Source organism: Microtus oregoni, unplaced genomic scaffold (assembly GCF_018167655.1).
Source record: "Microtus oregoni isolate MIOR12 unplaced genomic scaffold, Mior012 000050F_000, whole genome shotgun sequence".
NCBI lineage: Eukaryota > Metazoa > Chordata > Mammalia > Rodentia > Cricetidae > Microtus > Microtus oregoni.
Genome location: NW_024543224.1, coordinates 231441 through 375619, shown reverse-complemented (window position 1 = coordinate 375619; position 144179 = coordinate 231441). Strand labels below are relative to the sequence as shown.

Genomic DNA, 144179 nt, shown 5'->3' with positions numbered 1-144179 from the left:
GCCAACCAATGACTTGTCCAGCTTGAGATCCATGCCACAAGAGGGAACCCACTCTCAACAGTGCCTGAAGGGCCAGGAACCAGAGTCTGAATAGTCCGGAGACTTAGGATAGAACCAAACACAACAGGAAAAGAAATAAAATGAAATTCCACTCTATTGGTAAACCAGAGCTGAATATTTAGTTATTATAGAGGCTTCATTCAGCAAATGATAGGAGAAGATGCAGAGACCCACAATGAAACATTAAGTGTAGCTCTCAGGGAATCCCACAGAAGAGGGAAAGGAAGGATTGTAGGAGCCAAAAGAGTCAAGGACATGACAAGAAAACCCACAGAATCAACTAACCAAGGCTCATAGGGGCTCACAGAGACTGTAGTAACAACCATGGAGCCTATATGGGTCTGACCTATGCCTTCTGCATATATGTTACAGCTGTACAGCTTGAACTTCTTGTGGTACTCTAAACAATAGAAGCAGGGGCTGTCTTCTGACTCTTTTGCCTGCTTTTGTGATCCTTTCCATCATACTGGATTATCATGTCCAGCCTTAATATGAAGTCTTACTGAAACATGTTATGTCATGTTTGGGTGATATTCCTGAGAAGCCTGATGTTTTCTGAAGGGATATGGAGGAGTGGATCTGGGGAAGAGGAGAGTTGAGGTCAAGGGACTGGAAGGAAGGGAAGGAGGAGAAACTGTAGTTGGGTTTGTTTAAGAGAATAAATAAAATTTCAAAAAAAAGGCAAAAAAAGAAATTAACTTTATACCACATCACACAATTTTGGCTAATTTTTTAAACTCTTTTTGTTATGATTGGATTTTAAATTTTTAACTTACAAAAATACCTGTATATATATATATATATATGATGATGTATAAATTTCATGTTTTAATCTATTTATTAATAATAGAAAACTTAAACCTAAAATATTAAATTTTCATTAAATTAGAGAGAATAGCAGAATAATCTCAATCCTGTTATTCAGCTCAACTCATGGAAAGTTTTTATTTCAGCTAAATTGTTTTGCAGTAAATTCCTTATACTATATCACAGTTTAAAATTTTTTAGTATGGGAAATACAACTTGCTCCAATACTGAGGGGAATTAAGAGGTGAGTGAACAGCCACACTGCAGGACACCCGCAATCTCTAGGATCTCCACAGAGGGAAAAGACCCTGGGTATCTACCCCAACTCACTCGGCTTTTCTAGCCAGCAAGCAGACCATCCACCTGACCCTCCAAGCTACCAGCCCCACCACACTCCCAAACTCACCTATCCTCCTGCAACCTTGAGGGAACCCTGAAACATAGCTTGCTTTAATAGTGAGGGGACTTAGGAACAACCTCAGTGGAACTCTGAAACACAGCTTGCTTCAATACTGAGAAACAAACCTCAACCTCAAAGACAGACACTAACTCAGAGTCAAGTGTTGGGAAAAAGGTTTTCCAATCAAATGGACCTAAAAAACAAGTGGGGGTAGCTATACTAATATCTAACAAAATGGATTTCAAACAAAAATCAATCAGAAGAGATGAAGAAGGACACTTTATACTCATAACAGGAACAATGCATCAAAATGTAGCCTTTTTAAAAATTTTTTATTGAATAAAAAAATTCCCGCCTCCTCCCAGTCTCCCATTTCCCTCCCCCTCCACCCACTCCTCTCCCCTCCCAACACTCCTCTCCCTTTCCCTTTCCAGTCCAAAGAGCAGTCAGGGTTCCCTGCCCTGTGGGCAGTCCAAGGTCCTCCCCCCTCCATCTAGGTATAGGAAGGTGAGCATCTAAACTGGCTAGGCTCCCACAAAGCCAGAACATGAAGTAGAAGCAAAACCCAGTGCCATTGTCCTTGGCTTCTCAGCAGCCCTCATTGTCCTCCATGTGCAGAGAGTCTGGTTTTATCCCATGCTTTTTCATTCCCAGGCCAGCTGGCCTTGGTGAGCTCCCAATAGATCAGCCCCACCGTCTCAGTGGGTGGGTGCACCCCTTGCGGTCCTGACTTTCTTGCTCATGTTCTGCCTCCTTTGCTCCTCATTGGGACCTTGGGAGCTCATTCCAGTGCTCCAATGTGGGTCTCTGTCTCTATCTCCATCGATCGCCAGTGAAGGTTCTATGGTGATATGCAAGATATTCATTAGTATGGCTATAGGAAAGGGCCATTTCAGGCTCTCTCTCCTCAGTTGCCCAAGGACCTAGCTGGGGACATCGCCCTGGGCACCTGGGAGCCCCTCTAGGTTCAAGTCTCTTGCCAACCCTAAGATGGCTCCGTTAATTAAGATATATGCTTCCCTGCTCCCGTATCCACCCTTCCTTTATCCCAACCGTCCCATTCCCCCAAGCTTCCCCATCCTCCCTTTCTCACTATTCTCTCCCCATCTACCCTTACCCCCATCCCACCCACCCAATCCCCAAGATCCCAATTTTTTGCCTGGCAATCTTGTCTACTTCCCATATCCAGGAGGATAAATATATGTTTTTCTTTGGGTTCACCTTCTTATTTAGCTTCTTTAGGATCACAAATTATAGACTCAATGTCCTTTATTTATGGCTAGAAACCAATTATGAGTGAGTACATCCCATGTTCATCTTTTTGGGTCTGGGTCACCTCACTCAGGATAGTGTTTTCTATTTCCATCCATTTGCATACAAAATTTGAGAAGTCATTGTTTTTTACCGCTGAGTAGTACTCTAATGTATATATATTCCACACTTTCTTCATCTATTCTTCCATTGAAGGACATCTAGGTTATTTCTAGGTTCATGCTATTACAAATAATGCTGCTATGAACATAGTTGAACAAATGCTTTTGTAGTATGATAGGGCATCTCTTGGGTATATTCCCAGGTTGAGCATGACCTTAAGTGTCTTTGGCCATTTGAACTTCTTCTGTTGAGAATTCTCTGTTCAGATCAGTGCCCCATTTTTTAATTGGGTTAATTAGAATTTTAGAGTCTAGTTTCTTGAGTTCTTTATATATTTTGGAGATCAGACCTTTGTCTGTTGCAGGGTTGGTGAAGATCTTCTCCCAGTCAGTAGGTTGCCTTTTTGTCTTAGTGACAGTGTCCTTTGCTTTACTGAAGCTTCTCAGTTTCAGTAGGTCGCATTTATTCAATGTTGCCCATAATGTCTGTGCTGCTGAGGTTATACTTAGGAAGCGATCTCCTGTGCCCATGTGTTGTAGGGTACTTTCCACTTTCTCTTCTATCAGGTTCAGTGTGTTCAGATTGATATTGAGGTCTTTGATCCATTTGGACTTGAGTTTTGTGCATGGTGATAGATATGGGTCTATTTTCATTCTTCTACAGGTTGATATCCAGTTGTCCCTGTCACTTGTAATTTAAATAAACGTGGATTGGCCAGTAACCAGGCAGGAAGTATAGGCAGGGTGACCAGGCAGGAGGTAGAGGCAGGGCAATGAGAATTCTGGGAAGAGGGAAGATTCCGTCTGTAGTTATCACCCAGACACAGAGCAAGAAAGATGTGACTACCTTGCCGAAAAAGATACCAAGTTACATGGCTAACACAGATAAGAATTATGGGCTAATATAAGTTATAAGAGTTAATAAGGAGCCTGAGATAATAGGCCAACCAGTATATAATTAATGTAGACCTCTGTGTGATTTATTTGGGACTAATGGTTGTGTGACCTAGTGGGACAAAAATCTTGGTCAACAATCTATCCTGGAAAATCTTGATGCATTAATGAAAACAGGGCATATTTAGCAGCTTTTAAATGGAATATTCTGTGAATGTTTATTAGATCTTGATGATATATATTTCTGAAAATGGAGTGGTAAAGTCATATAATATTATTGTATTGAGTCTCACTCTCCCCTTCAGGTTTATTAACTTAAAATGTGTATTTTATGTATCATTTTTAATGTATTTGAATAAAAGTCCATTTTATATATGGTTATTATTATAGTTTGAATATGAAATGTCTACCACAGGCTCATCTGTTTAAACACTTGGTTTCCACCTGGTGGCACCATTTGGAGAAGTTGTGGAACCCATGAAACATAGCTAGCAGGCATAGGCTGCTAGGGGTGGGTTTAGAGAGTTAACCATCCTGTTCAGTTCCACCGTGTCTTTTGCCTGATCTTTCAAAATGTGATGAGCTGCTATTTCATACTCCTGACACTAGGTCTGAACTGCCTCAGCTACTATTGCCTTTCTTCCTATGAATTACAGTCCCTTGAATCTGTAGGCACAAATAAATCCTTTCTCCCTTAATTTGATTTTGTTAGATATTTTGCTACACATGAAAAAGTCAACTAATTAAATTACTTCTACAGTCTTTTCCATTCCATTTGCGTGAAGTATTTATTTTATTCCTTCACTTTCAGTGTATGTGAATCCTTATTTTCAAATATAGATATTTGACTTTACACCACATCTTTCTATATTTTACCTAATGCATTAAAGTAGCCATTTTTATTTTATCTTAAAACAGGTCTATACTAAAGACATAAATTATTTACATGACATATTGACAATATTAGAGATTCAAAATTTGTATATATATATATATATATATATATATATATATATACTCTAAACCAATTGGCTTTATAACTTTTCAATTTTCTTTTTTTCAGTGTGAAAAACTATCTTTAACCATCTTATTTATGACCAGAAAATTAAATCATTGAAAATAAGTTCCAGGCAAACCCTTGGAGAGAAAAAAAAATGCACCTTGATTAAATTAATAAAAAAGGTAAGGAATTCTCAAGCATGAAAGTGACAACAAATTTTTGTGTAAACCAGAAATGTCATCTTTTTGAACCTTTTTATTGACATTGAGGACTCAAAACAGAAATAAGCAGTCTCTTCCTAAAAATGGATGTTTGAAAATGTCAAATATTGTTGGTTATATAGTGTTAAATGTGAAAAATAGCTGAGCACTGGTGGCACATGCCTTTAATCCCAGCACTTGGGAGGCAGAGGCAGGCAGATCTCTGTGAGTTTGAGGCTAGCCTGGTCTACAAAAACTAGTTCTAGTTCTAGGACAGGTTCCAAAGCTACAGAAAAACCCTGTCTCGAAAATATATATATATACATATATACATATATACATATATATACACACATATATATATTATATATATAATAGCAATGACTTTTTATATCTGCATATAAACTAGGTACTTTGCATTCATTACTTTAAGTCTCTTACTAATTCTGCAAGTTATATATTATTGATGCAAAATTGGAGATACAGATAACTTGATTAAGTTTGTATAGCTATTAACCAAATCCAATTTTGTTTAACTTAAACCCTGAGCTTTTAATCTTCTTAATGAAATGTCGGGTACTAGATACCCTAAAACACAGATATCATCTAAAGGGTGGTTGGTTTTAAATAAAACAAGAGATAAAAGCAGTGGCTGGAATGGAAAGGAAGTTTACACATCTAATTCCCTTCAGAAGATACAGTTTATTAGGGGAAAGGTCCTCATAGCCATAGTGGAGTTTTGAGGTGAGAAGAAGAGCATTAGACAGAAGCAATATAATATAAGTAGTGTATGGACATCTAGCCATTCTGGAGGCCTTAGAGGGAAGGAGAGCCTTCCCTTTAAAGCCTGAAAAGGAGCTTCACTAAGAATAAAAATGAAAGAGGAGGGGGAAGGAGGAATAGATGAATGGATGGACGGAGGGATGGAGGAAGCTGAAGAGAGAGAGTGTGTAAAGGATCAGGTAAGAGAGGAATTTCCTCAGAAACCTTCACAGTGCCTTCCTAAGCATATTCCCTGAGGAGTCTCCAGACAAATCCCAAGAATAATGGAAAGATCTGACTTTTTATAACATTTTAGAGGTGATTAAAGTTTCACATCACATGATTTAGTTCAACATAGCATAAGTGACAAATAGTATAGAAGAGCCAGATACTGGTTAAAACCGTAACCAGGGGCTGCTTTTAGGATGCAACACGATTACTGAACTCTCAGTTCCAAGAGTGTTACAAAGAGGCATGGCTTATTTTTTTTCAGGCTGTAGGATTTGGCCTAAAGGTACATGTTGTGAAATATTCCTCTACACTGTATGAAGGTATGTCACTGTGATTGGTTTAATAAAAAGTTGAATGGCCAATAGTTAGGCAGGATTTCAAGGCACAGAAGACACAGGGAAGAAGAAGGGTGGAGTTGCAAGTAGATGCCAGTGACGCAGAACATTACAAAGTAAAGGTAACCAAGTCACATAAAAGAATATAGATTAAAATATACAAGTTATAATTTTAGCTGTAAGAACTAGTTAGAAACAAGCCCAAGATATTGGCCAAACTTTCATAATTAATAATAAGTCTCAAGTGTCATTCTTTGTGAGTAGGAAGCATAAAAAGGAAAATTCATTTTCATATGGTGTCCAACATGGGGCACCAATTTCCACATAAGACCTGAGAAAGCTTTGTGTAAGTTTCCAAACATATAAAAACAGAGCCAAACATGGCTTCCTAGTCCCACAGTATCACATGTAGGCTGCAGTACAGAGACATGTCTCTCCCAGCTACTGCTTTGCAGCATACCATGAGCTAAATTGTGCAGTGATTTAAGATTTTGCTCATGCAGACAAAAAAGTTACAAATGTGCAGGAAAGCAGGTTCAGGCAGAAAAATTATCTAAACAGATTACAGTGTGTTTAATAATGTGTATAGGCTCAGTAAAAAGAATATAGACAGTCATAGAAAAATAGTTTAAAATAATAGTAAATCGCTGGGCAGTGGTGGCACACATCTTTAATTCCAGCACTTGAGAATAAGAGGCAAGTGGATGTCTATAAGTTCGAGGCCAGCCTGTGTACAGAGCTAGTTCCAGGACAGCCAAGGCCCCACAAAGAAACCTGATCACAAAAATAAATAAACAAATAAATAATAGTAAAGTCTTTAAAGAAATAGTGAAGTAATATAAAGTAAAAAAGCTACATAAAGATAGGAAATACACAGGGAATCTGGATCCTGCATGTTGTTGTGTTTACTTTGAATTTTTTAATGCTATTGAGCAAAAGACGGGTGCTTGGAGACATGGGATTGTAAGAGGGACTGCTGAATTAAACCAGCCTAGATACTTTAGGAATACCTTAACTTTAAAATGAAAGTCAAAAAATATAAGAGGATGTATATTTTCCTGATGTATATTTACATAAAACAAAAAAAATCATCTTTGGCTGACTTGTGTACAACACACAGCCCATACTTGTGTTAATATAGATATGTATATTACCTTTGAAAGTTTATGTATTTTCAGAGCAAGGGGATCAGACACCAATGAAAATGGGTGGCCCAGGTGATCCAGCCCCTCAGATTGCTTCTGTTGCTGTTTCCTCTGAGTTCTGCATCCAGAACAGTTTTCAGGATCCTGGCTAAGATGGTCTAGCTTCACAGACTACTCTAGCTAGGACTTAATCATTATCGTAATTTTCTCAAGGTCTCCCAACTTGTCTAGCACTCCCAGACAACAGGAAGCAGTCTAGAGAATACAATACCCACATTCCCAAGAGATGAGGTGGGTGGTTCTTGGTCATTCAGTGGGCTATGGATGTTTGTCATTATTTAGTTGTTATTGGTTGTAGTCAGAGAGAAAGCTAAACAAGGAAAATTAAATTCAGGGTATAGAAATGAGAGAATAAAATGGTAGATTATTGAATCTACCTTTAAGCTAAAAAATAGCTACTAGTCTTAAATATTTTAGATTTGTATAGATTTTAGTATATTAATATAAATTTAAAGTTAGCTTTGTTATACTCTATATATTTCTATTCTTGTTTGGGGTATTATGCTTATGCAACTCATTTAGAAATGTAATACATAATTTAAAATGTGGGTTAGTAGTTAGTTATCTATAACCATTAAACTTGTAGTCATGCTAGATATGTTTTCAAGGTTAAACAGATATATTTAGGTAGATAGATGATCTTCAAACACTTCAAAGACCTACAGACTATGGCATTTAAAATATTTTGTTTACATGGGGCTTTTCATGACAATGAGACACATCAGATTCTTGTGGCACCAATCTACTTCAATAAAAAAGGATGAAGGGAATTGAAGGACCATTATATGGAGTTCACTTTCTTGTAGTAAAAGCTAGTCATTTAGGCAAGAAACTGTCCTTGCCTTGAGTACTTACAGTATACTGTCCAAACTGAGAAAGCTGTACACAAAGAAAAGTGACTGCAAAACCAAACTACCTCTTTCCACAGCATAAGAACCAGTGCAATTCCCTTTCTCTCCCATTTCTCCACCATATATTTGCTCATTATAATGGTGTCTATCTGCCCAGTGCCTTGTAGCGCCAGGCAGGCCTATGGATGTCTTCAGTCTGCCCTGTATTATGAGTACCCAGGCAGGCCTGTGGGTATCTTATGTTAGGCCACAGGCAAGCCTGTGCGTGTCTTCCAACCACCTGGACTGTGAGGGTCCAGGCAGGCCTGTAGATGTCTTCAGGCAGCATCTTAGTTGCTTTTTACAGTAATGGAAAGCTGACTAATACAGAAATATTTCAGATTTTGGGTTAGGGATGCTCAATTTATACTACAAATAAGGCTGTTTTTTAACGTATTTATTACAGTAAGAGTGGTATTTCTGAGGCATTAGAAGGGTGAATGCTTAACTTTACAAAAACCTACTAGCTAGTTTTCTAAAGCAAGAATACAATTTTATTTTACCATCAACAATGTATGAAGACTTGAAATGCTCCACAATTCACCAGTATTGGCATTATCATTCTTTTTTAGCAGAGTATTTTCGTCTGTAGGAAGTTTTGTTTTGCTTCTTATCATTTTTTTTGTCTTTTGATTGTGGATTTAATTTCCCTTTGGGTAAAGAGAAAGTAATTTTGAGTGTTCATGTGTTTATTGAATATTTCTGTATCTGCTTTTGTAAAGAATATAATTATTTTGTTCTTTGCTAGTATGGTACATTATGTTTATTTGCTTTTATTTTTGGTTTAAGGGTGCTGTGTCTACATGTATGCCTATATACCTTGTGCATGCAATACCTGCAGAAGCCAAAATAGGGATTTAGATATCTTGAGATTGGAGTAGTAGGTAGTTGTGAGCAGCAAGATAAAGGCTTGGAATTGAATCTTGGTCTTCTGAGCAGGAAATGCTCTTAAATTCTGAGAAATCTCTCTAGGCCCCATGATTTTATTTTTAAAGGCTCTATTTGTATTCTAAACATCTGATGTCTATAACATATATAAATGGTGAATATTTTCTCTCTACTTCACAGCTTGCTTCAACTTGTATAATAATATCTTTGATGTATAGATAATATTTAATGTTGATGAAGTTTAATTTGCTACTTCTTCCCTTTATTTTTCCTACTTTTGAGATTATAATATGATAACAATATTTCCTTTCTTTTTCCTTCTTCCAAGCCCTCCTATAATCCCCCTTTGCTCCTTTTCAAATTTATGGCATTGTTATTCCAGGCATAATTAGTACCATGAATATATATTGTATGTATGTTTTCAGGGCTGGTCATTTGGTATTAGATAACTAATTGGTGTGCTACTCCCTGTGGAAGAGTATTTCTCCCACTCTCAATATTCTTTTCCTTTCTGCTTAGGTATTTTTTTCTGTGATGAAAAACATTTGCCTAATGCATATTTCCTTTTCTATGCACTTATGATTTAGCCTTTATATTCAAGGCCTATGATTTATTGTAAATTTAGTTTTTTGTATTGTATGAGTTAGGCTTATTTCCTCCAATACTCAGCAGTGTGAGGGATCTCCATTCTGTATTTAAATGGCATTGGTAAGTATAAAAAATGAATTGAGGCATTCATGGCAGAGGAACATGTAGGTCAATCAACTCAAATTGATAAAAAAAAGAAAATCAAAGAAATAGAACCAAATAATTGAGCCCAACTGATTATTTTAACAAAGGTACATGACTTAATTACTTTTCTATTGCTATAAAGACATTATGACAAAGGCAATTTATAGAAGAAAGAATTAAGCTGTGGTTTACAGTTTCAGAGAGTGAGTCCATGACCATCATGTCAGGGACCATGACAGCAGGCAGGCAGGCATGGACTAGAGCATTATCTGAGAACTTATACCTTGATTGACAAGCACAAGGTAGGGAAAGAACACTGGAAATGGTATGGAATTTTGAAACTTTAAAGCCCATCCCCAGTTGTACACCTCCTTCAACAAGGCCATGACTCCTCACTCTTCCTAAACAGTTCCACTGACTGGGGACCAAGAATTAAAATATATGAGCTTATTGGGAATGTTTTTATTCAAAATGTCACAGCATAAAAGCAATTCAAAGGAGTATAGATAGGCTTTCAAGCAACTGTTCTGGAGCAAGTATATAGCCCTAGGCAAAACTATTAACTTCAACCTGAATCTCACACAAAAGTCATTGAAATGGATTATAAACTTAAATATACAAAACTATAAAACTTTTATAAAAAGTATGAGAAAATATCTTCGGAATGTAGCTCTTAGCAAGGATTTCTTAGATTTGACACCCAACGCACAATCTATTAGGGACATGTTCATAAACTGTACTTCATTAAAAATTAAATTTTATTCCAGAAAATACCTTCTTTTTTTCAAACATTTTATTTTTTCTTTATAAATAATACCATTCCACCTCCTCCCCTTCTCTCATTTCCCTCCCACTCCCCTACTCACCCTCCCCCTCCAGTCCTAAGAGAGGGAAGGATACCCTGCCCTGTGGGAAGTCCAAGGCCCTCCCCCCTCCATACAGGCCTAGGAAGGTGTGCATCCAAACAGATTAGGGTCCCCAAAAGCCAGTACATGCAGAATCAAATCCCAGTGTCATTATCATTGGCTTCTCAGTCAGCCCCCACTGTCATTCACATTCAGAGAGTCCAGTTCGATCACATGCTCATTCAGTTCCAGTCCAGCTGGATTTGATGAGCTCCCCTTAAATCAGTCACACTGTGTCAGTGAGTGGACGAACCCCTCATGGTCCTGACTTTGTTGCTCATCTTCTCCCTCCTTCTGCTCTTCAACTGGACCTTGGGAGCTCAGTCCAGTGCTCTGATGTGGATCTCTGTCTCTATCTCCATCCATCGCTGGACAAAGGATATATTCAAGATATTCATCAGTGTGGCTATGGGAAAAGGCCAGTTCAGGCACCTCTCCTCTACTGCCCAAGGACCTAGCTGGCGACATACCCTTGGACACCTGGGGACCCCTTTAGAGCCAAGTCTCTTGCCAACCCTAAAATGGATCCCTTAATTAAGATATCTTCTTCCCTGCTCCCATATCTGCCCTTCCTCCATCTTAACCATCCTACTCCCCCAAGCTCTCCCCAATCCTCTCCATCTTCCTTCTGTCTCCGCCTCTCCCCTACCCCCCCCACTCCACCCCCACCACCATGCTCCCAACCTTTGCCAGGCAATCTTGTCTGCTTCCAATTTCCAGAAAATCTATATATGTTTTTCTTTGGATTCACCTTATTATTTAGCTTCACTAGGATCATGAACTATAGGCTCAATGTCCTTTGTTTTTGGCTAGAATCCACTAATGAGTGAATACCATATCCATCTTTTTGAGTCTGGGTTGTCTCACTCAGTATAGTGTTTTCTATTTCCATCCATTTGCATGCAAAATTCAAGATGTCGTGGTCCCCCCCCCCCCCCCGAGTAGAATTCTAATGTGTAGATGTGCCAAACTTTCTTTATCCATTCTTCCATTGAGGGGCACCTAGGTTTTTTCCAGGTTCTGGCTATTACAAATAAAGCTGCTATGAACACAGTTGAACAAATGCTTTTATAGTATGATAGGGCATCTCTTGGGTATATTCCCAGGAGTGGAATTGCTGGATCCTGAGGTAGGTTGACTCCCAATTTCCTGAGAAACCGTCACACTTATTTCCAAAGTGGTTGCACAAGTTTGCATTCCCACCAGCAATGGATGAGTGTTCCCCTTACTCCACATCCTCTCCGGCATAGGCTATCATTGCTGTTTTTGATTTTAGCCATTCTGACAGGAGTAAGATGGTATCTTAAAAGTTGTTTTGATTTGAATTTCCCTGATTGCTAAGGAAGTTGAACATGACCTTAAGTATCTTTTGGCCATTTGGACATCTTCTGTTGAGAATTCTCTGTTCAGTTTAGTACCCCATTTTTAATTGGGTTATTCAGAATTTTAATGTCTAGTTTCTTGAGTTTTTATATATTTTAGAGATCAGGTCTTTGTATGATTTGGGGTTGGTGAAGATCTTTTCCTATTCAGTAGGTTGCCTTTTTGTATTAATGACAGTGTCCTTTGCTTTACAGATCTCAGTTTTAGGAGGTCCTATTTATTCATTGTTGCTCTTATTGTCTGTGCTACTGGGGTTATACATAGGAAGTGGTCTCCTGTGCCCATGTGTTGCAGACTACTTCCCACTTTCGCTTCTATCAGGTTCAGTGTGGTCAGATTTATACTGAGGTCTTTAATCCATTTGGACTTGAGTTTTTGTTCATGGTGATAGATATGGACCTATTTTCAATCTTCTACATGTTGACATCCAGTTATGCCAGCACCATTTGTTGAAGATGCTTTCTTTCTTCCATTGTATACCCTTAGTCCTTTGGCAAAAATCAGGTGTTCATAGGATTGTTTGTTAATATCTGGGTCTTCAATTTGATTCCTTTGGTCGACTTCTCTGTTTTTATGTCAATAACAAGCTGTTTTCATTACTGTAGCTCTGTAATAGAGTTTGAAGTCAGGGATGGCAATGCCTCTGGAAGTTCCTTTATTGTATAGGATTGTTTTGGCTCTCCTGGATCTTTTGTTTTTCCATATAAAATTGATTATTGTTCTCTCAAGGTCTGTGAAGAATTTTGTTAGGATTTTGATGGTGATTGCATTGAATCTATAGATTGCCTTTGGTAGAATTGCCATTTTTACTAAGTTGATCCTACCAATCCAAGAGCATGGGAGATCCTTCCATTTTCTGGTATCCTCTTCAATTTCTTTCCTCGAAGACTTAAAGTTCTTGCCAAATAGATCTTTCACTTCTTTGGTTTGTGTTGCCCCAAGATACTTTATGCTATTTGTGGCTATCGTGAATTGTGATGTTTCACTCATTTCCCTCTCTGCTTCTTTATGCTTTGTGTATAGGAGGACTGCTGATTTTTTGGAGATGATCTTGTATCCTGCCACATTACTGAAGGTGTTTATCAGCTGTAGGAGTTCTTTGGTAGAGTTTTTGGAATAACTTATGCACACTATCATATCATCTGCAAACAACAAAAGTTTGACTTCTTTTCCATTTTTGAATCCCCTTGATATCCTTATGTTGCCTTATTGCTATTGCTAGAACTTCAAGGACTCTATTGAAGAGATATGGAGAGAGTGGACAGTCTTGTCTTATTCGTGATTTTAGTGCAATGGCTTTAAGTTTCTCTCCATTTAATTTGATGTAAGCTGTTGGCTTGCTGTAAATAGCTTTTATTATATTTAGGTATGAACCTTGTATTCCCTAATCTCTCCAAGACCTTTATCATAAAGGGGTGTTGAATTTTGTCAAATGCTTTTTCAGAATCTAATGAAATTATCATATTTTTTCCTTCATTTTATTTATATGATTGATTAGAATGATAGATTTTCATATGTTGAACCAGCCCAGTGTCTCTGGGATGAAGCCTACTTGATCATAATGGATAATTTTTATTGATGTTTTCTTGGATTCAGTTTGCCAGTGTTTTATTGAGGATTTTTTCATCGATGTTCATGAGAGAGATTGATCTATAATTCTCTTTCTTGGTTGAGTCTTTGTGTGGTTTTGGTATTAGGATAACTGCAGTTTCTTAAAGAGTTTGGCAATGACTCTTCCTTTTCTATTATGTGAAACACATTAAGGAGTATAGGTATTAGCTCTTTGGAAATCCTGGTACAATTCAGCATTAAAACCATCTGGTCCTAGGCTTTTTTTTTTTTTTGGTTGGGAGGTCTTTGATGACAGCTTCTATTTCCTTGTGACTTACAGGTCTATTTAAATTGTTCACCTGGTCTTGATTTAATTTTGGTATATGTTACTTATCTTAAAAAAGTCCATTTCTTTTGCATTTTCCAATTTTGTGTCATACAGGTTTTTCTAGTAAGACCTAATGATTTTCTGAATTTCCTCAGTGTGTGTGGTTATGTCCCCCTTTTCATTTCTGATCTTGTTTATTTGCATGTTCTCTTTCTGCCTTTCGATTAGTTTGGATCAGGGTTTGTCAATCTTGTCGATTTTCTCAAAGAAAATTTTTGTTTCATTGATTCTTGGGATTGTTTTCTGTGCTTCTATTTTGTTGATTTCAGCCCTCAGTTTGATTATTTCCAGACTTCTACTCCTTTTTTTTTTCTAAAGCTTTCAGCTGTGCTGTTAAGTCTCTAATGTGAACTTTTTCCATTTTCTTTATGTGGGCACTTAGTGCTATGAACTTTCCTCTTAGAACTACTTTCATAGTGTCCCATATGTTTGGGTATATTGTGTCTTTATTTTCATTGAATTCAAAGAAGACTTTAATTTCTTTCTTTATTTCTCCCTTGACTCAGGGGTGGTTTCATAGTTGACTGTTCCGTTTCCAGGTGTTTGTAGGCTTTCTGGGGGTAGAATTGTTGTTGAATTCTAACTCTATTTCATGGTGATTCGGTAATACACAGGTGGTTACTACAATTTTTTGGTATCTATGGATGTTTGCTTTGTTACTGATTATGTGATCAATTTTTGAGGAGGTTACATGAGATGCTGATATTCCAGGACAAAAACAGATTTAAACAATATGTAGCCACAAACCCATCCTTACAGAAAATACAACTCAAGAAAGCTTGGCTGGATATAGTAGTCTGGGCTTGCATCCATGGTCTCTTAGTGTCTGTAGCACATCTATCCAAGACCTTCTGGCTTTCATGGTTTCCATAGAGAAGTCAGGCGTAATTCTGATAGGTTTCCTTTTATATGTTACTTGACCTTTTTCCTCTGTAGCTCTTAGTATTCTTTCTTTATTCTGTATGTTTTGTGTTTTGATTATTATATGTCGAGGTGATTTTTTTTGATTCAGTCTATTTGGTGTTCTGAATGCTTCTTGTACCTTCATAGGAATATCCTTTTTTAGGTTCAGAAAGTATTCTTCTATAATTTTGTTGAATATATTTTATGGGCCCTTGAGCTGTAATTCTTCTCCTTCTCCCCCCCCCCCCATTATTCTTAGGTTTGGTCTTTTCATGGTCTCCCAGATTTCTTGGATGTTTTGTGTTAAGAATTTGTTGAATTTAATGTTTTCTTTGATCAATGAGTCTAATTCCTCTATAATATCTTCTGAGATTCTTTCTTCTATCTCTTTAATTCTGTTGGTTATACTTGTCTCTGTAGTTCCTGTTCATTTACTCAGATTTTCCATATCCAGTCACCCCTCAGTTTTTGTTTTCTTCATTGCCTCCATTTTGGTCTTCAAGTCTTGAAGTGTTTCCCTTACCTGTTTGATTTCTTTTTCTTGGTTTTCTTGTATGTCTTTGAGAGATTTATTCATTTCTTCTAACTTTTTGTTTGTCTTCTCATCCATTTCTTTAAATGAGTTTTCACATCCTGTTTAAAGGCCTCTATTATTTTTATAATGTTACATTTAAAGCCGATTTCTTCTACTTCTTCTTGAATAGGGTGTTCAAATCTTCCTGTTGCATGTTCACTGTATTCTGGTGTTGTCATGTTGCTTTTCAGTTTGTTGGAGGAATTCTTGCATTGGCACCTGCCCATCTCTTCCTTCAAATGCAGCCAGGAGAGTCTTGGCATCTTGGTCCAATCTTTGCTCTGCCTGACTGTGTACTTGGGGAATTTTCTTGGTCTACCCTTTGGAGCTGGCTGTCCTGGTGGATTTAAGGACTCCGCAGATAGAAAGGAGTGCCTTCTGGATGGATCTCCTCAGTGCAGGAGCAGGAACTCTTTCTGGGCCAGGGACCTCAGAGACAATAGGGCAGGCTTGGGGGAGGCAGGGTCATATGGAACAATGAAGCCCCTACAGCAGGAGCTGGAAGGGCCCTGTACTCAGTTCCTGAACAGTCCAGCTGGGCGGGCCCACACTTACCCTTCTGGGTGGATCTCCTCAGTACAGGAGAAGGGTCATACGGAACAAAGAAGCCCCTGCAGCAGGAGGTGGAGGGGCCCTGTACTTGGTTCCTAGACCATCCGGTTGGGCAGGCATACATTTAGCCCTCTAGATGGATTCCCTCAGTGCAGGAGCAGAAACTCTTCCTGGGCTAAGTACCTCACAGACAATAGGGCAGCAGAAAATACTTTCTTAAGAGAAAGAAAAAAACCAACTTACATAGTATAAAATATTTGTAAACCATGTATCTGACAAAGAACTAGTATCTCAAAGGTACGCCTTACTTTATTCTACAGTGAGCATGTGGCAGTCAGAGAACAACTTTCAGGAGTCAGAGTGTAATATGCTTTCTCATTGAGGCTGCCAGCCTACAAATAATGACATGGGGAATTACTATTAATTATGAAATCTAGGCCTTAGCTTAGGCATATCCCACTACCTCTTACACTTAAATCAACCTATTTATATTAATCTATGTTTTGCCTTGTGCTTTTTTACCTTTCATTCTGTTTGTCCTACTTTCCTACTTTCTCCATGTCTGTCTATCTGGTTCCTGGTGTCTCCCTGTTTTCTCCTTTGCTTTTCTCTTCAAGCCTAATTTCCTCCTCCTACTTACTTTCCATGCCCAGAAGTTCCACCTATATTTCCTCCCTCGCTAATGGCTATTCAGCATTTTATTAGATCAGTCAGGTGCCTTAGGTAGGCAAGGTAAAACAACAACTTATCTTTATGTAATTCAATGAATGTATGATGTGGGATTCCCTTCAGTATGTTGTGAATACTGTTGGTTAATAAAGAAACTGCCTTGGCCTGTTGATATAGCAGAACTTAGGTAGGTGGGGGAAACTGAACTGAATGCTGGGAGAAAGAAGGAGGAGTTAGAGAGAAGCCATGGAACCACTGTGAAAGACAGATGCACTGAAACTTTGTTGGTAGGCCATGACCTCATGGTGATGCACAGATTAATGGAGATGGGTTAAATTAAGATGCAAGAGTTAGCCAATAAGAAGCTAAAGCTAATGGGCCAAGCAGTGATTTAATTAATATAGTTTCTGTTTATGTTGGGGCTGAGCAGTTGGGAACCAATAAGCAGCTTTCTTCCAACAAATTAGTGCCCATGTGGCAAACTAAAATCCACTTAAAACCTAAGAAGCTTAAAAAGGAATTCTAGACATAAAAGTAAAGAGTTTAACACAGCTTCTTGCTATTTGTTGGTGGCTTGCTCCTGCTCCTTTGAGAGAGGTTTCCTGACTCAGTGGTAGCAGAAATAAAAACATTGCACTTTGAAATGTCAGCTTTCTGAGCTGTCCTGCCAGTGCAAATTCTGGCTCTTTCAGGAGACCTAGTATTTAAATGGGGTTTTGAGCAATGTACTACAACCTGCTTAATGGGAACATAGACCTGCCATGTACCTAAAACTGGGGCAATGTGCACAGCTTGCAGAGGCAGTGAACGGACTTCCACTATGTTGGACTATGTGGAGCAAGCAGGAAGTACTTTATATACCCTAGTAATTTCGCAACTTAAGTTTTTAAAAAGTCCTTAGCATTTTAAGAAGTACTTCTGGACAATAAAGAATTACAGATACACAATACAACAGATTCAGACATAAGAGACCACTAAATGAGTCACAGTATTGGATAAATGTAAGTAGGCTTGGGAGAGAAAAGAAAAAGAATATAGAAAGTTATAAAAAGAAAAAAAAAGAAAGTTATAAAAAGAAATAAATGGTTTAAGAAACAAAATAAAACGATGTCTTTAAAGAAATAGATACAGTCATAGATTAAAGGAGTAAATATAATAAAATAAATATTAAACTTATATAAAAAGAAATAGAGTAATAAAAATTCCACATAAATATGGAGAATAGACAGAGAGTCTGGATTATGTATATTATTGTGTTTTCTTTGAATTTCTTGACTGTGAAGGAGCTAAGTAACCAACATATATACTTTAAAGATATTGTGTCTTCAAAATTTGGGTCTAAGGATATGTTGCTCTGGAAAAGAGCTTCCTCTTTTGTTTCCACAGATGATGAGAACCTGTAGATTCATTCCAGGCTAATGTGGTTTGATGCACCAAGACCCCCTGAAAGGTCACCTTGAACACTCCTCAAAAAATTACTTTGCCCAACAAAAACAAGAAACAGTTTGGAGAAGAGCTACATCCATATTCCCAAATATTGTTTATAAATGTTTCTTTACATTTAAATGGGGATATGCTATAGAAATTTGCATTGGTATGGATCTTGGTTTATTGATACAAATGTAAGGTCAGTTTTGTTATATTTATATTTCTGACCTTGATTAAGGTATTGTGTTTGTCCAGCTCATTTAAAAATGTAATGTATAATTAATAAATATAGGTTAATAAATAATCATCCATAATAGTCAAGCTTGTAGTCATGGTTAGGTTTTCTAGATATATTTCAGTTAGATAGGTATTATTCAAACCTTTCAAAGACTATAGAATATGGCATTTAAATTGTTTAGGAACTTAGGACTTTTATGACAGTGAGACACTTCTGCTTCTGGCAACATCAATTACTTCAAGAGGAAGATGGGGATCAAAGAGGCTCCTTATGGAGCTTGCTAACCATTTGGGCAAGAAACTGCTCTTGCCTGGACTGCTTAATGGTATGCTGTGTGAACTGGACATGCAGGACCCACAGAGAAATGACTGCTGAACTTGCCTAAAGATGAGACCATCCTTTAGGGTTCCTGCTTCATGAAAGAGTCTGCCAGACATTCTGCAGGACACAGAAGAAAGTGACTGACAAACTGCCAATGTAGACAGAACTGTCTTTGAAATTTCCTGCTTCATGAAAAAGTCTGCTGTATACTATGGGTCTGTAGGCTGATGATGGTTGCCCCAACATTACAGAAGAACTCTGTGTAACTATCAAGGCAACAAGATGTCTCTGTCAATTCTAGAGTTTTAGAAGTTGCTTACAATGCACTTTCTGTTTACTTAGGTAATACTATATCTTTCTGGAGTCTTAGATGAAGTTGAAGAATTTATAGTCATAGTTATAGTTTTACTTAGTTATGATTAAAGATAAAGTAGATGTGAATATTGTAACTGTAATTATTGCTTGATACCTGTTTTACTATATGCAAGTTTACTATGTTAAAGTTAACCCTTCCTTTTATTTAAACAGAAAAGGAGAGCTGATGTGGGATTCTCCTCTCTACATTGTGAATACCGTTGGTTAATAAAGAAACTGCCTTGGCCTATTGATAGGGTAGAATAGAAGTAGGTGGGGAAAACTAAACTGAATGCTGGGAGAGAGAAAGAGAAGTCATGGAGCTGCCGGCAGAGACAGACATGCTGAAACTTTGTTGGTAGGCCACAACTTCATGGTGATGCACAGATTAATGGAGATGGATAAAATTAATATGTAAGAGTTAGCCAATAATAAGCTAGATCTAGTGGGCTAAACAGTGATTTAAATAATATAGTTTCTGTGTGATTATTTCGGAGCTGAGCAGCCAGGAACCAGCAAGTGGTCTCCTTCCAACAAATGAAACACTTTCTCGTAGTAAAACAAATATTCTGCAACATGAGCAAATGCAACACATATTTACATAGTTCAATAAATGCAATACATATTTGCATAGGCAAACAAATATTCTGCAATATCAGAAAATCAAACTCAGTTAATCAGGTTTGGCAGCAAGGAGCTTTACCCACTGAGTCATGTTACCAGCCTACTAGCTGTTTAATATATTGTTTTATTATAAGCAATATAAGAACAGTTATTTAAAAAAAAACAAGCAAGTTAGGGGCTGAAGAGATGACTCAGGTTAAGGGCACTTGGTGTTAAGTTCACAGCTCCCATGTGTGATGACTCACAGCTGCCTATAATTCTATTGTTCTTTTCCTGCTTTTACAGGCACCCTTATATTCATGGCACACACACACATACACACATATATACACAGAGTCATGTGAAAATTATTAAAATAAATATTTTAAGAAAACTAAGTGAACTAAAAAGATATAAATAAAACAAATATTTCCAAATAAAAGATTCCTTTTTATACTATAAGGCTTTCACATCTTATCATTAAGAATGAGAAGTTAAAGCTAAGGGAAACTTGTAAATAACTTATCATATTTAGCCAAAAAAGTAAAAACCTAACAGAATAGAAATAAAAGTTTACCTCCTCTATAGTTTCTCTAAAGATATTTGGGATACACCACACACATATGTGCAGACACACATACTAAGGAGGTTTATTTTTTGAAGGAAAAGCTATAAGATATAAAAATGTTAATTTGTTTTTGTTTTGTTTTGTTTTTCGAACAGGGTTTCTCTGTGTAGTTTTGGTACCTGGCATGGAACTAGCTCTTGTAGACCAGGCTGGCCTTGAACTCACAGAGGTCCATCTGCCTCTGCCTCCTGAATGCTGAGCTTAAAGTCATATGCCATCACTGCCCAACTAATTTGTTATTTTTAAGAGAAAAAAGTATAAATTATCACCTAAAGCAGATAACTAGTTGTTCTTAAATAAGAAAAATATAAGACAAAAGCTGAGTGAATGAAAAACCTCTATAGAGTTTATCGAAGATAGCTCTTGTAAAAAATAATCTTATTTTTAATCAAGGTAACCTAGGATAAAGGGGAACTGCACGGTATTATCTAAAATTGAGCATTAACATCAAAAGTAAACTGATATAAAACTATAATTTAAAACTTAAACATAAGTATAACAAGCAATGAAATTGAAGTAGTAATAATGAACCTCTCATTTAAAAAAATCTGGGATCAGACAGACTTAGTCTTTCCATGGTACTAGACAAAACAACAGACATGTAGACCAATATAATAAAATAGAAGGCCCAAACATGAGTCCTCATAACTATAGTCACCTGATATTTGATAAAGAGGTAAAAGAAGAAAAGTACACTGAAGAAAAGGCAGAGTATTCAACAAATGGTGTTGAATAAAATACACACACAAAAGAGTAAAATAATACTCATGCCTATCATCCTGTCCAAAAATTAGATCAAAGTCAATCAAGGCCTCAATGTAAAAAGTGAAACACTGAAAATGGTGGAAGAAAACACGGGTAGTGCCTTAAAAGACATAAGTATAGGAAAGGACTTTCTCAACAGGACTCCATTTGACTCCTAATTGGTTGTCTAATGCAGAGTGGTCAGTTCTGAAACCATATACACATAGACAACAAAAACAGACTCAATTAAGCTGTATTTACATATTTGTACATAACTATAAGTATATATATATGTAACAATAATAATCATAAAACTTAAACTTGAATTATCTCATCATCACAAATTATACAAATACAAAAAATAATTTGGTAGAACTTCATCCTAAATCAGGCAGTAAAGAAATTGTTAAGATAAATGAATTTCATAAGATTTATCCAGTTCAAATTGTATACAATATCTTATTTAAAAATTTTTCCTCTGAAAAAGGTGCAAGATCCCCTGGAGCTGTAGTTATAAGCTATTGCCAGCCAACCAACATGAGTGCCTGGAATTGAATTCTAGTCCTCTGCAAGAACAGCAAGTGTTCTTTATTTCTGATCTGTAATGGCGTAAACGAATGCAGACAAATTGTAAAAATATATATACAGCTTTTTTTTCCATTTTTTATTGAGAAAAGGAGAAAAAAAACAAGTTTCCACCTCCTCCCAGCCTCCCATTTCCCTCCCCCTCCTCCCACCCTTCTCCCCCTCCCCCCACTCCTCTCCCCCTCCCTCTCCAGTCCAAAGAGCAGTCAGGGTTCCCTGCCCTGTGGTAAGTCCTAGGTCCTCCCCTCTCCGTCCATTTCTAGGAAGGTGAACATCCAAACTGACTTGAACCTAGAGTGGCTCCCAGATGCCCAAACCGAGGTCCCCAGTTAGTTCCTTGGGCAGTTGAGGATAGGGAACCTGAAATGACCCTATCCTATAGCAATACTGACGAATATCTTGCATATCATCATAGAACCTTCATCTGGTGATGGATGGAGATAGAGACAGAGACCCACACTGGAGCACTGGACTGAGCTCCCAAGGTCCCAATGAGGAGCAGAAGGAGGGAGAACATGAGCAAAGAAGTCGGGACCATGAGGGATGCACCCACCCACTGAGACAGTGGAGCTGATCTATTGAGAGCTCACCAAGACCAGCTGGACTGTGACTCAGGAAGCATGGGATAAAACTGGACCCTCTGAACATGACGAACAATGAGGGCTGATGAGACGCAAAGGACAATGGCACGGGGGTTTGATCCTACGTAAAATGATGGCTTTGTGGGAGCCTAGCCAGTTTGGATGTTCACCTTCCTAGATATGGACGGAGGGGGGAGGTCCTAGGTCTTACCATAGGGCAGAAAACCCTGACTGCTCTTTGGACTGGAGAGGGAGGGGGAAAGGAGTGGGAGGAGGGGGAGAAGGGTGGGAGGAGGGGGCGTAGGGTAGGAGGAGGGGGAGGGAAATGGGAGGCTGGGAGGAGGTGGAAACTTGGTTTTTTTTTCTCCTTTTCTAAAGAATAAAAAAAAATAAAAAATAAAGAAGAATTCTTTCATATTCCTATAACTCTTCTTCTTTCAGAAACCTCAAGGTAAAGCTCACTAGGGAATCATTTCCCAACATGCGAATATTATCTTTGACTGAGGCAGTTTTCCAAAGGTCATAGATTAAGACTTAAGTGCTATCATGAAAGTCTTATCTTTATTTCCTGCTGTCTTCTTCCTTTTCTATAAAGTATAATTCATGGAACTACACTATAGCTGGCTTTAAAATGTTGTTGTAGTGGAGAAAAGTAAGAGAGCAATTGTTGACTTTGCAGTCTAATACCCTAAATTAGGACTCTTTTAATGTTAATGCTTCTTCATGTTCTCATTGAGAATTACCTAAAACCAGAAGGAAAGTGTACAAAATTACCCTTGATATTTTAGATTTCTCAATCTTATGTGCTTTCATATATTCACTGGAAATGGTACCATGAACTGTGTAATCAGTCAACTACTTGCTACCCAAGTAAAGAAACCCTATACAATCTATACCTACAAAACATAGATTGAATTTACAGATATCTTATACTTAATACCCAGAAACTACGTACACAAATATGAATAATTGCTGATATGATGTCACAGGATTCAATTCAGTAAGGTCTTCTTCATTAAATTTGGTTATAGCCATTTTGTCCTTCCCTAAAATTACCACTAAATGGGCTGAGAATATACTTGTTGGCAGAATGGTTTTCTACCATGCATAAAACCCTAACTTCAATCTCAATCACAAACACAAAAAGAAGAGCACTAAAGAAAGTTTTACATTGTCATGTTCACAAGATATACAGACTAATGGATGGATAAATTTAATGGACACCATCTTGTGGTGCTACACAGATTATTAGAAATGTGTTCATCAAGATGTGAGAATTAGCCAAGAAGAGGCTAGAACAGGCCAGGCAGTGTTTAAAAGAATTCAATTTGTGTGTTGTTATTTCGGGCAAAAGCTAGCCATGCGTGAGCCGGGCAGGATGAAAAGCAGGCCTTCCCGCATCATCACTACAGGCATCAACCTTCAAAGGTGAAGAAGAACTGGGAAGATGGCTCAATGGGTTAAAATATTTGTTGTGAAAGCAAGAACTAAATTCAAGTCCCTAACACTCAAGTAAAAGCCAGCGTTGGTGTCAGTCAGCCTGCCTAGCTAAAATGGTAAATTTCAAGTTCACTGAGAGATCTTGCTCTGCCTCAAGTAAAAAAGGCAAACAGATAGGATACTTAGCATCCTCCTTCAGCTTTCACATGCATGGGTCTATGTGCTCACACACAAACACACAGACACATGCATACACATCACACACACAAACAAAATAAAATGGTAAAAAAGAGTTGGTTTATCCCAAAGAAGGTTCAAGAAAGGTTCCTAGGGGATCGGTCTTGGAATATTTTGTATTTTATAGCAAATCAGACTTTCAAGGATATTGGACAGGTGAAGCCACTTCATAAACAGTAGATTGAACATTTTTGTACAGTAACACCAAAAATATTGAATAAAATACCACATGGATTTAGATCTTTCTTTTCTGTATTAGGTTCTTATGTGTGCTACTAAACAGAACTAAACTTATCTCCTCATTTATCACTATAAATAAGTGTTATAAAAAAGGATATTCAATTTTGCTGTTTGTCTAATATAACCAAAAAATAAATACACACACACGCATGCATATATATGAAGTTGGCAGCTGGTTGACTGGGATCTTGAGTGGTGAATGACAAGTGTATCTATTTCCAACATTTCCAAGTTTTGTGTTCCTTTCTATGAATCTTCAGATATGACATACTACCACAGCTTTGTGCACAACAGAAATGACTACTTCTTTAGGTCAGGCCATATCACAGTGAACTATGAACCTTAATTGCCACCATGACCTGAACAAAAACCATAAACAACTACACATGAATACTGTTGACCTATTTTTATTATCTGAACTTTGAATTATTGTTATTTTACTTTTGATGAGTTCATTTCATGGAAACTCTTGTTAAAGAGCACATTTTAGTTTTTAGTTTCTTAGTAAAATCCTACTGTGAGCTATCACAATAGTCTGCCTGGTACAGGGTCTTGCCTCAAAAGTTTGAAACAATCATGTTACAATCATTCTTTGTGTATTTAATGATCTCATCACAAAATAACAAAAATATGAATAATTTTTTGACATTGTGACTTTTGGGTTCCATACTAAGACCAAACAAGTCAAGATGGTGAAAGGAAGGCATTGGTGTCTAGGATTTTGATCAATCTTAAAACTGAGAAGCTGACCCAAAGGATATGTGTGTTAAATTTAACTAAATTTTGTCTAAGATTGTCTATATATGTAGCAAATGATAATCTAACTTAATATGTGAACATACTGCAACCTATTTTAATAATACGAAAGTTCTCCTTTCTTTCAAGTTTCAGTCAGCTGTTCTCAAAAATTACATTTAAAATTCTAGGAATGAGCGATTTTTAAGTTTTAAATAATTTTAATTCTGTATGTTGTTTTAATTGTCCTATTTTACCAATATTTTTTATTACTAATTATTGCTTTTATTCGATTGAGAGGTGCTTGGAGGGTAGGAAAGGCTGTACAATTTTCTGGAATCATCTGTGAAAGTTCTGACCTAACCAATGGCTTCAAGGATTCAAAATTTGAAGACGATATTTAATTGGGAAGTCAAGAAACTGCAAAATGGTGCTTAGTTGGAGGAAGTGGGCCACTGAGAGTGTTGCTTTGAAGGGCACATCTTCGCCCCAGTCTGGTCTCTCTCTCTCCTTTCTGACCATTATCAGGTAGGAGATAAGTGGCCTCTGCCAATATGCTCCCATTTCCATAATGTTCTGCTTTGTTTCAGGCCCAAAACACTGCAGCCAAACATGGGCTGAAAACTTTGAAACCATTAGACAAAATAAATCTTTCCTTCTTTAGACTCTTCCCTTCTGGTTGCTGTTTATAATAAGTGTGGCAAACATCTATAGTTATGAATGTACATAGTTAGGAACTATATACATGGTGTCTGCTATCCATTGTGGGGGGTCTTGAAATGTATCTGTTAAAGATAAAGGGAGACAACTGTAGTAATTTCACTCTTGTCATACCAGCTGAGGTTCAGACAACTACAGGCTGTGAACTGCTCAGACAATGCCTAAACAACAGGAACCACAAGCTGTAACCAAACATGATCATTTTGTACATCATTTCCATGTTCTATTTATAAATACTGATTGCCCATGTGGTGGGGGTAGAGCTCTCTGAACTTTTTCTGATACAGAAAGTTGTCAGATTCATGAGTTGTTCTTCAATCAAATAAGTGGGCCTAAATTTATCTAATCCTTTTAACAGTTTTAAGGACCATTTTGACTAGCACAAATTCAAATTAGTAAGTACAGCTTGAGCTTGAACTTTTCAAGAACTTTTAAGGTCTGAGTAAGATTAAAAAGTCAATTGAAATTTCAATAAAAATGTTAATAAAACTAAGATGTCAAGACAGAAATAATATTGGTTTCAGATAATGATTCCCATACATCATTCACTACAGTAGCCCATATAAGACATGATCGTAAGTTCGCTTAGATCAGGAGTTGGAAAATTCTTTTTATCTTTTAGAAAAAGATCTATTTATTTATTTTATATATGAGTGCTCTATCTGCATGTATGCCTTTATGCCAGAAGAGAGCATCAGATCCCACTATAGATGGTTGTGAGCTACCATGTGATTGCTGGGAATTGAACTCAGGACCTCTGGAAGACCAACCAGTACTCTTAAGTACTGAGCCATCTCTCCATGCCACAAGCAAATTATAATCCACAGAACCAGAACAAATCTTGCCTCCTGTTTCTGTAAATAAATTTTTACTAGAACACCTGCACACACATTCATTTATGTATATTTTTGTGATCTGTGGCTACTGCTACTTTATAAAATTAGGATTTAGTTGCAGACAGATTATATATGTCTCAAAAATAGCTGAAAATATGCACTGTATGATTTTACATAAAAATAATTTTAGGCCCTGGCTTGGATTATAAGCAATGAAGGCAGGTATAAATGAATGTGCATATTATAATTTGGAAGTTGAACACAAACAAGCTTAGCATTTTCTAGGAACAGAAGAAAATACCATTGTGGGATTGTTTTTTTCTATTTAGTATCCTAACACATTGTTCCTAGGTTATTTGGTTGTTTGGATTTTGGCCTTTTGTTTTAGACAGATTCTCATTATGAAGAAGTGACTAATCTCAAACTCATGATATTCCTGACTGGGTCTTTTTAGTGCTGAGATTACAAGTCTGTGAAATTATGCCTAGCTGTTCTGAGGTTTTAATCCATCCATATATTTACTCATTCCTAAAATATGTTCTGCGCCATACAGTACGTAAGTTCATACACTATGTAAGTTGTTACACACACACACACACACACACACAATCAAGAAAGTCAACAAGTAAATAATTTCAATGCTTTCCTTCCTTCCTTTCTTTCTTTCTTCTTTCTTTCTTTCTTTCTTTCTTTCTTTCTTTCTTTCTTTCTTTCTTTCTTTCTTTCTTTCTTTCTTTCTTTCTTTCTTTTTCTCTTTCTTTCTTTTTGAGACAGGGACTTTCTATGTAGCCCTGACTGTCCTAGAACTTGCTATGTAGAGCAGGATGGCCTTGAATTTTACAGAGATCCTCCTGCCTTTACCTTCCAAGTGCTGGGATTAAAGGCATATGCCAGCCACCATATCCCCTGACAAGAAACTTTTCTTCTACTATCCATTTACTATTGATCAAATTGTACTTGGACTCTGTCTTGTCTGGTTATTCATACTTTCTCTATTTCAGCCACTAAAATGTACTGTATTTTAAGATTACTATCTTAACAACAGATAATACTAACACTGCTTGACAGACATAACTTTATATGCATGGTCTCATTTAATCATTATAATCTTACGAGATAGATACTAGTATTATACCCACATATGAAATAGGACATTGAGGTTCAGAGAAGCAAAGCCTTTTGACCAAATTTGTAGGTGTGTTCCACATAGATGCATTTAGGGTATCTAATTTTCCTCCCTTATTTGTTCTGTTTCTGGGTAGCATCATGTACCAAAGGCACCCACCATCACTGCTGCTAAGGCATAGGTTTATAATAGCAATATTTGAGTCCATGTATTATTTTCTGGAAGCTCTTAGCATAGTTTATTACAGACTGATGTCAAGTATCTAGAGCCAATGAAAATATTTTTTTATGAAAGAACTCTTTTTAGGTTTAACTTGTTTTTTTATTATAGTTCCAATTGAATATGATTTACTTAGGTTTTAATCTCATCTTGGAAACTCATTCACTATTGTCAGGTTCCTTCATATTACCAGACATTAGATCATGCTTTCCTTCTATCTGGAATATTCTCCTTTTTCTTATTTGCCTGGTCCCCACTGATTTGTTCTTTAAGCTTAAAACTACAAAGGCATGAACTATGTCCTAGTTTTGATCATCATTTTGTACTCAGAGATCATTGCAGAGTTTGACATATATTAAGAATCCATATTCGTTGCATGAATGAATAGCAGTCAGATTAAATCTAGATTTTCATTTTATTTAGTTATTCTTAGCATTAATTCACATTTTGGGTATAATCTTTAGTGTGTATATTCAGTGACCTTAGGCAATTCTTAACCGATATTAAAGAATACATCTTATGCTTGAAAATCAAGTTTGAAAATTTTTTTTTGTATTTGAAAAATACAAAAGTTCAAAATGCTGCTTGTTCACTGCAAAGTAGAGATATGCAGAAAGAGAAATTATAGTCCAGAATAATTGATATGTGAAGCATATCACTGAGTGATAAAGTAGAATATATATTTACATAGAAAATAACAGTGCAAGAATCACAGAGGAATACCTCAATTGAATTTTAAAAAAAGAATATCAATTTTCCAAATAAACAACTGCAGACAGAAAGAATTCCAGGATAAACCATAGAGAAATATTGAAAGCCTCAGTAATAATAAAAATGTTTTCTTCTTCTGTTGATGTTGGATTGGCAAACTATTTTTGTACCTTTATGACATATTATTTCATGATTCATTTCTTAGTTTTTTTTATTATGCATTATTATTAAATTTCATTCACACAAGGTTGCTCATTCCTTGTGGTTTATTCCTCTTCTAAATCTCACTATATTAGCACTGTAACTGGGCCTTTGATTCAAAATGCTCTTCCGAATGTATGGAAATCCAGTAGTGAGGGATGAGACACATGGAAAGATAATGTAAGAAATTTAGTTCTTACAAAACCTCGATAAACTACTATTAATATTAGCATAACCAGATTATAGAAGAGCACAGAAATAGCAGGAAGGCAACCAGAATTTTACGTGCATTTTAATATCCTGGACCCATCTTTCTCTTATTATACCTCCAAACCTGTTCAATGAAACTAGAGCACTTGACTGATCTTTCTGGAATCTAGTCTTTAAAGGCGCCCCCGTGAGGCTCCCACTCCTGCAAGTCCGGAAGGAGAGGAGCGGGGCGGGGCCTTAAAAGTCTCTGCAAGGCTAGAGCAGGCTGGGGGAGGGGGAACGGGAGTCAGTCTGCCTTGGGGGCTGGGTAGTAAAAAGCAAAAGGAGTGACTAGGCTGCGCTTCAGCCACTCTTTGCTTGATTTTGTCTCCGCAAACTTCTGTGTCGCAACCTCCAGCACAGGTAGGTGCCGCTGCTCGGGTCTGGGAAGGGGTGTCTTAGGTGGCCAGGACCCACGGGTTCACCTCATCTTGGGCTTTGGGGCCTGGCACAGTGGGCAGTGGCGGCTCCAATCCCCATCCCAGGCTGATAATACTAACCTTACACTGACTGAGGAAAACATTTCTTTCCTTACTGCAAGGCTGTTCTCACGATTTGTGCTAGTTTTGCGACACAGTCCTGGCGATCAGCATAGGGCATTTTTGGGCCTACCTAACACTGTGAAACAGCTGAAGCAAGCTGCGTTTGAGAATGACACCCAGTATACATGTTTTCAAAGTCGGTTAGACCTTCCAGCCCTGAATTCGCCACTCATTTGGTCTCTACAGTTCAGCATGCCTCATTTTGCTCAGCCATGAAGCTGAGGGAGGAAACTTGCTTTTGCAAGAATTTACAGCGCTGCTGTCTTTCTCTCATTTTCACTAATGTTCTCTGACCAGATTTTACCCTTAGTGTGCACCTCTTACCCAGATCAGGGCTGTCAATGTAGTTGCAGAATAAGTCTTGGGAGAAGGTAGGCTAGAAACCTTTCTTTCTGTTCTGAAAAAAACTATGAAGAACCTTTCTAAACTATTGGAAATATTCATTTAGTGCACGAATTGAATATCAACTCTAAAATGCTCTTATGAATACTTTATTAGTAAAAAATTTAAACAAAATTATTGTCCAAAATGTTGTGTACTGAATAAACATAATATACCACCAGTAAGTTTCATGAAAAAAATAGTTTTAAGTTTCACTATTTAATTACTGAATAAAAATGCTGAACTCTCCTATTTAGGAGCACTTCAATAATCCATTATCCTACAGTGGTCTTATTTTATTGTTGCATTTTAGCAGGATACACTTTGGTTAAAACTTAAAAGCAGTTCATTTTACATTAGGTAAGTGACTACAAAGTTACAGAAGTAATATGAACTCTTTGGACAAATATTGGGTCTTCCAAGTCGTCCTTATTGTAGAACAACCATGAAAAGAAAATATAATTTACCACAATATTAAAGAAGTTATACATTATCTCATAAGCAGTGTGATGAACAGAATGTTCGCTCTAGTAGAGTTTGAGGACTTCTACTGTGTGTTCCTCCTACTTCTTTCTTGGAAATAAAAACTGGAACAAATAGATAGCTTCCTTGTCTTGGTGTCTGTCTCAGGAGTCAGTACTACTCTGCCTCTGTTTGTCAACTCTGAGAATGGCAGCAAAATATCCGTTCAGTGTCTAAGCTTTTTCTAGCAGCTGTGTTTTCTGCCTTTTAAAACTGAGGCTCCTATTGTTCCATGCAAAGACTGAAAGCAATGAGAGAATCATGGGAAAGCCCAGCCTGTGCCACACCTGCGAGTTCTAGGCAAGAAGTGGCTGATAAAGAAGGGAGATATTCTTCTGAGTAAAAAAGTGGACAAATGGCTTCTTGAATGGTCTCAGGAGGGTGGCGCTGAACATCTGTTGAATGGTCTTGAGGGTGACTTTAGGCTTGATTGTTTGGAAGGACCCACTGGTGACTGTTTTGTTAGCCATATTTTTGCTCTTTTAATCTGTTTTCCTGTATTCCTCATACTCCGTTAAGTAGTGAATGCCTACTCTGTGCTAGGACAACCCACTTACTGTCCTTAGGAACATAGAAATGCAACATAGGAGGGAGACAGGAATTGGACCTTAAACATGCTCAGTTATGAGGCATCCTCACCCTTCTCCATCATCTGTTTCTAGCCAGTATAGAGTTTTGTCACTTCCACATCATGAATATTTTAAAAATCATTCCATTTCTCTTCTACCCTCCAAATTTCAAGCCAGCAAAATGTAATCAAAACACAGTATATTCATGTATAATTATATATTGAAACTCCTTTGTATAATTTGCCAGACTTTTCTGAAAGGGCTGCAACATTTTTTACATTCAGAATAATAGACTTTTCTGAAAGGGCTGCAACATTTTTTACATTCAGAAAATTCACATTAACCACCATCTGTGTATGAGAAATTTGAATTATTTTTGCCCTTCTCAATTGTATTATTTTTCCTTTTCAAAAACAATTACATTTTTTTCTTGTAGTGTGAGCTAGTATACAAATAGACATGTAGACAAATGGAATACAATAAAGGCTCCAGAAAGAAACATCTAAATTTTGCATAAGGAATCAAAACATATTGAAGAAAAGACAGCCTCTTTGACTGGAAAAAACTATCCACATGTAGAAAAATGAAACATATTTCTCCCCTGTATGCAAATCAATTCAAAGTGAACCAAAAACCTTAAAATAAAGCTCAAAAATTGCTAGAAAATAAAACAAAGGGAAACACATCGGTATATAGGTATAGGTAAGGACTTTCTGAAAAGGACTCCAATAGCACAGGGAATAATTCCAGGGATTGGCAAATAGAATTATATGATACTAAAAAAAGCTTCTGCTCAACAAAGGAAACAATTCCTACTCTATCCTCTTGGGTCTTACACTCTTTCCACCTCTTCTTTAAGGAACCCTGTGGGGAAGGATTTGATGGATACTTCCCATTTAGGGCTGAGTGTTCTGAGGTCTCTCATTCTCTGCATATTGCTTGACTGTGGGTCTCTGTCTTTGTTTCCATCTGCCAAAAGAGGAAGCTTTAATGATGACTGAACAAGGCACTGATCTGAGTATAGCAGAATATCATTAGATGTCACTACATTGTTGTTTAGACCAGTAGTATTTGGTTTTACCCTAGCTCTCAGCTATGGGTTCCATCTCGTGGAATGTGCCTTAAGTTAAATCAGATATTGGTTAGTTACTTCCACAAGCTTTGTGCCACCATTGCCCTAGCATATCATTCAGGCAGGATAACATTGTGTATCAAAGTATTTGTGTCTGGATTGGTAATATATTTCTCTTTTGGTAATGTGCAAGTGCATTCCTGTACCAAAATTACTAGAACATAGGAGTGAAGACTCTATGTAGGCCATCAGCTCAACTTCTCTATGTTCAATGAGTTATGTTGGTTTTGTCCTCAGCAATTGGGTCTTGCTGTCATTTTGTGGAGAACAACAAATAACCTTGGCAGCAGCCTGGGTTGTTTGGGGATTGAAAGAGACCCCTTTGGCCAACAACTTAGTTAGTTGTAAGCCAATCCCAGTGCTTCATTTGGTGACAAGCGATGGCCAGTTGGGAGCTTTGTTTCCCCATTATCTGGTAACTTTCTTCAGATGACTTTCATATATGTAAATATTTTAGGAAGTCTCTACTGTATGAAGTTTCCATCACTTAATTTTAGTTATCTCTCCCCATATTACCTCCCTTAGCCCCCTTGATCCTCCAGTTCCAGCCCCACCTCTCAACCATATTGTCTATTTTATTTTTCTTTTCTAACAAGACCTATCTGTACTGTACCCTCTAGTTTCTTCCTCTATATCTAACCTCACTGGATCTATGGATTGTAGCTTGGTTATCATTTACTTAGTGGCTAACATCCACATTCAAATACATACATGCAATATGTATCTTTCTGGGTCAGGGTTACCTCACTCCAGATTTTTTCTAGTTCATCCATTTGCCTATGAATTTCATGATGTCATTATTTTTAACAGCTGAGCAATACTCCATTGTGTAAATATGCCACATATTTTTAAATCTAGTCTTCTGTTGGGAAACAACTAGGTTGTTTCTAGTTTCTGGCTATTATGAATAGAACAGAAATAAACATGGTTGAGCAACAGTCTTTGTGGTAGGATGGAGCATCCTTTGGGTTTATGTCCAAGAATGATATAGCGGGTCCTTGAGGTAGTTCAATTCCTATCTTCCTGAGGAACTATTGCACTGATTTTCATAGTGGCTGTACAAATTTGCACCCCCACCAACAATGCAAGACTGTTCCCTTTACTCCACATCCTCACCAGTATGAGCTATAATTTGTTTTATTGACCTTGGCCATTCTGTTGACTTGTGTAAGATGAGATCTCAGCATAGTTTTGTTTTTCATTTCCCTAGTGGCCAAGAATGTCAAACATTCTCTAAGTGTTTCTTAACGATTTGAGTTCCTCTTTTGAGAATTCTCTGTTTAGATCTGTACCCCATTTTTTATTATTTATTCTTCTCTCATACAGTATATCCCAACAGCAGCTTCCCCTACTTCCACTTCTTCCAGTTCCTCCACCTCCCCTCTCCACCAGGTTCATTCCCCTCATTAACCCCCGCCAAAAAAAAAATTAAAGCCCTTCTAGGGACATCAACCACGCACTGAATAGCAAGAGACAATAAGATCAGGAACAACCCCTCACATGAAGGTTGGGCAAGGCAACTCACTAGGAGAAAAGGGTTTCAGGAGCAGGCAAAAAAAGTCTAAGATACCCCCACTTCGACTGTCAGGAGTTATCCCAAGAAACCAAGCCAACAACCATAACATATAAGCAGAGGACCTAGCATAGACTTACACGGGCTCTGCAATTGCCACTTCAGTGTGAGCCCCCCTGAACCCTGCTTAGTTGATTCTGTTAGCCAGGCTCTCCCACTGTCCTCAATCCCTCTGGCTCCCACACAATTCCTCTTTACCTTCTTCCACAGGTGTACCCCATTTTAGCTGGATTTTTTTTGTTTTCTTGTTATCTAATTTTTGAGTTCTTTATATATTTTGGATATTAGCCTTCTATCAGATGTATAGATGGTAAAAATTTTATCCATTCTGTAGGCTGCCACTTTGTTGGAATGACAGTGTTTTTTGCCCTGCAGAAGCTTCTTCGTTTCATGAGGTCCTATTTAGTAATTGTTGATCTTAATGCCTGTTCTAACAGTGGTCTGTCCAAAACATCTTTTCCTGTGCCAATGAGTTTGAGAATATTCTCCACTTAATTCTTCTATCAGGTTCATTGTATCTGTTTTTATGTTTATGTGTTTATCCATTTGGAGTTGAGTTTTGTAGAGGATGTTAAGTATAAGTCTGTTTGCTGTAATGCTCTTTCTCTGTTCATTTGGGTATCAGAATAATTGTGGCCTCATAAAATGAACTGGGCAGTGTTCCTTCTGTTTCTATTTTGTGGAACATTTTGAGGAGTATTGATGTTAACTCTTCTTTGAAAGTCTGATAGAATTCTGCATGAAAACCATCTGGCACTAGGCTTTTTTTTTGGTTAAGAGGCTTTTTAATAACTACGTATATTTCACTAGGATATAGTTTTATCTAAATTGCTTATTTGATATTGATTTAACTTTGGTAAGAGTAGCCTATCAAGAAAATTATCAATTTCTTTTAAATTTTTCCAGTTTGATGAGGTACAGGTTTTTAAAGTATGTCTCCATGATTCTTTGGTTTTCCATGGTGTCTGTTGGTATGTCTCACTTTCACTCCTAATTCTATTAATTTGGATATTTCCCCTTTGCCTTTTAGTTAATTTGGATAATGGATTGTCAATCCTACTAATTTTTCTCAAAGAACTCTTTGTTTATTGAATTTTTGTATTTTTTTTTGTTTCTATTTCATTGATTTCAGCCCTGAGTTTATTTCTTGCCATCCATTCCTTTTGTGTGTGATTTCTTTTCATTCTAGAGCTTTCAGGTGTGCATTATCCATTTGTCTGTTGAAAGGTATTTAGATTGTTTCCCTTTCCTGGCTATTGTGAATAGGGCCTCTGTCCTCCATATGTGCACCCCCGACACACACACACACACACACACACACACACACACACACACACACACACACATACACACACACACACACACACACACACAGTAAATGAAATGCTTTTTTTAAAAGTGTACCATTGACCATCAGAAAATATAAATATCTGTGTTGTTTATGCGAGGTGAGGTTTGGAATCATCTTTGAAGAATGGAAATTTTATAAAGAGTAAACAGTAGGGATGAAGCTTCCAATTGGGTAGCAGCTAGAGTTCTTGATGTTCTATAACTTAGGTATGTGGTATCGTCAATAAGTGTCTTTAGTTGGTCTTAGTGACAAGGTCTGGGGCATGGGGGTTACAGTAGCATTGGTTGCATATAATGTTTGGGGATCTATGGGACCTTGTTGGCCAACAATTATAAAAGAGGTAACTCTTAAGTCCACTCAGTATTGGAGCATGCTCTTAGGATTGAAGGGGGTGGGGTGAGAGGCTATGTGGAGTGGGTGGGACGGGAGGTGGATGAGGGGAGGGAGTGGGAATTTGGATTGGTATTTTTTTAAAGTAATAAAATAAAATAAAAAAAGAAATGCAAAAAAGGAGGTAACTCATTCTTGGTAGTATGTGTGATAGTGGTCTTGTACCCTGTAAAGATTTGTCACTTGTATTGGTTTAATAAAATGCTAATTGTCCGCTATGTTCAGCTAGTCCGGATTTATCCCATGCTTTTTCAGACCTAGGCCAGCTGGCCTTGGTGAGTTCCCGATAGAACATCCCCATTGTCTCAGTGTGTGGGTGCACCCCTCGCGGTCCTGAGTTCCTTGCTCGTGCTCCATCTCCTTCTGCTCCTGATTTGGACCTTGAGATTTCTGTCTGGTGCTTCCATGTGGGTCTCTGTCTCTGTCTCCTTTCATCGCTTGATGAAGGTTAATATTCATGAGGATGCCTATGTGTTTGTCTTTGGATTCACCTTCTTATTTAGCTTCTCTAGGAACATGAATTATAAGCTCAATGTCCTTTATTTATGGCTAGAGCCAATGAGGAATCCTGAGAACTCAAGAACAATCGCAGTGGGTTTTTGATCCTACTGCACGTACTGGCTTTGGGGGAGCCTAGGCAGTTTGCATGCTCACCTTACGAGACCTGGATAAAGGTGGGCGGTCCTTGGGCTTCCCACAGGTCAGGGAACCCTGATTGCTCTTCGAGCAGATGAGAGAGGGGGACTTGATGGGGGAGGGGGAGGGAAATGGGAAGCGGGTGAGGGGAGGAGGCAGAAATCCTTAATAAATAAATAAATTTAAAAAAAGACAAAAAATAAATAAAATAAATAAATATTAGAAACTAACACTGTATACTAAATAAATAAATAAATAAATAAATGTTAGAACTGCAAAAAAATGCTAATTGGCCAATAGTCAGGCAGAAAATATAAGTGGGGTGACCAGGCAAGGAGAATTCTAGGAAGATGAAAGGCTCAGTCTGCAGTTGTCACCCAGACTCAGAAGAAACAAGATAAGGATACCTCACTGATAAAAGGTACCTAGCCACATGGCTAACACAGACTAGAATTATGGGTTAATTTAAGATGTAAGAATTAGCTAAAATTATGCCTAAATTATTGGCCAAACAGTGTTGTATTTGATATAATTTCTGTGTTATTATTTGGGTCTGGGCAGCCAGGAACCAAACGAACAGTCTCCATTTACAGTAGTAGGGGTTTTATTTGGTAGTGTCTGGTATCTAGTTGTGATTGGCCCCCCATTATAGGGTAACTTTATTTAAACTCCATATGTGAATATTCATTCTATCAGTTCTATTCTTCTATAGAACCCTGGCTAATATACTTGGTAAGAAACTTGGCAATTACCTATCATCTATAGGTATTCTAAATAAAACATACATATCTAAATCTTTAAAGAGAACATTCGTATTTGAGGGAAAATATGATATGCTTGTCTTTTTGATTCTGTGTTACCTTTCTCATTATGAACTAGTTAAGGAGCTATGGGGAAGAGGAAATCTTTCAACGAATGGGATGGTGTGGGAGGTCCTTCTGTCTATATTTTGCTTTTGTTGGTTAATGAATAAAGAAACTGCCTTGGCCTGATTATAGGGCAGAACTTAGGAAGGTGGGGAAAAACTGGACTGAATACTAGGAGAAGGAAGGTGGAGAGAGAGAAGCCATGGAACTGCCAGAGGCAGACGTGCTGAAACTTTGCTGGTAGGTGACAACCTAGTGGTGATGCACAGATTACTAGAAATGGGTTAAATTAAGATGTAACAGTTAACCAAAAAGAAGTCAGAGATAATAAGCCAAGCAGTGTTTTAATTAATATAGTTTCTTGTGGTTATTTTGGTTCTGGGCAGCCAGGCCAAACAAGTGGCCTCCTACTACAATGGGAAAGAGAATATATTGTTATGATGTAGGATTACCCTCTGTATGCTGTGAATACCATTGGTTAATAAATAAGCTGTTTTGGGCCTGTGATAGGGTAGAACAGAGCTAGGTGGGGAAAAGTAAACTGAATGCTGGAAGAAAGAAGGTGGAGTCAGAGAGAAGCCATGACAGATGCTGGAATTTACCTAGTAAGCCACAGTCTCATGGCAATACATAGATTAATAGAGATGGGTTAATTTAAGGTATGAGTTAGCCAGAAATATGCCTAAGTTATTAGCCAAACAGTATTGCAAATAATATAGAATTTGTTTGTGTTCATTCTCTTCCTTCCACCATCCTTCCCCTTTCCATTGGCACCCTTCATCTCCCAAAATAGTTCCCTTATGATTTCCTAGTGTGTGTATTGTGTGTACTCTTTTCTCATAGTAAATTCTCATCATTAAAGTATATGTAGTAGTATTTATTCAGTTAATGCCAAAAAGATCTGAGCTCTGCTTTTGTCAGTTGTTATCATTAATTTCTGTTTTTTTAAACTTCATTATATATTATCCTATAATGCTCGAAGACAGTTTGCTTTATCTCATGGTTCTTTTCTTTTTGGATTGTCATTTTTCTCCTCCATACCATGAAACTACCTTTCTATTCTGGCATTGTGGTTTTTTTTTTTAATTTTCGAGACAGGGTTTGGCAGAGGCAGGTGGATCTCTGTGAGTTCGAGGCCAGGCTGGTCTACAAGAGCTAGTTCCAGGACAGGAACCAAAAAGCTACGGAGAAACCTTGGCATTGTGTTTTATTTACTTTGAACAAGTATACAACCTACTGAGTCTAGTTATTATTACTTATATGTACAATCATTTAGGACTGATCACTTGGGATTGCTTATTAGGAGAAAACAAGATTGCAATACTAGAGAAAACTTATTCTCTTTCTCTCTCTCTCCCTCTTCCCCCTTCTCTCTCTCTCTACAGCCATTGATTGTACACAGCTCTGCATCTAGGGGGTGAGTGAAAATTTCCTCAGTCCACATTAGTATGTCAACTGCTGTTGTTTCATGCTGATCTTGTTTAGGTGACCATAATCTGAGATTTCATGGGTATAGCTTCCCTACCATACATAGATGACACTGTTTTGTAGCATATGTCTTGGTACTCTGGCTCTTACACCCTTTCCACCCTTTTCTCCTATGATATTCCCTGGATCTTAGGTATAGGGGTTGTGTTGTAGACTTATTAATTGGGGTTGGACACCCCATACTCATTTGTTCTCTATATTTGGACAAGTTGTAGATCTTTGTAGAAACTTTTGTATGCTACAAAAATAAGCTTCTTTGATTGGGGTGAGAACTAACTCCACTTACCTATAAGTATTTAGAATACAGTTAGAGATTGTGATTTAGGAAAATGGCAGTGGTAGGTTCTCCAGGGTCTATGATCACTCCAGCCATGGATAATTGACTAGCTTTACAATACCAGTCATAATTTTCCTCTTATTGAGTAGGTCTATTGGTTACCCTCGAAATATAATTGCCATTATTGCACTAGTGGGGATGCCATGCTAACTGGTCATTGTCCTGGTTTGCAGGCTTAACAGCTAGGTGGGGCTATTGATTCCTTTTTCTCCCTTGACACCTTCTGATACGATGAGAATTTGTCCTCAGGGAGGAGGCTTCTATATCATTTCCAGTTCAGTCCCTGCAAATTTTGTGTCTAAAGTATGCAGTGTCTTCAGCAATAGGATCTTACACTCAAGTTCTGGTAGGTGATCAAGAGTCTATGTTACTTTATTAGTCTCTTAGATCTGCTCTTACCAACAAGTTGAAGGGAAGTTTTCCATGGCTGGCTTCTTTGTTTTATTGTTTGTTGTTTGTTTTACATAATAATGGTTGTTGGGGAGAGCATTATCATCCCATGTGGCATATTTCTATTTAAACTGTGTGTGTTTGTGTTTAAGTAAACTTTTAAAATGTTTTATATGTTTTTTCAAGCATCTTTAGTGTTATTTATCTCTCTTTCCTGCCTTTCTTTCTGTATTACCCTTACTCCTCCACAATTAAAGCCCCTCCCTGTTTTCTCCTTTCCCTCTTCATAGAACTAATATTCTATTATACCCCACACCTAGAGCTCTTATCCCCTACTCCCACCATGTTCCTTTTCTACTTTTCTTGCTTCTTCAGTTACTTCAGGTTATATATCCAAATCTAAAGATTTGGAACAAGGATCCACAAATAAGAGAGAACATGTGACATTGCTCTTTCAGAGTGGGGGTTACCTCAGTATATTTTCCAGATCCCTTTATTTTCCTGAGTCTTTCATGATTTCAGTTTTCTTTACAGCTGAATAGGATTCCACTGTATATGTACCACATTTTCAGTATCTGTTCATCAGTTAAAGATCATTTATGTAGTTTCCATATCCTAACTATTGTAAATAGAGTGATAATGAACATAGCTGCATAGGAGGAAATCAAGTTCTTAGGATATAAAGTTTTTAGTTTTATGAGGTCTTATTTTTCAATTATTGACTTTAATTCCTGAGAAAATACAGTTCTTTTAATAAAGTTATTTACTATACATTTATCTTGTAAGGTACTGCCTATGTTTTCTTCTATTGGTTATAGTGTTTCAGGTTTCACATTAAGGTCTCTGATCCATTTGGAGTTGATTTTATGCAGGATGGTAGACATGGCTTTAATTTCATTCTTCTACATATGAACATCCAATTTTCCCAATATCATTTGTTGAAAATGGTGTTTCCTTCCTCCAGTGTATATTTTTAGCATCTTTGCCATAACAGAGGATTCTAATTACATTCACTCATGTTTGAGTGTTCTATTATGTTCTGTGGGTCTACATGTCTGTTTTTTTTGCCATCACAATGCTTTTTTCTTTATTACTATAGCTCTGTATATAGCTTAAAATATGGTATGGTAATCCGTCCAACATTGGTCCTTTTGCTCAGAATTGCTTTGGCTATGCAGGGGCCTTTATTGCTTCCATATGAATATTAGGATTTTTAAAATTCCTTTTATGTATTTTATTTTTCATATTTGCTTTGTGGTTTAATTCCTCTACTTTATCTTCAAGTCTGTATATTCTATTTTCTACTTGATTGATTCCTGCAAAGCATTCTTCTGAGTTTTCTACTTGGGTTATTAATGTTTTTCAACTTCATCTTCATTTCAGCTTGAATTTTCTTCAGCATTTCTGTCTCTTTTTGAATGCAGTTTTAAAATCCTGATTTTTTTCATTTCCTGGTGTTCATTTAGTTCAGTGGTTCTCAACCATTCTAATGTTGTGGCGTGGCCCTTTAAAATAGTTCCTCCTGTTTTGGTGACCCTCCAACCATAAAATTATTTCATTGCTACTTCATAACTGTTATTATAAATATCTGATATGCAAAATATCTGATTTGCAACCCCTAAAGGTTGCAACCACAGGTTGAGGACCTGACCTAGGTAACTGTGATTGAGTCATATTTCTACAGGACTGGTGAATATAAGGAGGAGAATACTATCTTGTTCTTTTATAGTATGTGTGTGCTTGCTTGCACACATGTTGATCTGGGTTTGTGGATTTCTTTCATTGATTATGGGTCTGATGTGAGATTCTAGACTGACTCTGTTATATGGAAATTTGATTTGCTTTTGCTGTTGCCCAAGCTTGTATGACTTAAAATCTAGTATGAAGAGTTAGTAGATTAGTCCTGTGGCCACTTGGTACTCATTGTTTATTGGTGTTGTAGGAGTTATTTCAGTTCAGTGGTAATGAAGAAAGCATGCAAATGTGACTCCCAGTTTGATCTGCTTCAGCTAATGCACAATCTGTACTATCTGATATAGGCTTGGGAGTGTGAAGAAAGTTTGGGTGGGAATCTGGGACATTCACCAGACTGAGCTGGTACACAGTATGCGTGACCAGGGATAGGTCTGGGAGTGGGGAAACAGCTCAGGGAAGGAATATGGCAGTGCATTTTAAAATCCAAATCAGTTAATTTTGTGTGTGTTCTAACTTTGTACCTTAAATCTTACTGCTTGTGCATTGATGGGGAAGCATTTATTAGTGGCAAGAACAGAGGCTGATAGATGACCCTATTAGACTTCATATAGCTTGAAGATGTTTTTGGCCCATAGTGTTCTGGCAACCAGTGTTGAATTTAGTTCTTGTGGTAACCACCATAAAGTGCCTCTAAAATGTCCAACCAAAAAGAGTGTAGCTGGCCAAGTGCCCAACTTCTGCATTCTTTAATCCATTATTATTTTCCTGCCAAAGCCACCGTTTCCATGGATGGCTCCCAAATACTGAATGAGCAAGGCAAGAATACTAATGAAGACCATTCCATGGAGACCTAGATTCTTCTAATGACCATTTTTGGCTTGAAGATTCTCCAACAATTTTGCTGAAACTATACAACTGCATTGCAGTCTAAGACCTTGCTTACATCTTCTTCTTCAGAAATTAGCTCTGCATCATGATATGATGGCTGTCCCAGTTTTAAAACTCTCTCTGCATATTCTTTCACATGATTTACTCCAATAACTTTCTTGCATGTGTATATTTCTATTTTGGCATCTTTTGTTTTGTTTCATTTTGAGACCATGTCTATATATACCTGGCTGTCCCAGAACTTGCCATTTAAACTAGGCTAACTTTAAACTCACAGAGCTCTGCCTGTCTCAACCTCCTGAGTACTGGAATTAAAGGTATACATTACAATGCCTGGCTTGACATCTTGTATTTTAGAAGATTTAAATCAGTGTAGCTGTCAGCATTACAATTGTGGAAGTTTTATATGTAAACTCTGTATATCTCATATCTAGCTCTTCTCTAGTGATTATTTTCAAACAGGCTTGGTCTTGCTGGATCATCACTGCCCCCTTCTCGCAACAAAAATTGTTGTTTATACTTTACTTACTTCCTTACCTCAATTCGGAATTGAATTATGAGAACTTGATGAAAATGAACTACTTGTTCATTTCCCAGCCACCCAGATCCAAATAATCACACAGAAACTGTATTGCAATACTGTTTGGCCTATTAGCTCTGGCTTCTTATTAACTAACTCTTACATCTTAAATTAACCCATTTCTATTAATCTGTGTAGCACCATGAGGCTGTGGCCTACCAGTAAGGTTCTGTAAGGCATCTTTCTCATTTGGCAGCTACATGGCATCCTCCTAAATCCACCTACCCTCTTTCTCTATCTCTGTTTGGATTTCACACCTGGTTTTGCTCTGCTAAGCCATTGACCAAAACAGTTTTATTCATTATCCAATAAAAGCAACATATATACAGAAGGGCATCCCACATCATCTCTCCTTTTCTGTCTGAATAAAAAGAAAGGTTTTAACTTTAACATAGTAAAATTACATATACAAAACAGTTATTAAACAAGAATTATAGTTACAATATTTAGTCCATTTACATTTCGCAAATTAAGGAAAATACTCTTATCATCTATCCTGTCTTTGTGAGTCCAAAGTTTCATATCTAATTTATCTTTTATCATAACTAAGGAAAACTATAACTATCTGTCTTCAATTCTTCAGAGGCCCCAGAAGGATATATATTATTACCTAAGTAAACAGGAAGTGTATTGTAAGCAACTTCCAAAGTTCTCAAATTGACAGAGACATCATGCTGCCTGGACTGTCACCCAATGTTCTTCTGCAAAGTTGGGGTATCCATCTATAGCCTACAGCCCCATAGTATCTTCTGTGTCCTGCAGAATGTCTGGCAGACTCTTTCGTGAAGTAGGAACCCTGAAGGACTGTTTCTCTTTCTTTAGGCAACTTCAGCAGTCATGTTTTTGTGGGTCCTGCATGTTCAGTTCATACTGCATATCATCAAGTAATACAGGCAAGCACAGTTTCTTGCCCAAATGACTAACAAACTCTATAAGGAGCTTCTTCAATGCCCATCATCCTCTTGAAGTAGATTGGTATGCCAGAAGCAGACATGTCTCCCTGTTGAGAAAAGTCTAAATTCTTAAAACATTTTAAATGCCATATTCCATAGGTCTTTGAAGCATTGAAGATTATCTAACTGAAATATATCTCTTTATATCTAGAAAACCTAACATGACTGGAAATTTGATTATTATAAATGATTATGAATCTGTAATTTTTAATTATACATTACATTTTTAAATGAACTGCATAAACACAATACCCTAAACACGAGTAGAAGTATATATACACAGTGTAACAAAATCTACCTTAAATTTGTATCAATAGACCAAGATCCATACCAATGCAAGTATTCATCTCTGTATCATCCCCCCCCCATTTTGGAAAATGACTATGACCATTAAACATGTATAACCAACCATTTTAAAATGAAAATAAACATTTATAAACAATTATTTTGAGAATTTGGGTGTAGTTTTCTCCAAGGTGCTTCCTGCTGTCTGTTGGGTGGAGTAGTTTTAGGGTTCGTGGAGACCTTTCAGGGGTCTTGTTCCATCAAACCACATTAGCCTGGAAGGAATCCACAGATACTTGTCTTCTGTGGAAACAAAAGCAGAACCTCTTTTCCAAAGTAACATATCCTTAAACTCAAAATTTTGAAGTCAAGATACCCTTAATATATATATATATATATATATATATATATATATATATATATATATATATATTTGGTTTAGCTTAGGAACCCCCAGAATTAAATATCTATCTACAGTCAAAAATTCAAAAGAAACACCATAATATACATAATCCAGGCTCTTTGTGTATTTTCCATATTTATGTGGCTTTTTAAAAACTCTATTTCTTGTTTTTTATTTTTTAATTTTCAGTTTTTTGAGATAGCATATCTCTGTGTATTTTACTCTGTAGACCAGGCTGTCTTTGAACTCACAGTGATCTGCCTGCCTCTGTCTCCCAAGTGCTGGATTAAAGGTGTGTACCACCACACCCTACTACTCTCTTTTCTTTTTTTAGGACTTTCTCTATCCCTTTTCTTTTCTCTTCCAAACCTATGTATATTTTTAAATACACTGTAAACCATTTATAGGTGTTTAAAATGTAAATCTGTCTTTACTGTATATCTCTATCTTTTTCTGAGCACATGAATCTTTAATTTGCTAAGTGATATGGCTAGGAATAAATTTTGAAGTAGATTGGTGCTGCCAGGAGCAGATGTGTCTCACTGTCATGAAAAGTCCTGAATTTTAAAAACATTTAAATGTTATATTCTGAAGGTCTCTGAAAGATTTGAAGAATTCCTAAGTAACTGAAATATATCTCTATATATCTAGAAACCTAACTAACATGACTACAATCTTGACTATTATAGATGACTATCTATTAACCTATATTTCTTAATTATACATTACATTTTAAAATGAACCATACAATCACAATACCTTAATCAAGAGGAGATATATAGATATAACAAAATTGACCTTAAATTTGTATCAATCAACCAAGATCCATACCAATGCAAAGTATCCATCCCTATACTTTAAATGTAAAGAAACAATTATAAACAATATTTGGGAATATGGGTGTAGCTTTTTTTCATACTTCTTCCTGCTGATTGGGGGCACTGTTAATCAGGTCTTTAATGGTATATCCTTTGTGCTAGGTTCATCTCAGTCAGCAGTTGGGTGAACTAATTTTTTGAGGGTGTTCATGGCAGTCTTTCAGGGGGACATGGTCTATCAAACCATATTTGTCTGGAGTATTCCACAGGTTCTCACATGTGGAAACAAAAGAAGAACTTCTTTTCCAAAGCAACTTATTATTAAGCCCAAATTCTGAAGTCAAGATACCTTTATAATATACATGGTGTTTTAGCCTAGCAGCCCATATAATGAAATGTCTCTCTGTACTTAGCTCCTTCACAGTCAAAAATTCAAAGATAACACAATAATATACATAATCCAGACTTTCTGTGAATTTTCCATCTTTATTTGACTTATTTGTCTTTACTCCTTTTAATCTATGACTATCTGTACTCTGTCTCTTTAAAGACTTTACCCTTTTTAAGCCTTAACTTTATTATATGACTCTCTATACTCCTTTTCTTCTATCTTCCAAGCCTAAGTACATTTATCCAATACTATGACTCATTTAGAATTCTTTTATGTCTGAATCAATCCTATTGTGAATCTGTAATTCTTTACTGTCCAGGAGCACTTTTGCTTTGTGCTTTTAAAATGCTAAGTGCTTAAGAATCTAAGCTGCAACATTACTAGGTCAAATAAGGTACCGCCTGCTTGCCCTGCCCAGCCCAGGATGGCAGAGCCACTCACACCTCTGAGAGCCAAACACACTGTCCCAGTTCCAGGCACACAGCCATTCCATGTTGCCATTAAGAAAGCTGCAGCAGTCTGCTCACAAGCCCCATTCAAATGCTCTGTCTCCTCAAAGAGCCAGAGGTTGCAATAGCAGCATAGCCCAGAAAGCCTGCATTTCAAAACAGCATGCCCCCCGCCCCGCTACTGTTGCTGGATCAGGAAAATCTCTCCAAAAGAAGCTGTGGCACACTGCCAGCAAACAGCAAGAAAGCTGTGTTTAAACTCTGTATTTTTTTTTCATCTAGAATTCCTTTTCAAGCCCTCTCAGGTTTTACGTGGATTTAGTTGTCCACATGGGCACCAATCTGTAAGAGGAGGCCTGCTTGTTTGTCCTGGCCACCCAGCTAGCTTAGCCCTGAAATAACGACACAGAAACTGTATTAATGAAATCACTGCTTGGCCCATTATCTCTCCAGCTTCTTATTGGCTAACTCTTATATTAATTTAACCCATTTCTATTAATCTGTGTATCGCCATGTGGCAGTGGCTTACCGGGTAAAATTCCCAGCATCTGCTTCTGGTGGCTCCATAGCATCTCTCTCTCACACTCTGCCCTTCTTCCTCCCAGCATGACATTTAGTTTTTCGCACCTACCTAAGTTTTGCCCTGTCAAGGAGCCAAGGCAGTTTCTTTATTCATTAACCAATGAAAGCTGCACATAGAAGAAGGAACTCCCACACCATGCCATCTCTGGGACTGCTGGGTGGGAGCTGTGCTCACCACCTCAACTCTGGGAAACACTGTGTAGAACAGAAACCTTTTTATTTTTTGTCTGAGTAAAAGCTAAATTTTTCATGCAGCATGTTGTGTGGTCTGGAAATGTCTCTGTGTATGACAGGAGGAATCCACCATGTTCTCCTGTTTGTGCACACCTGGCAGACACCATCAAGTTGGTTGCCCAGGCAGGGAGTGCTGAGCTGCTGAGAGGCTCTCAGCTACTTTCTTCCTAACTCTGAGCAGGCATATAAGCACCCAGATCCAATGTGGGTGGCAGCCACATGAGCTAGCCCCAAATGTAGAGGCATCATTACATAAATGGAGACTGCTCGTTCATTTCCCAGCCATCCAGACCCAAATAATCACACAGCAACTATATTAATTACAACACTGTTTGACCAATAAGTCAGGCATATTTCTAGCTAGCTCTTACATCTTGAATTAACCTATTTCTATGAATCTGTGTATTACCATGAGGCTGTTTCCTACCAGTAAGGTTTTGGCAGACATCTTTCTCCTTTGGCAGCTAGATGGCATCTCCTGACTTCACGTACTCTCTCTATCTATGTTTGGATTTCCCACCTGGCTTTACTCTGTGAAACCATTGGCCTAAACAGCTTTATTAATTATCCAATAAAAGCAACACATATACAGAAGGACATTGCACATCAATGAACATTCCTTTAGTTCATATAACCCAATAAATTACTTGGTAGTTATTACTAGATACTGGTAACTTTGAAGAAAATGACATCATCTTTGCTCTCCTTGGATTTTGGTTTCTTGCAAAAAACAATCAATTAACCACAATAATTTGAACTAATAAATGTATAATTATGTTTTAGAGTGCATTCTCAGAAAAAAAGTAAAAGTGATCCTTGAGGAAGTATTTAGGATATTGTAGATCCTCTTCTTCTCCCTGTATCCACCAATTACATTGATGGTTTCATTCAGTGACTTTTAATAATAATGGGCAACTCCCAACTTTGTATCACTAGCTCATGTTTATTTCTTGATCTCAAAATGCATATAACTAGCTGCCTTTCTGATATTTACACTTATAAATCAAGGATATATCTCAAATTTAACATCCCTATCAAATCCTTATCTTTTTCTGCAAAGCTATATTTTCCTTATATTGGTTAATAACAATTCTACTCTCTGTTTATCAGTCCAATCAACTTGGATCATTATTTCTCATTTTCCCCATTATATATCTAATTAATCATCAAATCATATTGTCTGTACCTTCAAACGTGTACAGATTTGGTTTCCTTTTCATCATATCTGCTACTACCACCCTAGTCTACATTACTATTTTTTCTGCATTTCTGCTGCAACAGCAATATTGCATTAACATACAAATAAATCTCTCTCCTTAGCCATTTTATAGTTTCTTAATACAGCAACCTGTTAACTTATTTTCCTAAGAAAAATAAAAACAAACAAAAACAACCTAAAATGGTCTTCCTTTTCTGTCATAATTATTTTTTTAATCTAATCTGGCCCAACCAGCCCCCTTTCTGACTTCTCTCTTCTTATTGAACTTCAGCCATATTGTCTTCTTTGCTACTCTTTGGTCCCAACAAATGATCAGAACTTAGAGCCTTTGCACTGGTTGTCATCTAAAACTTGCTTTACCTCGGATATCCTCATTATTAACTTTTCTTTTGATCCGCTTTTTCTCCTGTTTGTCATCCTTCTTAGTGAATTCTACCCTGACCAAGATAGTTAAAAGTCCAACTCCACTGAAAATGGTTTCCTGTAGAAAAGATTGGCCTTGGACTTACAAGGTAGTCAAGGATGATTTTGAATTCCTGATCCCCTTTACTGCCTTCTAACTAATGGGTAAACATATGCTACCATACCCAGATTTGTCTTGCTCTTTTATTACCTTTTAATTACTATATAATTTATATATTCTACTTATTTTTATCTACTTTCTTTTTAGTAGGTATGTCCAACCCATTGACCACATATGCCCTGGGATAGCTGGGAATATAGACCAAACACAAAATCATAAACTCACTTAAGTGCTGGATGTTTTTTCTCACATATAGATTCTACCTTCAAATTTTTAGATTTCTGTGGTTTAAGTTGGATTGTTTGTAGCTATCAGGAAGTAAGAAAAGAGCCATGAGACAGAAGTAAAAAGGAGGCCTTAGGAGAATGAATAGTAAAACATGTGATATTAAAAGCAGTTGAACAAGATTACTAGGCATGAAAGGTTTAAATGCTATGGTAGTTAAAAGGACAAAGTGGGATGGAGGGTTAACTGAAACTAAGGATGCATGAAAAAGTCATATCAAAAACTATATTTTATAAGCCGACTATAAAATATAATTTGTAGTCAGAGGCCGCTCGTTTGTTCTCACAAACACCCAGACCTGAAATTATCACTCAGAAATCTATATTATTTGCAATACCATTTTCCCGATAGTTTAAGCATATTTTTAGCTAGCTCTTATATTCTAAACTAACCCATCTCCATTAATCTGTGCATCACCAAAAGGTTGTGGCCTATGAGCAACATTTCAGCATGCTGTGGCAGGGGCATCTGTTTCCTGTGGTGGCTACATGGCTTCTCCCCAACTCTGCCTATGCTTTCTCTACATCTCTGGATTTTTCTGTCTGACTTTACTCTGTTAAGCCATTGGTCAAAAGCAACATTATTTATTAACCAATAAAAGCAACACATAAGACAGAAGGACTTCCTACACCAATAATTTCAAAATAAATTTGAACAGAGATACCTTGCATGAATAGACAATGCTACTCCCAGAAATCATGGTTATTAATGAAAATTTCAGTGTCAGGTACAAAATGCTTCCTTGTGAGTTACTGGTCAAAACAATACAGGCTACTGTTGTCACTCTTCGTTACCCACTAGAACTAGATTTTAAGACAATATTGCTGAAGGAACCATACATTTACATATGTTATAGGACATAAATAAATTAAACTGGATAATTCTATCCTACTGGGTAGTTTTCATAGTGACAGAAGATGTCATTCACACTGCTGATGGAAATACTTAGCAGCTTTATTCAGATGTGGACACTGTATTTTACAATACGACCTGCCAGACAAGAATTGTACACTGGTGCAATAATGATGATGGGGACAACTGACTGCTTTCTGAGTGGAGTCAAGACCTCCTCCACAGAGGGGAATACATGTCTGGTGCTGTAAAACTAGTTAAAATCCTATTGCTAGGAAAGTCACAAACCCTAGGGAAAACCTACTACAAATGTTTTACTTAATAGGATATGTTCTGAAACTTCCTTCTGAGTACTTATATTTATATCCATAGACAAGTATTGTTCTCAGCCTGTTAGAACAGCTTCTTTTATTAGTGGGCAACAGTTAATGCAGAGACTCATAACTAATAAAAGTGCTAAGAATAATTGATTATTGAATATTCAGCCCTAAACAAACATCTATATCTCTAAGCCCCAGAGAACTTCATGTAAGAGGAGGCAGAAAGATTGTAAGAGTCAAAGGATGGGAAGAAGTGCTATGAAACACTGTGTTCTGGATATGATGCTACCATTGCAATCATGAAAATATAGTAGCCATGGCTATCTGAATAAGGTATGCACCAAAAAAAGGAGAGACATGAAAGCAGCATAACTAGTTGAGATGAAGAAGGAATTCAGCAGGAGTGGCAAGGAACAATAAAGAATGATATGGGATGAATTTCATAATATTATACTGTATACCTAGATGAAATTGCCAAAATTTTAAATGGAAAAGTTATGAATTATTTTCATTTTTGTAACAATTGCATGAGTTTCAGGCATAAACTTTATAGATGACTAAGAAAGCAGGAATTTATATTTGTTTTATTCACTGATATATAGCAAGTGTTGGATGGAAACAATGCTGGATACTAGTTATGTACCTAGTAAGTGTTAAAATTAATAGACTAATTAATTTTATATATTTATTTTAAAATTTAATTTAATTTCAATTATATATAAAATACAAAATTATACATATTTAATAAAGTACTATGTGATATTTAAATAAATACTTAAATTGTATAATCAACCTAGTAAAGAATATTTTCTCAAATAATTAGTTAATGAGACTGTTAGGAAAGATTTGGCAGTAAATTGGTGTTTAATCTGAAACCTGGAGGATAAGAAAGAATGAAGGAGAAAGATCAAGGTAGGTACAGTATATGTATGTATGTATGTATGTATGTATATATATATATATATATATATATATATATATATATATATATATGAGATAGTCTTGAGCTGGGTCTAACTTTGTGAACTCTTCAGAGACATTGAAAATGGTTAAGCCAAACCTGTATCTTCTCTCAAGGATCTAACTAAAAATGGCAAAAGAAAATCGAGGAAACTGTTGTTGAATAAATTGAAAAATCAGTATTAAGTGTATGCACAGAAAGGCCTGTAAAGACACTGAGTGGGCAGTTATTCTTCCTAAGAGAGCTGGGAATGTGTTATAAATATGGTGACATTTAAGCTAGTTCTTAGGCAGGAGAGTGATATGACATAAGTGTTTTAAGAAGATTAATCTGGCAATAATATAGAAAATGGATTGGAATATGAATGGACTGGAGGCAGAGAAACCATCTAGTCTATGGCAGTAGTCCAGGTATGAGGTGATGAAGGTATCTATAAAAATGGAAAGAGAAGGGCAACTCTGAAAGACATTTGGAAGAAAAAAATGACAGGAGTTAAATGGTTTCTTGGCTTAATGCCTTTCAGAGAGAATGGTTCTTCATCATAATAACCATGAAAAGATCCCAATTGACCTATGCTGTAATTGTCTACCCTGACTAGAATTTCTAGTTATGGCTATTTTCCAAAAATTTCTGTTATTGTGATTGATACTTATTGGACCTTAATTTACATTAAGATAATGTTAATCCCCAAAGTTAAGAAGTTCTCAAAAGTAATTTTGAATATGAAATAGCAAATCATTTTTTAAATAAAAAGAATAAATTTATAGGATTGTGTTGAAAGTTTATAATAATCTTCTAGTTCCATGTCTGTGTGGATATGTGTGTGTGCAAAAGCAAAAGGATATAAAATAAGGATAAATATAAGTGACATGTACCAAAATGATTGGTATTTGAAAGAAATACTCTATGATCTTAGAAGAATCATGGTCTATTAACATGGGTAACTTAACTCATATGATGCTATTAAACTACTCTCATTGATCAAAGAAATTAAGTAACAATGCTATATGACTAGATTTCTGTAAACATATTACCAAATTTAACAAAGAAAAAGTAGAAATCTTCAGTCTATTAACCAAGTGAGCTGAATATCACTTAAGTTAAATTTTAGGACAGATTTTCAATTAAAAATTGCAAGGGTATCAATTTAAACCTCATTTTTATTTGTGACAAGTTTACTACAGATTGTTTATGGCAGTGTGGCATAATACATATGTATACTTATATGTATATATAATGAATAAGTAAATATAATTTTATTAACATTTCTTTTATGATAACCCTCGAGGCAACAGAATATAGGTTATATAATTAATATAATTGTGTGTTAATAAATGATATTCAGATCATGCTAATTAATATTCTATAGGCAAAACAAGAATTTGTCGATGACCTGTTAGAATCCTTACCTTGGCTTGACCAGTCAGTATTTTTTATCACTTTTTAAGGTAAAGATTTAAAGCAAACAGCCTATCAGTTTTAAAGAGTCCATTAAACTGGAAGAGTAATTCAGTCCAGTTCCTGTAGTTCGAATTGTAATTGGTCTTAATAATAAAACCTCAGGAGTTGGAGAGATGGCTCAGTGGTTAAGAGCATTGCCTGCTCTTCCAAAGGTCCTGAGTTCAATTCCCAGCAACCACATGGTGGCTCACAACCATCTGTAATGACGTCTGGTACCCGCTTCTGGCCTGCAGACATACACACAGACAGAATATTGTATACATAATAAATAAATAAATATTTTTTTAAAAAGAAAAAAAATAATAAAATCTCAGAGTCAGATATTAGGGGGTGAAAGCTGAAAGATCAGAGAAGCAGAGCAGCCAGCCACTAGTTCTTACCTCTACAAAATCCTCAGACTGAATGAGGTATTCTATCTCTTTTAAGACCTCAGATTGAATGCATGGGTGAGAAATCCTGTCTCTACTGATTGTCTGTCTAAATTCAATGAGCTCCGGTCTCCTCCCACCTTATATTCCTCGATCTGTCCAGCCATATCTCTTCCTGTTTTCACCTCCCTAATGTTGAGAGTAAAGGCATGTGACTCCCAAGTACTGGGATTAAAGGTGTGTACCCCCACCACATGGCTCTGTTTCTCTTTGAGGCTGGATCGATCTAGTGTAGCCCAGGATGGCCATGAACTCACAGAGACTGGTCTGCCTCTGCCTCCCAAGTGCTGGGATTAAAGGTGTGTGCCACCACTGCCTGGCCTCTATGGCTAACTAGTGGCTCATTTCACACTCTGATCCTCAGTCAAGCTATATTTGTTAGAGCACAAATAAAATATCATCAGAAATTCCTATAAACCTATTAATTTCTAGAAACAGTGTTAGGTGTTTGAGTACAGAAAAGAATGAGGGGCTGAGGAAATGGATCAATAAATAAGGTGCTTGCTATACAAGCATAAGAACCTGAATTCAATCCCCAGCACCCATATTAAAGGTTAGGCATAGTGATACATGACTATTACCCCAGTGCTGAGGAGACAGAAACAGGAGGACTTACAAGGGCTCACTGGCCAGCCAGTCTAGACAACCAGTGAGCTCCAGATTAGTGAGTGGGAGACCTTGTCTCAAAAAATAATGTGGCAAGTGATCGAGGAAGACACCCAAGCATTCACAGACTTTGATTGTAAGAAAACAGGGGTTGGGGTACTTGGGAGAGGTTAGAGGGAGAAAAGCAGAAAAGAAATTATATAATTGTAATTGCAAAAAAAATTTTTTAAAAGAAAGGCAATAATGTATTTTGGAATAGCTAAATAGGCATAATGAGATAATTAGGAAGATGTGAGGATTAAAGGTATCTATATAGTAGGTGATAATATAAACTATAAGAACATTGAATCTTATCCTAAAAGGCCTAATGATCCTTTCAAAGGAATCTTTGTTTTGTTGTTGTTTTTTGGGGTTTTTTTTTTTTTTTTTTTTTTTTTTGGTTTTTTGAGACAGGGTTTCTCTGTGGTTTTGGAGCCTGTCCTGGAACTAGATCTTGTAGACCAAGCTGGTCTCGAACTCACAGAAATCCGCCTGCCTCTGCCTCCCGAGTGCTGGGATTAAAGGCGTGCACCACCACTGCCCGGCTAAAGGAATCTATTTTATTTTAGTTTATACTTCCTACATGCATCTGTTCAAATATATCTATTTTAGTTTAGTTTATACTTTCTACACACACTATACAAAATAAGAAGGAAAGAGTGGGTAATAGATCAGTTTCATCTTTTTTGAGTGAGAAATCATGATGACCCTGGACTAGTATTATGACAAGTAGTGATATAATTAGGGTTCAGAATCATTTAATGGGTAAAAGTTCTCGTGACTGGATAATTGACTTTGAAGAAGAAATTTTTAAAAAGAATGTGCCAGGTTTGAGACATTGATCTCTGGCATATACAGCTGATTGAATTGAATTGTAATTTACTTGAGGAAAAATTCTATGGTGATGCCAGTTTATATGTAGGGGAGATTATTAAAAGTTATTTCATGAGTATATGAATATTTATTTCATTTACTGATGTAGTTCCAGTACCTGTATGTTCCTAGCACCCAACATGTCTAAAATTTTGATATATTTAAAATAAATGCTCTGAGTTAACAGGAGAGAAAATGGTACAAAAAAATGGTACAGAAACAATTACTTGAAGAGGTAAGTGGCTACATTGTCACAATATCCAGGATCCAAGGATACTGGATTACACATTATATTAACATTTAAGTACAGTGCATCATTTCATATGCAAAAGAAACATGTACCTCATGTTCTGAATTTTATTTCAAGTCTTTTATTAATTGCTTCCAGTCTTAATTTCTTTGGTTCCAATGAATTCATAATTTGAATTCTTGTTGAAGGTGTTGATCAGCTGTAGGAGTTCTTTGGTGGAGTTTTTGGGGTCAGTTATGTACACTATCATATCATCTAAAAATAACGAAAGTTTAACTTCTTCCTTTCCAATTCGAATCCCCTTGATCCCCTCATGTTGTCTTATTGTTATTGCTAGAACTTATATTGAAGAGGTATGGCGAGAGTGGACAGCCTTGTCGTGTTCCTGATTTTAGTGGGATGGCTTTGAGTTTCTCTCTGTTTAATTTGATGTTAGCTGTCGGCTTGCTGTAAATAGCTTTTATTATATTTAGGTATGACCCTTGTATCCCTAATCTCTAAAAGACCTTTATCATAAAGGGGTGCTGAATTTTGTCAAATGATTTTTCAGCGTCTAATGAAATGATCATATGGTTTTTTTCTTTCAGTTTATTTATATGATGGATTACATTGATAGATTTGTGTATGTTGAACCAACCCTGCATCTCTGGGATGAAGCCTACTTGATCATAATGGAAAATTTTTCTAATGTGTTCTTGGATTTGGTTTGCCAGTATTTTATTGAGGATTTTTTCATCAATGTTCATGAGTGAGATTGGCCTGTAATTCTCTCTTGATTGGGTCTTTGTGTGGTTTTGGTATCAGGGTAACTGTAGCTTCATAAAAGGAATTTGGCAATGACTCTTCTGTTTCTATATTGTGAAATACATTAAGGAGTATAAGTATTGGCTCTTCTGGGAAGTTCTGGTAGAATTCTGTATTGAAACCATCTGGTCCTGGGCTTTTTTTGGAAGGGAGGTTTTCGATAACAGTTTCTATTTCTTCCTGACTAACAGGTCTATTTAGATTTTTCACCTGGTCTTGGTTTAACTTTGGTATATGGTACTTATCTAAAAAAAATGTCCATTTCTTTTGCATTTTCCAGTTTTATGGCATACAGGCTTTTGGAGTAAGATCTAATGATTCTCTGAATTTCCTATGTGTCTGTGGTTATGTCCCCATTTTCATTTCTGATCTTATTAATTTGTGTGTTCTCTTTCTGTTGTTTAATTAGTTTGGATAGGGGTTTGTCAATCTTGATGATTTTCTCCTAGAACTAACTTTTTGTTTCATTGATTCTTAGGATTGTTTTCTGTGTTTCTATTTTGTTGATTTCAACCCTCAGTTTGATTATTTCCAGTCTTCTACTCTTTCTGGGTGGGTCTGCTTCTTTTTTTTTTCTAGAGCTTTCAGGTGTGCTGTTAAGTCTCCAATGTGTGCTTTCTCCGTTTTCGTTAAGTGGGCACTTAGTGCTATGAACTTTCCTCTTTGGACTGCTTTCATAGTGTCCCATATGTTTGAGTATGTTTTCTCTTTATTTTCATTAAATTCCAGGAAGACTTTAATTTCTTTCTTTATTTCTTCCTTGACCCAGGTGTGGTTCAGTAGTTGACTGTTCAGTTTCCATGAGTTTGTCAGCTTTCTGGGGGTAGCAATGTTCTTGAGTTCTAACTTAATTTGTGGTGATCTGATAAGACACAGGTGGTCCCTAGAAATTTTTTGTATCTGTGGAGGTTTGCTTTGTTACCAAGTATGTGGTCAACTTTCCAGAAGGTTCCATGAGCTGCAGAGAAGAAGTTGTATTCCTTCCTATTTGGGTGGAATGTTCTATAGATGTCTGTTAAATCAAATTGATTCATTACCTCCATTAATTCTCTTATTTCTCTGTTAGGTTTCTGTCTGATTGACCTGTCCATTGGTGAGAGAGGTGTGGTGAAGTCTCCTAATATTAGTGTGTATGGTTTGATGTCTGCCTTCAGTTCTAGTAATGTTTCTTTTACATAAGTGGGTGCTTTTATATTAGAGGCATAGATATTCAGGATTGAGACTTTGTCTTGATGAATTGTTCCTGTTATGAGTATAAAATGACCATCTCAATCTCTTCTGATTGATTTTAGTTTGAAGTCAGTTTTGTTAGAAATTAGTATGGCCACAACTGCTTGTTTCTTAGGACCATTTGCTTGAAAAACCTTTTCCCAACCCTTTACTCTGAGTAAATGTCTGTCTTTGTGGTTGAGGTGTGTTTCTTGTAAACAGCAGAATGTTGAATCCTCTTTTCGTATCCAGTCTCTTAGCCTGTGCCTTTTTATAGGTGAATTGAGTCCATTGATATTAAATGATATTAATGACCAGTGGTTGTTGACTCTGGTTATTATTATTTTTTTGGTGGTAGAGTTTGTGTGTTTCTCTTCTTTGAGTTGTGCTGGTGAAGGGTCTCTAGTTTTATGAGTTATTGTAGGCAGTGTTGGCAATGTTAGATTCCTTAGGTTATGATTTTCCTTCTACCACTTTGTGTAAGGCTGGATTTGTGACTATGTATTGTTTAAATTTGTTCTTATACTGGAATATTTTGTTTTCTCCATTGATAGTGAAGGATAACTTGGCTGGGTATAGTAGTCTGGGCTTGTATCCATGGCCTCTTAGTTTCTACAGTACCTCTATCCAGGACATTTTGGCTTTCATATTTTCCATAGAGAAGTCAGGTGTAAGTCTGATAAGTTTACCTTTATAAGTTACTTGACCTTTTTCCTTTGCAGCTCTTAATATTCTTTCTTTAATCTGTATGTTTTGTGTTTTGATTATTATATGGCGAGGGGATGTTTTTTTTTTTTTTGATCTAGTCTATTTGGTGTTCTCTATGCTTCTTGAATATTCATAGAAATATCTTTCTTCATGTTGGGAAAGTTTTCTTCCATAATTTTGTTAAATAAATTTTCTGGGCCTTTGAGCTGTAATTCTTCTCCTTCTTCTATCCCTATTATTCTTAGGTTTGGTCTTTTTATTGTGTCCCATATTTCCTGAATGTTTTGTGATGAGAATTTGTTTGATTTGCTGTTTTCTTTGATCAGTGTGTTTATTTTCTCTATGGTGTCTTCAGAGTCTGAGATTCTTTCCTCTATCTCTTATATTCTATTAGTTATGCTTGTTTCTATAGTCTCTGTTCATTTACCTAGATTTTCCATATCCAGCTGGTCCTCAGTTTGTGTTTTCTTCCTTGCCTCCATTTCAGTTTTCAATTCTTGAACTGTTTCCATTACCTGTTTGATTGTTTTTTCTTGGTTTCCCAGGGTATCATTTACGTATTTATTCATTTCTTCAAACTTTTTGTTATACTTCTCATCCATTTTTATAAGGGCATTTTTTACATGTTGTTTAAGGGACTCTATTGTCTTCATAAAGTCAATTTTTTCCACTTCTTCTGGATTAGTGTGTTCAAGACCTTCTGTTGTAAGATCACTGGGTTCTGGTGTTTTCAGGTTGTTTTTCAGATTGGTGGAGGAATTCTTGCCTTGGCGCCTGCCCATCTCTTCCTTCAAATGCTATCCGATGGATCTTATGGAACAGGATCAGGTTCCCTTGCTGGCCAGGGACCTTGCTGACATAAGGCCTACCTTGCTGCAGGCAGGCTATTGAAGCAAAGGAACTCCTGCCAGCCCCGATGCCCTCAGCACCCCATCCTAGTGCCCAAACAGGCTGGGCTGGCGGATCTTGTGGTTCCGCAGAAGGGAGGAAGAAGGAAGGAAATTCCTGGGTGCAAGCTGGAAGGATTAGGGAGAGAGAGGCCTTAGCAGAGGGGAGCAGCCCCTGCCGAATGACCAGGATGTGAAGGGGGTCGGGGAATGTCCGTGCTCCATTTCCAGGCTCCTGCCGTGGGTCAAGAACACACTCACCCCTCTGATGTGTCTTCCGGAACAGGGTCAGATTCCCTTGCTGGCCAGGGTTTTTGCTGACAAAAGGCCTACCTTGTTGCAGCAAAGGAAGTCCCACCCGCCCTGTTGCCCTCAGCACCCTGTCCCAGCACCCAAACAGGCTGAGCTGGTGGGTCTTTTGGACCTGCGGAAGGGTGCAAGTGAGATCTTATATTTATAGTCCCCTTTCACATTTCAGGGGTAGCTATTAAACAACAGTAAAGGTGGAAGTAATCTTTGAATTCTACCAATCACAAATATAAAATCATAAATTAAAAAATGTTCTATACTACAAATCAGAATAAATGTAAAGAAAACTTCATCTGATTGTATTTAAACAAAATTTCTGGAAAAAAAAAAAAAAACAGTTGGAGTCCCTGAACCATGCACCAAACTTACTGGGTTTCCCAAGACCTCATATGCTTCCCTCAAGACCCCAGAGTAAACATCATGTATTTCAGAAAGAGACTAGTAAGAGGAGATTGGTTAGGGTGGGAGAAAGAATAGAAAAGATAAGGGGAATAATAATCAAATGCATTATATGCATGTATAAACTTGTCAAAGAACAAACTTATGAAGATAATAGAACAACACCTCTCAGCATATTAAAGTAACTACAAACAAATAAGTCTATGCCTGGTGAACTTTATGTAAAGGTTTTAAATGTGGATGTAAAATATATGTTTTTTAGATAGTCCTTAATCTGTGGAACCTATAACCAAAAACTGAATAAAATATTAAAGATCCTCAGGCAGAAAATAAAATGATCCTAAATGAAAACTTAGGTATGAAATACAATAAAGAAATTACACATCTGTATAGACATGAATGCTTAATAACTGTATAAAATGTTAATATCATATGAGATATATGTATATGTATTTAAAGGAGAGAGATAACATGAAGTTGGGTGGATAGAATGTTTGAGAGCATATAGGAGTTAGACTAGCTGAAAGAATATGATCAAAATACATTGTATAAAACATTTAAATGAAAAATACTAATAGCATTTGAGAAGAGGAGGGTAAATGGAATTAGTATAAATATTCTAATTTTCATAACATTTAATTTTTATTAGCACATATTAATGGGATTCACTGTAGTGTTTCCATATATGCATACAGTTTGAAACGATTAAATCCATCCTTCCCTATCTATCTTCCCACACATATATACCCATTCAGACCTTGATTAATCATTATTCAGTATTTAGATCAACTATGTTTGGCCTCCACATATGAGAGAGGATGTGTGCCTAGTTTTACCCATTTTACTCCAAATGACAGAATTTCATCCTTCTATTTGGCTGAAAAAAAAATCTCCTTCTCTCTCTCTCTCTCTCTCTCTCTCTCTCTCTCTCTCTCTCTCTCTCTCTCTCTCTCATATAAAGGTAAGGGAAAACATGAAATATTTGTCTTTTATAAGTCTGGCATATTTTGTCTAACATAATTATCTTCATTTCTATCCATATCCCCACAAGCAATATGATATATAGCTGTGTGGGTTTACTTCTGGTCTATTCTATTCCATTACACTGTCTGCCTATTATTCCTGTTGCTGCCATGCTGGTTTTGTTACTATGGCTCTGTGGTATATACATCCTTGGATGAACGTGGTATGTAATTTTCTTAATATGTTTTTTAATTCAGTTTGTATTTTATTGAAAAATTTTCATTTATACTCATTAAGAAAATTGGTTTCCAGTTTTCATTTTTGTTGTATCTTTATTTGATTTTTATATCATTTTAATATTGACTTTATGGAATGGATTGCTAGCATTCCTTTCCTCTGTCTTATGGAAAAATCTGAGAAATATTGGTCTTAGCTCTTCTTTAAAGGTTTGGTAGAATATAGTGATAAATGTATTTGTTCCTAGGTTTGTTGTTCCAATCTCACTTCTTGTTATGGGTCTGTTTAATGTTTTATATCTTCTTGATTTAATTTTGGTACTTCATATGTATCTTGTAATTTATCAGTTTCTTCTAGATTTTCCAGTTTTTAATGCAAGCTCTCAAAATATGATACTCTGGATTTATACAGTAGGTTGAAATCTATTGTAGTGTTTTATTTTTATCTCTAATTTTCTTATCGTTTCTTCTCTCTTTCTTAGATTCACATCCTAGTGTTTTCTGTTACTATGACAAAACACTGTGATGAAAATTAAGCTGGGAAAAAAGGGTTTACTTGGTTTATACTCTCCAGTCACAATCATGTTCTATTATTTAAGGAACTCAGCATAGGGATTCAAGCAGGGGCAGACTCAGAAACCTTGTAGGAAAGCTGCTTACTAACTTTCTTCCTCTGGCTTGCTCAGCTACCTTTCTTGTGTAGTCTAGGCCCAACTACTTATGGATAGCACCAATCACAGTAGGCTGGGATTTCCAATATCAATCATTAATCAAAAAATACCCCCACAAACATGCCAACAGGTCAATCTGATGAAGATAATTGCTTAATTCAGTTCTCATCTTCCAAGATGACTATAGTTTGCATCAAGTTAACAAAATCCTATACAGTTGATACCTTGTCATCTTGCTCTCCAACCTTCAACCATAACCTTTCTTTTCTTCTTTGTCCCCAAGATCTCATGTTACAATCATAATCTAAGACACAGTCCAACTTTAAAAATCCAGGAGTCTCTAAAAATTACAACACTTTAAAAGCCAAGTTCTCTTTTAAAAGTAAGTGTATTTCTTACAGGCTCATCAAGAAGTGTAAACCTAGTGCCTGGCATCTGGAACTTTGTCACAATCTTCTAGGTTCAAAGTGTTCAAACAAGCTTCACTTCTCTGACTCTGTAATCCACAGAACACACAGCTTGTCTGGTAGGCCCAGTCTGGCTCCACTCCATATTTACTTTTGTCTTTGGTGGTCATACCATGGTCATGACATCTCCAATATCCTGGGATCTGCACTGCAACTAAATATGTTCCTTCCTCAATGACTTCCTGGTCTTTCTGAAGGGACTATAACTCTGTCACATGGTTCCAAACTTTAGCTTCTCTCAATGACTACTTCAATCTATGTGTGTCTATTACAACTAAGGCTGAACCTTCACCAATGGCCTCTCCTGCCCCTTAAATGTCAGAGACCAGCTTCAACAAACATACCATTTACCAGGGTAGGGGCATGTGGATTAGAAAAGTTAGTAAAGGGTATGAAGATGCAAGTTAAAATAAAACAGAAAACATAGGCTAGTACTGGGAGGGAGTTCCAGTAAATACTGAAATTACCTGCATTTAATTATCCATACACTTTTATAACCCAATACAACAGGGGGAAGTGTTGTAATAGGAGCGGCGGGGCTGCGTCCCCAGCACCCCTGCCGCCTGGCTAGCTTATGCCCCGAAATAACAACACACAAACTGTATTCATTTAAACACTGCTTGGCCCATTAGCTCTAGCGCTTACTGGCTAATTCTGATATCCCGATCAACCATTTCTAATAAACTGTGTAGCACCGGTCTTACCGGGAAGATTCTAGCCTACGTCCATCCTGGGTTGGAGCTGCCTGGGAGAGGGGAGCATGGCGTCTCTCTGAGCTCACTTCCTCTTCCTCCCAGCATTCTGTTCTGTTTACTCCTCCCACCTATGTTTTAACCTATGGGGCCAAGCAGTTTCTTTATTACTTAACCAATGACCTTCCTCCATCAGGGAAGAAGACAAAAGACTGCTTTAACATGATACAAAGGACAACTTGAACAGCTAATAACTTCAGTACTTGGAGCCATCAAGCCATTTGTTGGAGGAGGGCTGCTAGTTAGTTCCTAGCTGCTTAGCCCCAAAATAATCACACAGAAACTGTATTAACTAAATCACTGCTTAGCCCATTGTCTCTAGCTTCTTATTGGCTAACTCTTACATATTAATTTAACTCATTTCTAATAATCCATGCATTGCCACATGACAGTGGCTTACCAGCTAAAGTTCCCAGCATCTGTCTCTGGCAGCTCCATTGCTTCTCTCTAACTTTGCCTTCCTCCTCCAATACTATAGGCCAAGACAGTTTCTTTATTCATTAACCAATAAAAGTAACACATAGACAGAAGGACCTCCCACACCTTTTCCCCTTTTCTGTTTAAACAAAAAGGAAGGCTTTAACTTTAACATAGTAAAATTACATATAACAAAACAGGTGCCGGGCGGTGGTGGCGCACGCCTTTAATCCCAGCACTCGGGAGGCAGAGGCAGGCGGATCTCTGTGAGTTCGAGACCAGCCTGGTCTACAAGAGCTAGTTCCAGGACAGGCTCCAAAACCACAGAGAAACCCTGTCTCGAAAAACCAAAAAGAAAAAAAAAACAGGTATCAAGCAAGAACTACAGTTATAACATTTGTATCTACTTTATCTTTTATTATAACTAAGGAAAACTATATGTATTAACTCCATCAAAGACTCTAGAAGGATATAATATTACCTAAGTTAACAGGAAGTACATTGTAAGCAACTTCCAAAACTCTAGAATTGACAGACATCTCACTGCCTGGACAGTCACCCAAAGTTCTTTTGTAACATTGTGGCATCCATCTTCAGCCTACAGGCCCATAGTATCCAGCAGACTTTTTTATGAAGCAGTAAATTTCAAAGACAGTTTTGCCTATATTGGCAGTTTGTCAGTCACTTTTTTGTTTGTCCTGAATGTGTCTGGCAGACTCTTTCATGAAGCAGGAACCCTGAAGGATCATCTCACCTTTAGGCAAGTTCAGCAGTCATCTCTCTGTGGGTCCTGCATGTCCAGTTTATCAAGCAGTCCAGGCAAGAGCACTTTTTGCAAATGGTCAAACTCTATAAGGAGCCTCTTTAATGCCCATCTTCCTCTTGAAGTAATTGGTGCGGCCAGGAACAGATATGTCTCATTGTCATGAAAAGTCCTAAGTTTTTTTGAAATGTCATATTCTGAAAGTCTCTGGAAGATTTGAAGAATACCTAACTGAAATATATCTCTATATATCTAGAAAACCTAACTAACATGACTACAAGCTTGACTATTATAAATGACTATCTATTAATCTATATTTCTTAATTATACATTACATTTTTAAATGAACTACACAATCACAATACCTTAATCAAGAGCAGAAACATACATGTACATATAACAAAATGGACCTTAAATTTGTATCACTAAACCAGGATCCATACCAATGCAAATCTGTAGCATATCCCCTTTAAATGTAAACAAATATTTATAAACAAAAAGCATTCTGTTGTTTAGGTAGTGAACCCACCCTAGAACAAGTATCCTGAAGACAGCCACTCAATGTTTAAACCTTCTATTTCAAAAGAAGGAGCAAAAGTATGCTTGAATATCCTGACCATTGGTCATGGTAGAATGGATCTACCTGTATGGGCCATCTTAATGTCAAAAAACCAAGTAACCACACCCTAGGTCAGGATGTGTAGTCACACTTGTTGTCAACAACTTATAACAAGCTAAAACAGTCTGACCTTCAGATAAGATGGAAATAGGCTCACATTCTTATGCTTCCATGCTTAAAGTGCCAAGACTCAGCTGTTTTCCATGACCCCTTCATTTGTGAAGCTTTCATGCCACCAAAATCAGTACCACTTGGGAACCTTACACAATATTTGCCAAGTTCTGCCATTTTGATATACTTCCTTGCCCCTCCTTCCCCACTCCACCCCACTGGACTACAGCTTCGGTGTACAGACCCTAAAAAAACACCTTTCCAGAAGATTTTGCCTCTGTGATACTGATCTGTTATTAATCACATCTGATTTTTTTTCTGCTCCAGATGATCAGTATCCATTGTCACAGTAAAGCAAAGGTTTCACTTTCACAACTGTCAATTCAAATATATCACATAAACACCCCCAAGAAGTCTTTAAGGGACTCTTAAACTTCTCTGTGAAACTCGTAAGCCAGGCCACTATCATCTGCATTTTTCTCAGCATTATCTTCCAAGTTCCCATAACAGCCCATTAAGCTCTAATCACTCCATAGATTTTCAAGACAAAAGCTCCAAACTCCTTCATTTTCCTTTCACAAAACTTTTCAGGCCTTAAAAGCCACATGATCAGATCTATCACAACCCCCAAGTTCCTGGTGCCAACTTCTTTAATAGTTACTTTTCTGTTACTATGGTAAAGCACCATGAGCAAAAGCAATTTATGGTAGAGATTATTTTGGCTTACAGTTTCAGAGAGATAAGAATATATCAAGTCAACAGAGAGGTGTGGCAGTAAGCAGCAAGCAAGGTAGAAGGAGCAGGAAGTTGAGAGATCACTTTAATTGCAAACATGAAACAGAAAGTGAACTGGAAGTGAGATGAGACTATAAACTCTCAAAGCCCTCTACCAGTGACTATATCCTCCAATACAGCTCTACCACCTAAACCTACCTAAATAAAACCATTAGTGAAGGGCCAAGTGCTCACACATCTGAGCCAATGAGAGACATTTATCACTCAAACCACCATAGCTTGACTAAGGTCTTATGAAACAAGAGTCACAGTTTATTAGGCCCTAATGTGGGATTTAAGAACCAAACCAGGGTCCTCTGCGAGAGAAGCAAGTACTCTTAACTGCTGAGCATCTTTTTCTAGTCCCCTACATCTACTGCTTTTGAGTATGACTTGTTCATGTTTTTCTGAAACCTTGAGATGCATCATTATTTTTTGAGATTCTCTGATTTTTCAAGAAAACATTCATAATATAAACCTTCCGATCAGAAATGCTTTTGTTGTATTCACAAGGTTCTGTTAAATTGTGCTTTTATTTTCATTTGAATTAAGGAATTTCTTTTAAATTTTCATAGAACATTCAGTAGAATATTCCATGTTCTACTAGAAGAATGTATATTCTGTTTTTTTTTTTACTGGAATATACTTGTGTTAGGCTCATTTGAACTATATTGACTTTTCTTTTACATGACATATTTATAGATGAGGATTGGGTAGGAAAATTACTATTATTGCACCAGTAACTCCCTGAGATTTTATATTTATTAATATTTTATGAAATTGAGAATTCCAACATTTAGTCCATATATTTGTAATTGTTATATATTCTTGATTGTTTTCTTTATTAATATGGCTTCTTTATCTCTTCTGACTAATTTTGGTTTGAACCCTACTTTTTCTGATATTATAATGGCAACAATAAATAGCTTACTTTCAGTTTATATTTACTTAAAGACTGATTTCTATCTTTTCATTCTCATTCTGTATCTTTTCGAGTGAGGCATATTTTCAGAGACAATATGTAGATGGATCCTGTTTTTTAATTCAGTCAGATAGTCTATGTCTTTTAATTGAAGAGTTGAAGTCATTTACATTGTTTTTTATTTCTTTTTATTATAAAATAATAGTTTCTCATTTTACATACAAATCCCAGTTCACATTCCCTCTCCTATTTCCATTTCCCCCACCTCCCCCCCTCCCATCCAGTCCTCAGAAAGTGTAGGCTTCTTCCCATAGATAGTCAGCAAAGTCTGGCATATCACTTTGAGGCAGGACCAAGCCCCACCCCATCCATATCTAGGCTGAACAAGGTATTCCTCCAAAGAGAATGAGCTTCAAAAAGCCAGTTCAAACAGTAGGGATAAGTCCTGGTGTCCAAGCCTCACAATTGTCACCCACATTCAGAGGGCCTACTTTGGTCTTATACAGGATCCCCCAGAGTTAGTGAGCTCACACTAGCTCAGGTCAGGTGTTTCTGTGGGTAGCCACATCATGGTCTTGACCCATTTGCTTATGTCATGTCTCCTCCCTCTCTTCGATTGGACTCTGTGAGCTCCACCCAGTGCTTGGCTGTGTATCTCTTCATCTGTTTCCATCAGTTACTGGATGGAAATTCTATGATGACAATGAAAATAGTCATCAATCTGATTACAGGGGAAGACCAGTTCAGGTACCCTCTCCACTATTGCTTCAGGTCTTACCTGAGTCGTCCTTGTGGATTCCTGGGAATTTTCTTAGTGTCAGGTTTCTCACTAACCCCCCAATGGCTCCCTCAATCAAGATATCCATTTCATAGCTCTTCCTCTCTGTCCTTCACCCATCTTGGTCATCCCATTCCCTCATCTTCTCCTCCTCTCTTCCCTTCTCCCCTCTCCCTTCTCTTATGACCTCTTTTCCCCCCTCCATGCTCTTAATTTTCTCAAGAGACTTTTTCTATTTCCCCTTCCTAGGGGGATCCATGTATGTAGCTTACTGTGGGATAATGCTCTTGTACACTGTAAAGATTTGTCACTAGTATTGGTTTAAGAAAATGCTGAGTGGCCAGTAGCCAGGTAGGGAACATAGGGAGGGGTAACCAGACTAGGAGAATTATGGAAAGAGGAAAAGCAGAGATGCAGTCATCAGCCAGATACAGAGGAAGTAAGATGAGAATGCCTCACTGATAAATGGTACCATGCCACATGGCTAAACACTCATAAGAATTATGGCTTAATTTAAGTTATAAGAGCTAGTTAATAATAAGCCTGAGCTAATAGGCCAAAGGGTTTAAAATTAATATAAGCCTCTGTGTGTTTCTTTGGGACTGAATGGCTATGGAACTGGACGGTACAGAAACTTTAGTCTACAGTCTTGGTATTCTCCTTATTACCTAGCTTCTCTGGAATTGTGGACTATAAGATGGTTATCCTTTGTTTATATCTAATATCCACTTATGAGTGAGTACATACCATGTTTATCTTTCTGGGTCTAGGTTACCTCACTCAGGATAGTTTTGCTAGTTCCATTTATTTGTGTGAAAATATCAAAATGTCATTGTTTTTACCAATGAGCAGTACTCCATTGTGTAAATGTACCACATTTTCTTTATCCATTCTTTGGTTGAGGGGAATCCAGGTTGTTTTTAGGTTCTGGCTATTGTGAATAATGCTGCTATGAACATACTTGAGCAAATGTTCTTGTGGTATGAGTGTGCATCCTTTGGGTATATGCAAAAGAGTGGTATGTAGGCAGAGGCTGCAATGTGGTGCTAGTGGTATGTCTGGGTCTTGAGGTAGATTGATTCTCAATTTTCTGAGAAACTGCTATACTGATTTTCAAAGTGGCTGTATAAGTTTGTACCCCCACCAGCAGTGGAGGAGTGTTCCCTTTCTCCACATCCTCTCCAGTATAAGCTATCATCAGTGTTTTTTATTTTAGCCATTCTGACTGGTGTAAGATGGTATCTTAGAGTCATTTTAATTTGCATTTCCCCGATGGCTAAGGATGTTGAACAGTTCTTAAAACATCTTTCATCCATTTGAGATTCTTGTGTTAAGAATTCTGTTTAGATCTGTACCCCACTTTTTAATGGGATTATTTTGTATTTTATGTCTCGTTTTTTGAGTTCTTTGTATAGTTAGGATATCAGCCCTCTGTCAGATGTGGGGTTGGTGAAGATCTTTTCTCATTCTGCAGGCTGCCATTTTGTCTTATTGACTGTGTCCTTTGCTTTACAGAAGCTTCTCAGTTTCAGGAGGTCCCATTCATTAATTGTTTCTCTTAGTGTCTGTGCTACTGGTATTATATTTAGGAAGTGGTCTCCTGTGCCAATGTGTTCAAGACTACATCCAACTTTTTCTTCTGTGAGATTCAGTGTGGTTAGATTTATGTTGAGGTCTTTGATCCATTTGGACTTGAGTTTTATGCATGTGTATAAATATGGGTCTATTTCATTCTTGTACATGTCAACATCCAGTTATGCTAGCACCATTTGTTAAAGATGTTTTCTTTTTTCCATTGTATAATTTTAGCTTCTTTGTCAAAAATCAGGTGTTTATAGGTGTGTGGATTAATATCAGGATCTTCTATTTTATTTCATTGGCTCATCTGTCTGTTTTTCTGCCAGTACCAAGCTGTTTTCGTTACTTTAGCTCTATCATAAAAATTGATGTCAGGGATGATGATACCTCCAAAAGTGCCTTTATCATACAGGATTGTTTTGTCTATTTTGGGTTTTTTTGTTTTTTTATATGAAGTTGAGAATTTTTCTTTCAAGATCTATGAAGAATTGTGTTGGGCTTTTGATGGAGATTGAATTGAATCTGTAAATTGCTTTTGGTAAGATTGCCATTTTTACTATGTTGATAATATCCATCCAAGAGCAAGGTCTGATATCTTCTTCAATTTCTATTCTTCAAAGACTTAAAGTTCTTTTCATACAGGTCCTTCCCCCCCTTTTTTTGTTAACATTACCCCAAGAGATTTTATGTTATTTGTGGTCATTGTAAAGGGTGATGTTTCTCTGATTTCTTTCTTAGCCATTTTATCATTTGTATATAGGAGGGCTACTGATGCTTTTGAGTTGATCTTGTATCCTACCACATTACTGAAGGTGTTTTTCAGCTGTAGGAGTTCCCTGAACAAAATTTTGGGGTCACTTATATATACTATTATATCATCTTCAAATAGTGAAGGTTTGATTTCTTCCTTTCCAATTTGTATCTCCTGCATCTACTTTTGTTGTCTTATTCCCTAGCTAGAACTTTGAGTACTATATAGAATCGATACCGAGAGAATGGTCTACCTTGTCTTGTTCTGACTTTAGTGGAATTGTTTTAATTTTCTCTCCATTTAATTTGATATTATCTGTTGGCTTGCACTTTATTGTTTTTATTATGCTTAGATATGTTCCTTGTATCCCTGATCTCTCCAAGACCTTTATCATAAATGCGTATCAGATTTTTTTGATTTCTTTTTTTTTAATCTTTCACTGAGAAAAAGAAAAAAAAGTTTCGGACTCCTCCCAGCCTCCCACCTCCCACCCCCTCCTCTCACCCCTCTCCCCCTACCCCACTCCCCTCCCACTCCCTCTCCAGTCCAAAGAGCAGTCAGGGTTCCCTGCCCTGTGGAAAGTACAAGGTCCTCCCCCCTCCGTCCATGTCTAGGAAGGTGAACATCCAAACTGGCTAGGCTCCCACAAAGCCAGAACATGAAGTAGGATCAAAACCTCATGCCATTGTCCTTGGCTTCTCATCAGCCCTCATTGTTCGCCATGTTCAGAGAGTCCGGTTTTGTCCCATGCTTTTTCAGTCACAGTCCAGCTGGCCTTGGTGAGCTCCCAATAGATCAGCCCCACTGTCTCACTGGGTGGGTGCACCCCTCGTGGTCCTGACTTCCTTGCTCATGTTCTCCCTCTTTCTGCTCCTCATTGGGACCTTGGGAGCTCAGTTCGTTGCTCCAGTGTGGGTCTCTGTCTCTATCTCTATCCATCACCAGATGAAGGTTCTATGATGATATGCAAGATATTCGTCAGTATTGCTATAGGATAGGGTCACCTCAGGTTCCCTATCCTCAGCTGCCCAAGGAACCAACTGGGGACATCGCCCTGGGCTCCTGGGCACCACTCTAGGTTCAAGTCTCTTGCCAACCCTAAGGTGTCTCCCTTAACTAAGATCTGTGCTTCCCTGCTCCCCCATTCAACCTTCCTTTATCCCAATCATCCTGTTTTCCCAAGTTCCCCCCATCCTTCCCTTCTCACTTTTCTCTCCCCATCTCCTCTCACCCCCATCCCACCTCACCCCCATGATCCCAACTTTTTCCCCGGCAACCCTGTCTACTTCCCATAGCCAGGAGGATAACTATATGTTTTTCTTTGGGTTCACCTTCTTATTTAGCTTCTTTAGGATCACCAATTATAGACTCCGTGACCTTTATTTATGGCTAGAAACCAATTATGAGTGAGTACATCCCATGTTCATCTTTTTGGGTCTGCGTAGGCAACCTACTGACTGGGAGAAGATCTTCACCAACCCCGCAACAGACAAAGGTCTGATCTCCAAAATATATAAAGAACTCAAGAAACTAGACTTTAAAATGCTAATTAACCCAATTAAAAAATGGGGCATGGAACTGAACAGAGAATTCTCAACAGAAGAAGTTCAAATGGCCAAAAGACACTTAAGGTCATGTTCAACCTCCTTAGCGATCAGGGAAATGCAAATCAAAACAACTTTGAGGTGTCATCTTACACCTGTCAGAATGGCTAAAATCAAAAACACCAATGATAGCCTTTGATGGAGAGGTTGTGGAGGAAGGGGTACCCTCATCCATTGCTGGTGGGAATGAAAACTTGTGCAACCACTTTGGAAATCAGTGTGGCGATTTCTCAGGAAACTCCGGATCAACCTACCCCTGGACCCAGCAATACCACTCTTGGGAATATACCCAAGAGATGCCCTATCATATGACAAAAGCATTTGTTCAACTATGTTCATACCAGTATTATTTCTAATAGCCAGAACCTGGAAACAACCTAGATGTCCTTCAATGGAAGAATGGATGAAGAAAATGTGGAATATATACACATTAGAGTACTACGCTGCAGTAAAAAACAATGACTTCTCGAATTTTGCATGCAAATGGATGGAAATAGAAAACACTATCCTGAGTGGGGTGTTAGATTTTGCTGAATGCTTTTTAAATATCTAATGATATGATCATATGGTTTTCTCTTTCAATTTATTTATATGTTAATTACATTGACAGATTTTTATATGTTGAACCATCCGTGAATCTCTGGAATGAAATGAACTTGATTATAGTAGATAATCTTTTGATGTGTTCTTGGATTCAATTTGCCATTATTTTATTGAATAATTTTACATCAATGTTCACAAGGGAGATTGGTCTGTAATCTCTTTCTTAGTAATGTCTTTGTTTGGTTTGGGTATCAGGGTAACTGTAGCGTCATAAAAAGAGTTTGGCAATGTGTAGACAGAAGTTTCTGCTCCCCCCATCAGTTCCACAATCATTCAATCACAAAGAAACACACAGAGGCTTATATTAATTTTAAAGTGTTTGGCCTATTAGCTCAGGCTTATTACTAACTACTCTTACAATTTAAATTAACCCATAATTTTTTGTCTGTATTTAGCCATATGGCTTGTTGCCTTATATGAGTAAGGCATTTTCATCCTGCTTCTTCTGCATCTGTCTGGTGACTGTGTCTCTGCCTTTCCTCTTCCCAGAATTTTCCTAGTCTTGTTGTCCCACCCTATACTTCCTGCCTGGCTACTGGACAATCAACATTTTATTAAACCAAGATGAGTGGCAAATCTTTACAGTGTTCAAGTGCATTATCCCACAGCAGCAATGTTTCTTCCATTTCTGCTTTGTGGAACAATTTGAGGAGTATAGGTATTAACCTTTCATTGAAGTCTAATAGAATTCTGTACTAAAACAATCTGTCCCTGGACCTTTTATGGTTTGGAGACTTTTGATGATTGCTTTTATCACCTTTTGAGTTGTAGGTCTATTTAAGTTGTTCATCTGGTAGTGGTTTAATTTTGGTATGTGGTACCTATACAGAAAATTGTCCATTTCTTTTAGATTTTCTAATTTTGTGGAGTACAGATTTTTTAAGTATGACCTAATGATTTTCTGGATTTCCTCATTGTCTATTGTTATGTCCTCCTTTTCATTTCTGAATTTATTAATTTTGATAGTTTCTCTGCCTTTCAGTTAGTTTGGTAAGGGTTTGTCTATCTTGTTGATTTTTTTTGATGAACCAGCTACATGTTTCATTGATTCTTTGATTATTGTTTGTTTCTATTTTATTGATTTCAGCCCTCAACTTGATTATTTTCTGTCATTTACTCCTCCTAGGTGAGTCTTCTTCTTTTTGTTCTAGAGCTTTCAGGTGTGCTGTTAAGTCACTAATGTGAGATTTCTTCACCTTATTTATGTAGGCATTTAGTGCTCTGAAATTTTCTCTTAGCACTGTGCTGTGGGATAATACTCTTGTACACTGTAGAGATTTGTCATTCATATTAATAAACACTGATTGGTCAGTAGCCAGGCAGGAAGTATAGGCAGGGTGACCAGGCTAAGAAAATTCTGGGAAAAGAAAAGGCAGAGATATAGTCACCAGCCAAATACAAAGGAAGTAAGATGAGAATACCTTACTAAGAAAAGGTACCAAGTCATGTGGCTAAACATAGATAAGAATTATGGGTTAATTTAAATTGTAAGATCCAGTTAATAATCAATCTAAGCTAGTAGTCCAAATAGTTTACAATTAATATATGCCTCTGTTTCTTTGGGACTGAACAGCTGCAGGACAGAAATTTCTATCTACAGCACTGCTTTCAGAGTGCCCTGTAGTTCTGTAGGTTAGGTATGTTGTGCCTTTATTTGTATTGAATTCTAGGAAGTCTTTAATTTCTTTCTTTATTTCTTCCTTGACCCATAAGTGATTCAGTAGGGCATTGTTCAGTTTCCATGAGTTTTTAGGCTTTCTGCAATTAGTGTTGTTGTTGTTGAATTCTAACTTGAAGTCATGGTGATCCAAGAAGGATACAAGGAGTTATTTCAATTTTTTTTCATCTGTTGAGGTTTGCTTTGTTATAGAATATGTGATCAGTTTTAGAGAAGGTTCCATAAGATGCTGAGAAGAAGGTCTATTCTTTTGTGTTTTGATAAAATGTTCTATAGCGACCTATTAAGTCCATTTGATTCATGACATTTGTTAGTTCTCTTATTTCTCAGTTAAGTTTCTGGCTGGCTGACCTGTCCATTGGTGAGAGTGGAGTGTTGAAGTCTTCTACTATTAGTGTGTGGGGTTTGATGTGTGATTTAGGCTTTAGTAATGTTTCTTTTACATGTGTGGCTACCCTTGTATTTGGGGCATAGATGTTCATAATCGAGATTTCACTTTGATGGATTTTTCCTGTGATGATTATGAAGTGTCCTACTCCATCTCTTTTGAATAATTTTGAAGTCTGTTTTGTTAGATATTAGAATAGCTACACGTGCTTGTTTCTTAGATCCATTTGATTGGAAAATATTTTCCAACCCCTTACAAGCTCTTATGGAGGCTGTTGGAGCAGCCTTCCTGTAGGAGGCTTGCCCACTGGCCAGCTATTACAACTGATGTAGGTGGGGGAGTGGGCCATGGCTTTGCCCTAGGGCCTAGGAGCTAGAGACTGTGTTGTCCAGCTGAGGGGCTGGTCACTTACCTCTTAGTCTGCTCTGTACAGTCACAGTCTGTCTCTTGGAGAATCACTGAGGTTGTAGGAAATGGGTAGGTTTGGAGGCAGAGTGGGACTTGTAGATTAAAGGGTCCTGTATGGGGTTTTGGAGCAGCATGCCTGAAGGAGGTTTGTCCATTGGCTGGCTAGTGTGCCAGTGCAGGGCAGGGCAAGACTTAGGATTTTGCCCCGGGGCCTAGGGCCTAGAGATTGAGCTCTCCAGCTGGTTGGCCGGTCACTCACCTCTTGGTCCACTCTGTTCAGTTGCAGTCTGTGTCTCTACATTGTCATTTTTGAGTTTTGAGAATTTCTGTGTTTGGGGGATTGATTTTTCTGGTTGGTTGAATTATTATTTGTTATTTTCTTTCTCCCATATTAGTTCTAAAGGTTTGCTGATTACTGTGTGGTCAAATAATCTTTTCATACACTGTAAAGGTGTCGTTTTTCCAACATACCTTCTGATTGGTTTAATAAAGAGTTGAATTACCAATAGCCAGGAAGGAAGAGGTTAGTTAGAGCTTCCAGGCAAAAAGAGAGAAGAAAAGGAGATGAATCTAGGTACAGGAGAAACACCAGAGGATATAAGAGGAAACAGGAATTGCAAGATGGAAGAATGGTAAAAAGTCATGAGTCCAAATGTAGATTAATACAAATGGGTTAATTCAGTTTATAAGAGCTAGTTGGAGAAGCCTAACCTATATAGGCTGAGCTTTCATATTTAATAAGTCTCTGTGTTGTTATTTGGGAACTGACAGCACAGAGAAACACTTGCCACAGTACTGTGTTGGACACTGTGGTAGTATGAATGGAATTGGCTCTCATAATCTCATAGAGAATGGCACTATTAGGAGGTGTGACTTTGTTGGAGTGGGTATGGCCTTGTTGGAGGAAGTGTGTCACTATGGGAGCAGGCATTAAGGCTTCCTATGCTCAGGATACAGCCCAGTGTTTTAGTTGACTCCTGCTGTCTACTCCAGGACCACATCTGTCTGCACACTGCCATGCTCCCTATCATGATAATAGTTGACTAAACCTCTGAAACTGTGAGTCATCCCAATTAAATGTTTTCTTTATAAGAGTTGTCATGATCATTGTGTCTCTTCACAACAATGAAAACTCTTATTATAATGGATATAATGTATTCTTACCTAGTTATTCATCTACTCCTGTTACAAAATTTATTGTTTTATGCCCTTGTGATTGAGACACTCTTAAGAATTCATTATACACTACTGTCATCTTGCTGGTCATAAATTGTTTTAGGTTGTTTTTGTCTAGAGATATCTATATTTCTCTATATTAAAAGTATGATTGTGAGGAGAATCAACACAGAGGGACACATACTTCCATGCTTCCATGGTCAAGTGAGGCCTTTGGTCCATTCTCAACAGATGGAGCAACTGATTTTATTTTTTGTTTTAGAGGCTTATCTCAAGATAAAATGACTCCTAAGGGTAATATTCTCAACTGGACTTAATAGTCAAAAAGAAAAAAATGCTTAATTTTGGCTTTCTCCATGGTTTTATATACCCAAACAGGAAATTATAACCAAAGATTAAAATGGCTCTTTTCTTAGCAGCCCATGAAATCACAAATCTGTATGAGATGCTGTTTAGACAATATTTTTCTCATTAAGGATTTTCTTCTTAATAAAGAAGATGCTGCTCATATATAGAACATTATGACCTTGGCTCAGATTCTGAGTTCATCACTCTGGAGTCCAGCATTGGAGACCAACGAAAAACCCTTGAGAAAAGTCCAGTGAATAGACATTGTAAGCCCATCAAGAGATGCTAATGAACTTTAATTCTGACATGTGAAAATGTCCTTTGTTTGGGCCTCTTGTGGTTCTCTGCCTAAGATTTGGATTGCTAATATAACCTTATTTTGTCTTATAAAGGAAAACATTTCATCGGAGTTTTAGTCTATTATCATCATGACAAGAAGCATGGTAGTATGTAGGCAGACTTGGTCATGGAAATGTAGCTGAGAATTCTACATATGGATCAGCAGGCAGAAGGAAGAGACAAGGAACTACTAGTCTGTGGCTCCCCTTTATTTTCACAGCCTGTTAGCTACTAGTCAACAAGGACAAGGGGAAGAAGCAATGATAGAAAGCCTTGAACAGCCTGTGAACATGAGGAAGACAGCTGTCCAGGAGACTACTTCAGTGACTCTGCTCAACTTTACTCCAGAATATAGGGAATATATAGGATTGGGAACAGTAGTTTGGAAATCACCTAATTTGCATTAAACAATATGCTCCTATCATAAAGTTCCTAGTTACAAGTCTTAGTTATCATATGTGGAAGTGTGGTCCTATTGTAATGTTCCTAGCACAATATCTAATTACCATGTGGGCATCAGGGGGAAGAGTTTTTGCAGAGAACTGCTTCCAGGGTCATATTAGAGATAAGTCAGGCATCCAGTTCTAGAGACAGTTTCCAAATAAGGTCTACCAGAAAACAGGGTGCCTTCCACCAGGGAGAGGAAGTTATCCATGTTGCCCAGCTTTGAGAGAGCTGCCAGTCCATGATAGACTGCAACCTCTGAGCAGCAGGACCTCCCAGGACTAGGCATGGCTTGAGCTTTTGAAACCTCAAATCCCTCTCCATATGACACACTTCTTTCGACAAGGCCACACCTACTCCAACAAGGCCACACCTTCTAATAATGCCTTTCCCAGTGGGCCTAAAGGGGCCATTTTTATTGAAACCACCACCTGGCCTCCATACACCTGTAGTCATAACATAATGCATTTAGTCCAACCTCTAAAAGCCCTCATAGCCTATAACAGTCTCAAACTTGTTTAAAAGTTCAAAGTCTCTTCTGAGATTCATGCAATCTTTTAACTTTAACCCCTGTACAATCAAAACAAAAAAGCAGATTATCTATTTCAACATATAATGGCACAGGATATTCATTACTGTTCCAAAAGGGATGGAGGGAAACATAATGAGAAAATATTGAACCAAAGCAGGACCAAAACCCAGCTGGGTAGACTCCAAACTCTACATCTCCATGTCTGATGTCAAGTTGCTCTTCAGATCTCCAGCTTCTTTCAGCTTTGTTGATTGCAACACACTTCTCTCTTTTCAACTGGTTCTACTTTCTATTAACAGCTTTCCTAGGCAGGTATCTCACAGCTCTGGCATTTCCAACACTTTAGGATCTCCAAGGCAATCCAGGCTTCAACTTCACAGGAATGCTAACTCTTGCCTTTACTTTCTTATATTACTTTATAGGCGCCAGCCAAGGAGTTCCTTTCCACCTTACATATAACAATTATTCAGATAAAACCACTGATGAACATTCAAGGTCCCTTAGAAAGAAGCACTGCAGTAGTACCCCAACTGCTGCACCTGACAACCCTACTCAACTTTAAAAGGCTATGTAGATCATGATCCCAGTTCCCTAATGAAAGCTAATGTTGCCTCTTCAGAGGAGGGAAAGATGAGGACAGGAGATAATAATAAAAAAAAAAAAAACAGGACATACTATTTACATATTGGGGCCTCGATTCATGCCCTTGGCCACAAATTTAAAATGTCCTTGGTTCTGTACTGCCAGAGGCCAGAATTGCCAAAGAGTATTTGTGGGCTCTGATCCCTGGTCTGACTCCTAAATGATTTCAGCGTTACTTCTTTAGATGAGGAGAATGATGAGAACAGGAGACAGAAACTGGTCTGGTAGGGTTAGGACCTCAAAGCAGAAGTTCCATACATTCCTTTGCTGGAGCAGTGCCAGAGTTAAACAGTTCTTTTTCTTTATTATCCCCTAAGTGAGTGATTTTGCATAAAGCCTCTATGTGACTCCATTGAAGGCGTAAGTCACAAACAATCCCACACCAGTTTGGAATTATGATTAATAGGATTGTTATTTATTTAAGGGGGAAAAACTTACAGATCACCATCCCAGACAACAGCCCTCTGCGCAATCAGGAAGGGAGCCTAGTCGCCAGAAGCGGAACCAGAAGCCAGAGAGAGAGCAAAGGGAAGTGGCTGCTTTTTTAAAGAGAGAGAGACCATGCTCCAATGGGCTGGTATCTCAGCAGCTATTGAATGAAGGAGCGAAAGGAGCTCCCGCAACAACACATGACTGAAACTGAGAGGAGGCACATAAACACCTTGCTGGGACAACTGAACTAATCAACTCATACTCCTCCCCATACTTCATCCCAGTTTCTGCCATTAGTCCTTTAAAAAGGCCCCAGACTAACAACTTGATGTTATCCTATCTCCTGGGACCCTTCCTCTTATACAAGAGCCCTGTTCTCTATCTATATTCTTCCCTCCCTCCTTCTCTCTTTTGACTCCTACCTATAAATCTATAATAAACTTTTCTGTTTATATTAAACTCAAAAATATGTTTTCTCAAGATTGCAATCTTGAGTGGCAATTGTTTACTTCCAAGGATTGAATATACCATTCCTTGCTTTCCTGGTTTTCATCATTGCTTATAAAAGGTATACCTGTACTTTGTCCACCCACAGCTATAGTTTTCTTTCTGTTGTTCTGAGTAATTACATTTTCACATATAATTTTCAGTGTCTGAGGCTCATATTTAACTTTTCCAATGTTAACCTTGACCCTCGTTGCTTTTCTACCAATCCCTCAGTTTGTGCCTGAGAATATCTGTGTCTGCAAGTCTGTCAGACTCAGTTCAGTCCTTATAGTTGTGTCCTTGTTGTTTTCCAGGTTGTATTGGTATGACAAAATATCTGACAAAACAACTTTTGAAAATAAGTATTTATTCTGGCAAATGATTTAAGGAAGTCCTGGCAACAGGCACAACTAACTGTAGCTTTGGTAGCAGGAATAAGCAAGCAAAGAGAGATAAATTCTGGTATATATTTAATATGAGTTAATATTTATTGGGAAAAATAAGTAATGAATGAATTTACAACTTCTCAAGAGTGGATTTGGAAGGACTTATTTTATGTTGCAGGGTATATTTGAATAAAAACTAAGTATTAGACTATGGGTTATGATCTTTACTTTGAAGAGATGGCAAATATTTTAGGCTTTACAAATCACATACTACCTTCATCTACCTTCATTTTTATGTTTTTAACATTTTAAAAATAGAAAATCCATAACTCATTTATGGAGCCCATCATATATAATACCTCTCTGCATGAGGTGAGAAACAAGAAACAGTGAAGAAAACAAATATAATCCATATGCATATCAGTAGAGGCCTTTTATCATTCTCCTCTCTGCTCTCATCCACAAAAGCTCAAAAAATTTAACTTTAGTCACCTCATAGCCTGTTATTTCAGAACGCTCCCAAGAAATCACTAAAGTCTTTTGAGTCTCTACCTATGGTATTTATGTGTTATTAGTTTCACCCCATAAATAAACATAAAATTCAGTACATATTATCAAGCCTACATATGAATGTACATATAAATATACATATGTGTGTGTACATATATATATATGTACACATACACAAGTCAACTCAAAATTAGTTTTTTGTTTTTACTAACTTTACTACATATTTGCCAGGTCATTAAATAGAGTCACCTGAAGAACCACATAGACTTTTTTTGGTTACATGGCTTTCTTCCTCTTCCCATACCACAAATTAAGATAACTATGCTTTTCAAATTATCTGGTTTGTCTTATTGAGATCATTAAACCTATTGTTTTATAATACGTATAGCTATATTTATAATTGTATCATTATTCCCATGGCCTAATAAAAATTATGTTACTCTCTCTTGTCTTCTAGGATGTGGTGCCATAAGTTGTTGCACCTACAAAGCAGGCTGCAGAATTTGATGAAGAGAGGAGACATAGGTCAAGCTCTTCACCTGTCCAACTTTAAAAGTTTATTTTCCTTATCCACCCATTGGCGCCATACATCTTCCAAGTCTGTGAATTGTACTTGGCTCCAACATGAAGATCATTTGGGTAAGAGATGTGTGGGGACATATTAATTTTTAATTGTGGTAAAAACAGATAGCACACTAAAATCCCATCTTAGTTAGAGATAACTCTGCAGTGCTCCAGCCAAACTTCATACCCTGTATCATCTAAGAAAAAAAAGAAAGCCTCAATAGCCATGATAAAATGTTTAACGCATATAGACTAGGAATATTACAAACACAGAAAGTACTACAAGGTAAAGTGTAGAGCGAGCTTTACCCATTGTATTGATTCCTAAGGTTTCTGAAAGGATTTCAAACTGAATAGTGTCAGAATACACTCCAAGAATGGAGTTGTATGAGGGAAATTCTGAGTGCTTGTGAGAAAACTCCAAGAAAACAAGAGTCTTGTGACCTCGGTTTCTTTAAAAGCACAGAATTGTTCTTGGGATTTGCTTTTTTGTTCCTACCAGTTGTAATGAATAAATGTAAGTTTGTTTCAGCTATTTTTATTCATATGCCTCTATGAAAAAACATGTTTTTGCCACATGTGGCTTGTCCTGGTAATTGTATACTTTACTCGGGTGATTCTTCTTAACCCTCAGAGTATAAATTGTCTCATATTCTGAATAAAGTTGGCTATATACATGAAACTTCAGAACACTTCATTTTTAGGCTCACTCTTCCAGGTTGACATGGCCAACTAGAGAAGTAAACAGATCGAATAAAACATAGGAATATATTTTCTCACAATGTCTTTGGAAAATCATAGTATTGGCAAGATACTCCCTTCAAAGGTCTTTGACAGAATCTTCAGTTAACCTATTCTATTTTCTTTTAGATGCCAGAAATTCTTGGCTTTTTTGTTTCTTTGCTTGCTTGCTTATAGAATCATCACTTCAATCTTGCTTCCATTACATTGTCCTCTACATTATTTTGAAGTAAGCCTCTCCTTATAAAGATGGCAATCATTATAACTTTTAAACTTGATTATATCAGCAATGACTACAGATGCTCCAATGATATATTTATTCTGTATTCTCAAGTCTTTCATCAATGTTTTATAGTTTTGAATACAGAGATGCTATTTTGTTGGCTAAATTTATTCCTAGGTACTTTATTTTAGGAACTAAATGAATGGAATATTTTTCTTGACTTTTTGTAGCTAATCAACTTTAAACTAATTTTCTTGATGTTGGTAACTTGTTTCTTTTCCCTTTTATCTTGACTAACATAGCTAAAGATTTATTAGTTTTATTTCTTTCAAGGAAATCATTTTTGGGTTCATTGATTTTTTTTCTTATCTCTCATTTTCAATCTATTTCTTATCCATTTTTGACTATTCATTAAGTTTAATTTGTTCTTGTTTTATTTCTTAATGTTATAACTTAGGCTATTAATTTTAGATCTTCTACTGTATGCATTTATTGCAATATATTTCCTTCTAATCACTTCTTTAGTACTTTCTTGATGGTTGAGAGATTGGACGCTTAAAAAAAGGAATCCCACACTAGCTCAGAACTAAGAAATAGACTGGCATTTATTAAGGGGTAAAACTTACAAATCAGGATTCCCTGCTTGAACAATGGATAAAGATGAGATCCAAAACAAACCGAACCAGCAAAATGGGGCCCAGAGGGAGGAGAGAAGGGGCAGGATGCACTTCCGCATCCAGGTAAATAGTCTATGAGGCCACGCCCCAGTAGGCAGATAGTTACTAGCTGTAAATCTTCCCACAGCACCTTCTAATATTTTTGTAAACTGTATACTCATTTTGATTTAGTTCAGAATGTTTATTTGTATATTTAAATGCTTATAGCTTAATTTCTAAATGCACAGTACTTTTATATTTTACTATTATTTATTTCTAGTTAATTCCATTATACTGAGAAAACATTATATATTTTTAGATTTCTTTAACCTTTTGAGCTTTGTTTTATGTCTAAGAATGTGGTCTTTCTTGGTGGGTTTTCATGTGTACTTTAGAACACATGGTTCTCTGTTGTAGGAGGCTGCTTGTTTGTTCCAAGCTGCCCAGAACCAAAGTAATCTCACAGAAACCATATTATTTGCAATACTATTTGGCCAATAGCTTAAGCGTATTTCTGGCTAACTCATATCTTAAATTAACCCATCTCTATTAATCTATGTATCGCCACGAAGCTGTGGCTTAAGAGGTAAAGTTCTAACATCTGTATTGGTGGTGCTACATGGCTTCTCTCTGATGCCATCTTCTTTCTCCCAGCATTCAGTTTAATTTTCCCTGCCTACCTCTGCTCTGCCCTGCTATAGGTCCAAAGCAGTTTCTTTATTAATCAATGATAATCACAGCATACAGAGGGGAATCCTACATCAGCTCTTTGTCCCACGGGTCAATTTGTCTATTTTTATAACAGTTATATGCCATGTTCATTATTATGGTTTTGTAACATCTTTTGAAATTAGGTAATATGATATCTCTACTTTTGTTCTTTCTATCCAAAATTGCTTTGGCTATTTGGAGCTCTTAAGTTGAAATCTTTCTTCTAAGATCACAAACAAGATAGAAAGGTTACAGTTGCTGCTTCTATTGATCATTAGACTAGAAACCTTACCCAGGGTAATTAGGTGAGAAAAAGAAAAGGTATGGTTTTTCATATGAAAACCATGAAGGTTCCACTACAAATACTGAAGTAACTAGTACATTAATTAAGTGAAGATTATATATATAGTTAAAATGAATAATCTGAAGGAGCCATACTGTTTCAGCATATGTATCATAGTTCTGAGATTGAGAATCTTTGGAATAGCGTATAGGCCATCCCAAAAGTCATTCTTAAAAACCTCAAACCATCAATGTTTTTTCTTTTGCCGATTGATATATGTGTGAATTGAGTCACATTAAATATTTATGCTACTTAGAAGTCTACCATGGTTTTTATTTTCTCCTTTTCTCATATTTTATTTATGCCTGCACAATTCTTCATTTTCTTCCAGGGATAAGTAGAACACCCTTACAATTTTCCATCTTTCCTTAGTGTACATATAGACTTGCATAAGTGTGTGTCGTTCCAAACATAAATGCATATTGGAGCTTTTCAAGACTCTTTAGAATACCTCATTCTCTGGTTCATGTTGTTAGATTTCTGGCTATTCTTTTACTGTGTTTCTTGCCTGCACAAAACCTAGGGCAAGGATTTTTCTGAACTGTTTTCCAAATCAAGTTAGTTCACTTTGACAGCAGAACTGCAGGTTTTTTTGGATTGTCTACCCTTATAAAAATACTGCTAATGGAGCTAGAGTAGGAACAAAGAACATCTAAAGCTGAGCACATGTTCCTGTTTTTACTAACTAAAGTTCAGTAGATATTTTCTTGAATAAATGTTTCTTTGTAAAATAAATTTTATTTTTAATTTAGTGTAAATTTAATGCAACATGGTATTATGAGATACATGTAGACAATAAAATGATTACTTATTAAGCAACCTAATATTTATAAACCTATTAACTATACTCACATTGTATATTAGATTTATAGTCTTGAATATCTTCTATTCTACTATGTATCTCCTGATATATATTTCCTATTTCCTCCCAGTTGTCTTTTTCCCAGTAACTACTGCTTTAGCCTCTATCTCTGTATAGTTGAATTTTTTTTGTTTTCCACATAACATCTGAAATCATATCACATATTTTATTCCATGTTTGACTTATTTCATTATAGAGGCATATTTTTTGTGTTTTAATAAATAAAGCTTTTCTAAAGATCAGTGCAAAGCAGCCACACTAGTCATTCATACAGATCAGGCAGTGGTGGCACACATCTTTAATTCTAGGCATCATAATAGTTAGCCATAGAGACCAGGTTGTGGTGGTGCATGTCTTTAATCCCAGCACTAGAGAGGAATATAAGATGGGAGGAGACAGGTCTTGTGCTCAGTCTCAATCTGAGGATTCATGGAGGCAGGATCATTCATTTTCAGTCTGAGGTACAGGTAAGAGCCAGTGGCTGACTGCTTTGCTTTTCTGATCATTATTTTGAACCCCAGTGTCTGTCTCTGAGTTTTTATTATTCATGCTACATCTGGCATCCAACATTTGGGGTATGAATTCATGAAAAAGCTGTTTCCTTGTGACTTTACAGCCACCAGCATAGGTCGGACCTACACATTGCTGGAGTCACTGCTGTACTGGCTAGGTTTCTCTTTTTTCTCTCCTTACGGGCTCTCCCTGAACCCCTTTCTTAGGCTGCTGCCCAACTAGTTAGTTGCCTTGAAATTCAGTCAAGCTTTTATTGTTCTGTGCAACAGCAATAAGCCTCTCATCTTCATCAATGTCAGCAGAACATTTGGTAAGACAATTGGGAATTCTTAAAAAGATGAATTAGTAAAAAGAGTTTTTTCCCACATTAAAAATGGGGAAAACCATTACAATGGAAGGATTTGGATGTCTGTATGATAATATGCTAGACCATTTGAAACGGGAATTAAATGAGAGCATAACTGATTTAGATGAGATTTATGTAATGTCAGTTTTAAACATTATCAACTTTATCATTTTTGGTTATCACTAAAAAGTTGGTTCATCTGAGAGCTAAGATACAGCCCTTAGAAAAACCTAGTAAAACAGGTTACACAGCTATTCAAATCCAAATCCAGACAGAGGAATTTAATTGAGAACCAATTTCAGCATTGCATTATAAGAATAGTGAGGAAAAGTCTAAAGTTTTCAAACAAACAACCTTAGGATATCCAATAACTTTATAGTAATTGCCAAATGTCAAAAATTCCATTACAGTTAACTGGACTCCTGTGCCAGTGTTAGATTTAAGGGGATTTAAGGAAGCAATAGTCTCATGAGGCATGAATTCACCTTTTGTGAACCAAATGTTAAACTCGTGGTCAGTGTGTAATAGAATTACCCCTAAAAACTAGATAGAATTGGTTAAAGGTGTTTTAGAGCCTGGTTCACAATTACAATAGAGTACCTTGTTCAGAGAAGAGGAAAAGATTATTGAATAATAGAGTAAAGCTAAATGTATGGAAATATCCCCAAATCAAATTCTTGAAGAAGGAGATTATGCTACTATAAAAAGGCAGTCTGTATATGATGACCACAAACTGGATTTATGCAACACAGCAGCTTTGAATGTTTGAGACAGAATTGGAGAAATAGGAAAGAAAATTGAGTAATATAACTTTAGGTTATACAGGACTGAAAGGAAGGCTACAGATTTCTTACAAAGATGGACTTCAGCAGTAAACAGAACGATACCAAATTCAGAAGCAAGAAAAATAACAATCAAATCACTGGCTTTTGAAAATGCCAATCTTTATGCAAAAGGATAATTAGGCTCTTAAAGCCTAGGTCAGCACCTTTATAGGAATGGATTTGAGTTACAAGTAATATTGAATGTCAGGAGTATGATGGTGCATGGATATGAGAGGTGATTTCCAGATATTTGAGGAAAAATAAAAATGTCACATGTTATAATTGTGGCAAACAAGGATTATAGACATGGTATTACTAGAAACAATGTTTTTTCTAAGAATAATCCATTTAGAACTCCCCTAACTTCTGGATTATGCAGAAGGTGTGGCAAAGTCAGGCATTGGACTAATGAATGTAGGTCAATGAAGAATATTCAAGGTAATCCTTTGCCATCAGGAAACTCTATAAGTGGCCCCTTGCAGGCCCCTATGCCAAATTCAGTTCAATAGTTTCCTGCCATCTTAGAAGAAACTCCTTCCCAGAGAAATTAAAGAACCTAATGCCCATTGTAAGAGACCATACTGTTCTGGATAATAAAACCACTATACAAGAGACAACAAAAATTCAGGAAAAGCCATAAAGTGAGTATTTTGGCAAGCTTCTATTAATGAACAAAAACCAAAATTAAAAATATAACTACATAATGTCATCATTGAAGGTCTAGTAGATACAGGTGTGGATATAACAATAGTTTCATCAGAATCTTGGCATCCAAATATCTTCAGGATATAAATGTTTGGGTTTTAGGGATCAGAACTTTATCTCAGGTAAGGCAGAGCACAAGATGGGTCAAATGTATAGGGACAGAAAGTTAGGGAGGAATATTTAACCATATGTGGCTAACATAGCAATGAATTTGTGGGGATGTGATTTGTTACTGCAATGGAATACTCAGATTAACATTCCCCCATTTCAGAAACAAATAATAAATTACTGTATGTTTCTGAGAAAAAATATTAGAAGGTTTTATAAAGAACAGTCAATGACCATTCAGGTGGTACAAGAACAGGGCACAACAGCTGCTGATATTTCAAATGCACCAACACCACTACCTTTAAAATGGTTTACAGACAAACCTCTCTGGGATAGCAGTGGCCTGTAACAATAGAGAAACTGCAGGCTTTAGAATAGCTGATATAGGAGCAGCTAGATGCTCAACATATTAAAGAATCAGCTAGCCTTTGGAATTCTCCTCTAATTGTTGTTAAAAAGAAATATGGAAAATGGTAGCAGATCTAAGAGCTGTTAATAAAGTGATTCAGCCAATGAGCTCTCTACAGTCTGGAATTCCTTTGCCTTTTCTATTACCTAAAGGATGGCCTCTTAGAGTTATTGATTTAAAAGATTGTTTCTTCACTATATCTTTATAAGAAAAAGAAAAATTTACATTCATAGTGTTTACTTATAATAATTCTTAGCCTGCTAAGAAATAGTAATAGAAGTTTCTCCCATAAGGAATGTTAAATAGTCTCACCCCGTGCCAATGTTTTGTAAGTCGGCCATTGTCAATGATACATAAGCATTTTTCTGAATTTATAGTTTCCCATTACTTGAATGACATTTTACTATCTGATCCAAATGTAAATGCTTTAGAAACAATGATTGAAAAAGTAAAGAAAATTTTGCCTTTTGGGGATTATAAATTGCACCTGAAAAAAATACAAAGAGGAGATTATATTAATTATTTAGGTTATAAAATGGATTTACAAAAACTTAGATCCCAGAAGGTGCAAATTAGGATCAATTACAGACTCTTAATTACTTCCAAAGATTTCTATGAGACATTTCCCATCTATGGTGTGTGTTGACTGAGGTTTCTGTCCTATCTGGTTTCTGCAGTTGTTAAGTCCCAAGGAAATCACACAGAGGTCTACATTAATTATAAAAATTATAAACTGGTTGGCCTCCTCACTTTTCTCTCCCCATCTCCCCTTTCCCCCATCCCACCCCACCCCCAGTTACCAGTTTTTACCCAGCAATCTTGTCTACTTACAATATCCAGGAGGATAACTATATGTTTTTCTTTAGGTTCACCTTCTTATTTAGCTTCTCTAGGATCATCAATCATAGGCTCAGTGTCCTTTATGGCTAGAAACCAATTATGAGTGAATACATCCCATGTTCATCTTTTTGGGTCTGGCTTACCTCACTCAGGATAGTGTTTTCTATTTCCATCCATTTGCATGCAAAATTCAAGATGTCATTGTTTTTTACTGCTGAGTAGTACTCTAATATGTAAATATTCCCTGTTAGGTAGGTATTAGGTTCCTTTCAGTAGTTTGGTACTATGTATGATGGAGAAAACAAATTGTTTGTTTCTTAGTTCCTGACAGAGTTACAAAAATGTTAGTACATTTTTTGAGTGAAAGGAAGATAACTATTAATATTGTAATTTATAGGAGTGGGAGTAGGGTAATCAAGATTGTGTAATGATGATACGAGTTACCAGAAAGACCAAACACAGGGTTGCAGGACTGAACATTTCAGCTATCTGGCTTCCAGGGACAGGTCAACAGGAGTGCATCACCAATGTTTGTTCAGTCTTTCATAATGAGAGCTTTATACATTACTTAACACTAAATTTGGTTTAGTTTCTGAATTAATAAGCTCATTGATAATTCAGTAGGCTGGGAAGGCCTGAATGCATCTTGTATTCTCCCAGACCATACCTTACCCATCTCTCTGGCTCTTTCCATGTTGCATTCCACCTAATAAACTGTACTTATTTGTTCAATAAAAAAATAAATAAATAAATAAATAAATAAATAAATAAATATGAATAAATAAATAAATAAATAAATAAACTGGTTGGCCTAGTAGCTCAGGCTTCTTATTAACTCTTATAACTTATTAATATAATTCTTGTCTGTGTTAGCCATGTGGCTTGGTATCTTTTCCAGTGAGGCAGTCACATCTTGCTTGCTCTGTGTCTGGCTTCCTCTGTGCCTGGGTGACAACTACAGACTGCAGCTTCCCTCTTCCGAGAATTCTCATTGTCCCACCTCTAATTCCTGATTGGTTTCCCCACCTATACTTTCTGCCTAGTCACCCCACCTATACTTCCTGCCTGGCTACTGGCCAATCAGTGTTTATTTAAAATACAAGTGACAGGGTACAGACCATTGTCCCACAGCAGGTATGCTATTGGGATAAAACCTGATAGACTGATTATTTTAACCAAAACCTTAGATAGTGACAAGGATTTAAATAGCCCCAGGTAATTATCAGCTGAAGCTGAGAGAGAATTGCCTTTGATTGACGAGAAATTACAGAAGGTGCACATGGATTGGGTGGATCTGAATCTTTACAGCATTCTGGTTATATTACCCTCCAAACAGTCCCCACAGGGATTTTAGTGCAGAAGGAAGATATTATCTTAGAATGAATCTTCTAACCACACATGCCAAGTAAGAAATTAAAAACTTATTTGGAAAACATCTCTGAGATAATTTGAAAATGAAGATTGAGACTTCATTAATTAGCAGAAATAGCAGTAACTATTGGACCTTTTAATACTGATGAAATTGTCAAGTTATGGACAGAAAGTGAACCCTGGCAAAGAGCCTGTTGTAGATGGAGACTGCTCATTTGTTTCCTGGCTGCCCAGACATGAATAATCACACAGAATCTATATTATTTATCACACTGTTTGGCCAATAGCTTAGGCATATTTCTAGCTAACTCTTACATCTTAAATTAATCCATTTCTATTAATCTGTGAATCACCATGAGGCTGTGACTTACTGGTAATGTTCTGACTGGCAGCTGGTGTCTTTCTCTTTGGCAGCTTCATGGCGTCTCCTTAACTTCATTTACTTTATATAGCTCTGTTCAGATTTCCCGCTTGGCTTTATTCTTCTAAGCCATTGGCTGAAACAACTTCTCTGATAACTAATGATAATAAAACATATTCATTGCATACAGAGGGGAATCCCATATCATTTCCCCTTTCTGTCTAAATAGAAATGAGGGTTTTAACTTTAACATAGTCAAATTGCATATAACAAAACAGGTATTAAGGAAGAATTACAGTTACAATATTTATGTCTATTTTACCTTTTATCATAATTAAGGAAAATTATAATTATAACTATCCATTCTTCAACTCTATAAAAGTCCCAAGAAGGATATAATATTACCTAAGTTAAAAGGAAGTGCATTATAAGCAACTTCCAAAACTCTAGAGTTGACAGAAATACCTTGCTGCCTGAACAGTCACCCAAAGTTCTTCCATAACATTGTGGTATTCATCTTCAGCCTAGAGGGCCATAGTATCCAGAAGACTTTTCCATGAAGCAGGAAATTTCAAAGACTGTTTTGCCTCTATTGGCAGTTTTCCAGTCACTTTCTTCTGTATCCTGCAGAATGTCTGGCAGACTCTTTTATGGAGCAGGTACCCTGAAGGATTGTCTCACCTTTAGGGTAAGTTCAGCAGTCATTGCTCCATGGGTCCTATATGTCCAATTCTTTCAGCATACCATCAAGCAGTCCAGGCAAGAGCAGTTTCTTGCCCAAATTGCTAACAAACTCCATAAGGAGCCTCTTTGATGCCCATCATCCTCTTGAAGTAGATTGTGCTGCTTGCAGCAGATGTGTCTCATTTTCATGAAAAGTTCTAAGATACATTTTTAATGCATGTTTTATAAGTCTTTGAATGGTTTGAAGAATACCTATCTGTCTGAAATATATCTCTGTGCATCTAGAAAACATAACTAACATTACTACAAGTTTGACTATTATAGATGACTATTAGCCTGTATTTCTTAATTATACATTACATTTTTAATGAGGTGCACGAACACAATAGGTTAAACAAGAGCATAAATATACATATAACAAAATTGATCTTAAATCTGTACCAATAAACCAAGATCCATACTAATGCAAAGTATTCATATTTATAGCATATCCCATTTAAATGTAAACAAACATTTATAGACAATTATTTAGGGAATTTGCGTGTTGTTCTCTAGACTGTTTCCTGTTGATTGGGGGTACTGTTAATCAGGTCTTACATGGGGTATCCTGTGTGGTAGGTCCATCTTATCCAGCAATCCTGAAGCTTTCATGGATATTGGATCATATGGGCCATTGCTTCAGGGGGTCTTGTTTGATCAAACCATATTAGCCAATAAGGAATCCACAGATTTCTATCCTCTGTGGAAACAAAAGCAGAACCTCTTTCCCAAAGCAGCATATTTTTAGACCCAAACTTTGAAGTCAAGATACATTTAAAATAAATATGTTGGTTTAGCTTAGCAACCCATATAATGAAATGTCTTTTTGTGCTTATCTCATTTATAGTCAAAAAATTGAAAGAAGAGTATGCATGATCCAGACTCTCTGTGTATTTTGCATCTTTATGTGGCTTCTTTTTCTTTATTCCTTTAATCTGTCTGTATTCTGTCTCTTTAAAGACTTCGTTTTATTTTTTTCAAACTATTTCTTTTTATAACTGTCTAAACTTTTCATCACCTCTCTCCCAAGCCTATGTAAATTTTTTAAACACACTGTGACCTGTTCAGAGGTTATTTTTCTGTCTGAATCTGTCTTTATTGTGTATCTCTAATTATTTTCTGACTGGAAGCATTTTAAAATGGTAAACAGTGTGGCCAAGACAACACTGGATGCTGACTCTGCCTCTCTTGGCCCTCTAACATGGCAGAGGTAGTTCACCACCAGCTCTGGGACTGCCAGATAGGAGCCATGCCCATCACATCAACTCTGGGAAGTAGTTGGCCCATGCTGCCAACTAAGTAACTTGTGACACTTTGCCCACAAACCTCATTCAAGTGCTCGGCCTCCTGAAAGACCCAGAGCTGTTCATGAACAACAACTAGCATGAACCAAGAAGCCTTCTTAAATGAACTATGCAGTTTTTGCTGCTACCACTGAGTCAAGAAGCCTTCTCTTAACGTAATCTTGCCTCTACTTGCTTCTAGCAAACAGATCAAATCTGAAAAAAAAATACAGCTACCAAGAAGTCATGATTAAATCTGTTCTTTTGTGTTTAGAACTCCTTCTCAAACTCTCTCAGGTTTTATGTAGATGTAGTTGCCTCATGTTCGTGTGCAATTTTGTAAACAGAGACTAGTCATTTGTTTCCCAGCCATCTGCATGCAAATGATCACACAGAAACTATATTAATTACAATGCTGTTTGACCAATAGTTTATGCATATTTCTAGGTACCACTTACATCTTAAATTAACTCATTTCTATTAATCTCTAATCACCATGAGGGTGTGGCATACTGGTAAGGTTCTGACTAGCAGCTGGTGTCTTTCTCCTTTGGCAACTACATGGCGTCTTTTGACTGTGCCTCCTTTCTCTCTATATCTTTGTTCGGATTTCCCACTAGGCTTTACTCTACTAAATCATTGGACAAAACATCTTCTTTAATAACCAATGGTAATAAAACATATTCATAGCATATAGATGGGAATCTCACATCAACTTGAAGTAATTTTGGGAGAGATAAGCAACAACTATCCCAAACTCAAGAGAATTCAACTTATAAAAAGAGCTAACTGAATCATTCCTCGTATTGTATAGGACACACTAATAACTGGAGCATCTATATTCTATACAGATTCAAATAAGTCAGGAAATGCAGGTTACAAATCAGAAAATTTAAGTAAATTGGATCAAAGCCCTTGTCATTCTGTCCAAAAGTCAGACTTATATGCTATTCTCATGGTACTAAGGGATTTTAAAGAACCTCTCAACATAGTTACTGATTTACAGTATGCAGAAAGAATTGTTTTGCATATTAAAATCACTTAATTTATACCAGATGATACATAATTGAATATTATTTATTCAGTTACAAAATAAAATCAAGAATAGGACTCATCCCATATATATAAAAACACATCTGATCCATATATGTCTGCCAGGTCCTTTAGCACAAGTTAATACAGAAATCAGTCAATGATTGATTGTAAATGTGCTGAATGCCTCAGAATTTCATTTTAAAGAACCATCTTGTCAATGGCAAAAGTTTAAAAAGAGAATTTTCTGTAACATTGCAACAAGCCAAGGAAATTATAAGGAAATGTACTACTTGTTCTTTTACAACCGAATATCACTACCTGCAGGAAGTAACCCAAAAGGTACTCAAAGGAATGACATCTGACAGATGGATGTGTTCCATTTGTAGATTTGGACAACTAAAATATATACACCACACTATTGTTACCTATTTAGATTTTCATTAGGCAACTGCTTTGAATTTGGAAAAGGATGATTAAGTATTCACACATTTCCTAGAAGTTGTGGCTGTCACAACTATACATGAACAAATAAATACAGATAATACCCCAGCATATATCTCTAAGAAAATGAAACATTTTTTGCTTGTTATAATATAAAGCATGTTACAGGTATAACACACAATCCTACAGAGCAGGCAGTTATAGAAAGATCAAATCAGACTCTAAAGGATCCGTTAAATAAACAGAAAGGGATAATAAAGACCCCCAGAAATAGGTTGCATAATGCTTTATTAACTTTGAATTTTCCAAATGCTAATGAGAAAGGAACAACAGCTTCAGAGAGACATTGGATAATTTAAAAAAAAAAAGAGCAACAGAATTTAATCAGCCAATATACTTTAAAGATGTACTGACCTCAGAATAGAAACCAGAACATGTGTTATGCTGGGTAAGGCATTTTGCTTTTCTTTCCACAGGAACTCAAAAGCTAGGGATACGATCAAAACTGATACAGATTTTAGAGGAACGAGTGAGATCTCTTAATTAAAAGACATGATTGTTCATTAAACACTATGGCTATTTAATCTAAACTAACCTATAAAACTAACAAATGCTTTTCATTTGATCAGACAGAACTTTCCAAAAGAGAATCTCCTCAAATTGATGGTTATGGAAGGGTTTTGATTTCTTTCTTCCATTGTATAATTTTAGCTCCTTTGTCGAAATTCAGGTGTTCATAGGTTTGTGGGTTAATATCTAGGTCTTCGATTCGATTCCATTGGTCGACATCTCTGTGTTTATGCCAATACCAATCTGATTTCAAGTTGATTATTGTCTTCTCAAGATCTGTGAAGAATTTTGATGGGATTTGGATGGGGATGGCATTGAATCTATAGATTGCTTTTAGTAGAATTGCCATCCAAGAGCATGTTACCCCAAGATACTTTATGCTATTTTTGGCTATTGTGAGAGTTGAAGTTTCTTTGATTTCCCTCTCTGCTTCTCTATCCTTTGTGTATAGGAGGGTTACTGATTTTTTTTTAGTTGATCTTATATCCTGCCACATCACTGAAGGTATTTATCAGCTGTAGGGGTTTTTTGGTAGAGTTTTTGGGGTAACACTAACCAAGGAAGTGAAAGATCTATTTGACAAGGACTTTAAGACTTTGAAGAAAGAAATGGAAGAGGACACCAGAAAATGAAAGGATCTCCCATGCTCTTGGATGGGTAGAATCAATATAGTAAAAATGGCAATTCTACCAAAGGCAATTTATAGATTCAATGCAATCCCCATCAAGATCCCCCAAAATTCTTCACAGACCTTGAGAGAACAATAATCAACTTTATATGGAAAAACAAAAGACCCAGGATAGCCAAAACAATCTTATACAATAAAGGAACTTCCGGAGACATTACCATCCCTGACTTCAAACTCTATTACAGAGCTACAGTAATGAAATGGATATATATATATATATATATATATATATATATTGATACAAATTTGAGATTAATTTTGTTAAAACATACTGTACATACATTTCTAATTTTGTTCAAGATATTGTACCTATACAGCTCACTTAACAATGCAATGCAAATTTCTAGTTCTTGAAAATTATTATTACCATCTGTTTAGGATAAGAAAATGCGGGTTAGTAGCTAATCATCTATTAAAATCATATTTGTAGTTACATTAGGTATGTTTTCAAGTTCAAAGATATATTTTAGAAAGGTTGTCTACAAACATTTTAGAGATCTGCAGAATATGGCATTTAAGATGTTTTAATAACATAGAGCTCACTAGAAATATGCCTGCGTAATCGGCCAAGCAGTGTTGTAATTAATATAGTTTCTGTGTGATAATTCAGGTCTGGGTGGCCAGAAATTAAATAGGAGTCTTCTATTACACTTGGGTCTCTGAGCAAGTTGATGACTAGATAGTTATAGTTTTCCTTGTTTACCAGACTCAGAAAGCAAGTTATGATAGAAAGGAAATTAAATGCAAACTTTAGACTCATAAAAAAGTGTAGATATGGAGTATTTTCTCTGAATTTGTCAAATACAAATGGATTGGACATTGCTGCTGTATTTGTTGCTTGTATATATTGTATATATTTATTGTACTCATTGTATATAGTTTTTCTTATATTAGTCATAGCTTTCTTTTTTAATTTTAGACAAACAGGAAGCTATAGTGCTATATTATTTGTGTTTTCATAAATAAAGCATGTTTCAAGATCACTGCAAAGCAGCCACACTAGTCAGCCATATAAACCAGGCAGTGGTGGCACACACCTTTAATACCAGAAGCCACAATAGTTAGCAAATAGAGGCTAGGTGGTGATTTTGCATTCCTTTAATCCCAGCACCAGAGAGGAATATAAGATGGGAGGAGACAGGTATCAGCTGAATCTCAGTCTGAGGATATTTTGAAGCAGGATCACCCATTTTCTGTCTGAGGTAGAGGTAAAATCCTATGGCTGGCTGTTTTGCTCTTCTGAACTTCTGGTTAAACCCTAATATCTGTCTCTGGGTTTTTCTTATTCATGCTGCATTTTATTCTGCATTATGTCCTGCAGAACAATCTAGGTCATGGCAAATAGCAGGACTTCCATTGTTGTCTGTCTTTCTATCTGTCTGTCTGTCTGTCTGTCTGTCTGCCTGTCATCTATCCATACATCTATTATTTTTAAGACATTGTCTCATTATGTAGTACAAGCTAACCTAGTTCTCCTTATGTAAACTCTGTTGGCCTCAAACTCAAGATCCTTTTATCTCAGCTTCCAGAGTGCCAGGATTATAGACCTGTGCCTTAGGTAGTTAGCACTGATGAAAAAGAGAAGTGAGAGTTGGAAGCAATGAGGACTTAGCTAACTGTGCTTTCTAGTTTTATGTCAACTTGACATAGCTAGAGTCACCAGAAAGGAGGGAACCTCAATTGAGAAAATGTCTCCTTAACAGTTATAGGCAAGCCTCTGGAGCATTTTCTTAATTAATGATTAATGGTAAAGGGTACAGCCCATTGTTCGTTTTTGCTCATGATAGCTTTGACTATCTGGGATTTTTTTCTGGTTCCATATGAATTTTAGGATTCTATTTTTATTTCTGTAAAGAATGTTGTGGGGTTTGGTTTGGAATTGTATTGAATCTATAACTTGTTTATGGTAGAATGGTCATTTTCACAATATTGAGTCTACCAATACATGAACATGGGAGGGTCTTTCCATTTGCTAGTATCTTCTTCAATTTCTATCTTCAGAGATTTAAAGTTTTCATTTTATATATTTTAACCCATCAGAAGTTGATTTCTTAATGATAAGAATTTCCTGTTCCCAGATGATTTTTTTCACTGTCATTTTTAGTGAAGTCAATCTTTCTTGTGCTTTTATAAAATGACACATTTTTTTATATGCCATATTTCCATGTATTTATGGGTCTAGTTGGGAATGCCATTCTGTTTTCTTGATCTATTCTGTACTATTATATGTAAAAGTACAATTTTATAATGTGCTTTTAAAGCTGGTGTTTCATATTCTCTCTTGCAAAAGAGTAACTTTATCATTTTTCAAAATGAGTTTTAGAATTTTTTTAAATATATGAAACTCTCTAAGATATAGATTGGTACATGAAATTTGTGCATTGATTTCTAAGTGAATTTATCTCTTCTAGTTTTGAAATTTCCTATATGTGAACATGGTATTTCTATGTGTTAGCTTCCTTCAAGTCTTCTAGAATAATTTAATAGATTTCTTCATATTACTTTTCTACATTTCATTTCCAGACATAGAGTTTCTATTGCTTTTGTAAATTTTACTTTCACTAAATAGGTAAACTGGTGTGTAGGTAAGTCATTTACTTTCTGTTGATTCCATTTTTTTTATTTCTTTGACATAATACAATTGCTAGAATAGTACAAAATACATCTTGTGCACTCTCTCCTATTTAAATGTACATCTAAGCCTTGTCTAGTCTTATGTGCCTTGTATATCAAAATCATACCATTTGTATTATAGAAATTGTATAGTATTTTTAACAACTGCCAAGGGACTGCCCTTTGTTACTCTAATTGTTAGTAAAAAGTCTTTTAAAAAGAATGTTTTTACTATTGGTATTTAATTTTCCTAAATAAATATTTCTGTTAAATCTGATCTTTCTCTTAGAGCTGCAATATGCTAATGCTGTAATGCGCTTTGATTATGTCTGGCTTCGAGACCACTGCCGCTCAGCATCGTGCTATAATTCTAAGACTCATCAACGGAGCCTGGATACTGCCAGTGTGGATTTATGTATCAAGCCAAAGACCATTCGCCTGAATGAATCCACACTCATCTTCACTTGTAAGTATACAGGAGTTTGTTGGATTTCTTAGGTCTTTTTCTAAAGAATAATGATTTTATTAAAAAAAAATAGTTTGGCTCTTTCCAAATTAGGGTGTGTTTTTTTTAGTGAATTTCCCCCCTTGTTTTAGAAGCAATTTCAATAACCTTTTGATTTTGTTTAGTTTTGTTACAGCTAACATCATACTTAATTTTCAGACAGGATAATTTCTAACTAGGAAACATTTCAAGGATGGCTGCTTTTGTCACTCTTTGTTTTGCCTTTATTTGTTTTGCACTTTATTTTTAAGACAATATCTTGTAATATAGCCCAACTGTCCTTAAATTTACTATATAGATCAGCCTGGCCTCATACTAGTGATTCTACTGCTCCAGCTTCCTGAGTGCTTGGGTTTCACACATAAGGACCAACATTCTCAGCAGAAAGTAAAGAGACCTTGCTTCCCTTGCTTAGACTAACCCATACCTCCTTGGGAACCGCCTGTACCAGCCTGAATGGCCTCATTCATACCATTTCCCCTGTTGAAAGCCCTCTATGCCTTCTGTAAACCATACTTCAGGTGCCTTCTGTACTAGGCCTGCCTATAGCTCCCAAGATTTTTGCTCCAGGATCCCAGCCTGCATATCCTCTGTAGCAAGAAGAAGACCAGGCTTTCCCTACTTGGGCCCACCCATATTGTCCCTCTTGCACAGAGAAGAACTAGGGCCTACCCTTCTTTAGGCCTACCTATATATCCAGGAGCCACACTTAAGGCAAGGACCATGAACTGCTACACTGTGCTGACCTATAGCTCCTAAGAATTTTGTTTCAGTGTGGGAAGAGGAGAGAGCTGCTTGTTTGTTCCTGACTGCTTAACCCAGAAATAATCACTTAGAAACTATATTATTTAAAACACTGCTTGGCCTGAACTGTTAGCTCTAGCTTCTTTTTGTCTAACTCTTATATATTAATTTAACCCATTTCTATTAAACTGTATATGGCCATGTGACTATGGCTTACCGGCAAAAGTTCTGGCATCTGTCTCTGGTGGGGCTACATGGCGATTCCCTGACTCCTTCTTTCTCCCAGAATTCTGTCTAGTTTTCCCCACCTACCTCTATCCCCTTATGGCTTTGCTATAGGGCCAAAACAATTCTTTATTCATTAACAGTAATCACAGCATACAGAGGGAAATCCCACATCAGTTTCAGGAATACAACCAACATAGCCTTCTTCAGAAAGAATATCTGACTTAGTTTACTTGAGCCTACCTACACCACTCCAGAACTTCTTTTATAAGCCCCACAGAGGAAAATGAGCATCTCGACCTTGTAAATTTCTCTGCTAAAAGAAGGAGAAGTTTTAAAAGAACGACATAGGGAAAACATGAAAAACATTGACCAACATACTACTTAAGATGTGCAAGTCCCAGAACAGGAAAAAAAATAACAAGACAGTATGACTCTTCCATAAAGTGCTAATTACATAATAATAGCACCTAAATGTAAATGACCTGGAAAAACTTCCAGGCAGAGAACTTAAAAGAATAATTGCAACTGTGTTCAAACAACTCAAAGACATGAATGTACTCCAAAAGAATGAAAACAAAAACATAAATGAAATGCAGAAGTCAACCCAAGATATAAAAATAAAATTTAACAAAAATAATTGCTGAACAAAAGCCAAACTGAAATTCTGGTAGAAATGGAAAAACTCAAAATGTTAAAAACAAAAACAAAACCCTCAATGGAAAGACTCACCAATAGAATGGATCATGTAGGAAGCAAAAGAATCAGGGGCAGAAAAAATAGAGAAATTAGGTAACTCAATAAAAGTCAATGAGAAGTTTTAGAAAATATATTAATAAGTAAAAGCTAGAGTAGCAGGGAGTTTGTTGTGAGATTCTGTCTCTTAGGAATGTCAAACACACTCCTAAAGTCTCACCAATATATGACTGCTTACACATGAACTAAACAAGGACAACAACAGTAGACATGTTAATATGGATGAGGAAAAGCCCAGAAGATCTCAACCCTATACAAAGAACTTAAAGCAACAAGGGAATGCTGGAAGTTGGAGGAGATGTAGTCCACACCAGAGAAAGAATACCTCAACTTGTCTTCCAATACCAAATGGTCAACCCTGAAATCATACATAAAAGTAACATCATATAGATTATACATGTTATATTTATGTATTTAGGAAAATATACATATAAAACAGTGAAAAAAAGCCATAAATATGGAGGGTGGGTCATGTATCGAAGGGTTTGGAGTGAGGAAAGGGAAGGGAGGAAATGATATATTATAATCAAAAAATAAAAGAAATTTTTTTTAAAAAAAAATATAAGAACAGGCCATGGAGAAATGGATCAGTAATTAAGAGCAGTTGCTGCTCTTGACGAGTATGTAATTTGGCCAGTTTCCTTTCATCTGTAATCCGAGTTCTGGGGTTGGTCTATGGGCACGAAACTCATACACAGTACACTCGTATACATGCAGGCAAAACACTTATACACATTTTAAAATGTGTGTGTATATATATAATCATTTATGCCCCAGCATTTTTTTTTTTTTAGTTTTTTGAGACAGGGTTTCTTCATAGCTTTGGAGCCTATCCTGGAAATGGCTCTTGTAACCAGGCTGGCCTTGAACTCACAAGGTCTACTTGCCTCTGCCTCCTGGAGTGCTAGGATTAAAGGTGCGCACCACCACTGCCTGGCTGCCCCGGCAATGCTTAAGCTTGCATGGGCAGCCCTTTTATGGTAGCTCTCTAGTTGTTCCTATCCTAAATGCTCGTGTTATTGTCATTCCTAAGGTTCAGCAGTCTTTCTTTATGCTGTCTATCCAACATTTTGTTTTGTTTTGTTTTGTTTTGTTTTTGTTTTTGTTTTGTTCTTCCTCTTCACCTTATCTTGTGCATTCCTCCAAGCAGTGCTGTCTTTGGGTATCTGCTGTCATTCATTCTGATAACATGGCCCAAGTGTCTCAAGCACTATTGTTGTATCCTGTAGTTTACTTATTTCCATAGATGGAGGTGTTTCTTAAAGTTATTATTGTACAGCCTATCTCTTTGTGTGGATGTCTAGAATCCTGCTGAGACATGCCATCTCAAACACCTAAAAATTGTATCAGTATACAAAATGTCCTAAACAGAGATAGAAACATGCATATATACAATCTGACAAAATAACTTTGCATAGGTGTACAAATATAAACAAAAGTAACAGATATAATTTGAACTTGTGTTAATATACAAAAACTATACCATTGTAAATTATCCATAAATAATAGCTCACAAGTATTCATTCTATTACCCACTATTACTCTCCCCCCCCTTTTAACCCTATATAGTTTTCACCCTAACCCTCTATCTAGTACAAGTAATAATCAACAACCCCTAAACAGTGTTTCCAACTCTATAAATAAACTTTTCTTGGGGGGGGGTCGTCTTCTAGAATTGCTTCCTGCTGTCATGGTGGCAATGTTCTCTTAAAGGGATCCTGCAAATTAAAGTGATGGTTAAGTTTCAAAATTACTGTCTAGTATAGTTGCAAATAATTTCCAAGTAGTCTATAGAGTTTTCTTTTTCCAAGTTCTTATTTGAAGTTCTGGCCAGAATGTCATGAGATGGTGTACCATTTCCAAATCTGGTACCCAAAAAAGCAGTCTTATAATAGCACTGTCTGCATCACAATGTCATCTCAACTAGGTAGAGTTGTTGCTGTGGAGCCCCATCTTCTTCCTGGAAACTTCAAAGATTACTGCAGAAAAAGGATCTGTAGGAAAATCTATGTTCATCACGAAAAGCTTAAACATTATTCATATAAGCATACATTCAATGAAGAATATGATATAGACAAAATAGGCATGGAGAAAGTAAAATTGTTCCTAGGCTTTCTTCTGTCCCATACCAGATGGCTCCTGATGTGAGACAGAAACTCGGCATGTTCCTTTTAACAACATACTTGGATTTAGAAAAGTACAGAGCCATTGTCCAACTCCAAAACCAACTGAATATATTAATGTGTGTGTGTGTGTGTGTGTGTGTGTGTGTGTGTGTGTGTGTGTGTGTGTGTGTGTAGGGGGTACTTGTACTCTTTGATGAACTTTGTAAGAGCAGTATTTGCTGGACATGACAAGGCCTTTGCACACAAAACACAGTTTTTGCGACTTTTGGCACATAATAAAGCCAGTCAAAATTCCCAGCATGGATGAGGGAGAGACTCATGAAGTAGACTCAGTTGTTTAAAAATAGTGCACATCAAGATTTGAGTAGAAAGTGATGGGCAAGAACAGTTGGAGGGGGAGAGAATAGGAGGTGGATTTGATCAATATATGTGCATCTATAAAATTATCAAACAATTAAAAATGTAAGACAAATGTTGACAAAAGAATAAACATTTTAAAGTAGTAAATTGTTGTCAATATTTCTAAATTTTATTTTAATCATTTTTTTCCTCCTAAAAAGGGCCAGATGGTCATGTGACTAGATATGATCTGGATTGGCTGGTGAAAAATAGCTATGAAGGGCAGAAACTAAAGGTAATCCAACCTAGAATATTATGGAATGCTGAACTCTATCAGCAAGCCCAAGTTCCAGCTATAGATTTCCAGAGTTTATTAGAAACAAACGATGAACTGAAGAAGTTTCTGCAGAACCTTCTGCTATATGGAATTGCATTTGTAGAAAATGTCCCTCCCACTCAAGAGCATACAGAGAAGTTGGCGGAAAGGATCAGTTTAATCAGGTAATTTACTAACTCTCTGAAATGCACAATAACTAATATCTACATGAGCACCAATTAAAAGATGTAAAAAGATCTAGCTCATGAAGCATCTGCCTCAAAAGTACTAGGCCCAGGTTCAGTCTCCAGTACTACCACCACCCTCCCCAAAATAATCTCTCTGTCCCTCCCTCCATCTCTCCCTACCTTTCTTTCCCCCTGTCCCTCACTCACCTTTACATCATGACTTCCTCCCTGTACTGCATTCTGCTTTCAAAAGGGGCCTGAATTTGTACTGTATTTTAAAAATAGAGAGATTCTAAAAATCACCCAGTTTTCATCTTTATAGATACCTAACTCTCAATCATAGATTGGCTGTTAATACTTCATTGGATACATTATATTGCATTTAGCATATTCACAACCTATATTGTATTTTGGTCTGCAACCCTTTTAATCATATTTTCTTGTCTGTTCCTCACTGATAAGCACCTGATTCTAAGATCCAATCAGTGGCTTTTCCAGGATCGCTGTGACAGTAAGCAATATGCTTCTGGTTTATTTATCTTAAATAAAGTGTTCTTTTCATTACTAATTTCCATTTCTCATACAGATTTATCTTCTGTAGCATTAAATGTGACATAAATTTACTTCATTACAAATAGTATTTGTTTTTTATTTAATAAAATTCATGTCTGACTAGTTCATTGTGTTACCCAAAGTACCAAAATATGCTAGGTCATGAAGACAGTGGTAGTAGAACATAATAAATAGCATTTGTGAGCCATTTAGTTTGAAACACATTTTCAGAGCTCTCAAATAAAAGAAACTGTTGCTAAGCAAACAACTGAGAAAGTTTGGAAACTTTTGTTTCAAGAGGAAAACCATTTCCTGTTTGCTGTTAGGTTTAAGGAACTCTGAAAGCTAAATGATTAAAGTATCCTTTCCTCAAATCTAGGTGTTGTGGCACAGTCCTTTAATCCCAGAACCTGGGAGGTGAATCTCTGAGTTACAAGTCAGCATTGTTTACAGAATGAGATTCAGGACAGCCAGGGCTGCACAGAGAAATCCGTCTTGAAAACCCAAATCAAAAAAGTATCTTTTCCTCAGATCTGAACCTACTGAGAAAATAAATGCAAAATCAAATCTATTATCCTGCAGGAGAAATTTAATATAGCAAGTCTCATAATTGTAACAAAAATACCATTTTCTCTTTTTCTTGTTCCTCTGTGTTCAAATAATTAAATGAAAGCAAACACCTCTATGACATATGAATAATATGAAAACTCTCTCACACACTTGATTATTAGATTTTCTATTTTAGAAAATGACTGTTGTTGAAAAATCTGAATATTAATGAAAGACAGTAGTTGTTATATAAATTAATTAAAATTTTCACTTGCTGTAAGCAGCCACATCATTATTTCTATAAAAAGAAAATAAACCCAGGGGATTGCCTTGAATGAAGAGGCTATTAAAATAATTAGATAAACAAAGGGCGGTGATCCCTGAGCTTTCAGAATGTGCATTTTAGTGATTTTCAGTTCATATTCTTAGAGTATTAATTAGTGACATAATTTCAAAGATTGGCATCTTTAACTGTCAATTTCATCTATATATAGCAATCTGTAACAACAATTATTATATATATTAAGAATAAACAATGATGAATAAAATTACAAATATAATTAAATATTACATTAAAATTAAATATTACAAATAGCTAATAGTTTTTTCTTGATTTTACTTGTCAGAGAAACCATCTATGGAAGGATGTGGTATTTCACTTCAGATTTTTCCAGAGGTGACACTGCCTACACCAAGCTAGCTCTAGATCGGCACACTGACACTACCTACTTTCAAGAGCCCTGTGGGTAAGTATATTAGACTTTTCCAGTGTAGTGTTCTTCTATTTGATGGTTTTGAATAGTTTCTTAATTGTCTTCCATTCTATTTTAGTGAAGATCATGTCTACTTACCATGGGACTTAGATGAGTGTTTCTTTATCTTCCCTGGAAACATAGTCATTTTAAAATATTCTAGTTTAGTCTTCATTAAACTTTTATGAATAAAAGTTGTATTTAAAATATAACACATATACAAGTGTGTCTGTGAAAAGAAACAGATACTGGCTTATGCTGTAGCGTAGTTTGCTCTATCCTAGAACTTGAACTCAGAATGTAGCCGAGACTTGAACAATCCTCTTGCCTCAGGCTTCCAACCCACTATATGGGACTACAATATTTTCTCAAAGTAATTACAACTCACCAAAAAAGTTAAATAACTATAAGTTTTAGAAATAACATTTTTGGCATGATGGTAGAGATCTTTAATTGCAGAACTCAGGAGGCAGAGGCTGGTAGATGTTACTGTATTCAGAGATAGCCTATTGATAGTGGTGCAGAGTTAAGGCTGTGACATCAACTAGACTGTAATCTGCAGTCTAAACATGTATTATTAGCTTTTTGGTGTTGAGCATGTAAGTTAAAATCTCCAAGTTTCCATATCTTCATCTGTAAAATGAGATTAGCAATACAGTCTATCCATTTATGTTGAAAATGGATTAAATTTTGTAAAAAATTTAAAGCACTTAACATTCTTTTCAACACATACTAAGTATTCAGTAAGGATTAGTTGTCATTACCATTTTAGTTATTGTAATCACCACTATCATCTTCATTATTAAATGCATATCCTTTCTGAAGCCACTTTTGCTCTGAATTTCATCGTTTCAACTGGAGATTTTCTTCTATCTTTAGCCTTTCCATACCTGTTGGCTTCCTAGCAGTCAATTTTTATTAATTCTCTGCTTGTGTATACTTGTTTAGACTCTATTTTCCTTTTTTTAAATATTTTTAGAGCTAACCTTTTTTAAAAAAAAATATGCATGTAATACCTTATGAAAATTATTATTAGCATGCATTAAGTGTAAGGGGGTCTTATTTTGATAGTTCCATACATGCTTATAATGTGCTTTAATCATATTTATCCCTTCTATTATTCTTACCTATCTATACTCCCTTCTCCCTTTCTATTTTATCATCCCTAGTAGCCCCCTCTCAGTTTCATATCTTCTTTCTCCTTATTTACCATATGTTCACTAAAACATGTAATACTTGTAATGACTTACTTTGCATTACATATTGATATCAAAAATATTAATGTGTGAGTGTATAGGTTGCATTGTGTATGTGTATATGTATGTATGTGTGTGTATGTGTGTGTGTGTGTGTGAGAGAGAGAGAGAGAGAGAGAGAGAGAGAGAAAGAGAGAGAGAGAGAGAGAGAGAGAGAGAGAGAGAGAGAGAGAGAATTTCTTTATCTACTCCTCTATTGATTAGGCATGTATTATAATTCAGTTGCTGTGAATAGTATGACAATAAATACAGATCTGCAACTGTCTCTGTGGTACACTGACTTGGTTGTTTTGGGTATATTCTCAGGAGAGCTATAACTAGATTATTACATTCTTACTATTTAAAATATAGTTTTTACATAATATATCCTTAGTATGGTTTCCCCTCCCTCTACTCCTCCCAGTTCCTACTACTACCCCTCCCAACCAGTCTACCCTCTTTCTGTCTCTCAATAGAAAACAAACAGGCTTCTAAAGAATAATAATAAAAAAGATAAAACAAAAACTAGCTCATTGGAATAGGAAAAAACAAACAGAAAGAAAAGAGCCCAAGAAAAGACACAAGAAATGGATATAGATGCAGAGACCCACTCATTTGCACACACAGGAATCCCATAAAAATCACTAAACTGGAAGCCATAATATATGCACAAAAGGACCTATGATGTAAAAAGATAGTGGAAAAACATAATTAAAATAAAGGATAAAAAATAAGATTTTTTTCTTTAAAAAAGCCTTGACATGACATTATAAGATAAAAAATAAAATCTCCAAAGATGTCATTGAGTTTGTTTTCTGCTGGTCATCTACTACCGGGCATGTAGCCTACCCTTAAGAGTAGATTGTTTCTAGTGAGATACCTTTAGAGAAAACTCATTTCTTATTTACAAGTGGTTATCAATTGGCGATTGCTTCACGGTTAGAAATAGGGGCATATGTCCACTTCTCATATAAACACTAGGGCCCCATCTGATTCAGACCCATGTAGGCCCTGTGCATGCTGCCTCAGTCTCTGTGAGTTCATATGTGCATCAATCCTGTTGGTTTAGAGGGCCTATTGCCTTGCTGTCCCCCATCTCCTCTGGCTCTAACACTCTTTCTTCTCTTCTGAAAGGAAGCCATAATACATTACATAAAGGACCTGATGCAGACCCATGCAGGATCTGTGCTGCCTCAGTCTCTTCTCTTTGAGTTCATAAGTGTTTTATTAGAGGGATTTGTTTTCATAGTGTTCTCCATCCCCTCTGACTCTTAAACCTTCTGATGGTGTCTGAGGAGGGCACTTATCTATGAGTATAACAGAATGTCTTTAGGAGTCATTGTATTGTTGTGTTCTTTCAGTAGAAGAGTAGTATTTTATTTTGCCCTAGGTCCCTGGGTTGTCTAGTCTCAGGTTCTTGGTCATCTGAACAGTGTCTAATATGGGTCCTTCTCCTGGAGTGGGCCTTAAGTCAAATCAGATGCGGCTTGGTTACTCCTACAAGGTCTATGCCACCATTTTCCTAGCATATCTTGCTGGCAGGATATCACTGTATATTGAATGGTTTGTAGGCAGGTTGGTATTTACCTTTCTTTTTTTGTAGCATGCAGACTACCTTCCCAAACCATGATCAGTAATCAGTAGGGGTGAAGGCTTTATGTTGGCACCAGGTCATCTTCTCTGTCTTCAATGAATTGTGTAAATATTGTCTTTAGTAGTGAGCCCTTGCTATTAGTTTTTGAAGAGCAACCCATTGTCTTGGCAACAGCCTGGGTTGTTTGGGGATTCTTATGGGACCCCCTTTGACCAACAGTTCAATTTGATGTAGACCATTCCCAGTATTGGAAGCTTCATTTAGTGACAAGAGATGTCCAGATGGGGCTTTCTCCCCCATTATTTAGCAATTTCCTCTAGATCACCTTCATATATGTATATTGTAATTGTCTGTCCTGTCCCTTTAAGAAACAAGCGCCGCCCACTCCCTCCCCAGTCTGCTAAAGCAAGCAGATCTTCTTTCCACTTCCAGCCTGCTAGTCCTTCCTTTCCATCTCTCTCCTGAAGAGGCAGCTTCTGCCTCTCTTCCTTCTTTGCCCTTCTCCCCTTCCCTCTCCTCCTCCCTTCTCTATCTCTAGTTCTCTTTCGCTCTGCTTCTCTCTGCTCTTCCCCCTTCTCCCCTTCTCCCCTTTCCCGTTCCCTTCCATAACCCACTAAATAAATATCCAACCTCACTTTACATTGCATGTGCCTATCCTTCTCTGTCTGTCACCCGCCATGCAGCTCTCTGCCTGGGACTCGCTGCCCCTCAGGGAATGGTACCGGTTTCCTTTTACCATAAAATTTTGTGCCATGACTCAGCCAGGCTCTTTCCACCTTCCCTCCCGCCCAAGGTGGGCCAGCTGAGGACACATCTCTGTCTCTCACCCGCTGCATGGCTCCCTGCCAGGGACTGGCTGCCTTTGTGGCCCATCATAGTCTTGTGGCCTGATGCCCACTGCAGCCACTTGGGGAATGGCACCATTTTATTTTTACCATAACATTTGGTGAATTTCTCTCTCATGCTGCCTTTCATAGTCTTAAAGAGACTTTTCATTATGCAAAAATATCTGCCACAGCCATTATGACATAAATATACTACTGTTTATATAATATATATGTCTAAAACTTATATTTTCACAAACCCAAAGAATTCTTGTGAGTTCCAGGGAGCCAAATTGAAGGATTCTCCTTAAACAGGTCAGATACACCCCTCTCAATTCCCTGGTTCTAATTTTTTTCCTAAACTTCACTTTGTCCTCTGTTCTGCCAATACCTTAAACAGGTGTAACAGACACCAGACATTTCCATACCACAAACACCAGACAGGAACAAACAGACCAGCTACACCAGGATGTGACCAACACCCAGCTTTCTCAGATTCCGCCCAAAGACGATGCCCACAAATAAGCAGAAAGAAGTCTTGAGAATCCACTCCCCCAAATTATTTAACCTGTTGTGCCTAACCTCCCACCTTTTTATTATAAAAAAGAGATGAGAATGGAATGGTCTGTCTTGTCCCATTAAGAGACAAGCCCCACCCACTCCCCCCATCTGCTGAGGCAGGGGAATCTTCCTACTGCTTCCAGTCTGAGTTCCTTCCTTTCTGCCTCTCTCCAGTCTCCCACTTCTCTCCCCTTCCCCCCTTCTCTATATATCCCTCTCTGTCTCTGTCTCTCTCTCTCTGTCTCTCTCTCTCTCTCTCTGTTTCTCTTTCTCTATCTCTGCCTCTCTCTCTCGCTTTCTGCTCATCTCCCTTTTCCCTTCCCCCCTTTCCCTTTTTCCTTCATAACCCACTAAATAAATACCGACTTTCTCTGCACGGTGTGCCTAATAGGTCTCTGTCTCTCAACCGCTATGAAGCTCCCTGCCTGGGACCTGCTGCCTTCATGGCCCTCCGTGGTCTCATGGCTGCCCACTGCCACCATTCAGGGACCTGCATATATATGGTATATAAATATATAAAATATATACCATAACATATATATTTTTAAGAAGTTTCTACTATGTTAGGTTTCCATATTAGCCCTCAAATGGTGCTTAATTTTAGCTGTCTCTCTCTGTATTCCCTCTCTTTTCCTCTCCCCACCCCAATTTGATCCTTCTCTTCCATATCCTCATCCATCCATAACTGTCCTATTTCCCTTTCTTAGGGATATCTATCTGTCTCCCTTAGGGGGTATTTTTTATGAATAGTAATGAGTTTCATAATAACATTATTACTGTTCCTCAAGGCTTTCATACTTAAGCCTTCCAAATGACTTCATTCAGTTTGTTGCTTTTTATCACCTATAGATCGTAAAACCTACCTCACTTCTGAGTTAAACATTTTTAAGTGACTACTAAATAACCCAGACCTAGAAGTTTCAGAGAAAGTTCAATATGGTCAGAAATTACTTTTCACATTTTAAGTGCATTTCTTTTAGATTCTTGATTTTATTCCTTTATCTTTCCTTATGTTTCTTCCTTGTTTTACTTTGTGATATATTTTCCTGTATTTTTACATGTTTCAATAAATTGCTATTAAGTTTTATATTAAAGTATAATTACATTGTTTCTGCATTCCTTTTCTACCCTCCAATCCCTCTGATGTACTCTACCCCACTTTAAACCACAGCCTCTTTTTCTTTGTTATTATTATATATGATTTGTGCTAGATTGAGTTAGAATGTTGCCCCCCCATCTGCTCATATATTTCAATATTTAGTCCCAGTTGGTGGAACTGTTTGAGAAGGATTAGGGGATATAGCCTTATTGGAGGAAGTATATTACTGGGGATGGGATTTGAGGTTTAAAAAGCCCATGCCATTCCTACTTATCTCTTTCTCTGTGTGTATGTGTCTTGTGCTTGTACATCAAGATGTAAGCTCTTAGCTACTTCTCTAGTTCCATGCCTGCCTGCCTGCTGCCATGCTTCCCAAAATGTTGCTCATAGAATAACTCCATGTAACCATGAGCCCCAAATTAAATGCTTTCTTTCATAAGTTGTTTTTGGTCTTTCATGGCAATAAAAATGTAACTAACATGGTCCTACTGCAGCCAGGGTCAATGTTGATGTCCATGGCCCATGTTGCCACCAAAGACCACAAGGATGCCTGGCCTCTGGGCCTCCACCTGTGGCTATGTTGGGGTCCAGGGCCCTTCTGATACCAGGTCTGTGATAACCTGAATCATCTACACTGCTACCAAGGGCTATAGTGTTGTCCAGGACTGAGCTGCTGCCAGGGGCAATTTTGTGGTCTGTGGCTCTACCATAGCCAGGGTCTAGGTTGAGATCTGTGGTGTCTGTTACCATTGAAGGCCATGTGACTTCTCATGGTCTGGACTACTTACTACCTGGGCCAAATTGGAGTCCAAGGACCGTGTTGCTGCTGATTGTCCTTGGTCCTGCCACAACTGGGTTCTATGTTGATGTCTGATGCCTGTGTTACCACAGCGGCCCATGTGAACCATGTGTTGAACCATGTGTTAAAGTACAAGGGCCATGCTAAACTGGTCCTGCCCTCACTAGCCCAGGAGAGCTAACCCCACTCCTCATCAGCCCTAAGATACTGGAACCCAATGACCCAGGCACTGAGAGCTGTCCCCATCTTTAATAGAGTTTCCCACATACCCCCACCCCTGCACTTGGGAAAGCTAGCCCTACTTCCTCACCATGGTCAAGGGAGAGCTGTTTCTGCACCTGATAGGGCTAGTCCCAGCACTCCAGTCAGAATAACTCAGCTACTACCATCCAGGGCTTTGTGTTGGCACTAACCTATCTACGACCTACTGGAAAAAGTGACTGGTCCTACAAAAACATAGCCACAGGATAACTTGGGGCAACAGAATGATATCTAAAAGGAGCTTCAATGAGGGTCCAGTATTGTTGTTACACCAGAAGCCAGAGGCCTTGAACCTGACTAACAACATATTATACAATGAAAATTTACAAGTAAAGTTGTTTGGACAAAACGGTATGTTGCTTGATATACAACAGAGCCCAATGCCACTAAGACAAATGAAGAGGTACAAAAGACAAAGGAGTAAGGTGGTATTTTTTTGCTTGTGTTTTTTGTTGTTTGTTTTTAATTAATATTCTTATTTGTATTTTTATTTTTTCACTTTTTATTTTTATCTTATTTCTTTTTTAGTTTTCTTATGTGGTGGACACTACAAGAGTGAAGAGCAAATATGAAGGGACTAGGAAATGAATGGGTTTGGGGTGAATGATGTGAAATTCCCAAAGAATCAATAAAAACTATGTTAATAAAAAAGTGACTAAGACACTATCTTAATTAGGGTTTCTATTACTGTGAAGAGACACCATGACCATGACAACACTTATAAAGGAAAAACATTTAATTGGAGTGTCTTACATTTTCAGAGGTTTAGTCCATTATCATCTAACCATGGTGGCATACAGGTAGACATGGAGCTGGAGAAGTAGCTGAGAGCCCTACATCTTTACTCAAAGGCAACAGGAAGTGGTCATGAGATGTTGGCAAAGTCTGCTTATTTGTTCCCAACTGCCCAGACCCAAAATAATTACACAAAAACTATAATATTTAAAACACTGCTTGGCCAATAACTTAAGCATATTGCTAGATAGCTCTTATATCTTAAATTAACCAATTTTCATTATTTTATATTTTACCATGAAGCTCATGGTTTACTGGTAAAGTTCCCAGGCATCTGTCTCCTTTGGCATCAGCTGTATGACATCTCACTGATTCAGCCTACTCTCTCTCTACATCTCTGTTTGGATTTCCTGCCTGGCTTTACTCTGTTAAGCCATTGGCCAAACGTAGCTTTATTCATTAACCAATAAAAGCAACACATACAGAAGAACTTCCCACACCAATGAGACAATGGCTGTGGCTTAAGCATATAGGAAACATCAAATCCCATGCCCACAGTAATATACTTCTTCCAACAAGGCCATACCCACTCCAACAAAGTCATACCTCCTAATAGTGCCACTCCCTTGGGGGCCATTTGCGTTCAAACCACCACATGCACATACACAGACACACACACCTGGGTATATAAATATAACTACTCATTCTCCCAGTGTTATTTGTATGTATATGATTTCAGGACTAGCCAACCACTTAGTCCTGTATAAACGAGTTAAGTGTCTCTTCTCTGGGAAGAAGTATTTCACCTGATCTCAGCATTCTTTACCACTTCTTTGTTTAGGGTTAGGACTCCATTAGATTTCCCTCTTCCATGTTAGCTTGTCTAATTTTGTTTTACTTCTTCGGGTCTTATTTATGAAGTATATTGTTGAGGTCTCTTGAATTAAGTTCCCTGTCATTTTAAGGAGACACAATCTCACTTCAGATTTCTTGATTCTCTGGCTCTTAAAGGATTTTTTGCCTCCTCTTCTCTCTTCTGCTATGTTGCCTAGGCTTTATATACAGAAGTTATATTGTAGATGTATCAACTGAGACTGGGCACACCCCATAATCACTTTTCTCTGCATTTTGGCTGGTTGTACTTTTCTGTGATAGCTTCCATCTGTTGCAAAAACAAGTTTTCTTTGATTTTGTTTCTATTCTTGTTTTTTTAGAAGGTGAGAGCTACACTTATCTGTGTATATAAGAATAAATATGTAGAATACGCTTAATAATTATGTTGGTTTTGTAAAGTGGTGATAGTAGGCTCTCCTCTAAGATCTACAACCTCAATAACCTTAGGTAGTTGATGAGGTTTCCAGTGCCAGGCATAATTTTTTTCTTATTGAGAGGCCTTAAGTACAATTAGAAAGCTGTTGGTTACACCTAAGATTTAAGTACCACTGGGCGGTGGTGGCACATGCCTTTAATCCCAGCACTCGCGAGGCAGAGGTAGGTGCATCTCTGAGAGTTTGAGGCCAATCTGGTCTACAAAGAGAGTTTCAGGACAGCCAGAACACAGACACAGAGAAACCCTGTCTCAAAAAAAAATTAAATAAAACAACAATGTTGTAATAGGAGCAGCGGGGCTGCGTCCCCAGCACCCCGGCCGCCTGGCTAGCTTATGCCCCAAAATAACAACACACAAACTGTATTCTTTTAAACACTGCTTGGCCCATTTCTATCTAGCCTCTTCTAGGCTAATTCTCACATATTAATTTAGCCCATTTCTAATCATCTGTGTAGCACCATGAGGTGCGCTTACCAAGAAAGATTCAGCATGTCTGACCTGGCGGCTGGCTGCATCGCCGTCTGCCCGGGAGAGAGGAGCATGGCGTCTCTGAGCTCACTTCCTCTTCCTCCCAGCATTCTGTTCTGTTTACTCCTCCCACCTATGTTTTAACCTATCAGGGCCAAGCAGTTTCTTTATTGCTTAACCAATGAAATCAACAGATTGATATATGACACTCCCACATCACAACAAAAAAAAGAAAAAGATGTAAGTACCACTCTTGCACCCTTAAGGTTATTGTGCTATTGTAGTTATCCTTATGATTCATAGGTGTGACAGCTTAGTGGGAATATTAATTGCTTCCATTTCTTGAAAGCTTACATAGCACCTTCTTGTTTCTGAAGTGCATGGTGTCTTCAGCAATAGGAAATTATCCTCAACCTCTGTGAGGCAACCAAGGGCAATAGTAATAGCCTATATTGCATTGAGAGTCTCTTAAACTCCCCTGATGAATAGCCCCAAAGGGAGTTTCTTATGCCTGATAGTGGGATTTTTGTTAGTCAGTATTGTAGTGATATTTAATTTGTATTTTAATAAATAAAGCTTGCCTGAAGATCAGGAGTTACCTGAAAATCACTGGTCAGCCTTATAGACCAGGCAGTGGTGATACATAACTTTAATCCCCATAGCCACACTAGTTTGCCATAAAAAACAGGTGGTAGTGATGCATGCATGCCTTTAATCCCAGAACTAGAGAGGATTATAAAATGAGAGGAGACAGCTCTCTGACACAGTCTCATTCTGAGATTACCAGAGGCAGGATCACCATTTCAGACTGAGGTAGAGGTAAGAGCCAGTGGCTGGCAGTTTTGCTTGTCTGACCTTCAGGTTAAACCCCAATATCTGTCTCTGGGTTTTTATTATTTGTGCTATACAGTATCTCTTGGGAGGAATATTGTTATCCCAAATGAGATAACGTGTGTGTGTGTTTATAGCTATATGTGAATAAACAAATTGCTATAGGTGAATAAATAGAAGTGTTGTTCCTTATGGCCTTTAATTTTTTTATATTATTTCTCCCTACCCTTTCCTCCCTCTAACCCCCACCCATATACCCCTTTATGCCTTCTTTCAAATTCATGGCCTCTTTTTCATTAGTTGTTGTAGCATGCATATGTGGATATTCATGTATGTTCCTAAATACAAGTTTCTGAGTCTGTTAATGTTACTTATATGTATGTTTTCAGGACTGACCATTTGGTATTAGATAATCAATGAATGTTTTAGACATCCTTGTTATTTTACCCTCTCTTTCTGTATTGATCCCCTTCCCCACTCCACAATTAAACCTCCCTTCCATTTTACCCCCATTTCCCCCTTCAAATCACTTGCACCTTTCTATTCTCCTAGATAAATATCTACTATCTTGCTGAAAACAACAAGAAAAAACAAATTCTAAATGGATCAAAAACCTTAATGTGAAACCTGAAACCTCTAGAAGAAAACATAGGCAGTACTCTATGAGATATAGGTGTAGAAAAGGAAATTCTGAATAGGACTCCATTTGCCCAGAAATTAAGGTCAACAATTGACAAGTGGGAACTCATAAAACTAAAAAGCTTCTGCACAGCTAGAGAAAAATCAAGTGAAAAAGAAATGCAAAATTTTACCAGCTATTCAGATGATTAATATCTAGAATATGTAAATAATTCAGAAAACAGTCAATAAAACAAAGAACTCAAGTTTTAAAAGGGGTAGGACAATGGGTCTGAACAGAGATTTTCCAAAAGAAGAAATAAAAGTGACTAAGTAATATTTCAAAAACTGTTTGTACTCTGTCTTAAGGCGTCTAATGTTCTTATAAAACACCATGACCAAAAGTAACTTGAGGATGAAAGAGTTTATATGATCGTACAGCTTATAGTTCACTATCGAGGAAAATTAGAGCAGGAACTCAATACAATACAAGAACCTGGAAGCAGGAACTGATGAGAAGGCCATAGATGAATGCTACTTACTGGCTTGCTCCTCCTGGCTTTCTCAGTTTATTTTCTTATACACTCTAGGACCATTTACCCTGGAGTAGCACCATCCACAGTCGTCTGAATCCTCCCGCATCAGTCCTTAATCAATAAAATGCCCCACAGGTTTGCCTACAGACTAATCTTATGGAAGTTTTTTCAATTCAGATTTGTTCTTCTCAAACCACTGTAGGTTGTGTCAAGTTGGCATAAAACTAACCAGAGGAAATGTGATATTTAAAAAAAAAAATCTTTGAGATTTTATCTTACTCCAATCTGAATAGCCAAGGTCAACAAAACAAAATTTAAAAAAAAAAAACACAACAAATGCTGGGGGAAAAGAACCCTCATTCACTCTTGGTGAAATTGCAAACTGATCCAACCCTTCTGGAATCAGTGTGGAGAATCCTGTAAAAGCTAAATGTAAATCTATCATAGGATCTAGTTGTACTCCTCCTTGGTATATGTCCAAAGGACTCAACCTCCTACTCCACAAATAATTACTCAGTCATGTTCATTGCTGCTCTATTCACAATAGTTAGAAAGTAGAAACAGCATAAATGTCCTTCGACTAAAGAATAGGTAATGAAAATGTGGTACATGTACACCGTAGAATACTATTCAACTGTATAGAAAAATGAATTCATGAAATGTGTAGGTAAATGGATAGTATTAAGAAATATTATATTGAGTGGGGTGACCAAGACCCAGAAAGATAGACACCATATGTTTTCTCATATCTGTGGCTCTTCTCTCCAGATCTTCAGCTATGACTATATAATATCTGGAGTAACCACAGAAACCAGAGAAGTAGAGAGAGGGACATGGAGTGATGGACACTAAAGAGAGTAATAGCAGGATATAAATACTTTTAACTTTATTTCTCCTCATGAATTTCAAAATTCTACTTGAATATTTCAGACAATCAATAGTCACTTTCTAGAACTTTTTTCTGTTAACATATTCAGATATACATTCAAACCTTCATTATCATCTTATCACGTGTCTATCTGTATTCCAAAGAGCACTATCATCTTTAAGGTTTTCCAAGTTAGAAACTTAGAGCTGATCTCAATTCCTCTCTATACTTCAAACTGTACATGGTTTTCTAAGTTATTTTTATCACCTTTATTCCCAACAGATTTTAGTACTATTGACAAATCAATGTTTTAAATTATTTTTGTCTATAAAGCAAAATAACAAAATTGAGATTTCATTAAGGAAAGGTGGGGTTTGGTTGGTGGTTATTTTGTTTTGTTTTGTTTAGACAGGGTTCTATGTGTCCCAGATTGGCCTCAAATTCACCATGTAGCTGATAAGAATGCCCCTCTTAAATTCTGGAATTACAAGCATATGTCACCACACATGAATCTTACTGATGCTGGGGATTAATCCCTGGGCTTTGTGTATAGTAGGTAGGTATTCTACCAACTGAGCTACACCTTAAAACAAAATCTTTTTTTAGTTTTACTTCTTTGTGTGATGGGGGTATTTGTGTTTGCGTGCCAATGCACACAAAGGTATGTGAAAAGATAACCTGTGGGAGTCACTTATCTCCTTGTACTATATCTTAATTAGGGTTGCTATTGCTGTGAAGAGACTCCATGACCACAGAAACTGTTATGAAGAAAACCTTTAATTGGGGTGGCTTGCTTACAGTTTCAGAAGTTCACTCCATTATCATCATGGTGACAAGCACGGAGGCATGCAGGCAGACATGGTGCTGGAGCTCAGAATGCTACATCTTGACCAGAAGGGAACAGGAAGTCAACTGAAAGTCACACTGAGGGAAGTTTGAGCAAAAGACAACTCAAAGCCCACACGCATAGTGACACACTTCCTCCAACAAGGCCACACTTTCTAATAGTACCACTCCCTTTAGGGGCCATTTTCTTTCAAACCACCACATAGTTCATGGTTTCTAAGGATCAAACTCAGGTCATCAAGCTCAGAGGCAAGTACATTTTACCTGATGAGCAATCTTGCCAGCCACACTAAACTTTTTTGTTTGTTTGTTTGTTTTTCTTTTTTTTTAGATTTTATCTTTTTTATTAATTTATTTATTTATTAAAGATTTCTGTCTCTTCCCCGCCACCGCTTCCCATTTCCCTCCCCCTCCCCCAATCAAGTCCCCCTCCCTCTTCAGCCCAAAGAGCAATCAAGGTTCCCTGACATGTGGGAAGTCCAAGGACCACCCACCTGCACGGAATTCAGGACCACGAGGGGTGCACACTAAACTTTTAAAAAATGCCAATATTTAACAATTTAAGAGAATTCTGTGGTTGTCTATGCTATGACAACAGGTACTTCATACTGTTTTCCTTGAATATGCCTTGTGGATTTACAGCACCATATTTGGTTATGGTTTGCCTCTTCCTAGGGTCCTTTCTCTATGATTCAGTATCATTTCAGTTCTGTTGATGGAGGTTGTTCATTCATTCCCAGCTGTCCAGACCCAAAGTAATCACACAAAAACTATATTATTTGTAATACTGTCTGACCAATAGCTTAAGCATATTTCTAGCTGGCTCTTATATTCTAAACTACCCCATCTCCATTAATCTGTGCATCACCACAAAGTCGCCTTACCACCACAGTTCCCACAGGGATGACTATCTCCTACAGTGGCTACATGACTTCTCCCTGAGTCCACCTTTTTTTCTCTTCTATCTGCTTGGAATTCGTCCTTTGCCCTATTCTGCTAAGCCACTGGCCGAAACATCTTTATTCCTTCAATAAAAGCAACACATACACAGAAGGTCTTCTCACACAACAGTTCAATTCCTGTTCATTATTTAAGACTAGGCAAAGCTATTCCTTTCGTCACTCAAAAACATTTCTTTATACAACACCTTACTAAAGTAAATATATTTCTTTCTTATGGAGATTGTTACATCTTGTGTAAAACTTTTTTATTCAAATGTTATTTGTAGTTGTTTCATCTCTTCTTACTAGATTATAAGATTCTTCAAAACAGAGGCCATATTTTGTTTATGTCTATATTCCCATGTCTTCCCTGGCATATATATGTGTGTATATATAACATATTATACATCTTTGAAATAAATGTGTAATAATGGTTAATGCTCTAGACTTTGAATCAGTGATCTGAGTTCATATCTCAGTGGAACCTGTGCCTTGAAGAAGAGACCTGGTCAGTCATCCTCATCAACTCAGACCATGAAACCCAATATAAACAGGCTGCCCATGCCTGCTTCAGCATTGCCAGGGGCATGTTTCACTTTCAATATTATTTAAGAGTAAAAACAGTACAACTTTCTATGAGGGAGAAACAATTAGTAAATGGATTTTTTTCTTCATTAAAATCACCAAATTAGGTTTAGTAATCATTTCAGACATAATATACTATAATTTTAATATATTTTATTTTATCCACTGAACAAAAGAATTTGTTTTGCTTTCTTTAGCATTCAAGTTTTTCATTGTCTTAAGCATGAAGGAACAGGTGGCAGGACACTGTTAGTGGATGGATTCTATGCAGCACAACAAGTGCTTCAAAAAGCACCTGAGGAATTTGAGCTCCTCAGCAAAGTGCCATTGCAGCATGAATACATTGAAAATGTTGGAGAATGTCACAACCACATGATTGGGATTGGGCCAGTCTTAAATATCTACCCATGGAATAAAGAGCTCTATTTGATCAGGTGAGTACCAAACAACTGTTCTTCCATGTGATATATTTATTATATAGTAAGTTTAACTAATGTATCCACCTATCTCTTGGAATTATCATTTGACTTTCTTGTAGAACATACAGTGCATCATATTCAAAATCTAGTTCAGAGGCTCCACGCACCTTAAGCTCACCTCTCTACATATTCGCTCATGTTTCATTGGATGATATATCGACGAAATCGCCCAAAGAAAAAACTAAAAGCCACCTTTAACAAGTCCATCTCCCTCACACTATGCAACCAATCTAACCAGGTTACCTAAAAATTTTTCCACAAAGTACCCAGTACTTCCTATCTACTTTTTGTGTGAGAGCACCATCACCTTTACACAGTGCCATTGATTTCACCCTTACCCACCTTCTATCCGTTTTATGTGCTGTAGCTAGAGAAATATTTTACAATTTTATTTATTATTGTGTATGTATATTTATGTGTGAGAACATGCAAGGGTATATATACCATTGCACATGTGTGAAAGTCACAGGAACTTTTTTCAGGGCTTGATTCTCTCAGAATTGGATCAGTAAATCAAACTCAGACCTTGTGTGTGTAAATATATTATATAATGTATAAATATAATGCATCTAAAATATATTGTATAATATGTATATGTTTGTATATTTGTACAGCAATTGCCTTTACCTGCTGAGCCATCTTACAGTCCCTAAAGTAATTTTTGAAATACAAATCTTACTTACTGTTATCATTCTCTTGTGAAAAGTCCTACATCCACTTAGTATCTTTCAAAAAACCCATTATTCTTATAACTTACACAATTTTGCATGTTCTTTCCCCTTCTTACTGTTGTAGTTTCAATTCATACAACTCAAGTTTCTATACAAATTCAGCCCAAGATATGTCATGTTTCTTTAGATTTTAAGTTGTTTTCCATGTTGTAGCCAAAAATTTTTATGTTATTTTAATTCATTTAAGCTAACATCTACAGGGCATTGTTCATCCACAAACATTTCTTGAGTATCTCCAAAGACACAGGCACTATTTTTGACACCAGAGCTATAACTGTGAGAAAATTCATGGCTGTCATATAATTCCCATTCTAATAGAATAACCTGTTTTATTTTTATAAAGCAAATATGTATTATACCAAAGGGTAATTAAAAATAAGGAAGGAGATATGGACTACAGAGGCAGCTTGATAAAAACTGCAAAAGGTAACAATGTAGTACAGGAAAGGTAAAATCCTATCATTCAATGCTTTGCAGCTTTGACCAAATCACCTAACCCGTTCGTCATGAGTCTTTGGGTTTCAATAATAATACCAGTCATACACATTGTTAAAAATAAGTTGCCATCTCTATTCTTTAACCTGGAAGGAAGAAGAAATTATGTCAATAGTAAGCCACTTTTCTTGGATAAGTTCTTCCTAGAAATAATCCCTCAGTCATCTCTTGTATACCTACTACATAAAATAAGTATGTCCAACATTTTGTTATGAAGACCTTAACAAATTGAAAGACTAAAATCATTTAGAGTCGGAAAACCTTAGCCTGTCACCTACATCCTACCATTAAGATATTACTATGTTTGTTTTATCATAGAACCTTCTATTTCTCTATCCATCTATTGTGGTTCATTTTGATGTCAACTTGACACAAGTTAGAAGTCATCCAGGAGGAGGGAACCTCAGTTGAGAAAATACCTCCGTAAGATCCTGCTGTAGGGCATTTTCTTAACTAATTATTGATGTGAGAGGATCCAGCCCATTGTGGGTGTTGCCACCCCTGAGCTGGTAGTCCTGGTATCTATAAGAAAGCAGGCTGAGCAAGCCATGAGGAGCAAGCCAGTAGCAAGCACTCTTCTAAGGCCTCTAGCTTCAGCTCCTGCACCCAGGTTCCTGCCCTGTTGAATTTCTGCCCTGACTTCCTTTGTTGATGAGCTATAATGTGGAAGTGTAAGCTAAGTAAAATCTTTCCTCCCCAAGTTGTTTTGGTCATGGTGTTTCACCACAGCAAAAGAAACCCTAACTAAAACACCATCTATCCACCCACCAGTTGACCATGTTTTTTGAACCATTTTAAGGTAAACTACAGATATGAATATATCTCCCACTAAAATACTTCAACATTTATATAAAATAGAGTTCAATATGGTTCTATACCTGTCTATTTTCAAGTGAAATATACATATAGTGATGTTTTAAAATGTTAAATATAAACTTATGGAGGTTTGAGAAATGAATATGAATATACTTCTGTGTCATGAATCTATATCAATATATAAAATATTATCCTTAATAGAGGAAGTACTTTTCTATTGTCCAGTCAAACCCTGCATATATACCCCCAAAGGAAGCCACTGTTTGGTTGGTTGGTTTAAATAATAAGATATAAATAATATATAAAAATTATGTCTACATTGTTTCTAGTTTGATTTCATTATGATTGAAATTGCTATAAAATTTTCCATAAATACTTTTGTGAATATATATTTTCATTTCAATTAAATGAATACATAGGGATGTGTAATAGTTACTTTTCTCATTGCTCTGACAAAATGCCTAAAAAAGCAATTCAGGGAAGGAAAGGTTTATTCTGGTTCATAGTTAGAGAGCGAGGTAAAGATTACAAGCCACAGTCGGGGAATAGAGAGATATGAATGCTGGTGTTCAGTGCACTTTTTCTTTTGTATTTAATCCAGGGCTCTGGCCCATGAATTGGTGCCACCCACATTCAAGGTGGGGACTCCATACTCAGTTACACCTCTCCAGAAACCCCCTCAGAGACTTTCCCAGAGGTTTATCTCTTAGGTGGTTCTAGAGTCTATCAAGTTGGTAATCAGTGTTAAGAATCACAGGATAGTACAGATATGTCAGAGTCCACAAATGTTTAGTTTTAGTAAACAATGTTTTGCCAAATTATTTGTACAATTTTACATCTTCATATAGAAAGGATGAAATTGCATCTGCTCCAGTTCCTTACCAGTGCTGTCAGTTGTATTAATTTTAACTACTGTTATAGATACTTTTTTTTTTTTTTTTAGTTTTTCGAGACAGGGTTTCACTGTGGTTTTGGAGCCTGTCCTGGAACTAGCTCTTGTAGACCAAGCTGGCCTCGAACTCACAGAGATCCGCCCACCTCTGCCTCCCAAGTGCTGGGATTAAAGGCGTGCGCCACCACCGCCCGGCTTATAGATACTTTTTTAGGATAGCCTTGTGAGTAAGTGTTAACAGGAATTAGATAATTCGATCTGTACAGTACTACCAACAAATAAAATGTTAAAAATATCCAATTACCTAAAATAATAAGCTGTGACAGATTTATTCTTTCCAAGTTGTCTTATGTGTAAAAGGTGGCTAATATGAAGAGAAATAAGTCAATAAAATAGTATTTATACAGCTACCAACTATATAGGACTGATATCTCTAGAAATAATATTAAGTGCCAACACCCTGTTGAAGACTGTTTTCTCACTTTTGTCTGAGGTTTCTGTCCTGCCTAATTCCCACAGTTGTTAAGTTCCAAAGTCACAAGAGGTCTACATTAGTTATAAACAGATTGGCTTAGTAGCTTAGACTTCTTATTAACTCTTATAACTTATATTAGCCCATTATTCTTGCCTATGTTAGCCACGTGGCTCGGTACCTTATTTGGTGAGGTAGTCACATCTTGCTTCTTCTGTGGCTGGGTCAAGACTGCCAATTAGGACTTCCTCCTTATCAGAATTCTCCTAGTCTCATTGACCCACCTCTACTTTCTGTCTGGTTGTCCTGCCTATACTTCCTGCCTGGCTACTGACCAATCAATGTTTTATTAAAATATAATTGACAGAATACAGACCATTGTCCCACACCACCTCACTGTCTTCCTCATATGCGCATGGCTCCTAAAAGCCTGGGAGGAAGCACTATTCATTATGGTTTGTCATTTGATACTCTGATAGTAGTTCTGTGAGATCTACTAAACAGGTGCTTATTTAACACATGAGGAAAAAAGAATATTGGTTCTGTTTATGCTGTGTACTAAAACTAAGAAATGCCATGTGATATTCAGAAGAGAACCATTATTTCTCTTTGAAAGAAAGACTTTTTAGCAGTGTCTGCTAAAATCTGACAATATAATACATACCTGTAGTAAAATGTAGGTTTTTTTTAACTCTATGTGGGCCCTCCACCCTGCTTCCAAATAGATACATGGAGACTTATTGTTGCTTATGAATGCCTAGCCTTAGCTTATGAAGTTCTAGCCAGCTTTTCTTAAATTATCCCATCTACCTTTTTCCTCTGGGCTTTTATCTCCAATATTCTATATGTCTTTCTTTCCTTCTTATTCCATGGCTGGTTGTGTGGCTGGGTGGCAGGCCCTTGGCATTCTCCTGTCCTACGTTTCTCACTTTTTGATCTCTTTTGTTCTTCTTTCTCCCCCTATTCTCTCTGCCTGGTAGCCCCGCCTATCCCTCTCCTGCTTAGCTATTGACTGTTCAGCTCTTTATTAGACCAATCAGGTGTTTTAGGCAGGCAAAGTAATACAGCTTCACTGAGTTAAATAAATGCAACAAAAAAGAGTGAAACACATCTTTGTATCATTAAATAAATACTCCATAGCATAAACAAGTGTAATACATCTTAAACTAATATTCTACAACATTTCCCTTTTTTGTCTAAATAAAACTGAAGTTTTAACTTTAACATAGTAAAACTACATACAACAAAAACAGTTATCAAGTAAAAATTATATTTACAATATTTAGTCCATTTTATATTTAGCAAATTCAGAGAAAAGATTCCATTATCTATTTTATCTTATTGATTCCAAAGTTTTATAGCTAATTTACTTTCTATAACTAAGGAAAACTATAACTCTAACTATTTAGACTTTAACTCCATCAGAGACCCCAGGATGTAACCTAACAACAGAAACATCTGTCCTCCTGGACAATCACCCAAATTCCCTCTGCAACATTGTTGCATCTGTCTTTGGCCTACAGACCTAGAATATCTGGCAGGCTTTTCAGTGAAACAGGAAATGTGAAAGAATCTCCTGCCTTATATTGGCAAAGTTCATCAGTTGCTTACCCCTGGGTCCTGCAGATTATCTATCAGGCTCTTCTGTGAAGCACAAATCTTGAAGAACTCTCTTACCTTGTCTTGGCCAAGTTCAACACTTTTTTCCTGTGTCTTGTTTGTTGAGTCTGTACAGCATACTATCAATAGTCAAGGCAAAAGCCGTTTCTTGCCCAAATGACTAGCCTTGCCACATTGAAAGCAAACTGTATATGGAGTGGGTTTTTCTTTTGTGCCCATCATCCTTTTATGAAGTAAATTAGCGGTGCCCGGAGAAGATGTGTCTTATTATCATGAAAAGTCTTAGGCTGTTAAACATCTTTAAATGCTATGTTCTATATGTCTTTGAAGTATTTCATCTACCTGTCTAAAATATACCTATTTGACCTTGAAAACATACCTAATATGACTACAAGTTTGATTATTATAGATTAACTACCAACCTCATTTCTTAATTATACATTTTCATTTTTAAATGAGCTGCATAAGCACAATACCCCAAACAAGAGTAGAAACATATATACAGTATAACAAAAATAACTTTAAATTTGTATCAACATACCAAAATCCATACCAATAAAAAATTATTGTTGAGATTAAAATTTATCTTTTTCTTCTATATTTCTATATTCCCCTAAATGATAACAAACATCAATAACTCATCAAATAACCAACTAACTATCCTATCTCTTGGTAATGTGGGCATCAGGTTCTCCAGACTGCTTCCAATTCTCTAGGTGAAGGCATCTTTAGGGTCCCTATGAAAATTGAGGTAATGACCAAGTCCTGGGAAGACCAGCTGTAACCTTTGTTGATAGGTATCACCTGTCAAGATTCAGGAGGTCTCCCACCATGAAACCTGATTTATATCAACCCTGAAGAAATCCACAGCCTCTCATTTACTGTAGAAATAAAAGCAAAACCTCTTCTCCAAACTGCATTTTTTGAGTTCCATTTTAAAGTTAAGACATTCTTAAAATATCCAGGCTGCTTTATTTCAGCTGTTCCTCTTTCAATCCCATGTCTCTTATAGCAGTTGTTGTTTGCTCATCAGCAATCAAAAAATTCAAAATCAACACAACACTATATAACATTCAGACTCCCTGTGTATTTTCCATTGTTATGTGGCTTTTTTATAATACTTTTACTCTTTCTTTAAAGACTTTATTATTTTTAAACTATTTCTTCCTATAACTGTCTATACTCTTTCTCATTTCTTTCTTAAGCCTATGCACATTTTTAAACATACTGGAACCTGTTAAGAGTTTTCTTCCATACTGACTCTGTCGTTTCTGCTTATCTCTATTATTTTCTGACCTCATGAACAAAGGAGCAGCTAGGAACTCCACTAAGGCTTTGGCACTGGCTCCACCCTCTTCTTAGTTTCATAAAAGCCAAGCCTAAAGCTCATAAACCCGGTTGGAGATCTGTGACCCAGTACTACATTCAGTCCCCCAGCTCTGTAATGCCAGTGTTCTGAATGTGTCAGGCATTTTTTTACTTAGATTTTTGTTCCTACTTAATGTACTGGCTGCTCAAGGGTTCACTGTACATCAGAAACTCTTAAAGGAGCCATGTCCTTTTTAAAAAAAGCTTTCTCAGCCTTCATCTGGTGATGAATGGAGATAGAGACAGAGACCAACATTGGAGCACCGGAATGAGCTCCCAAGGTCCCAATAAGGAGCAGAAGAAGGGAGAACATGAGCAAGGAAGTCAGGACCGTGAGGGGTGCACTCACCCACTGAGACAGTGGGGCTGATCTATTGGGAGCTCACCAAGGCCTGCTGGACTGTGACTGAAAAAGCATGGGATAAAACCGGACTCTCTGAACATGGCGGACAATGAAGGCTGCTGAGAAGCCAAGGACAATGGCACTGGGTTTTGATCCTACTGCATGTACTGGCTTTGTGGGAGCCTAGCCAGTTTGGATGCTCACCTTCCTAGACCTGGATGGAGGGGGGAGGACCTTGGACTTCCCACAGGGCAGGGAACCCTGACTGCTCTTCGGAATGGAGAGGGAGGGGGAGAAGAGATGGGGGAGGGGAGGGAAATGGGAGGCTGGGAGGAGGTGGAAATTTTTTAAATAAAAAAAAAAAAGCTTTCTCAGGCCCTATGGAAAATCAAGCTTCACATTGGAACGCCAAAATGTAGTTGGTTGTTTGTTACTCTTTTAGGGACCTGCCACTCAGCTCCCAAATAAATGCATGGAGACTTATCTTACTTATGAATGTCTGGCTTTAATTTGATTTGTTTCAATTAAGCTTTTCTAACTTAATTTAATCCATTTTTCTTCTTCTATGTTTTGCTTCTAGACTTTTTACCTTATTCTGTATGTCTTTCTTTACTTTACTTCTTACTCCATGGCTGACTGTGTGGCTGGGTGGTTGGCCCCTAGCAACTTCCTCTCCTTCTCCTTTTCTCCCTCCTCCCTCTTCTTCTCTTGTTTATTTCTCCTGTCTAGCTATTGGATGATTAGCTTTTTATTAAACAAATCAGATGTTTTAGGCAGGAAGAGTAACACAGCTTTACAGAGTTAAACAAATGCAACTTTAAAGAATGCTACACATCTTTGAATTATTAAACTAATATTCCACAGCACATACCTTACAACCCAGAAATTCCATCCTTAACTTTCTACCAAGCAAAGTGAATACATACATTTACCAAGATCCATAATAGAATGTTCTTGGAAGCACTATTTATGAGTTCCAAAGTAGAAACTACTCAAATGTTCATTAACAGAATGAATATATTATGGTATGATCATGCAATTAAATTCCATAATTCACCAATAAAGAATACTTCTAAATGATAAATTTCATGAATATAATATCAAATGAAAGATGAGAGATACAAAAGAGGAGATACCATATGATTTAATTTTTATAAAATTTTTATAAACAATGTTTAGTGCTAGAAATCAGGAAGGTAATTACCCTTGGCTAGGAGAAAGAATGTGACTGGAAAGAGGCTCAAGAAAATGCTACAGTGTTATGGTAATAATTGGTATCTCATTAGTAGTGATATGAATGTCACCCCATCATGAAAATTCATCAAAATTTATTTTCTGTGTTTTTCTATATGTCGCATACTTCAGTAAAAATTAATCTCCCTTATTCTTTTTCTTTTAGACAGGGCACAACTATGTAGCCTTGGCTGACCTCAAACTGAAAGAGATCCACCTGCTTCTGCCTCTTTAATGCTATGATTAGAGGTATGTGCACCACAGCTGGACAGAAAAACATTGTCTTAGTTAAGGATTTTTAGTGGTCTTCATAAGTGTAGAAGGAACAGCGGGCCACTTCCTGCCACCCAGCTCCCAGCCACCGGCTAGCTTTAGCCAAAATAATTACACGGAAACTGTATTCATTTAAACACTGCCTGGCCCATTAGCTCTAGCCTCTTACTGGCTAACTCTCACATCTTGATTAACCCATTTCTATTAATGTGTATCGCCACTTGACTGTGGCTTACCGGCATGAGTCTAACCACCATCCATCTTGGGTAGGAGAAGCATGGCATCTGTCTCTGCTTTCTTCTTCCCACAATTCTGTTCTGTCTTCCATGCCTATCTATGTTCTGACCTATCAGGCCAAGCAGTTTTCTTTATTAATTAACCAATGAAAGCAACAGATAGATAGAAGACCCTCCTACATCAACTAAGCAGATAAATTCCAAGAATTTACCATACCCTACATGACTATATATATGATCTTGCCCCTAGCTACTTCCTCTATTTGATTTCTTCAATCATAATTCTCCTTACTTATTTAATATATGAGGGGCTGCTTGTTTGTTCCTGGCCACCTGGCTAGCTTAGACCCAAAATAATAACACAGAAACTGTATTCGTTAAATCACTGTTTGGCCCATTAGCTCTAGCTTCTTATCAGCTAACTCTTACATCTTAGTTTAACCCATCTCCATTAATCTGTGCATCACCACGAGGTTGTGACCTACCAGCAAAGTTTCATCACGTCTCTCTCCAGTGGCTCCATGGTTTCTTTCTCTCTGCCTTCCTTCTCCCAGCATTCAGTTCCATCTTCCCCACCTACCTAAGTTCTGCCCAATCAGCAGGCCAAGGCAGTTTCTTTATTCATTAACCAATAAAAGCAACACATACACAGAAGGACCTCCCATACCATCACATGGCCTGCCTGGTGGTTTGTGAACATAATAGTGTGCCATTGTAACCCAAAACTTTGTATTTGCTTTTCTCTCTGCCTAGTCTGCACTTCCTTCAGCTTGTCATATACTGGATTTCTATTCATACAGGCACCAGCTCAAGTGTCATTTCTCCTAAAATTCCTTCAGTACCCAAAAACAAATTTTCCAGTTACCCTTAAATACATGTCACTGTGTTTTCACACAGCATCTGTAGCTAACTGAAGCTATCTTATTTATATTTGTTGTATTTATAAACTTGCATCTTCAATAGAATATAAACTTCCCAATAGCTGGGATCATGTCTCCTATGTTCATCATTGCATATTTATTTTTTAATAAACTCCTTGGCAATGGCAAGTGCTCATGTAAGTGCCAGTGTTGAATAAATGACAGTCTCTGTTAAGATCTCTGTCTATTGTGTTATAGCTAGTATTTTTCTCACAAAAGGAAATACTTGTGGAATTATCTCGTTCTGTTTTGTTAAATATCCTTGTTTACACAGCTTATTTTGCCCTCCTTAGTTTAATATAAAAAGTTCAAATCTCCTTTTGATTTTATGCCCTTTGACAAAGAAGTACTTTCTCCATGAAACACATTTCAGATTAAAAAAAAACATATTCTGAGTTGGGAAAAATCAACTGGAACTTAATTTTGACTCCCTGCCACCAGAATTTCCAAAGAAAAACAAAATATGACCAGTAGATAGTAGAATTCCTATCTCTGGTGCTGTATTCCTAAGTATGTATTGATTCATTGTTGTTTCAAGTGTGGAACAGAGACAGTATTATCTAAAACAGTTAAGTAAACAGTAAATGTCTTTATCATGTGTCTGAGATCTTTATTTCTCATGATTCCATATAAGGTACAACAACTATGACCGGGCTGTCATCAACACTGTTCCTTATGATGTTGTTCATCGTTGGTATACAGCACACCGAACCCTAACAACTGAATTGAGAAGGCCTGAGAATGAGCTTTGGGTCAAACTGAAGCCTGGAAAGGTAGTCCTTAAATTCTATAAAGATATCAAATAAACTTGCCATATAAAATCAATGAAGAATGATACTTGTTTAATATGCATCACCATATTACAATATTTTTTCTTATGTCTCAGGTACTGTTCTTGGCCCTGCCATTTATTCACTGATGATCTGTAAACAGGCACCATGTCATCTCTAAACATCAGACACTTATTGTAATTATGAAGGGATTTAACTAAGATCCTTTCAGCTTAATAATTCCATTTTAAGCATTGATATTTCCTCTAAAGAATAGCTTCAGCTTTACACAAAACATAATTGAGAAATAATAAACTGAGGATTATAGAAAAACACAATTTCATGATTAACTTTGAAGAAATGATAGTTACACAAAGAGTATAAGCTCTCAGGTGCACAGAGCTTATAAACTATTTTCTTTTTAATTGCTATTTAGCCTGCTATGGGGTTAGAAACATCTTATTTTCTTTTTAATTTGCTTAACTTCAAAAGAAAAATATTTCATCAAATGTAACTAATAGAACAATCTAAAGCTTTATCTTTCAGTGAGCTCTTCTGGTTTAAGTTCCCTATGATTTTCCCTAGTTTTGATTGTTTTCTCTCTCTTTTTTTATACATTCACAGGTACTGTTTATAGACAATTGGCGAATCCTTCATGGCAGGGAATCATTCACTGGTTACCGCCAACTCTGTGGCTGCTATTTAACAAGAGATGATGTGCTAAATACTGCTCGTCTCTTGGGGCTTCATGCTTAAAATTGAAAGCCCTGGGATTATGAGTACACTTGGCATCCTGCTACCAGAATTTTGTATCAACACAACAATATTATGTCAACATTTGTTTCACTTTGTCTCCTTCCTATTCTATGAAACAGAAGATTATCCTTACTTTACCAGGAAAAACCTGTTAAAGAGGGGCTTCAAAATTACCTAATGTCATCCATCTACTAGGGTAACTGTCTTCCCAAGTTATATGATCCTCCTCTTTTCCAAACTTTTTGATGTAATTAATCACTGTAGTTAAGAAATGTAATCTCCATATTAAAAGGAAACTAATATTATGTAATTTGTCTTCTGCTAAATCAGAATGCCATATATTCTAGAAATGACAAAATTTTGATAAAGCAACATTTGTGAAACGTTTTCATCTTTTATAATACATTTGACTAATAATATGTGCTTACTTATATTTTGAATATATCCTATGATATTTTCTAGTTTCTTCCAATTTCAGCAGATGATGGAATATTGCTTTTCTATTTAATGACTGAATAGTATTCTACTGTGACACATTTTTGTTACCTGTTAATGGAAAGCAAGGTTGATTCCTTATTTTAGCTACTGTTAATAATATATTGAAAACCCTGGTCATGCAGATTTGCTGTGATAAACAGATTTAATTTTCCATTGGTGTGTAATATAATCAGAGAGGGCATATAAATAAAACAGTAGTTTTGTTTTTAAAAGCGTTGTATTGTTTCCCATAATGAATATACTAATTTAGATTCATATAAACAGTATAATAAGCATTCTTTTCAGTATACATAGACACTAACTTTTGTGCTTTTTGGTGTTGATAATTGCAATTCTAGCTAGATCAAAATGATACCTCATTGTGGTTTGAGTTGGCTTCTTCCTGAATACTAGTGATATTTAGCAACTTTTCAGATACCTCTTGACCATTTTATATGTTCTTTTGAGAACTGTGAATCCAGAATTTTTGCCAACTTTTAATTAGTTGTTTGTATTTTAGCTATTGAATTTTTGAAGTTTTCTATATATTTAAACAACCTCACCATTTCAGATGTATAGTTAATAAATCATTTATCTCATTCTATAGGTTTTCTTTTAATCGTTATACTCCTGTATCTTTTGCTATAAAAAAGCGCCTTAACACCCTTAAAAGTTACCACGGACCCCAAAATCTAATACTAATTATATTAGATACTGAGAGCAAGAAATGTTTAAAAGTTAAAAAGACAAAAGTACCAGTCCATTCGTTATCAGATGCATGCCATTATAACGTGTCATGCCACCTGAAGTCTCTGTACTAGTGAGACAAATGGGAATGAAAAAAACAAATAACCGGGCGGTGGTGGCACACGCCTTTAATCCCAGCACTCGGGAGGCAGAGGCAGGCGGATCTCTGGGAGTTCGAGACCAGGCTGGTCTACAAGAGCTAGTTCCAGGACAGGCTCCAAAACCACAGAGAAACCCTGTCTCGAAAAACCAAAAAAAAAAAAAAATAGTATTGCTATAAAAATAGTTTTTAATCTTAAAAACCCATGAAAAAAGGTACCCAGGAACACCATTGTATGTATCTGTAGAAAATACTTTGATGAGTCTTGGGCTAGAGGCTTAGATCATTGGGTCAGTCATTTAACTATATCAGCACATTAAAGGGCTTAGCTGAAACCCTAAACCTTCATCTTGTAGTCTACCATGAATAAAGGAGAATTTGCAGTCTCCTACAGGACATCTCCAGACACTGTCAAAATCACTTGATAGCACAAGTATGATAATGAGATGGAAATGGAATTCAAATATGTTTTATCATCCTGGAAGAGTTGTCTCCATCTATATCATCTCTCAAGAAATTAAATTAAGAGTCATGGAAACTCTTGGAATAAAGCCGTGATCAGTTTGGTGTTTACAAGAGGAATAATTGCAAACAGCTTTCAGACATTTGAGATCCATGCAGTTCTTATACACACACATGCACACACACACACACACACACACACACACACACATCACTGAATGTTCAAAGGGTTACTGGGTTTGACTATTCAGGGAACTCATCATGTAGATGGTATGCCTCCAGAGTACTTGATATTTCTAAGCAAACTTGTCTTTTGGCAATTGGATAGCATTTACAAATATAAACCCTCTTCCTCCATTTCTGCTGTTCTTTTCATATTCCTTCTCTTAAAATATTATACAAGTAAACTGCAAAAGTTTTACAGACACAATTTAGTGCTCTGTTTCCTTTATGCCTTCAGAGGTAGGGTACATAAGCTTACAATGATTATTTTAAATATTTTATTCTTTGATCATTTGATAAATGAATTTTGATCATATTTACCCCCACTTGTTACCCTCTCTTATCTGCCCCTACTTCAGCCAAATTTCTTCTCCTTGCCAACAAGTCCTCCTCCTACTCTCATGTCCTCATTGTGACCCACTGAGTTTAAGGTTAAGTGGCATAGGGATTGGATAGTAGGGTAGAAGAGGGAGTACTGGGTGGGAATAACTAACACTAAAGACATTTGTAAAAGTCATAGAAACCTGCTACTGTAGAAGCTTCCTAACATACAAATGTGTGCATGCATGTGTGTGTGTGCGTACGTGTATATGTCTTTAAATTGAATTACCTATAATAAGAGGGACAGTGCCTCTCCCAGGTATCGGATGCCATGAAATAAGAACCTCAGTCCCAGGTATGTTTAACACTTTAAATTTGTTGGTCAGTAGAGTCTTTTAGACAACCTCCAAACATTATTTGCTATTACCATTGCTCCTGGTTACCCTCCAGAACTAGATTTTAAGACCCTATTGCTGAAGGCATCACATACTTGAGTCATAGACCATGCAGAAATCAAAATGCTTTGTACTAACTGTGAAACTTCAACACTACTGGCTAGCTTTTATAGTGCTGAATGATACTATGCAAGCCTCCAGGGGACAAAATGAATCATCAGTCTTTACCATCTGTTAACTCTACAAGCTACAATAATGACTGGCCTGGCAAGATAATCCCACTGTTGTAAGTGCCACAAATGCTATGGAAGTGACCAACCACTTTCTGCTTGGATTTAATACCCACTCTACAAGATGGAACTGATGCCTGGTATCATTACTGGTCAAAAAAAAAAAAAAAACCCTGTGACTTACTAGATCTTTGTCCCTTGGAGAGAACCTAATATTATTATTTTACTAAATAGATGTAATAATAAACTGCCCCATAATTTTTTGTCTTATACTCATAGATTAGTATATCTATCAACCCTTATCAGAGAAATTTTGCAGTAGATGGTTAGACCCAGAACTGATCAACATACAAAGCAAAACAGCCTGTAGATGTCTCAGCTCCACATAAGACATCTATATCACACACACACACACACACACACACACACACACACACACACACACACACACACAAATACATGCACGCTAGCACACACACGTGTACACATACACGACACGACTCAGAAACCATCTAGGAAGAGGGGGTACTTGCACTCTTTGATGAACTTCGTAAGAACAGTACTTGCTGTACATGACAAGGCCATTGCACACAAAACTCACAGTTGTTGCGACTTTTAGCACATGATCAAGCCAGCCAAAATACACAGCATGGATGAAGAAGAGACTCATGAAGTCCCACCCATACTTGAGGAGCTATTAGCTACTCGGGGAGAAAGAGACAGTTTTGTTTTGCTGCCTGGTGCACTAAGTCAGCATACTAAGACATTTTTATCTGAAAGGTAAAAGGGCAAGACACACACACTTTCTTGACGGTTTCCTTCTTTTTTCTTCTCTATTCTCTATTCTTTGTTTTCCTGGTAATTTCCTTCTCTCATTCTTGATGTTTTCCTTCCAAATCTATCTTTATTCTTTCTGTTATGGCTTATATACCCCAGCAAAATCTTTCAGGCAATATAAAAATCACAATGTGATTACATTCTATTTTTCAAGTGGATGCTTACAATAAATACAAGTAAAAAACAGTGTGTTATCCATATCCCTTAACATGCGTAAACATTTTACATATTACAGGTGTAAAACAAATTATCCCAAGAACCCACATACATTCATCCCCAAGCAACTTATTATAGATTAACAGTGTAAGCAAGCAAGGTTTTCTTCTCAGTCAGTTCTTTCACTGAAAGGCTGCACTTTGCAGTTACAAAGGAAGAACCAATCACTTTATTGCTCATATTGAAAGGTAATCGTATAAGGAATCTTAAAAGAATCACAACTCTCAACTTTTATATAAAAAGCAATCAGCTCTGTTTTAAAACTTTAGGATGCATACCCACTCATCAATAGCTTTTTATACCAAGAGATTGAGAGCAGAAATAGGTATAAAGAATTAACCATTACCTTTTGTCATCAACTAATCCTAGAAAGAAAGATATGTTACCTAATAGTAATTGGGCTTCTTTGTTCTTGTTCCCTGACCTTAACGAGTTCCTCCTTCAACCATATGTCTTTCTAAAACTTTAAATTGTCTTCTTAGGTTTCTCACCTCAAGGCTATTTAACAAAAACATCTTAGCCTAACTTTCAGTTATTTTCAAAGCTTTATTTCAGCTATGATGTACTACCAAAGCTGTAAATACATCTTCCAACATTAAGATTAAAAGAATTCAAGGCAGCCTGGCTCCTGGGACTCAATTGCTTTTCTTAATCATTAACCTAAGCCACTGTCTATATGGCTCCTCAATAGAAACTCATGTGTTCTAGCTGTATGACACTTCTTTGATTTATCTTTAATCATCAGAACTGTATTTCAACTAACATTATTATTATCAATTAGACAGTACATCTTGGGAGGAAATCATCTTCATAATAATCCACAGGTAAAAATGCCCAGTAGAATGGAATGTTTCCATGAGATAAACACACTACATTACAGACAGTGGGGAATCTCCCCATACCCATTCACACCATGCCAGATACCAGAGAAAGATAGCAGCAGCAAACATGTAAAGGCATAGCAGAAGCAAAAGACAGTCTGGAGTCTGTGGACTCAGGGCCTTGCCTATAACAGATTCATCAATCAAGGATTTTGTTCTTGGTAGACTAACACCTTGAACTTCAATTGCCACCTGCTATACCTTTTACATGGCCACCGGCAGTTTTCTTCAGGAATTGGTCCCTAAGAGGCTACTCATGCCCCAGTAGATAGTCCTACACCCATGCACATTCAAGTAATACTAAATAGACTCAGTGGATTTAAAACCAGAATACATCAAGGTTTGAAGGAAAAGTGTTGGGCAAGAGGAATTGGAGGGGGAGGAAATGGGAGGTGTATTTGATCAAAATATATACATGTATGAAAATTTTAAACAATTAAAAATATAAAACTCATATTGAAAAATAAAACAAAAAATCTAGTTAACTGATAATCTGTTAGTATAAGTACTTAAAGTTTAGCAGCTTTTTGAAAAAAGTAATTTTTTTAAACTGGAAAATCCCTCACAACTTGGAAATGTTGGCCATTTATCTCACCTTCTTAATGCTATATTTTTTATTTACTTTTCTTTACCTGTTACCCTTTCGTGTGTGAATGTCTATAGATTGTAAGCCCTGTACTCCATTGTGAAAAGAAAAGAATGATTAATGAACTCTGGTATATCTCCAGGCTAGCTATATTATCATTTGAGGATGTAGGCAAATTGCTGCTCCTTGCCTCTCTTCCTCTTTTTATTTATTCTTCTCTCATACAATACATTCTGACCTCAGTCTTCCCTCTCTCTACTACTCCCAGTTCCCCGACTCTCTAATAGTGGACACCAGCAAAGCCCTCCAGGGAATTCTGGTACACTCCAGGTTGTTTGAGAACCACTCAAGAACAGAGCCCTGTGCTGAATCCTTATGTCCTACCTCATCTACTAAATAACCTGAGGCATGTCCCACTCGTATGCTGAACTTCAGTTTGTTCTTCTGTGAATTTTGGATTAAACAGCTTGTAAGGATTCTGCCACTCCTCACTCAGGAAACAGAAAGAAAACAGTCATTAGGGATTGGTTATAAATCCTCAAATCCCTCCACCAGTGACATACTTCCTCCAGCATAGCTCTACCTCCTAAACATCCTACAACCTTCTCAAATAGTGCGACCAACTGAAAATCAAGTGTCCAAACCCACAAGCCTATAGAGCACATTTCATATTCAAACAATAATACTGTTCACAATGCTTTAAATGGGAACAACATCCCCAGACCTATTCTACAAATGGAAAACATAGAGGTAAAGGGAGATAAGGCACCTCAGCCAAGGTGACAGAACAGAGTTTTAGAAGTTTGACACCAAAGCCAAATCTTATTGTTAGTATGCCATATCATATAGTAAATGTTAACTTCCTCCCATCTCTACACTTACACAATCTTCTGTATAATCATTCACAGTATAACAATAATCATTAGACACACTTTCAATTTGTTTAGCATGGTCTTTTTAAAAGCCACATGATTATCTAGTTTGATAAATAGTTTGCAAGCATTAAAAAGCATATTCTAAAAAGTGTTATTCAACTCTTCTAGATTTCCTTCTTCCCAAAGTGGAAGCTTGGTAGAAAGATATCAACTTATTCTGCATATTTTCCTCCTAACTAGACTCCCAAATACCAGTCAGTTGTTAGATTCAAACCCATTTTATAGGAACTGTCTTTGGCATTTGGGAGATCTACTCAAAGACAGCTGCTGGTTGAACTTATCCCCTAGTTGTGAGGCCAGGCTCTTTGTATATCCTGACCTGTACCTAGTCAGAGCTAAAGACCCTGGCAAAGGTTCTGACCTGACAGTGTTTTCTTTTTTAACTTGGTCCTTATTTTTGTAAGACCTATGGATAAGGGTTAGTGAATTTGTAAATACCTTAACTTTAAACAATGAGTCTGGCCTATATCCAGCATTTTACAGAGTATTTTTGGAATGTTATGCTTTTTAGGAGAGTAACTGCTGTCTACCACAGTTTGCTGCTAGAGCAGTAAGCCTGACACTTCAGCATGGAGATAATTATATGGCCTTTTGTTAATTTTTTGTTATTGTTAGTCCTTCTCAGCTTATCTTTTATATTTTACTCATTATTACCATATGTTTGGAACTGTGGGCTTTCCATATCATGAACTCACTGAACCTTCTTGACTGATAAATACCATTTCCATGTGGATTTTACTCTTCCCTCATTCCTTGCACTGAACATACAACGTATGACTGTATATTTCCTTGATTTGGGCTTATCTTTGTAACTGCTTTTACTCCAGGTTATAAAGCAATATAAAAGTATTAGCTTCAGTAATAGATTCAAAACTTCCTTTCTGAAGAGGTTAAAGAGACAAGCATCTTTTACAACTCTGATAAGCCATTTTAATTCATTTTGGCATGTAGTATGCAGATTAACAGTGGTATTCTAACTTACTTTCTGTGTCAGCAGATAACTATGTCAGTTTAACTGAAGATCACATTCTGCTTAGATTTTTGCCAACTTGGCATAAGCTAGTGTCATCTGGTGAGAGGGAACTTCAGTTGAGGAATTTCATCTATCAGACAGGCCTGTAGGCAAATCTGTGGGACATTTCTTGATTAATGAACCATATGGAAGGGCCCAGCATAGGCAGTGCCACGCCTGGCCAAGTGGCCCTGGGTTGTATAAGAAAGTTAATGGGGCAAACTGTAAGGAACAAGCTAGTAGGCAGAATTCCTCCATGACCTCTGCTTCAGTTTCTTCCTCCATTTTCTTGCCCGGAGTTCCTGCCCTGCCTTTTTTTCTTGGTAGAGTGTAAAATGTAAGCTGAGATAAACCTTTTCCTCTAAAATTTTTTTTTGTCAGTGTTTTAACACAGTAACAGAGAAACCTAACTTAGATAGTAATGTAGAGTGTTGCTGTAAAGAAGCTGTGTTTTGGGGAGAATTGTAAAAATGTTTGGAACTTTGGGCTGGGAAAGATATTGAGTGATCAAAATTTAGTGGGCAGTAATATAGGATATTGGAAAATACCACTAGTGAACAAAATGTAGGCATGAAGGTCTGGCTAATGAACTTTCCCAGGGAAGCAAAGACTCAATAAGGCCATTGGCCTGATATATTTGAATTAAGAATCTCTGGGGTTTTTTGTCAGTTGGCTCTGAAGGATTGGCTGTGTTTAACAAGAGACCAGAACAGATCACAAGGGTTAATGTTGTACAAATATATGAAGTTAGTGTAAGTTTTTTCTCAATTAACCCATTCTTTCTTCACAGTGTACACTTTGATAGTAGCTACTTCATCAAATTCCAGTAATTGGTGTCCTCCCTTCATCTGCTTTCTAGCTTCTTCTCTGATGTTTTCGCTGAAGTAGGCTAGTATCATGGGAAAAACAAAGAATTGCCTAGGCTTGAATTCCATTTCTGCTTCTTATTACTTTTTGAGAAGCTCTTTTCCTCCCATCAGGGTGTGCCTATCCTGTGTCTTCATGTTCAAGGGGGAGTGCTTTGGGATGTCTTTCTCTATGTTGTGAATATGTGTTGCTCTCATAGGTTGATAAATAAAGCTGCTTTGGCCTATGGCATGGCAAGAGAGAGCAAGCCCAGAAATCTAAGAAGTGATACAGGAGAAGAAGGGAAGAGTCTGGGAGATGCCAGCCAGCTGCTGAGGAAGCAAGACATGTAGAAAATGAGGAAACAAGCCACAAACCATGTGGCAAAGTATAGATGAAAAATATGGATTAATTTAAATGCAAGAGCTAGCTAATAATAAGTGTGAGTCATCGACCAAGCATTTATAAGTAATATTAAGCCTCTGAGTGGTTATTCATGAACTGGCAGGTGGGTGAAAAACTTCCAATTATAGGGGATCTAATGAATGCATTTTACTTGAGCTATGATAAAGAACAAAACAAATATGTAAAAATTACCTACTACAGTGAGCAGAACACAATAACTACTAGTACATAGTAGTTGCTTACCATTGTTGCCAATATTATCTAAGAAGACTGTCTCATTAGAAAGGCTATAAGAAAATGACATATATATATATATATATATATATATATATATATCAGAGATGATAAATAGATGATGAAGCACAAATGTGATAATCTGGCATCTGAACTTCTAGGCCACAACACTTACATTAGGGATAGAAAGTTGTTTGGAGGTTTTGGTGACCTTAGGGTTGAAAACATAAAGAAGAGAAGAGTATGAGAGGCTGGTGAGACAAGCAAACTTTGGAAGAGTGGCCTGTAAGCAATAGCGTATAGAATAGATGAGACAGGCAAGAAGATGTGCATGGTGATGATTAAGTATACTTAACAGGGGGCCTATAAATTCACATTTGACTTCATGTCCTCCAGAAAACTTTTGATTAAGCTCTTAAAGGCTCTCTTTAAACAGATGGGAAGGACAAAATTTGAAGGAAAAGATTAGAACATGAGAGGAGGCAGCAACTAAGATTTACATGTGAAAGAGCAGATGAATGAGTCACAACTAACTCAGCAGATTTGAGTAGGGCAGAGTGAGGAATTGTAATTTCCTTAGGGAGAAAAAGAAAATTACAAGCAAACAAAAGGGCTAGATTGATTTAGCTAAAGGATCCTTCAAGGATGCAAAGGTAACTCTGGGAGTAGGCATGAAGGTGACTGGACAGCAAAATAATGAAGGTTGAAAAGTGTTTCAGAAGTGTATTCATCAAGGATTCCTCGGGAAAATGGTACTAGTACAGTATTGGACATTGCTTTCTCTAAACATTAATCTAGAGGGTTATTCCATGACAAAAAGTAAGTGTTCCTGAATAGAACTCTCTGTATCCAGGCTAGGGTTGGAATGTTATACTAAAAATGGATGTTAAATGGATTCATAGCTAAAAGAGTTTTCTGTGAGTCACCTAGTCAACCAAGATGAAAACAATCTAAGGATACTGACATGGAAAATTAATTAAATAAGGAGTCAATACACATAATTATCAGATGCATACTTTGCATTCTGTGCAGAAGACAAGGACCATGACACCCAAGCAGTTGAGAGTATTCAACACCTGTATTGATGGCAAACCATCATATCTGTTATTACCGTCAGCCTCCCATCTTACTAGTAATGAGGAACCCAAACTCAACAACTCACCACACATACTCACATAAAATATAACAGGTAGCATGAATTCTAATTGGTCTTAATAATAAAAACCCAGAGTCAGATACAGGGGTTAATGCTGAAAAATCGGAGGAGCAGAGCAGTCAACCACTAGAGAGTTCTTACCTCTACCAATGCTCAGACCAAAGGGGAAATCCTGTCTCTACAAGTCTTGACTGCATGCTGAGACTGCATTCTCAGACTGCAGACCTCATCTGAGCTCCAGTTTCCTCCTGCCTTACATTACCCTCTCTGCCTAGCCATATCCCTTTTTGTCTCCACCTTCCTAGTATTGGGATTAAAGGCATGTGGCTCCCGAATACTGGGTGGGATTAAAGGCTCTGTTTGCCTTTGAGACAGGATCAGTTTAGTGTAGCCTAGGATGGCCTTGAACTCATGGAGATCCACCTGCCTCTGCCTCATGAGTGCTGGGATGAAAGGTGTGCACCACCATTGCCTGGCTTTTATGACTACCTAGTGGTTTGGCTCTGCACTCTGATCATCAGGCAAGCTTTATTTGTTGATCACAAACAAAATATCATTACAGAACATATCATATCACAAACAGAAATACTGGGTGTCAAGTTGGGAGCGTAGGTCCCTGCCCCTCGCATCTATCCCAGCTCCCAGGCCTGGTCTGGACTCCAAATCCCAGCAGGCCAGGTCCTGACCCCACCCACGAGGGTTCAGGACCACTCCCCAGGGTATTTAAGTGATCCCCCAAAAGAGGAACACATGGTCTCCCTTTCTTCCTCCCAGGGGTCGTGTTCCAGTGGCTTCCCGGTTCCCCCCCCGCCACCCGAGAGCACAGATCTTCTGTTAAACCTGAATATTTCTTAATTTGGCTTGTTTTGATTTGGCTTGATTGGGAATTTTTGCGTCAGCAGGGAGCTCGCATTAAGAAATATTCCTAACATTTTGGAGGTTTCTCCGAGCTAGGGCAAGCCCTTTCCATGCGGCAGGCCACGTGTTGAAAGGCCCCTAGTCTATAATTCGAGCTCTCTATGCCATGCTTAAAACCGGTTTCTGGGCTACAGCGGCTGCGTCTTGGTGAGTTCCTTTTCTTGCCTATGCTATAGGGTTTTGGGGGGACCCATTCATACTTATTTTGTCATTTTCGGATTCCTGCTGAAGTCGTGAGCTCACTCTGGGAATTCGAGTACCAGGTGTCAGTCAATCCCATGGGATCGGGCTTGGCTGAGGCAGAGATCTGTTTGTCCTGGGTCGCAGGGCATCCAGTCTCCGTGACTGCTTTTGGACCTAAGAGCCATTTTGGAGGATGCTCTAAAATGGACTTAGGCCACGTGGTTGGGCATAGGACTCTAAAATGGGCACTTACAGTTCAAAGCCTCTTACAAAAATCTTTTGCCCCTGTAAGCCTCTTACAAAAATCTTTTAAAATTGAGTCTGATACAAAGAAACAGAGCTTACAAATATATGTCCATGGTTTTTGGTCTCTGCGCTCTCGCGCCCCCCCTCCCCTTAGTAGCCAGTGTCTCACAGCACCAGAGGCACTGGCTGCTCCCCTACTCCCTCAAGCCCGTCCTACCTAATCCCCCCTCCTGCAGAGCAACATTTTTCCCCTCCCTTTCCCAATTCGGAGATTCAAGGTCAACTTCCACCTTCCCCTCCCCTCCTACCTCACTGCTCCACTCCTGGACCCCCTTTGCTCACTGGGCTAGCCCCTCCCACGCTCCCTTTTCTCTTCCAAATCTCTCTCAGGTAGAAAAGCGGCAAGGTTCCTTTTCTACTAATCATTCTGCTTCCTCAGTCAGTACCAGATATTAGGAAAGAGTTAAAAGGTTGAGGATGGTCCCCAAACTCCTATATGGGAATTGGTGAAAATGGCCTTTAAAGTTTTTAATGCCCGAGAGAAATCAGCTGAGTCTTCCCAACAGACAAAGCTACAACTATCTACAGGCCCAGGCCTTACCAGCTGCCCTAAGGTCACAGGAAGGGGGACAAGGGAAGTCAATCACAGAGCTCTATCAAGTGTGGCCTAAATGGTCACATAGCGTGATATTGCACTACACCTGCTCTGAGGTTTTGCCCTATCTGCCAGCAACCTGGATACTGGAAATCACAATGCCCCCATGCGGGCTTGTCCTCTATGCCAAGCCACGGAGGTCCAGCCATATCACCATCAGCAAGTGAAACTGTGCCAGCCTCCAAACGTCTCAGCCTTGCAGAGGATTGACGCTGCTCAGACTTGGTAAATCCCATAACCCTCTCCTAGCCTAGGGTCATGCTACAAGTGGCGGGTAAGTCCATTACTTTTATTCTCACCTGGGCCTTAAGTTTCCCTCACCAATTTCAGCTATGGGGGTAGATGGGACCCATTCCTCCCCATTTAAAACTCTGCCACTGCCCTACATTCTTGTAGGACAATTTTTTTCTCATCCTTTCTTAGTGATACTGGCTTGCCCACCACATTTACTGGGTGGAAATATCCTTAGCCGCTTCCACAAAGCTTTGTTCCGCTTCTTGGAGCCCCTTTTAACCCTGCCCATCTCCAAGATTCTATTTTACAGGTTCACTCCTCCTGCCAGATGTGTGCCCAGGCCAACCCACAAAGAGCTCTCCACATATACCAGCTTCATGGACACCAGCCAGGCAAAGATTGACAGGGAAACAGCAGGTGTGATGGCTCAGGGTCATGGAGCTCATGTCAGAAGCTCTGAACATCTCCTGGACAATGGAACTCATCAAACAACAACCTACCAAGCTCTCCATTGAACTAGAAACCTGCCTTCTCATCTCCCCCAAGGAACAGATACCTGCCTTTTCCGTAATGACAGTTCATGGGATGCCTTTCCAGCCACGCCTCTAGCTAAACTTGGACACCTGGCTCTCCCCTTCCCCGTGCTGCCCCGTGCCTGCAGGAAGTAGCCAGATTTGAGTCTATGCCCTTTTTTTTCCCCAAAGAGAGCCTAAATGTTTGTCATAATTACCATTCTAATTTTTTGTCACCCCTATATCCAAAGAGTCTGGAATGTCAAGTTGGGAGCATAGGCCCCTGCATCTCACATCTATCCCAGCCCCCAGGCCTGGTCTGGACTCCAAATCCCAGCAGGCCCGGTCCTGACCCCGCCCTGGGGGTGCAGTCTTTAGTAAGAAGGAATAGTGGACTGCATTCCCTCTGGATCCTAGCTAGCTTACCCCCAAAATAATTACATAGAAACTGTATTTATTTAAACATTGCCTGGCCCATTAGTTCTAGCCTCTTATTGGCTAACTCTCACATCTTGATTAACCCATTTTTAATAATTTGTGTAGCACCACAAGACTGTGGCTTACCAGCAAGATTCTAACCTACATCACTCTCTGGCCAGAGAATCATGGCGTCTGCCTGACTCTGCTTTCTTTCTCCCAGCATTCTGTTGGGTCTACTCCGCCTATCTAAACTCCTGTCCTATCAAAAGGCCAAGGCAGTTTCTTTATTTGATCAATGAAAGTAATACATAGACAGATGGCCCTCCTACTCCAGGGGTCAGGACCACTCCCCAGGGTATTTAAGTGATCCCCCAAAAAAGGAACACATGGTCTCCTTTTCTTCCTCCTGGGGGTCGTGTTCAGGCGGCTTCTCAGTTCCCCCCTCGAGGCCATCCAAGAGTGCAGAACTACCATTAAACCTGGATATTTTTTAATTTGGCTTGTTTTGATTTGGCTTGATTGGGAATTTTTGCGTCAGCAGGGAGCTCGCGTTAGGAAATATTCCTAACACTGGGGAAGGGGGAGATTAAAAGCCAGAGGGACATATCCTTTCTTTAAAAAAAATGTGTAAGGACTGCAAAGAAACACACAAGAGAGTGAGAGGGCTGAGAAAATAAGCCAATGGGACACCTCCCTCCTCAAAGTCCTTACTTTCAATACAGGAAACAATATACTGAGATAGCTGAAATGCCATAAAACTAACTCAGATTCCTAATTTTTTAAAAGGTTCAAAAGACCTCATAGAGGACACAAAACAACGGGTGAATAAAGTAAGGTAACCAATTCAAAGACGAGTGAAAAAAGAGACAAGCAATAGATGGCTAAGTGGATGAAATTCAGCTTTATGGAGTACAAACTCAAAATGTGGAGAAAAAAACTCAACAAGGAAATTAAGACTCTGAGAGAAAAAAGAAAAATATGAACAGAAGTGTTGGAGATAAATCAGACAAATGAAAAACAGCTTAAAGCTTCTGCTGCTGCTGCCACCTGGCTGTAGGTTGCTGACCAGCTCATCTGCCCCATCTATCAGTCCTTTCCACCCAACCTTTCCCACAGACAGCCCTGCATGACTGACCGGACTCGTCCCTTCCTTCTGTTGTGTTCTTATTAAGGCTTTAGTTCCAGAACCCCATCGGTTTGCTTCCCTGGCTTTTCCTTTGGGCATGGGATGGCGTTGGGGGTGAGTGTGAGGGTGTCAGTCTGGAATGTCAGGTTGGGAGCTTAGGCCCCTGTCTCTCGCATCTATCCCAGCCCCCAGGCCTGGTCTGGACTCCAAATCCCATTGTGTGGGTAGAGGGCAAGGTGGGCCTAGTTAGAGGAACTAGGCGTGGGGGTGGTACTGGGTGCTAGTGGCCACAGGCTGGTCTTCCTCTAGGCAGGAGGTGGGAGTGGAAGGTGGGGGAGGAGGGTGAGATGGGCCTAGTTGCAGGATCACAGTAGTGTTTGGGGTGCAGGTGTGGAAGGCAGGCAGGGATGGTGGGGGAACAGCCTCTCTGGAATGGAAACAAGGAGGACCTGGATAGGGGGTACACGACTTGGCCCTGAACCAGTGTGGGTCAGCCCGGCCAGCTGCACCAGATAGATAGCCTCCTCAGGAGACCACAGAGCAGAGGGGACCCCTGTACAAAAGTGGGCTTTTGGCTGGAGATGCAGATGTGAACATAACAGTGGCATGTGGGCTCTAGGGCCATGGAGGATTATGATTCGTTATTTATCCTGGCATTGTCAGCAAGATCTACCAGGAGGCTGCATTGGTAATGGGTGTAAGTGATCTGTAAACTACCAATGGCTCCCGCCAGGCCAGGGCCAGTTCTAGCCTGAGCAGGCTGGTCTCAGGTTTGTGGAGGCCTAGGATCCAGACTCTAGGTACCGCCCCACAGACGGTCATTTGCATACTTAATGGCACTCGGCCTCACCCGCCTCTCAATCGGCATCACCCAGGCCCTGCTCCCACAGGTTGTTATTTACAGATGGGTCCTGCTGTCAGACAGATACCACCTGACCTCCCTGACTAACATAGGTAGTGGCCGGACCCGCCTCCAGCAGCGCTCTTTGCATATCACCATGGCAACTGGTGAGCGCTGGTTGCCTGCTGCAGCAAGGCGGAGACAGAGGTGACGCGGATTGCTGAGACGACCAAGATCCCAGCCTTAGTGGTGACTGTGCCAGTCCGCTTTCCCCACCCGGAAGTCAGGAGGTGCGGCCTGTCGGCCAACATGGCGGTGGGCTTAGCGGCTGCTGTGAGCAGCTGCGCGTCATGCTTTGATCCTGCGGACTTCTTGTGCCGCATCTGGTAGCAATGTCTTTGTTTGAGAGGGTTGTTAGAACTAACTTCTTATGCTTATGTTCTCCATAATCCCACCTATGTTGTCTGGCAAATCCATTAAAAAACCTCTTCGAGCTACAAAAGCCTTGTCTATCTTCCCCACATCTAATGCTGACATTAACCCCACCTAAGAGGAACGCACTTTGCCTACAAAAATAAAAGGTTTTATTTAATCTGGCTAAGATAATTTAGATCGGTGGTCTTTCTCCTCCCATGTTTGTAATTAACAAATTCCGGCCTGGAACACAACATCTCCTGGGAAGATCTTCTTGAGCTTGTTGGACACGTGCCAGATGCGGCACAAGAAGTCCGCAGGATCAAAGCATGACGCGCAGCTGCTCACAGCAGCCGCTAAGCCCACCGCCATGTTGGCCGACAGGCCGCACCTCCTGACTTCCGGGTGGGGAAAGCGGACTGGCACAGTCACCACTAAGGCTGGGATCTTGGTCGTCTCAGCAATCCGCGTCACCTCTGTCTCCGCCTTGCTGCAGCAGGCAACCAGCGCTCACCAGTTGCCATGGTGATATGCAAAGAGCGCTGCTGGAGGCGGGTCCGGCCACTACCTATGTTAGTCAGGGAGGTCAGGTGGTATCTGTCTGACAGCAGGACCCATCTGTAAATAACAACCTGTGGGAGCAGGGCCTGGGTGATGCCGATTGAGAGGCGGGTGAGGCCGAGTGCCATTAAGTATGCAAATGACCGTCTGTGGGGCGGTACCTAGAGTCTGGATCCTAGGCCTCCACAAACCTGAGACCAGCCTGCTCAGGCTAGAACTGGCCCTG

General features: G+C 37.5%; 1 protein-coding gene across 3 annotated transcripts; it reads left to right on the top strand.

The window, feature by feature from the left end:
* Positions 1-29120: 29120 nt before the first annotated feature.
* On the top strand, positions 29121-128483 carry Tmlhe (trimethyllysine hydroxylase, epsilon). 3 transcript variants are annotated; one of them, XM_041636648.1, is made up of 9 exons: positions 29127-29261; positions 38246-38277; positions 78722-78903; positions 95484-95660; positions 100111-100390; positions 102121-102240; positions 116575-116811; positions 126890-127028; positions 127650-128483. In XM_041636648.1, exons 3-9 carry the CDS (start codon positions 78723-78725, stop codon positions 127779-127781), a joined length of 1266 nt encoding a protein of 421 aa, XP_041492582.1. In that variant the 5' UTR covers positions 29127-29261; positions 38246-38277; position 78722; the 3' UTR covers positions 127782-128483. The 3 variants fall into 3 exon arrangements, with proteins under 3 accessions (XP_041492581.1, XP_041492583.1, XP_041492582.1); XM_041636647.1 differs by lacking the exon at positions 38246-38277 and having other exon boundaries at positions 29121-29261; XM_041636649.1 differs by lacking the exons at positions 38246-38277; positions 116575-116811 and having other exon boundaries at positions 29121-29261.
* Positions 128484-144179: the final 15696 nt, after the last annotated feature.

Excerpts from the sequence above, each read along its gene's own strand:
- Tmlhe (XM_041636647.1), top strand. The coding sequence starts at position 78,723 with ATGTGGTGCCATAAGTTGTTGCACCTACAAAGCAGGCTGCAGAATTTG. Across the intron at positions 100,391-102,120 it reads GAAAGGATCAGTTTAATCAG|AGAAACCATCTATGGAAGGA; the intron begins GTAATTTACTAA and ends TTTACTTGTCAG. Across the intron at positions 127,029-127,649 it reads TCAAACTGAAGCCTGGAAAG|GTACTGTTTATAGACAATTG; the intron begins GTAGTCCTTAAA and ends ATACATTCACAG.